The 124817-nt window shown below is 43.4% G+C and overlaps 5 protein-coding genes and 1 long non-coding RNA gene across 15 annotated transcripts; 3 read left to right on the forward strand and 3 right to left on the reverse strand.

Moving 5' to 3' along the window:
• The first annotated feature begins 1007 nt into the window (after positions 1-1007).
• On the forward strand, positions 1008-18454 carry NUDT13 (nudix hydrolase 13). Of its 2 annotated transcripts, none has more exons than XM_014578009.2 (9): positions 1008-1148; positions 3682-3789; positions 6746-6885; positions 8209-8316; positions 8755-8861; positions 10573-10698; positions 10965-11076; positions 13182-13345; positions 14408-18454. In XM_014578009.2, the coding sequence occupies exons 2-9, from the start codon at positions 3713-3715 to the stop codon at positions 14600-14602; spliced, it is 1029 nt and encodes a 342-aa protein (XP_014433495.1). In that variant the 5' UTR covers positions 1008-1148; positions 3682-3712; the 3' UTR covers positions 14603-18454. The 2 variants fall into 2 exon arrangements, with proteins under 2 accessions (XP_014433495.1, XP_014433496.1); XM_014578010.2 differs by having other exon boundaries at positions 1009-1148; positions 13191-13345.
• A 194-nt stretch (positions 18455-18648) lies between these two features.
• Positions 18649-42297, reverse strand: ECD (ecdysoneless cell cycle regulator). 2 transcript variants are annotated; one of them, XM_075935016.1, is made up of 14 exons: positions 42071-42297; positions 38565-38786; positions 37989-38106; positions 36308-36395; positions 33874-34052; positions 33196-33388; positions 32414-32542; positions 27455-27580; positions 24213-24298; positions 24013-24119; positions 23420-23603; positions 20789-20856; positions 20485-20696; positions 18649-19575 (listed from the first exon to the last, which is right to left on the reverse strand). In XM_075935016.1, exons 2-14 carry the CDS (start codon positions 38767-38769, stop codon positions 19333-19335), a joined length of 1938 nt encoding a protein of 645 aa, XP_075791131.1. In that variant the 5' UTR covers positions 38770-38786; positions 42071-42297; the 3' UTR covers positions 18649-19332. The 2 variants fall into 2 exon arrangements, with proteins under 2 accessions (XP_075791131.1, XP_075791130.1); XM_075935015.1 differs by having other exon boundaries at positions 18651-19575; positions 20485-20702.
• Positions 42298-42306: 9 nt separating this feature from the next.
• On the forward strand, positions 42307-71555 carry FAM149B1 (family with sequence similarity 149 member B1). Of its 8 annotated transcripts, none has more exons than XM_075935017.1 (14): positions 42307-42464; positions 45055-45159; positions 46738-46870; positions 47978-48120; positions 49183-49299; positions 51061-51231; positions 53117-53304; positions 56214-56344; positions 57536-57648; positions 61940-62164; positions 65926-66052; positions 67218-67359; positions 68068-68145; positions 70149-71555. In XM_075935017.1, exons 1-14 carry the CDS (start codon positions 42415-42417, stop codon positions 70223-70225), a joined length of 1800 nt encoding a protein of 599 aa, XP_075791132.1. In that variant the 5' UTR covers positions 42307-42414; the 3' UTR covers positions 70226-71555. The 8 variants fall into 8 exon arrangements, 6 of the variants coding, with proteins under 6 accessions (XP_075791132.1, XP_075791133.1, XP_075791134.1 ...); XM_075935018.1 differs by having other exon boundaries at positions 70152-71555; XM_075935019.1 differs by having other exon boundaries at positions 67218-67343; positions 68064-68145.
• A 1687-nt stretch (positions 71556-73242) lies between these two features.
• DNAJC9 (DnaJ heat shock protein family (Hsp40) member C9) lies at positions 73243-84857 on the reverse strand. The gene is made up of 5 exons (XM_025189143.2): positions 84431-84857; positions 84008-84148; positions 81217-81471; positions 79732-79818; positions 73243-73908 (listed from the first exon to the last, which is right to left on the reverse strand). The coding sequence occupies exons 1-5, from the start codon at positions 84608-84610 to the stop codon at positions 73789-73791; spliced, it is 783 nt and encodes a 260-aa protein (XP_025044928.2). The 5' UTR covers positions 84611-84857; the 3' UTR covers positions 73243-73788.
• A 62-nt stretch (positions 84858-84919) lies between these two features.
• Positions 84920-110520, forward strand: LOC112547282 (uncharacterized). The gene is made up of 3 exons (XR_003091020.2): positions 84920-85054; positions 92934-93070; positions 110387-110520. It is a non-coding gene; the product is annotated as an uncharacterized LOC112547282 (long non-coding RNA).
• TFAM (transcription factor A, mitochondrial) lies at positions 104394-118524 on the reverse strand. The gene is made up of 7 exons (XM_075935023.1): positions 118055-118524; positions 117453-117586; positions 114634-114704; positions 111209-111358; positions 109057-109152; positions 107829-107885; positions 104394-105309 (listed from the first exon to the last, which is right to left on the reverse strand). Exons 1-7 carry the CDS (start codon positions 118249-118251, stop codon positions 105046-105048), a joined length of 969 nt encoding a protein of 322 aa, XP_075791138.1. The 5' UTR covers positions 118252-118524; the 3' UTR covers positions 104394-105045.
• Positions 118525-124817: the final 6293 nt, after the last annotated feature.

Here is a 124817-nt window from a genome sequence, read left to right on the forward strand (position 1 = left end):
AAATAGTTATGAACACTCTTCCTTCGTCTTTCTTACTCCTCGTAAAATGAGGGTTACAGAAGTTGGAGTAAGAAGTCCTCTAGCTCAACATAATTTTAAAATTAAGACTGGTAGCGTACATGTGCTCTTTGTTATATTGGAATAATGTCAATTGTTTTGAAATAATGCTGCTATGTAGACATAACCTTAGAGTGCATTTCCTAGACCTGAGGTGGAGCTCTGCGGAAGCTTGAAAGCTTGTCTTTCTCACCAACAGAAGAGAAATAAAAGACATTACCATACTCACCTTGTCTCCCTAGTATCCAGAGACCAACACGATTATAACAACACTGTAAATATTGATATTTGCACATTTGTCTTTATTAAGGGCACAGTGAGAATTCAGATCCTCTTTAAGATAGTTCTGTCACATTTCAGACAAAAAGAAAAAGAAAATTTGCAAACAATAGTATTGGGTCCTATTACAATGGGTCAAAATACAGCACTAGCATTGCTGTTACAATTTTATTTGGGGGGGAATATAGTGAATTGGCTCTCTGATTTAATTAAATGTTAGTATAAAATCAAGAATTCACCACAAAAGAGTAATACTAATACGAGTTAAGAAAAATATGAGCAAATGTACACACAGTCCCCGGGTTACGCACAAGATAGGGACTGTAGGTTTGTTCTTAAGTTGAATTTGTATGTAAGTCGGAACTGGTACATATTGTTGGGGAAACTCTAGCCAAACATTTCTCCAGAGCTCAGTTTTATTCTCCCACACCTCACTTCCCTCAGTCCTTTATTCTCAAGCTGAGGTGTCTGCTGAGAAAAGCCGCTCCACGTCTCCCTAGTCTGCTGGGGGGAAGCAGCTAGTGCAGGGTTGCCTCACCCCGTTTGTAAGTAAGGATCCGATGTAAGTCAGATCCATTTAACCGGGGGACTGCCTGTATAGTGAACTGTCAGAGACATCACAGTGAGAGATTTCTGAAGCAGTCTTTGTGGAACTACAGTTCCCAGAATTCCTTGTGGGAAAAGGGATTCTGAAAGATGTAGTGCAATTTAATACACAAACTGCATTTCCTTTAACATCCTCTGGGTCAGCCTGTGGCTTTTACAAAGCACTTCCTGCTGTCAGAGGTAACATTCTTTCTGCACTGACTACAGTAAGTACCAGTAATACGGGCACTTTCTTTGATTAACACCACCTAGGGACACAAAACAGCCAGGATTGACAAGGGTGGCAGATCTGAATGTGTATGAGCCCTCAGAGCTTTTCAGTTCCTGAATTCAGTATTGCCAAATACTAACCATGCTTCTTGTGGCTCCAAGGAATTAAGGAGTAAACTCTTGTCATCTCCCGGTTTTGGATTTTATTATTATAAGAACAAGTTATTGCCCTCTGCAGTCAGATTCTGAGCTCACTCCCTGCTGCCCATTCTAGGGTAAACTCCTATGCTGATCTGGATTTAAATTTTATGCTGTGTTTAAGATTTTCACAGACTAGACTAGCAAAATAAACCAGTTCACAGAATCTTGCAAATAACCATGTATAGCGTTCACAGTGCTTCCAATGTAAATTTGTTAAAATTAGGAGAGTTATTTCCCCACAGAGCTTCCAAATTAAATTTGTTAAAATTAGGAGAGTTATTTTCCATGAAAATTTTGTTTAGTACTTAACAGTTATTGTATAAGGGCTGGAAGGAAGGGGATGGCCTTAATTCAACCTTGCTGTAACTCCACTGAAGTCAATGAAAATTATTCCAGGAATGAAAATTGCCTGGTACAGTACTTGGATGAGCATATAGCTAATGATGCAATCAGGAGCAGGTAGTGCTTTTCCATACATCCAAAAAATGAAAGGGAATAAAAAACAGAAATGTTTGCTGGCTGCCAGGACATATGATATTTCACGTGTAGAAATTGTGAGTGTTTGCACCAAATTTCCCACTGCCAATCAGTAGTTTTTGTATTTTATATATATGCACATGTTGTCCCAAATCTCAGATTACTATCAGTTCATCCAGTGTTACACCAGAAAAAATGAATCCCAATTAATCTGTGAATAGTAGGGATAGAGAAAAAAAGATTAAAGATTGATTCTTGCTAAAGCCACTTAATTTTTAACCTGACATCTCAAATCTCTTTCACCTCTGATCGAGACAATTACACTCTTTCAATGTTTTTATGTTATAATCATGTAGGGTATGTCTACACTACCCTCCTAGTTTGAACTAGGAGGGTAATGTAGGCATACCGCACTTGCAAATGAAGCCCGGGATTTGAATTTCCCGGGCTTCATTTGCATAAGGGGGGAGCCGCCATTTTTAAAACCCCGCTGGTTCGAACCCCGTGCAGCGCGGCTACACGGGGCTCGAACTAGGTAGTTCGGACTAGGCTTCCTATTCCGAACTACCGGTACACCTCGTTCCACATTCCACGAGGTGTACCGGTAGTTCGGAATAGGAAGCCTAGTCCGAACTACCTAGTTCGAGCCCCGTGTAGCCATGCTGCACGGGGTTCGAACCAGCGGGGTTTTAAAAATGGCGGCTCCCCGCTTATGCAAATGAAGCCCGGGAAATTCAAATCCCGGGCTTCATTTGCAAGTGCGGTATGCCTACATTACCCCGCTAGTTCGAACTAGCGGGGTAGTGTAGACATACCCGTACAGTTTTGCAATATTTTTATAAGTTCCCATTTCTGTAGATAAGGTGTTAGGAACAGAGTACTCTCCATAATGGCTAAGGTAAAATTACATGGAGTATTCACAGGTTCTTCTTTTTCACTGATTAAGTTTCTCCATCTGTAAAATGAGGCTGGGGTACTGGGATAGTTTTTTACAGAGAGGGTGCTCAGAGCCATTAAAGCAAGCTATATTCCCCTTATACAATGGAAATCACTTCAAGTCATGGTGTACCCAAGTATTCCTACTTCCAAAATCTATGAATGGGGGGAGATCTAAGTATTATATAAGAGCCAAATATTAGTACTTAATTAAGAATCTGTTAATCAGTTCTTCAGAAAAGATACTATTGATAATGTCACCTTCTGGGTAGTTGTCTTCCTGACATTTTGTAGTTGAGGGCATCGTGGGTTCTGTAATTGCCTTAACTAAAAGTGTAGCAAGTTCCTTTGGTGCAAAAACATCAACGACCTAGAGAGACTAATGCAACTGCAACTGCTGTCTTTCATTTAACTTGTAAAGTTCTTTTCTGCATGTGATATTTTGTCTTTAATTCTTTATTGTCATTATTGCATTCCCAATAGATTTGCTAGTTGCTGCATTAGAATGTTCATTTTGAGGAGCTACCATAGCTTCCTTTAGAAAACAGAAAACATAATAATTGACTTTATAATCCTTAATCACAGACACACATACATATTAGGACAGCACCATTTAATCTTTGTTTACAGCAGTTTCTGCAAGACCTTCTTGACAGTCAAAAACTGGATGGAAGGAAGGAAGGAAGAAAGAAAGAAATTGAGTTATCTTGGAATGGTCTTTTAGGATAATGAGGTTCCTGGGAAGTATATGAAGCTCAAAATCAAACTGAACAATATTCTAGCAAATGTGGTCTCAACATCCTATGGAATGGGTAGAAGAGAGAGATATTTCTTTTTACATTGGGATGTTGTCCCTTTCTAAACAGAGCCCATTTGTAGAGTTTACATGTCATACTGTGCTTTTGTTTTGGTCAGAGGCAGCTTCTCTCAGGTTCTGGTGATAGCTATGATTTATCCAGGTGTATACAGAAGAACTCCCTCTCTGTGGTTCAGGTTACACTCTACCTATGTTAGAAAAATGCGGTAAGTTCTTATCTCTGTTACAGAGTGGGAAGAACAGAGCTTGGTGCTCATGTATGTTCCATATGTGTCCTTGCTAAAATTCTGTATCTGGAGCTAATCCTATAGCCCACTGATAGACAATATAGCTCACTGCACAGCCCTGTTTACACAACAGGTATCAAAAGGTCTAAGTCCCTTCCAGTAGTGCTGAAAACTGCTGAAGTCAGATAAACTGAAGTTAATACCTATTGTAGATAAACATGCTGTGAGGTTTCTTAAATATTCCTAAAATGAAGTGCTGAACTTGATCAATAGTGCCTATATCAGCTCCACAGCGTTTTGAGTACCACTTGAGAGAAGCCATTTGTTACCCATTATCAACTACAATTCATTTCCCTAGTGTATTCAAAGTCTAGCATAGAATGATTTTTTCCAAGATTGGAGCTTCATCTTTACCCCCCAAATGAGCAGGGCAAGAAGAGAAATTCAAATAGCTCAGTGATCCACATTTTCCAAATTAGGGATGTTAACGGATAGTCCGCTAACCATTTAACCAATTAGCGATTGCTTATCAGTTAACAGTCCCAGTTAACTGCAACACTGCACCCGCATCCCTGCATGCTCTGCATTTAAAATTTGGACCAGCAGGCTGGCTCAGTCCCCCCTGCCAGTCTGAGTTTTAAATGAAGAACATGCAGCACTCCACGCTGCTGCTTCTGATACAAAGGCAGCAGTTTGTGGCGGCAGGTGGAAGCCAGTCCGTGTGGGGAGATGGTTGAAAAAATGGACCCGCCTGCTGTCTCATGCTGCTTCCTCTGTATCAGACGCAGCAGCATGGGGAGGCAGCAGCCCTTGTGCGCAGGGGGTCCAACCTCTCTGTGGACAGAGGCTGCTCCATGGGATACTAGAGTAGCCTCTGTCCGCAGGGAGCTCAGGATCCTCTGTGGACAGGGATTTCTACTGCACTGTGCTGCTGCCTCTCAATTAGAGGCAGCAACGCAGGGCAGCAGGCAGGAACCAGTCTGCACAGGAAGCTGATTTTTAATATAGAGGGAGTAACGGGAGGTGACAGGGGTCCCACCCCCAGGATGGGGAGCATTTTAGTAACCATGTAACTGCTAAAAATTATGGTGGCTCCATGATTACTAAAATAAAATATTTCTAACATCCCTAATCCAAATTAGGAGCTGTGTTGACTGACTTAAGAGTGTCCAGCCTCTAAGTCCAAACATCACTTAGACTACTAGATGGGGCTACTATAAGGTGGGTGCATAACCGGCTGGATAACTGTGCTCAGAGTAGTTTATTAATGGTTCACAATCATGCTGGAAGGATATAACAAGTGGGATTCCACAGGGATCTGTTTTGGGACCAGTTCTGTTCAATATCTTCATCAATGATTTAGATGATGGCATAGAGAGTCTGATTATTAAGTTTGCATATGATACTAAGCTGGGAGGTGTTACAAGTGCTTTAGAGGATAGGGTCAAAATTCAAAATTATTTGGACAAACTAAAGAAATGGTCTGAGGTAAACAGGATGAAGTTTAATAAGGACAAATGCAAAATACTCCACTTAGGAAGGAACAGTCAGTTTCACAGATGCAGAATGGGAAGTGATTGTCTAGGAAGGAGTACTGCTAAAAGGGATTTAGAGGTCATAGTGGACCACAAGTTAAAAATGAGTCAACAGTGTGACACTGTTGCAAAAAAAAGCAAACATGATTCCATGATGCATTAACAGAAATGTTGTGAGCAAGACATGAGAAGTCATTCTTCTACTCTTCTCTGTGCTAATGAGGCCTCAATTGGAGTATTGTGTCCAGTTCTGGGCACCACATTTCAAGAAATTGGAGAAGTTCCAGAGAAGAGCAACAAAAATGATTTAAGGTCTAGAAAACATGAGCTATGAGGGAAGACTGAAAGAACTGAGCTTGTTTGGTTGAGAAAAGAGAAGACTAAGAGGAACATGATAGCATTTTTTCAAGTATCTAAAAGGGTGTTTCAAGGAGGATGGAGATAAAATTGTTCTCCTTGGCCTCTGATGATAGGACAAGAAGCAATGGGCTTAAATTGCAGGAAGGGAGATTTAGTTTGGACATTAGGTAACATTTCCTAACTGTCTGGGTGGTTAAACACTGGAATAAAATTACCTACGGAGGTTGTATAATGTTCATCACTGGAGATATTTAAGAGCAGGTTGGATAGATATCTATCAGGGATGGTCTAGACCAGTGTCTCTTAAACTTTTTAAGACCAAGGAACACCAAACAATAATTTTTTTTATGAGGAACACCAGGGATTTTTTTTGTTGAGCAAAAAAAAAAAAAGTGTGGGGTGGGGAAGGTCGGGGGAAAGTTATTGAGAAAAAAACACGCCTGCCCCTTTAAGGGTGGCCATTTTGAACTCTGTTGTTCTCCGTGGCACACCTTTGAATGCCTCCTGATACACCGGTGTGCTGCGGAACACAGTTTAAGAAACACTGGTCTAGACAGTGCCTGGTCCTGCCATAAGGGCAGCTGATTGAACTCCATGACCTCTTGGGGTCCCTTCCAGCTGTTGGATTCTAGACCCTTCAAAAGTGGGGAAATACAATATTAGTGAGGAGTAGGATCCTCAAGGCTCCAAGAACCTTTGTAAGATAGTAAGCCATCTATTCTGCTTCTGCACATAAATGATTGTGTGTATAAAATAGAGGACATTATATCTGGGGGGTGGGTTATAGTGGCTTGAAATTAACTTCCAACATTCAAGCTTGCTTGTAAATTATTGGTGAGTACATGATTGCTCTGTCTTCACCTATATAATCACTACCCATTGCTAACTAGCACATTGTTCTGCAAAGCTTTGGAAATATCTGAAATAAGAAAGATAGTATACCATGAATTCTGTTCCATTCCCCTGTTCAAAATGAGTGTACCCTTCTGTGATCTAGGCTTAGTCTTGCAATGATCTTCCTGATTCTTTCCCAACTGCAGATACCTGTTTGATCTAAAAGAAGATGATGACATTTGTAGGCAAGCCCAGAACTCAGGAACATTCTACCTCTTTCATAATCTTTCTCCATTCCTGCAGAAAGTTGGGAGCAAGTATTTGGCCCCACAAATAAGTGCAGTAGGTAAGGTGATGGTCAACAGTACATATCTTCAAAGAGTAACCAGCCAAAATAATGATAAGTTTCTTCCATTAACCAGATTTTAGTTGATACCATGCTTGTTGTAAAGATTCCAGAGCTTTGTAACTTTATCTCACACTGATCATGATGAAGAATCAAGAAGTCTAATGAGCCAAGTGGAAGTGTGTTCTCCACTTTATGTTCAGGGTATTATTTATCAACATTAAATAATTATGTTTAGGATTACCATCTAAAGCCCTGGCACATGGACATAGACTAATTCTTTGTAAGCATGTATGATATCCATTTAATAATGTTAATCCATTTATTAATATTTATTTAGACACAATTCTTTAATCAGTTTTAAATAGGTGGGGCCATTTCCTTTGAAGTTAATGGTTTGTAAGAGATATAAAGTTGATCAGAAAATTGGGGGTATTTGATATAACCTGGGAGAGTTTCTTTGATGAACAGACACTCGATACATTCTGAACACAAGGGGCTGTGTCTAGACTGGCAAAACTGCTTTTGCGACAAAACTTGCCAGCTGTCTACACTGGCTGCTTGAATTTCCGCAAAAACACTGACGATCTCATGTAAGATTGTCAGTGCTTTTGCGGAAATACTATGCTGCTCCCGTTCAGGCAAAAGTCAGCAGAGACTTTGTAGACAGCAGAGATTTGTTTTCCGCAAAAAAACCCCGATCACAAAAATGGCGATCGGGGCTTTTTTGCGGAAAAGCGCGTCAAGATTGGCCAGGGACGCTTTTCCGCAAAACGTGCTTTTGCGGAAAAGCGTCCTGCCAATCTAGGACGCGCTTTTCCGAAAATGCTTTTAACAGAAAACTTTTCCGTTAAAAGCATTTCCGGAAAATCATGCCTGTGTAGACATAGCCAAGGGGAAAGGCACAGGGTAAGTCCTGCAGCATGAGACAATACGCTTTTCTTGCACTATTCTGTCATGGTCTGGATGCTGGTGGATAAACTGAAGTTTAGTTTCCATCTCATTCCTTTCATTCTAGAATCTCCATAAACCTATTTCCTCTCTTACCCACGTGTGAGCTTTGTCTTGAGGCTTTACCCTTGGATGGAAAGGTGGAATGGTTTATCACTCGCCCCTTTTCTTGGGATTGTTGTCAAAAGCATTACGAGTCAGCTATTTCAAGGTGTTTGCCCAGTCTCACAACTTTTCCACAAGCCATAGGAAATCCCTTCTGTGATGGGGTCTAGTTCCATTGACCTGGGCTGCAGGAGCCTTAAATATTAAGATACTGAGGTTTTTTGTGTAAGTTTATCACAGCTTTCTCCTCCCTTTTCCTCTGTTTAGAAATGAAAAGCACGCTGGGGAAGCTCAAACACAATGAACAGATGATAGAAAACTCAGTGCTGATCGGCTGTTCAGATGCATGCATGGCATACTTTGCCTTGGATCTAGGTTAGAGTTACGCCTCCATCTATGTCTCACCTATTGGCTGCTGTATTTATTTACTTGAATCTACAAGGAAGCCGTGCGCCATGATAGATATGGTGTTTAGGCAGCGCACCACCTTGGTGGGTAAGAAGTTGCCTCTGAAGGAAGTCCTCTCTCATCCTTGATGGGAAGTATTGAGACATCACTGGAGCCACTGTAGGGAATTCTTATATAATGGTATTACTTCTTTTTTGTTTTTAGTAAAGTTGGTATGTTTGTAGGTCACCGCTTTTGAGGACTGTATTTTTACTTATGTAATGTCATTTTCATACTAACATGACTCTGTCATGAACAGCTCTTTGGGAATGTTCAGAATTTGTATACGTTTAATAGGCACAAGGAAAGATGGGGGGGGGGGTGATAACTGAGATTTCTGATTCCCACAGATTTATTCAATTCCAGGATTCTTGGAGAAATCTGTCATTGAATCTGAACTGAAGGGGTCATTTACTGAGTTACGGAAGGCTCTCTTTCAACTAGATGGGAAAGACAGACCCTTGTTGTCCTCGGTACGACATATGATATTTCACGTATAGAAATTGTGATTGCTTGTACCAGATCTCTCACTTGCAATCATTGGGGCTTTTTATTTTATATATATTGAGGCAGTGCCTCAGGGTCTCACCAGTTTGTGGGACACTGTGCCAGGCACTATACAAACACTGAATGGCAGTCCCATCTGAAAACCAAGATGTTACAAGTGGGTGAAACAGAAGTGAGTGGCTGGGGAAAGAGGACAGCATAACAGTAATAATAAGCTTATTTAACATGAACTACCTCTCTGCCTGCTTTGTAAACGTAACCAACCAGTCTGTAGCAAGAGTCACAGTAATCACAATTTGCCACCTGCCTCACTACTATCAGAAGGCAGTTTTCTGTTTGCATCCCAGCAGAAAATAATGTTACAAAGGGATTTGAAGAGGATAAAGTAGTGTTCCCATAGTGCTATTCTCCTTTTAAAACTGCTTCTCCTTGAGCCATTATTCTGCAGATATCTTAATTTGGAAGCCCTGCCGAAAAGCATCTCTGCTAAAACCAGGACCATTAGCCCATAAATAGAAATAGCCTTTCTGAAAGCGTTGTGGTACATGTGCAGTACAGCAGGAAACAGATCTGGTCTAGGCATTACTTAGAAGCACAGTTCAGTTCTAGTTATTGTTCCTAGTCAGTCCCAATACCCGGAAACTTCTTTTTCTTCTCTCCTAGAGTATGTCTATACTGCAGAGTTTTTCCGGAAAAATGGCAGTTTTTCTGGAAAAACTCCACTTATGTCCACACTGCAATTGCATTCTTTCAACAGAAAGCCGAAAGAACGCAAGGTTTTTTCCAATAGCAGTAAACCTCTTTCTACGAGGAAGAAGCCTTTTTCCGAAAGGGCTCTTTCAGAAAAAGGTGTGTGTGGACGGGGTAGAGGGTTTTTTTCAAACAAAGAGGTCTCCAGGAAAAAGCACAGGTGCCCTGGTGGTCACTCGGTCCATAGTAATCACAACTTAAATGCAAGATAGCATCTAATAAATGTGGAATGTGGACACTATCTTTTGGAAAAGGAGATCACTTTTTCAATGCAGTTTTGCTGTGTGGATGCTCTCTTTCTGAAGAAGTTTTTCTGGAAGATCTCTTCTGGAAAAGCTTCTTCCGAAAGAAGCCTGCAATCTAGACATAGCCCTAGATGTACTGAAAGGGATTGTAATTTAGATTCAAAGGGTATGTCTAGGCAGCAGTGCTATCTCAGGATATGTCTGGTATCCCAAAATAGCATTTTCTGCGTCTTAGCAACAAGCCCGTTATTTTGAAATAAATTCAAAATAACGGACTGGCTATTCCGACGTCCTGGTTAACCTCGTCCCATGAAGATTAAGGGACTTGTTGGAATAGCTGTTTACGCAGCGCCAATTTGGAAACAGACTATTTCAAACTAAGCTATGCAATTTGTATAGCTCAAGTTGCATAGCTGATTTCGAGCTATGCGGTGCTGTATAGACGTACTGAAAATGAGGAGTTTGAAACATGATGTGGCTCCAGCCACTTTTCAGAGCAGCTCCGTAATTTCATGTGAACTTGCAGGTCTGCCTAACCTGATGAAGTGTGATTTGATCCACAAGGATCGTGCGTGATAAGAAGACCATGGCAAAGCAACACTCAGGCAGGATGGAATGACTGCACTGAATGAGCCCTACGTTCTGTTGTTAACCAATTGTGTTTATGTTTTGGTGTTTATAGGCTCAGGCCCTTCTTCGTTGGCATGACACCCATCAGTTCTGTAGCAAAACTGGGCAGCCTACCCAAAAGAATGTAGCAGGCAGCAAGCGTGTTTGCCGTACCAGTGGAATAATTTATTACCCACAGGTCAGAATCTGAATGGTGGGACAATTGACAAATGATCACAGTAGAGACTAGCCAAAACTGTTGGACTTAATAGGATTAAATTTGTGAAACTTAAGAGCAAGAGCTTTCCATTTCGTTTGTACTTTTTCTTTATTGTTTACCAATGTCCCCTGAAATCATCTAGAAAAAATATCAGCAGTAGTCCGTGTTCTTATGGTCCTCTTGTTTTCATGTAGCAATCCATTTGTCTGAATTCCTGTTGCTTTGCTATTTGGTATGCTGTCTAGATGTCCCCAGTGGTTATCACTTTGGTGTCTAATGGGAGCCAGTGCCTTCTTGCCCGGCAAGCGGCATTCCCAAAAGGGATGTACAGCGCTTTGGCAGGCTTCTGTGATGTGGGTAAGGAAGCTTCTGACCTAGTGTTTTGCACTTATACACATAACATTGTATTTGATAACAAGATTGTGTACTGCATGGTGGGAAACTTGAGTCGGGGAACTAGCCTAGGGATGTAAGACTTTAACTGGATAACCGATAAGCTGATGCTTACTGGTTTTTGTTATTGGTTAAAATCTACCCTGCAGGTGTGTGCTGGGATACTGCAGAGCCTGCAGCATGGGGCAGCTGGCTTCCTGGGAGCCACAGGGGTTCCCTAGGCCCACCCAGCCGTTAGGGATGTTAACTAACAGGTATTTGTGTAAATGTGTAACTGCTGGATTTTTTAGCCAGCTGCCCCCTTGGGCTGCTGCCTCTTTATCAGAGGCAGCAGGGGGGGATGCAGGTGGCTCTTAAAAGCCAGCTCCCCATGTGTAACAGCTCCTGCCTGCACCTCATGATGCTGCCTCTGTGGGAGGCAGCACCACAGCAGTAAGGGGGAGGCAGCTGGACAGGAACCAATATATGTGGGGAGCTAGCTTGAAAGCTGGCTTCTTGCATGTACAGTCTCCCACCTGCCCTCCAAGCTGCTACCTCTGATACAGAAGTGGCAATGTGGGGCAGGAGGCAGGCTGGAGCCAGTGCTCGGTGGGGAGCCAGCTTTCAAGCTGTCTCCCACAGAACTGCCTGCCTCCCCTTCCCACGCTGCTGACTCTGTGGGAGGCAGTGAGGGGGTGGGGAATGCACAGAGAGCTGCCCATGCGTGGGGCAGGCATGCATGGAGAGCTGGCTTAAAATCCAGCTCCCCATACATATAGGCTGCTACCTCTGATGCAGAAGCAGCAACACGGGGGAGGGGGAAGGTGGCTCCGTGGGAGCTGAGCTGGTACACACAGGGACCCAGCTTGAAAACTGGCTTCCCACATGTACTGGCTCCCACCTGCCTCCACTCAGCCCCCATGCTGCTGCCTGTTAGAGGCAGGTAACTCCACGGGAGCCGGTGCTCGGGGGGCAGCTAGCTTTTAAGCTGTCTCCCCCTGAGCACCAGCTCCTGCCTGCCCTCCTATGCTGCTGCCTCAGAAAATTGAGTTTTCCGGTATGAGTAATTGTTTGATAATATAGGTAAAATTTTTCAAAAATAATTTAGACAAATCTCATTGAAAGTCAATGGGACTTAAAAGTGGGGTGGGGGGAGGCAGCTCCACAAAGCGCCAACTTAAAAGCCGGCTCACCTCGGGCATCGGCTCCTGCATCCCCCCGCTTCTTTGCTGCTTCTGATACAGAAGCAGCAAGGCATGTGTGTAGTTGTTAGGATTAACTAGTAATCTCAGGCTCATCATTTGTGTAAACAACTACACACTAAAATCCCTACCAGCTGTATATCCCCAACTGGGTTAACTTTGTTAACCGCTAGCAGTTTTTAATGGTTACACAGTTAGTGTTTTAAAGACTTTTTTACATCCCTACCAGCCATAGACCAGCAGCTCCCCCATTCAGTGAAGCTTATGCCCAGAGCAGATGTTCTGGGAAAAGGGGTGGATGTTACCAGAACAGCCTTCCTCATTCAGCTCAAGTGTGAACGGTGTTTATCTGAAGAAGGAAAGAGCTCTAAAAGGGGTAAAGTCATGGGATTCAGCAGCAGGGCACTATTATTTTGCTAATATCCATGCATGAGACTTTTGAGTTAAACTCCAAGGGCTCTTCTTACGTCTTTTTCTGGACTGATGTATAGGGGGTGTGTTGAGGAACTTACAAGAAGTATAATGCTTTTAGTGAGAAAATGGCTTCAAAAATGAAAGGTCAGAGTAGCTTATTCTTTCTGTCTATAGTGCATATTAATGTGGCCCTCACCATCTAAGTACCTGAGTGTCTTTGGTATCTGGGAGAGACACTAAAAACAAATTTGAAGGGGACTAATGATAGTTGATGAATTTGGAATTGTGGCCTGATGCTGAAGTGCTGTCAAAATGGCTCATCTTACAGAGACTGATACTGATACTTGGAAAGTCAAACCTAAAATCCCCCCCACACCACCTATTTTTGTGTGACATAAAAGGATACTTATCTACTCTGGGAAAAACCTGCCAGCATTACCTTACCTGATGGGGTACTGCCCCAACTAATTTGAGTGTTTCCAGGTGAGACACTGGAGGAAACAGTCCGACGGGAGGTGGCTGAAGAGGTGGGACTGGAGGTGGAGTCCCTGTGGTATTCTGCTTCTCAGCACTGGCCCTTTCCCAACAGTTCCCTAATGATAGCTTGTCATGCCATCGTGCAACCACAACAGACAAAGGTGAGTAGTTCCCAAGATTGTATCACTCGTCGTGCTTGATGAAGTCTCCTTTCCCAGTCTTCATAATGGCTGCATTGTCAATTTCTTTTAAATGTAATTTTGATTGGGTTCTACTGAAGTGAGTGTGGGGTCCTTTTAAAAGATTGAAAAGAGCCTTTTTCTGTTTCAAAAGGATGGTGTATTTTGTGCCACATTGTGAATGAACCAATATCCAGATCCAAACATTGCCATACTTCAGGTCTGCCCTCTGTAGAACACGCCCAGCTTTGAATTGATGTCCTATTGCTAAAGGAACATGCATGATTCTGGTGTTTAGTTCCTTGTGCATCCACCTGCACTACTAATGCAAGCATGGTAATAAAATAGTGTGTACTGGTTAATTGCTACAGCAGATGAAATCAAATCCCACAAAACATTAGCAAGCAATAGATTTTACTCGTGGCGATTTTTTTAATTTATGGGAAATGAGCATTGTCAATGCATTGTCTCATAATAGATATTTAAAGTGAAAAGGCTGTCATTGTATTGGAGGCAATTAAAAAAAATTCCGAAAGCAAATTCCATTTAGTGCAAAGTATTGACTTTATGACTCCTGGGATGTGAAGTCTTACATTTATCCACTAACCTGGGATTGCACTCTGGTTTCCCTCACCCACCTGTCTCAAACCTGCTTCATGGTTGCATCGTTCAGTTTCCATTTTCATTGAGGTGGAGACTGCCAAACTGGGACCAGTTATGATAGGACCATCTGGTGCTAGCCACATACTAGTAGTTCATTTCACATAAGCCACTGAACAACCTCACTTGCCAGATAAAAACAAGCCCAGTCCAGTTTAATTCCTGGTAACGGATTTGCTTTAACTCGAACCTATTTCTCCCACATCACTTTTCAGTGTAGGCAAGGTGGGGAGAAATCTTTCACAGGTACTCACGGAATACACTGGAACCCAGAATTCATAGCCTGTGTTAACAGAAAGTACTGTAGCTATAAGAATTACGAAGTCCTAGATAGCTGCTTTTAAAGCCATTTACAGTCCTTCTTATATTTTGGATCCTTTCCAGATCAGCATGAACAAACTGGAGTTGGAAGCAGCCAGATGGTTCAGCCTGGAGGAAATAGAGGAGGCACTCAAACGGGGGCCTAAACCTTTGAAACAAGAGAATCAGAGTGTTTCACTTTGTCTGCCACCTAAGTGGGCTATAGCCCATCAATTGATTCAGGAATGGGTTAAGCAGCAGGCTTCCAAGCCTGCTTAGGCACAGTCTATCAAACCTTTATTTTAGTGGGTAAAAACAAGTGAGGACATGTTCTGTCAGTGATGACCCAGCCAGAACAGGTAACAAACCATTTTATATTCAGGTAGGCGTAGGGGCACGGACGTCTACTTGGATAAGTGCCAGGAACTCATACACAAAGAGCCACCAGTTAAATACAATGCCACAAGTTCCAGTAAATCTAAAATACTAATCTTCAAAATTCTAGCCCGCCAGATGTGTCATCAAACCAGCTACAAGTCTCCACAATATATATAGCAGAATAGTCAAATCCTACAACATGTGTTTCATATATCCCTCTTGGGATAAAGGATTGCATTCATTTTGCCCCCTTAGACATATCTGAGATCGCACAATAGAGCCTCACTCTTTGTTAGTGGGCTAGTTGAGATTCCATTTAGTTTTGATCTTAGTGCTGCTTTTGGTTTTTATTTTTTGTTTACGAAGTCTGAGAATAATGGAAGTGCATATTTCATAAGTTAGCTCCTTCCATTGCTCCCCTGCCCCATCAAGTCTCTCACTATCCTCATCTTCATATAACCCCCCTCTCCTGATTTTCTATACATTCACACATGGTTGTGTTATAACAGTCTGACATCTGGCTTTAAAATATAACTTACTATATCGCTGCTGGTTTGTTCTTTCCCTGCATTTGTGGTGCCTGGATTTCCTCTTTCTGGCTTACACTCATCATCCTTTCTTTCCCATCTTGGAATAAAGGGGAATTAGGAATAAGATAGAGAATAGGTGCAGCTCAGTCTTGTCTTCTCATCCTGATTTTGTTGTTTTGTAGCCTGCCACTGCAACCTGTTTTTCCTACTGTACACACAATTCTAGTTCCATACATCAACTTCTCTATTCCTCGCCTCCCCCCCCATCTACTCACCCCACAGCTACCGATTGTGGAGAGGCAAACTGTGACTAGCTCAGGGCAGCACAAGGCAGTGGCAAGAAGAAACAGAGTGTCTCAGACAGATGACATGAAAAATTCTTGATTAAGTTAAGTCCATGTCACAACTCAAAAGAAAAACATGGTTTGGTGTGCCAAAAATGTGGAAATATTTCACAACTTCTGCAGCCTTTGGGGATTTATTTTTAATGGACAAAACAGGGTGTGTACCTCTTCAGTATCTTTCTCTAAGTGTTATATAAACATACATGGTAAATATGTTTGTCACTGAGCCACATAATGGTCTAAAAGAGACATATGATTATGTTGGGAGTATGCTGATGCAAGGTTTCTTCAGTACTGAGCATTCCTCTGTGTTGTTCTCAAATTAAGTTTTTACAATTAATACTTCCAAATGAGTTTTAATTAGAAGAGCATAAACATACAAAAGTCCATTTTTCAATGCCATTAAAGAATGTTTACATTTACACAAATGGCATGGTAAGGTTTAGCTTCCCATCACTTTAAACTTTGCTGCCTCTGAGCCTTTTCAACTTGCCGTCAAAAACTTTATTTAATGGAACTTAATTTCAGTATTAGGGGACTACCAAACACAGGAATCTGAAGTCATCATTGCTTCTTCCACCCTACTGCCAAACATGAGGGGAGAAGCTGTGATACTCCCCCATCTCCACAGTGGCTGATGCTGAAGTTGCCCTGTTCCCCCTAGAGTTCAGGATGCTCCTCATTGGCCAGCTGGCTTTTCAGCTCTAGTTCTATTAGAGCAAGCCTCACACTCAGAAATCTTGGACTTCTTCAGCCACATCTTTGTCTCTCTGAACAGACGTGACTGCCTGTGTATTTTTGCTCTGCCAGTCCACAAGCAAGAAAAAATTTTTTTTTCAAGAAGGGAGTCTTTGGCATGCCCCACTCCAGGAACAGAGGATTCACACTTGCTTTAAAAGTACTGATGATGCAATGTGACTTCGGCAAAACCTGCATATACAGACAAGTTGACAAAGCCCTAAAGAAGAGGGGCTCATTTTCCCTTCTAGTGAGTTAGGAAACTAAATTACTACTTAATGGCTGAATCACTTCATCATCATCCAAGATTGCACATCTTAATAGGAATTAGAATATTGTAGGCTGTCTATGATTCTACTAGAGCACATGTTTCATCAAGAGAAGTGAAGACACATTGTTTACCTTCCTTCCTGAAATAGCAAGCTGGCATCTAATTCATCCATTCATGCTAGATCTGTCCCCAGACTTCAGGCTACAAATAGGGAAGTTAAATTTTCAGAAGTTCCACATAAATATTTCTGCAACAAAAGCAGATATTCAGCTGAACCAGAGAGTTTTATCACATCCAAAATACAGCTCTATTAAAACAAATGTAGGTTTTGTTGGAAACTTCAAAGCAAGTTATAGAAACACTGATCCACTACCACTTAGTTACCATACTGAGGGTACGCCTAGACTGCAGCAGTATTTCAGGATACTGGAAGTATCCTGAAATAGCAACGCTGTGTCTTTAAACACTCCCGCTATTTCCCAAAATAGTGAGCGGGCTATTCTGGTCTTCCTGTAACCCTCGTTCCTTGAGAGTCAAGGGATTTGTTGGAATAGTGCCTTACTTTGAAATTTGGCACTGTCTACATAGCACCAAATTTCAAAATAAGCTCATTCGACCTAGAATCGGAATAAGCTACACAATTTGCAAAGCGCAAATTGCATAGTTTATTCTCACAAAAAGGTGCTGTCTAGACACACCCTGAGATTATCAAACATATTTAAAATCCTATTATAATTAAAGAAAAAATGTTTTAGTATGCTATTCTAAACATCAAAAAGGGTTGCAATGTTGTTCTAGCATTTTTCTTATATACTGAATTCTAATGTAGGTAATTGGACAACAATCTGAAATAAGAATTGATAACTGGATAGAATAAATAAAATTCTTAATGACAGAGATTTAACCAAGTCAGATTTGATCAAATTGAAATCAGCAGTAGGAGAACCTAGAAGGAACTGCAGCAGTTTTACTTTGAATTTTACACTGATACTTAATAATTTAGCATATTTTCACCTTGTGTAGAGATAGTCAAGTTCTGGCAATAACCAGTATCTCAGAGATGTATAAAACATTACAGATTTGGGCAAGCTATTAGTTTTGTCTATGGGGAAACAAAGATGCAGGTGAAGGAATCTCAGCAAGGTTGTGGTAGAGCCTCAGCCAGTGTCTTAACTGGAAATATGACAATTTAAACCATATAAAGATTTCCCTTCCTAACTTTCAACTCACTAGGTCTGGGAACTGGACAGTGTTGCCTCTCTTCTAATAGGTCTAATAAGCCTCCTATTAATGGTGACTGGAATACTGGTGTGACAGTCAGCAGCAGTAAAAGAAACAAGTTGCTAAACTCTTCTTCTTTAGCATCAAGAAAATGGCAGAATTTTTATTAAAAAAATTTATCTATTTACAATTCCTAGCAACCAACATTTAAAAGTCTGCACATGAAATATTTAAGAACTTAGAATATCACTTCTGCTTTCACGTGCCTGTTAGGATCGTTATTCAAGCTTCTGCTTTGTGAGTTTGACTTTACTAATCTCCAAAGCAAAATAAGGAACTCTTCCTACACTAATTAATAGTTAGGGAAGCTACACAGAAGTCTGAATCTTAATCTTGGCAAGTACATGAAGAAGGAACCTTTTATACATTTATTTCAAATATAACTAGATGAATAAAATATATGAAAACTGTCTAACTTAAATGGTTTGCGACCTAATTGATTTAATGGTAAACTTTTCAATACTGTATAGAAATAAAATGTTAAATGTCTTCCAATTAAAAACTTCTATTAAAGCAAGACTGACTTGTTTAGATTGGGACTACATACAGATACTGTTGACACAATCATTCTTTAGCCACTTGAGATAGTAGGTAGTTCAAACAAGGAAAAAAATGTCAAGGTGGTCATGAACTCTCTTTCAAATACAAAGGTATTGAGAAATTATATTTATCCTGAGGAATTCCACTACTGCTCTGAGAAAAAAATAAGTGCAACTGCAAAGAAAAAAAGTTACAGCAACCAAGTTGTACTTTTGAATGTCTTTATTTATAAATAAATTAAAAATTGCTTACAGAAAAATAGTCCAATTCTCAGACTGGTAAATCTACAATTCTCTATTTGAAAAAATGCATGCAATTTTCACTACTCATCAGAACTCCTTACACTGAAACATTTTACTTTAGAAACTGTGGGTGCTTGTTGGGCAGATGGATGTTTGTGGCTATCAAAAGAAAAAAAAGCAAGAGGGTACTATTGCTTGTATGTGATATCTATTATAACCTTCTGGACACAGCAGAATTTCAAGAGGATCTACATCTCGTTCACATTTTAAGCATTAAAATCAACACTTATTAATGGATACAAGAGCTGAAAAAATTGTGAATGGCAAAGAAAAAGGAAGCAAGACCTGGACTCATTCACGAGTGACAGTATCACGTAATATGCAGTTTACATGGATACGGAATTCTTATAATAAACGTAGATTTTCATTCAAATCTGAACAATCTTCACAATTTTTCTAAAATACACTAGCACAAAAGAAAATTGTGCTTTATGCCCAAGGCAACTTTTGGCATTCAACAGATCAGATAAATGTTATCAGATAATTATTTTGCACATACTTCTAAAGCTATGCAAAATGTATCAAAGTGTTTAGTATTGAAACCATTCATAGTGGTGTGGCAGACACTATTACTCTGTAAGGTGGGAGTGGAAGTACCAACTGTCCCCTAAACCAGGGTAACAGATTAATCTACTGCTCTGCTGTTAAAGCAACTATGGTCTGTATTTTCAGGTAAATGCACTCCCATACTCTGCAGTATGTTAGAGGCAGGTCCTGCAAGTCCAGCTTGAGCACTATAGGATTCTAGCAGGTTAGTCACTAGGTTCAGCTCTATATCCACAGGTGTCAAATCAGCATCTCCTGCTTTAGAATCATCTTCTAAGGTATAGTCAGCATCTTGAGACAGAGGTTCTTTAGCAGAGCTAACCTGTAGCACAGAATAAAATAAAGACATATTTATTACATATATGTTCTTTATGGCACTCACTGATAACACATGGTGAAAGGCAACCATAGCAGAAGCAGCTCCTAAAACAGCAGGGATGGCACAGATTGATCCATGAAACTACAAAAGCAATTTCCCCTGCCTTTGATATTTGCATTTACACATCTAAAGCTATGAATGGGACACATTCAGCCTGACTCAATTAGCATCATTAACACTGGCCCCTACAATTGACAGGTAACTGCTTTTGCTCTGGAGTCTATAATTTCCACGCCAACTCATCTGATGAAGTGGGTTTTACCCATGAAGGCTCATGATATAATATGTGTTAGTCTCTAAGGTGCCACAGGACTGCTCTTCATAATCAAGGCAGATTAAAGTAAAACAGACAAATAAGTAAATAAGTAAATAAATAAATAAAAACACACCACCAAAAATGAGTTAAGCAGATAGCTTAAACGCCAAGATAAAGTAGTCCAATACGTCCCATCCAATTCTGGATGATAGTTCATGAACCAAACAATCACACTACCAGAATTGTCACACAGAAGAAGTCCCAAAAGGAGGATATTGAGAATTACTGGCCCTGCCTGGGTTTCACTTGAGTCATATAGGACTTCAACAGCTGCAAGAGATCATGAGGCAGCTGCCTGTAGTACTAGCAAAATAGAAACAAAACCAGAATTTGAAGCTATTGTGGAAGCCAAAAGTTTAGCATTTTTATTTATGGAATCACTCTGATGGTATACTACAGCACATGAGATCTCTCTTTGGAAAGACAACACACTCAGAGAACAGGAATATTAGTCACCTCTGCTTAGATTATTCTTCTACTCCCTATCTCCTCTTTCATGAAAGGAGGTAAGTTACAAAACTCCAACACATACATACCTCTTTCCTTTTGGTGACGAAGCTTTTACCAACATTTGTATGTGTCAGTTCGCAGTCCATCTCATCCATGTATGACCTGAGACTTCCCACCATTTGGTTTGGCAATGCCTCTTCCTCTTGGCCATGGGCTTCAGAATCCAAGTCTTCATCACTGTCCAAGAACTCAAACTGCTCCTCCTCATCCAAGTCATCTGAGTCCAGCTCTTCTGAGTCTGCCCCTACAAACAATTCAAGTCAATGCAATGTACTGGGATGTCAAGGAAACAGACTAAGAAATAAAAAAAACAAACAAACTAGATCTCACCTAAAATTCTGTCTAAAGCGTGTGTAAAAGAGTCAACATCAAAGGTGACACAGGTCTCAGCAGGTGACCTGAAATTTAAGAAGAATTACTCCATAAATACATTTTTGCTTGTACATCGGGAGTGGTATCCTTAGGGAATAATGTTTGGCATCAACCACGGCAGAATTAAGAGTGAAAAGTTTGGGGTTGTAGCCTGATGATCTAGTGGCAGTACAATACCCTGCCATGCTCAAGGGCTTAGCAGGTGCTGAGAGTGACGTGGAAAATGATGCACATGGGAAGCCTATTTGGAGTGGCGAGGATAGTCAGAGTCTCACATTACTCCCTGCTGTCTGAACTGGGTGCCCATCAACACACAAAAGACTGATCAGGATTATTTTGGGGAGAAGGGGAGATGTGCGCTACATTATGCAGAGCCTTCAAGAGACTGTTGGAAAATGGAAGACTTGCCTAGAGAAAACACGCATGGGTACATTGTTTGAGAGAGAATCCAAAAAACTAATCAGCTTTTCTGCATGTCTCAAACATCTAAATATATGTTCAAAATCAAGTTCTTAAAGTTTAAAGTAGGTAAAATTAAAGGGGAATTGGAACTGAGAAGGCTCTACGTTTAATATATGTATTAAGTTTCTTGTCTCAATATGAATTTTTAAATAGGTACGTTAACATCTCAGAGGGATAGCCATGTTAGTCTGTGACTCTAAAAACCAAGATGTCCCATGGCATCTTAGAGACTAACAAATTTATTAGGCCATGAGTTTTTGTGGGTAAAAGCCACCTCATCAGACGAGTTGGAATGGAAATTCATCTGATGAAGTGGGTTTTACCCACAAAAGCTCATGACCTAACAAATTTGTTGGTCTCTGAGATGCCACAGGACGGTTCATTGTTTTTACATTAGCAGTCCACTCCAAATAGTCAACTCCCAAATTCTTAAAAATGAGGGCTATTTTCAATGCCTTAAAAATAAGAGCCTAAGCAATGCGGGTTTGGGGGAGTGACCCTTTTGGGAGATGGTGGCAGAGAAGAGCAGGCCTCTTGGTTGCTGTAACACCTGCCACCACAGTAACTGCAGAGTGCCTGACTTTTGCTGCCACCCCACGCAAGGCCACTTATGTAATACCACAGGCTATCCTGGGCTCAACAGACTAATATTAATATGAGGGACAGTCCTGTCCATAGGATGGTTGGGGTAGATGCAGTGGGGCACCTTAAAGCACAGGGCCTGGGGAGGCTGCCCCGAACCTTCCTATGGGCAGGACAGCTCGGTCTGGTGCTCACTACATAGACAAAATTATAAGGACTGCTGAAACAGAACCAGTGTGTGCCTTAAGTAAGAAAGAGGTGGCTGTTTATGTAGAACATCTTCCACAGTGTAACAAGAAATTTAGCAGCTGTGTAACTGTCAAATAAGCGAGTGAGAAAATACTGAAACACCTACAGTGAGGATATTTTTCAGTCTTAGGCTGCGTTTTGTAACATGCATCAGTTCTTTATTTTTTGCTAAATATAGGAAAGTAGGTGTTACACGCTGATACCATATCACTGTTCTGCAATGCTTACTTGGAATGTTTGCCATTATGAATTCTAAGATATTATGCTAATGCACTGTCTTCATCTTAAGCGGTCTGGCGCCAAAAGCATGTCTAGAGGGGTGCACGGCTTAGGACAACCCCACACTCTGCCCAGACCCCATCCTGTCTCTTCCTGCATCTGCTCTACCCCCTCCAATCTCCACTGCACCCCTTCCCTGAGAGATGCAACCCAGGAACTTACTGTGGGGCCCAGCAGAAACAGGGGTCAGGCTTCACCACACTCACTGTGGCAGTGGAAGCACGACTATCTCCTAACTGGGTCGCTCCACTTCACCATGGCTGCAGGAAGTGGAGTGCCCTGGCCTGCTCCCACAAGTGATGTGGGTTCAGGGAAGCAACTCTGCTGAGAGATGGTGGCAGAGCAGAGCAGGCTGCCTGGCCACTGCCACTCCTGCTATCACGATGAGTGTGGGGTACCTGACCTTTGCTGCCACTCTACACCAGGCCTCAGATCGTCCTGGGCCCCACTGACTAATGTCAATATGGGGAACCATCCTGTCCATAGGACAGTTGGGATAGATTCAGCGGGACATCTCAAAATGCAGGACCTGGGAGCCTGCCCCCAAACCACCCTAAGAATGGTACAGCTCTGTCTGGTGCTCCCTGCATAGACAAAATTGTAACTTATGGCTACGTGCAGATTTAGAGACATTTTTAGTAATCCTCTGATGTCAGAAAAGTTCACAATATACAGTAGTACAACCGTCCTCAGAAGTATACAATCCAAACAGCCCCAGTGTTCTTGGGCATGAGAAACCTAAACTAAGAGCAATAGATTCAAATATAAAACTCAAGTGAGAGTTTTGGAAAATAAGACAAAGCTGTCAGCTATTTTTACTGGTGTCAGCTCAACATGTTATAAAAGTGTATATATACTAAGAATGTCACTCTGTTTCAGGATTCTAGTGACGTTAACCAATCACTCAAGTTTAGCTATACTACTTGAAAAGCAGACTTCTTACCAGAATTACTAAAAGGGTTGCAATATAAAAGAGCAATGCACCACAGACACTATATCAGATATTTAAATAAATACCATGGAGTTTCTGCTCCTTCATGTGTTGAGACTTTGGATATAAAAGCCTTCATGCTTTCAGTGACTGCTGCCAAGTCATACTTCTGATCTTCCTCATTTGAGGGAGGAATGGATACATTCCTACCTGATGCCTCATTCAGGATCTGATCCAGAACATCTGGAGAGATGTCCAACCAGCTGTCATCTGAAAGAACATAAAGGGAACATGTGTGTCAACCTACAAGACCAAATTTTGAATACTGCCACTTTATAATGGATATATGAATCAGCAAGATCAATGTTAAAACAACATGTACTAATTGTAAATAATGAGTACTTTATATGGAAATACTGAAATGTGTGATGATGAGAAAAGCTATAAAGAGATTGGTGGAGGAGGTCTCTTCAGAAATGCTTCAGACACTATTTTATTACACTGGGCCAACAGCCCAGGTCTAATTTCGTGGCTTACACAAAAAAGAACTTGTAGAGAGCTCTTTATGAGCACCACCACAAAAGTTGGGACAGTCTCCACACAGAGGCTGAAACTGAATATACATGGAGATTGATATAACAAGATGTTCCCAATTTCCCCCGACATCACTTTCACTCACCGTCTTCTGGAGGAAGACTAGCAGCTTCTTTTTCAAGTTCATCCAAATTAAAGGACAATGTCTGTAGCAAGGTCAAGATTTCTTCACCTGGACTCACAGCAACAGAACTAAAAGAAAAAAAATCCCCCTCATCTGTAAAATCCCATGAAATCTAATTTAACATACAGACATTAACAATATCAGTTTACAGTAACTCTTACCTTTCAGGTTTGATAACAGACTGCTGGAAATAATTCTCTGCCATATGCAGCTGTTCCAGGTACTTAGCAGATCCTTCCAGTTCTCCCTATTGAAAACAGGTCACCAACACTAATGTATCAAATTCTCCCTCAACTTCATTTTCATAGCAGTATCCAGAACTACCATCGCTAGCAGTGAAATGGGGATGACTATTAGAAAGCAGTTTTCTTGGTTAATTTGGTTTGCACACACTGGCTCTTTAGGAACAAATCCAACTAACTACAGCCTGCACTAACAAGGAGCAATTAAGCAATGACAGTAACAACCAGTGCTTTCTTTGTGATGGTACCATCACCTTTTTTTGGGAGCACTCGCCGTTTTCCCTTGGCAAAGCCCCAGCCGGCCCTGGGAACACTTGCGCCGCGCCAGACAGAAGACATGTAGCAGTTAAAGGGGTCATGAACGCATTTCAGCTCTGACCTCCCAGGTGGTTACTCCCCCTTTGCTTTTTTTTTGCTTGACAAATTTTCCCCAGCATTTTATTTGGAGGAGGGAGGAGGAGGGGGAGGGAGGAACCAACAAATTTTTTGAAACCTTAGTACCGGCACTTTTTCCCCTTTTTTAAAAAACAAAAAAAGCACTGGTAACGATTGTTTTTAGTGTTATTGCAGCAGTGCTGGTCCTAGAATACAACAGAGACAAGGCAGGTAAGGTAATTCTATTATTGGACCTACTTCTATTAGGGTGTGTCTACACAGCACCCTGAACTCGAAATAAGACACACAATTATGTATCTTATTTCAACTGAATTTCGAAATAGCTTATTTTGAAATTTGACATGTCTACATAGTGCCAATTTTGAAAGAACACACTATTTCGAGCCATCCCTTCCTTAGCCCTCACGCAACAAGGCTCACCAGAATGGCATAATAGAGCACCCGTTATTTCAAAAAATATTTTGAAATAAAAGGTGGCTTGTGTACCCCAAAATAGCAGTGCAGTGTAGATGTACCCTTGGTGAAAGAGACAAGCTTTTGAGATTACACAGATATTACCTCATGCACCTAGTCTCTCTACTAAGAATTACTTTCCCCACCTAGCCATAACGTAGAGGGTAGAAAATAGGCATATGATTTGCTAACACAATAGGTCATTAATTAAAAAGAAAACATGCCAAAAAAGCGTTATGCAACAATATAGTTAATTTTATACACAAAGAAACTAGGAAATGCAAAGTTATGGCTCCCACAGCAACAATCACACTGAATATATTAATATATTAGCAGATATACTCGGCTTTGCTTGGGTCCTCAAATATTTTTTGGGGGGTGGGGTGAGATGCAGGAGTCGCAGAGTGTTATGGATGGTGCTAAAATCTGGGCAGGGGACTGGGGAATGTAGGAGGGTCTCAGAATAGGGGGCTGGTGTTTTGGAGGGCTGGAGTGAGGATTTGGGGTGAGTATGGGCTCAGAGCAGGGGACTGGTGGGCGTGGGGAGGCTCAGAACAAGGGATTGCAGCAGTGAGGGTTTGGGGGGTGAGAAGGGGCTCACAGCAGGGGGTTGAGAGGTGTGGGAGGAATCGGGTGGGCGTGCAGGAGTCAGGGCAGGGGATGAGGGCACAAGACTCAGGGCACAGGAGGTTTACCAGAGCAGCGCCACCTTCACCTCCATGGGCAGCCCTGGTAAACCTCCCTTCCTCCTCCCCTTACTCCTGAACCTCCCATCCCCTGCCCTGACTCCTGCTCCCTGGGGGGGGGGGCAGCAGACTACCCACCCCAGCGCTGGGGCCAAGGGAGAGGGGGGGTTTGGCATGAAGTTATGTGCCAGGAGGGACCACTTACCCAGACTGGTGACCTGCAACATGCACAGACCTGGCCACAGTTGGCAACTCTCTTAGTGGTGCAGCTACCCCCTGTGGTCACTGTGGAGCATAACTATCCCTCCTATCAGACCCCTCCCTTTTTGTGTTAAGGAACATTCCATTATCCTGGCACAACCAAACCTTTACCTTGCTTTAAGTTATGCTAAGAGGAAGCTGCATACCCATGTGGCTGTCCTAGCTCTTATTATTTAGGAGTTCTTAAACTAAACAGACTCACAGACAGACAGACACAGATACATATTTCTAATATAGAGTGACAACACAAAAAGGCAGAATTACAGCTGCTGTGAGAACTACACATTTTCTGATTTTTGCACATTTACATTCATAAGAGTGGTGTTGCATTTCATAATTTTTTGCAAATATACTGAAAAGATTAGAGTTGTCAACATAAAGTATAAGCCAAGAAATTAAGAGACTTTGGGGTTTTAAAATTATCAGCTGCATGAGAGCAGACGGATCAATGTGCAATGTTAAATTCCAAATACGGAATTTAAGCATATAGATTGAAACTCTCTTAACCGGGATTCTCTGGTTTGGCAACATCCATGGTCCGACACAGATGTTGCAGGACAGAGATTCCTCGTGGAGGACGAATGGCAAAGATCCCTGTGGGGCGGGTAGGGCAGTGGGCTGTCTGCAGTGAGCTAACAGCAGGGTCACCCAGCACATGGCAGCAGGGCTGCCCAGTGGGGTTGGGAGACCCAGTGCATTGCTACCTGGCTGGACTGGGAGCTGCGGTAGCTTGGCGGGGTGGGGAACTGCAGCATGGTCCTGGAACCTCAGTGTGGCGGCATGCAGCTGCCCACCAGGTCCCGGAGTGACGGCAGTGATGGCTACTTAGTGGGCCCAGCAGGAGGTGGAGAACCAGCAGAAGGTCATCAGCTGCACCGGGGGGGCCGGTGGCAGAAGTCCAAAAATAACCTCCCCTGGTCTGGCAAAATCCCTCATCCAGGACCAGTCAAGGACATCCAACTTGTATATGATTTGTGAAAGAAAATCATTACAAAACTATATTCTCAACACAATTTTATATTACTGTTTTCAATATATGCAAAAAAAGCACTTGCATGAAGCAGCACATGTCATTTTAACTTCTTTCCTTCCTTTCTCAATTGTATCCTCTCATTTATGGTAGGTAGGAGCTCATTCCCAAATCCTACAACGTCTTTTCATTTGAAAAAAATTATTCTAAACTTTAGTGGAGGTGGGGAAAGAAAAGAAAATGTACTGTATACAAAGGTAAATTAGCTTATCTTTCATGATGAAAGGAATTATGTCCCTCAATCAGTGCCTAAAATCTGCTATTAACCCTGACACATTTGAAAGATCATTTTGTTTTTCCCGAGTTACACAAAGAAAGACAGAAACAGTTCCTACCTTAAAATAATTATTTTTCTTCAGGTTGTTGAGGAAATCAGCCCAAAATGGGTTGTTTAACACTTTCCCCTTAGAATCAGGAGAAATTGTATTGCACTTGGAGCATAATATTTCAAAGCCATGAGCCTGTATGAGAGATACAGGAAACACAAGTTCTTAAATATGACACATTTGTTGAAGTTTGCTTTAAATGACTGCACAAAGAACTCAAAAGTAGTAAGCTCCTCACTCTGCCAGGAGAGAAATTATTTTGCCTGCTCCCTCAGACATGGCAGTTTGGGAGTATTGAAGAGGCAAAGTTCTCAACTTCCAGCAAGAGGCTGATCCCATGACTAGGGATCCTAAAAATCCATTTTGCTGCTGCAAAGAAAAAAAAGTGGATTTTTTTAAAGAGAACCTTTAGTTTTTTATGTTTGGGGGGGGGAGGAGGAGGGAAATATACACAATGGATCCCCAATTATCCAGCCAAACTGGATAATCAAAAATTCAGGTAATCAGGAGAATGAATATGGCTTTGGCTGTCAGCATAAATATTATATACTTATCAATAAAACATGTTCAGTTGATATCTATATCATGGTAAGGGAAACTAAAGTTCAGCATTTCAACTGAATAGCAGAAAAAGATGGATCTTAGGGGAGGTTTATTAATCAGAAAATATTGAGGGTTTTATCCTGGATAAGTATGATCCCTGCTCACAATAGCAGCAATCCTAACAACTAAGAGAGGTGGACAGGCGCCAAGAGGAGGCCCATCTATTTCTCCTGGGTTGCAATAACAAAGGTTTTATTTCCAATTTTCTAGAATAAAGTTTAGTTTTACCAAGAAAGACAGCATGGAAGAAAGAATATCTGGATCCTTATGGTACAACTTGGAGTGAAAGAAATGCACTAGTAATTAGTTATGGGTTCCTATTTTTTTAGGACAGACAAGATTTTTGCTTTAATGACTTGAGAGAAGCATGGCTGGGAATTAGATTGAGGTGGAGTGAGGAAGAGAGTAATGTTTGAGAAAAAGGGAACGTACTGGGGAAAGGAAAGTACCTGTGCTCAATCAGTAAAAAAAAAACAACCCTCTTCAGCTGATACATACAGATGATGGTCTAGCGAGGAGGGCTTTGGCTTCCTTGACCATGGTATGCAGTTCCAAGGAAGACTGCTAAGAAAGAATGGGTTTCGCCTTTTGAGGAAGGGGAAGAGTGTGTTTGGACACAAACTGGCCAACCTACTGAGGAGGGATTTAAACGAGGTTCAACAGGGGCAGGTGACCAAAGATAAGTGAAAAACATGGAGACCTGGGAAATGAATAAAAAATGGGAAGGAGCATGGGCTATAATAGCAGAGAAAAAGGAGGGAGAAGGCAGAACTGGAGGGGAAGAGGGGGGCAAAATCAAATCAGTATCTCAGATGCCTATGTACAAATGCAAAAAGTATGGGGAATAAGCAGGAAGAATTTGAAGTGCTAATAAACACACGCAACTATGACATAGTTGGCATCACAAATCTGGTAGGATAATACACACAACTGGAGTATTGGTATAGAACGGTACAGCTTGGTCAGGAAGTATAGGCAGGGGAAAAAATGGACAAGGTGCGGCTTTGTATATTAAAAATGTATACACTTGGACTGAGATAGACATAGGAGACAGACTTGTTGAGAATCTCTGGTTAAAAAGAGGTAAAAAGTTGATGTCATGCTAGGGGTCTACTACAGAGCACCTACCGAGGCGGAAGAAGTGGAGGCTTTTTTTCAACAACTAACAAAATCAACCAAAGCGCAGGATTTGGTGGTGATGGAGGATTTCAACTATCTAGATATATGTTGGGAAACTAACACAGCAAGGGACAGATTATCCAATAAGTTCTTGGACTGAAATGGGGAGGGGAGGGCACTGTTCTTGATTTGATTTTAACAAATAGGGACGAATTGGTTGAAAAATTGAAAGTGGAAGGCAGCTCGGGTCAAATTGATCATGAAATCATAGAGTTCATGATTCTAAGGAATGGTAGAAGGGAGAACAACAAAAATAGAACTGCAAAATAGAGACAATAGATTTCAGGAAGGCAGATTTAGTAAGCAGAGGATATGTCTACACAGCAACATTATTTTGGAACATATGACAGACACAGACTTTGTTATTTCAGAACACTGCTATAAGCAATTATTTTGATATAATATCAAACTGGAGGACTTCTTACTCTGACTCCCGTAACCCTCATTTTATGAGTAAGAGAAGTCCGAGAAAGAGCACTCAAACTTCCTACTGTGTAGACAGTGCCAAAAGCTGAAATAAGCTATTTCGATTTCAGCTAAGCCTCTGACGTAGCTCAAGTTGCATATCTTATTTCAGCTTTAGCCCTGCTGTGTATACATACTCTCAGAGACTTAATAGGTAAGAGCCCATGGGAAGCAAGACTAAGAGGAAAAACAACTGAAGAGAGAGTTAGCAGTTTTTTAAAGGGACATTATTAAGGGCCCAAAAACAAACTATTCCACTGTGTAGGAAAAATAGAAAGTATGGAAGGAGACCCACCTTGGATCAACCAGGAGATTTTACATAATCTAAAAATCAAAACAGAGTCTTATAAAAAGTAAAAACTAGGTCACATTACTAAGGATGAATATAAGCAAAAAACACAGGTATGCAGAGGCAAGATTAGAAGGAAAAAAGCATAAAACAAGCTCAATCGAGCTAGAGCCATAAAGGGTAACAGGACAGTGTTCTACAAATATATTAGAAGCAAGAGGAAGCCCAAGTACAGGGCAGGCCTACTGCTCAGTGAAGATGGAGAAACAATAACAGGAAACTTGGAAATGGCAGAGGTGCTAAATGGCTTCTTTGTTTTGGTTTTCACTAAGGCGTTTGATGGGGACGGGATGCCTAACATAGTGAATGCTAGTGGAAATGGGGTAGGTTTAGAAGTGAAAATAAAAAAAGAGAACAAGTTACAAGTTACTTAGAGAAGTAATCTGCCTCCAAATCATTGGAGTCTGATGAAATGCATTCTAGAATACTCAAGGTATCTGAGCCTTTAGCTATCATCTTTGAAAAATTATGGAAGTCAGGAGAGATTCCAGAAGACTGGAAAAGGGCAAATCTAGTGCCCATCTATAAAAAGGGACATAAGAACAACCCACGAAACTACAGATCAGACAGCTTAACTTCTGCACCAGAGAAGATAATGAGTGGAGCAAATAATTACAGAATTCATCTGCAAAAATCTGGAAGATAAGGTGATAGGTAACAGCCAGCATGGATTTGTAAAGAACAAATCATGTAAAACCAATCTGATAGCTATCCTTGATAGGATATGAAGCCTTGTGGATAAGGGAGAAGCAGTGGACATGGTATACTTAGACGTTAGTAAGGTATTTGACATGATCTCGCATGACCTACTCATCAATAAACGAGGGAAATACAGCCTACATGGGGCTACTATAAGGTGGGTGCATAACAGGCTGGAAAATAACTACTCTCTGAGAATGGTTAACGGTTCGCAATCATGCTGGAAGGGCATGACAAATGAGACTCTGCAGGGGTCTGTTTTGGGAATGGGTCTGTTCAATATCTTTATCAACGATTTAGATGATGGCATAGAGAATATTATTAAGTTTGCAGATGATACCTGGTTGGGAGGGGTCACAAGTGCTTTGGAGGAGAGGGCTATAATTCAAAATGATCTAGACAAACTAGAAAAATGATCTGAGGATAAAGCGTAACAAGGACGAATGCAAAGTACTCCACTTACGAAGGAACAATCAGTTTCACAGATACAGAATGGGAAGTGATTGTCTAGGAAGGAGTACTGTAGAAAGAGATATAGAGATCATAGCAGACCACAAGTTAAACATGAGTCAACAATGTGACATTGTTGCAAAAAATGCAAAATGCCCAGAACCCACATCCTCACCCCTTCATACACACACCCCAGCCAGACACCCTGCACCCGGCCACTCCTGCTCCCTGGCAAAACACCCTAGCCAGACAGCTTACTCCTAGCCCCCTGGCCAGACAGCCCACTCCTGCCCCCTCCTCTCAGCCTGCTCCTGCACCTTATTTCCCACCCAGACCCCCTCCTATTCCCACCTCCTGCACTCCCATCCCTATACACTTCATTGGCAGCCCTGTCCCAGACACTTAACCCCTCATTTTTGGCTCCACCCCAGAGCCTAGAGAGGGTCCACAAAGTCCACTAACCCTGGAAGGTTCCATAAATTTTGCCATAAAGACAATGTTGAAACCTTGTGTGTTGGACATAATATTTTACTCAATTTAAAACTGAAGCCTGGACAACAAGTCCCCAATTAGGGCCCAGACTTCATAACACTCCTGTACTCTCACACACACCATTATACACCTGAGTCCCCTGCCCTGAGGCCCACGTACACCCCAACCCAGCCTTCTGCACCTCCAAATCCCCAGGCGCTGCCATAAGATTGACAGAAGACAGCTTGAATGTGTGCATGAAGCTGGATTTGACCAGTTATGATGTAAACTTCAAAGAAATGTGCAAAAAGATGCAGCAGAAGTCCCATTAAATAAAGTTTGTGAGTACAATGTTTCATTTATGTTACTATTAATCAATATTACTGATAATTGACATAATAAGTTATATATTTTCAGTCACGCAAATGGGCATTCTTATATAGCTCTTTGTTGATCACTTGTTCTGAATTTTGATGTAGTTTGGCTCTTTGGTTTGAAAATGTTGCCGACCCCTGATCTAGACTGTGTTTGGTCCGAGCAGGAGACTGGATTTGATGACCTCTTGAAGTCTCTTCCAGTTCTAGTGTTCTATGATCCTTTTGGGGGGTATAAACTGCTGTTTGGCTCCAACTTCTATATGTTAGCAAGCGAGGGATAAACAAAAAGGGACTCCTAATATTCACACACCCTCCAACTATGAATTAGAGGGGAAAAGAAACACAAAATGTAGGAGACATGTAAAAAGACATTACCAGTTTCATGCCTAGCTCATGTGCTTTGTATTGATGGTGTACAGGGGAAGGCAATGTATATCCACTGTGTCGGTCTGGAACAAACTTCTGCTGCATTAATTGTGCGTATAAACATTTAGTGAATGTGACCTGTGGACATCAAAATTAAAAGAAATAAAACCTGTTGTAGCATGATTTTCTAGAACATTTTAAAAAAACCATTTTTGTTTGAATTTTATTTTATACCTATGGTCATTGAAAGTAACACAATGTTATTTCAGATTGTGACATTAAAAAAATGGGGGTGGGGATTACCAATTTCAATATCATCATTCTGGGTGCTGGGTAACTTCAGTGAGGTCTTACTGACAAATAAAATTAGCAGGTGGCTGCTAAGAGGCCTCACTTTGTTGGGGAAGGAAGGTGGTGGGAGCAATGGAAGGAAGAAAAAAGTATCAGAATACTATCCTCCTTGTAAAATAATGTTTGAAAAAGTAGTTTCCTCTACTTATTGGGGGCAGAAAGAGAAAAAGTATCTAGGGAATTTAGATTGATTGTAATTTTAGGGTTGCACTGGGGAAGGGTGGCACAAAACTAATAGTTTATAATCTAGTTCCCCTTCCTGTTGGATTAGATAGTGGTAAGACCCAACATTCCTGAAGCAAATAAATTCAGAACTGCCCTCAAGAAAAATGAATTAGCAAACATGCTGTTTTAAAATTGAAAGTCATACATTTCCTAACATGACTATGGAACAAATCCATTAATCAAGCAGTCAGTAGAGTGGCAATAATATCACTTACTGCAGTCATTACACGGGTGTCAGGCAAGAAAGTTTTGAAAGGGCGACATGCTTTTAAGTCAATGGGATCTCGCAGATAAAAGGCCTGGACGGCTGCAGCTATTAGTGCAGGGCGATGCTTCAACACTATCACAATGCCTGCTGGAAGGTAACAGTGAGCCTGGTGAAGGGAGGCCTGGATCTTCTCAGGATACCTGTGATATGCAGTAATACAAAAACAAAAAACAAACAAAAAAGAAAAACAACCCTGTTGAAAACATGAGCAGGGCCATCCCTGAAGGCAGGGTGATTGTCTGTAAGGACATACTACTTCTGTGTCTTAGTTAAGAGTCCAGGAAGCGATCCAGACACATACTTTTGTAGAAAGGCTCTAACTTCTATTAGCCTTCCCTGAAGTAATGAAATAAGAAATAATAATGTTCTTTTGCAAAAGCTTGGAATTTAGCCCTGAACTACTGATCCGTCATTGGTGAGATCAGAATATAGTGTACAGACTAGCATTATTAGGGTTCCCACCATAAGAATGGTGCAGAAATTAGCAGAGTCGTCTGAATAATACTAACCAATTTATAGTTAACAGGAAAATGGATAAGATAATTAGATAACAGGAAAGTTCCTAGACAGTTCAGTATCAGAATATCCTGATAAAGAATATCAGGAAAAAAAATAATCCACATACCCACTGATGCGTTTATATACTGCTGTTCTGATAGATTTTGTGGCCAAGTAATCCTCTGGGTATGCAGACAATAGCATTAGGGACTGCAGGATTGTTGGATTCTTGGCAGGTAGCCAAGGCTCTTCTCCAGGAGTATTTGATGGTGAGATGATGCACAATTCTCCTTGGTGGAAAAACACCTGTTAAAATATAAACACGTTTAGTAGGCAAAATTTTGAGAGTGCCCCATACAAGTCTTCAATAAACCAAGTGTAGATCAACTACTTCATAAGTATCAGAATTCATAAACTTTCCTACAGCAGTTTTCTAGAGAACACTATTCAAATAAATTGAATGTTAGAAGATGTACTTCTCAGAAATGCACTGGATTGACCTTTTAAGAAATGCAGCCCAGCCGACTGTTGACCATTTTCATTACAGAGGTGCCAGTACACTCCGTTCTTTCCAGGTAAGCTCTGACTGGAGGTGCCGGTACTGCGTACCAAGCAGTACAATCACAAAAAATGCACTGGGGATGTGAAGGTGTAACTGTGTACACAGTTAACCAATGAGCCTGGGCTCATCAGTTAATGTGCGAGGGTACATGCAGCTCCGCCCCCCACCGCTCGTGCCTCTGATGGGCAGGTGGGAACCCGGGTGCACAGGGACTGGTGGAAGCAAGTACACATGGGGTTCCTTGCACACACCGACTCCTGCCTGCTTCCCATGTATAATCCTGTAACTGCTGACATTTTCAGAGATTACATGATTACATAACTAAATGCATTTTAACATCCCTAGTAAGGTAGTTATTTAAAAACAAAACAAAACAAACAAACATTAATTATGGTCCAAGATCAAGCAACTGATCACCAGACTCTGGTTCAGTCTAGAGATGCCTTTACAAACAATGTAGCAATCATAGTGTGGACGCAGGATGTGTGTGCAGCCATCTTAGTGTGTGCAGGGATTTGTGTGCAGCCATCTTAGGATGTTAGCAAGAGACAGGCTAACCCTCAGGCCTACATGTGAGAGCGAGAATTGTAAGAGACGCAGTCTTCGCTTCGCTTTAAAAGAGAAGAATGGAATGCTGACTCCAGCAGGAACTTTGAGATAAGGTAGCATCTGAAGGGAATTGTGTGGGCAGGAAGGTAACTATTAGTCATTGACGTATGTAACGGGAGAGTATATATACACTTGTCTTTTACTGCTTGTACTTTGAAGATCTGTCTAAGGAAGGCGGACAACCCATCCGTCCGGCCGCAGTCTTCCCTTGAAATTGCTCGAAATACAGGCAGTCCCCGGGTTACGTACAAGATAGGGACTGTAGGTTTGTTCTTAAGTTGAATCTGTATGCAAGTCGGAACTGGCGTCCAGATTCAGCCGCTGCAGAAACTGACCGCCAGTTCTGACTTACATACAGATTCAACTTAAGAACCCCAAGCGTCCCCAAGTCAGCTGCTGCTGAAACTGATCAGCGCTGATTCCAGGAAGCCTGGGGCAGAGCAACTCTGCCTCGGGCTTCCTGTAGTCAGCGCTGGTCAGTTTCAGCAGCGGCTGACTTGGGGACGCCTGGGGCAGAGCAGCTGGAGTGCTGCTGGGTTGCTCCAGTAGTGCCCAGAGCGGCGCTGCAGGACCAACCGGCAGCGCCCCAGCTGCTCTGCCCCAGGGTCCGGCAACAAAAGCCTGGTCTGCTGGGGGGGGGGGGGGGGGCACACTAGCTGCGCCCCTCCAGCAGACCAGGGACACGGGGAGCAAAGCCGCAGTGGCAGCGGGGTGCCGCGCCTCTGAGGCTTTGCTCTGGCAAAGCCTCAGAGGCGCGGGACTGCGCCGCGGCTGGGGCTTCGCTCCCAGTGCCCCTGGTCTGCTGGAGACCGTCTCCAGCAGACCGGGACACCGGGAGCGAAGCCGCAGCAGCGGCGGGTTCCCGCGCTTCTGAGGCTTTGCCAGAGCAAAGCCTCAGAAGCGCGGGAACCCGCCACTGCTGCGGCTTCACTCCGGTGCCCCTGGTCTGCTGGGGACGGTCTGCTCTGGCAAAGCCTCAGAAGCGCGGGAACCTGCCGCTGCTGCAGCTTCGCTCACGGTGCCCCTGGTCTGCTGGAGACTGTCTCCAGCAGACCAGGGGCACCGGGAGCAGCTTTTCTCGCCCCGGAGATCGAGGTGGCAGATCGCTGCCTGTGAGCTCCAGGGCGAGAAAGCCCCGTTCGTAAGTGCGGATCCGACATAAGTCGGATCCGCGTAAGTCGGGGACTGCCTGTATACTGCCTCTGACTTGCTGCTTACCAAATGCAGAGTGAGGACTTGTTTTCTTCCACAATAGATTAGGTCTGAGAAAGAGCTCAACTAATTTCATTTGTAGCTTAAGCTGGAATAAGTCTGCAAGTGTAAAAGTCTACTGCACTAAACTCAAAACATCACTGAGTCATCTGTCTGCTTGCCTGACAATTTTACTTACCCGATTGGCACTGTTTTCAGGTTTTAACCACTTCGGGAGGAAGTCAGCTGCTTCTATCAGCAGGAATTCACCATCATTGTCATGAACCCTAACCAAACAGAAATCAATGCCATATTAAACATGGCCCTGTATAGCATAAGGATAAATAATTTTAACTCAGGTATTGCTTGGAAAGGGGGCTTCTTCTCTTAAAAAAAATCATTTGTTACAGATTTTTTCCCCTTTTAATCCTCTAACACAAAAGACAGAAAAATACTATGACAAGGTTAAAGGTTTCCCTTTTATTTAGTAGTAACCTTTAATAGGGCTTCCAGGATTTATTTCCCCTTTTTTCTACATGGAAGTCACCTAATGTTTCTTCCACTAATCTAAGAGGTCTGCTGACTTTGTAGTCACATCTATATTATGAACATGAACAGAAGTTATGTCTTTGAGCCATATATTGGAAAAAGATTAGAAATATGCTATATGCTCAAGTAGTTTCTCCAGAAACACAATTAAGAAGTGATTTCAGAGAGGTAGCCATGTTAGTCTGTTTAAGCAAAAACAGCAAGGAGTCGGGTGGCACTTTAAAGACTAACAAATTTATAAGACTGGGAGAATATTATTGCTCTGAGAGGCAGCAGTGTGGTGGGGGCAAGGGAGGCTGCTACAAAGCAGCCTCTGCCTGCACCAGGCCCAAGCTCGTTGTGGACAGAAGCTGCTTCACATCTCCCGTCCATGGAAAGTACCAGTGAGGAGCTGGGCCCCCGCCCCCCTGCATGGACAGGAGCTGCTCTGGCAGCAGTCCCTTTCTGTGGTAAGTCCCAGCTCCCCGCTGGGGCCCCCGCCGACAGTGGCTGCTGAACCCGGCATGAGCTGGAGCTAAGCAAGCCCGGCTTAGTCCCAGCTTGTGCCAGATACAGGACGTACCTCCGCTGTGGCTCTGCAGTTTAAATACAGTAGGAGCCGGGCTGCCTGCCTGCCCAGCTAATACTACATCTAAACTGCAGAGCTGCGGAGCAGGGAGGCTCCTGGAGGTTTCCTCCCTTACTGACTAATTGTATAGTTGATAGAAATTAGATTTACTCGCTTCCTAACATCCCTATGTCTGATGCAAACACTGTGGCTAAGTCTACATTAAAAACCTATATTGGTCTAACATACTCATTCAGGGGAGTAAAAAAATCCACAACCAAGTGTCATAGTTAAATCATCCTAACTCCCTCCCATGTAGACAGTGCTATGTCAAGGAAAGAGTTGCTCCCATTGATATACCCATTACTGATTAGAGATGTAAAAACCAATTTAAAATGTTAACCTGTTAAACTATATGTTTAACATGCCTGCTGCATCACACCATAGGCGGGGGAGCACTCTAGCTGGGACGGGCACCAGTTGAACAATTACCCCAGTAAGCATGCCAACAGGAAAAGCTATCCCATCAGCATGGGAGAATCTTCACTTAGGCACTGCAGCTGGGCATCATTCACTGAAATAATCATTAAGATTCCAGTTAACCCTTTCAGGCTGTTAAATAATTTTTTCTTCTGTGTCTTTTGTTTTTCTCATCTTGACAACAGAAGTGTGTTTTTGAAAAAGCAATCTAATATTATCCTGGTGAGATTTGGAGTACAGCAATAGCTGTCAATGAAGGATTTTAATTTCATTTCACAAAAGGTCTAAAACATAGCAGAGGTACCTTGCTGCTAATTCTGGAAACTTCTTTGTGATCTGTTGTATGAGGTACACAATAAACCATTCATCTTCAATATTATCCCCAAATTTTGTCACACCACCAATATGTGCAGGGATATCTCCTGGGAAGAAGAGGGAATTAAAAAATATACAAGACAGAAGTTAATCAGTATTCTCTCTCTTAATGGTCTGTAAAACACAGCCAATCTATTCACCATGTAATCTAACCTGGGGTGGAGAGAAATAGGATAGAACATGACTCAGCAGTTGAAATACTGAATGTTTTGTGCCAGCAGTTCTGTTAACAGCAATATCAAACAGAAAGAAAACAGGATAAACAGTAGGCAATCTTAGCGAGAATCACAGAGAAAGATTGGCAACAGTTCACTTGAGGAAAGGGGTTAAATCAACAATACTATAAACAATGACATTTGCAGAGAATTGATAACTCTTTCAGTTTCTCCTTCTCTGAGACCCATTGGTCTGTAATACCATCATCTTATTTTATTTTCTTAGTAGTAGCTAGTCACTAAGCAGGTGAAAAATCCAATTCTGTAGGAAATTAAAGCAGTTGTTTTACCTTTAGTAGGTTTGTATTTAAGATTAAAAGGTTGATTTTGCCAGATATACGAAACTAATATAGCTGCAAACTGGACCAGTATCTTCTCAATGTACTGCTGAAGAAGTTCTCTGTATTGGTCTGGGTCACATGGTTCACAAGGCATCAGAAAAAGCTGGTACTGCACTGCATCTTCTACAGTCACCAGTCTCAGCTCCCCTTCCATTCTGAATATCAAGTATCCTTGAAAAAAACAAAACAGGTTCAATAATTCAGCAACAGTAAATATTGAGTAACTTATCCTCCAAAATGACATATTCAGTCATGTTATCAATTAAAAACTTTAGAACAGCCATAATGAGTAGGGATGTGTCACTGATTAACTGATAAGCAAAAGCTTATAGGTTAATGCTATAGACTACACACATTTCCTTTCCCCCTCTGTCTGCCAGTCAATTATATAGCAGGCTGGCCAGCATCCTGACTCAGTCCTGGCTTCTGACAGGTCTGGGACCTACCCCTGCTGCGGCTCTGCACTTAGAAGTGCATTAGGAGCCTGGCTCAGACCTGGCTCTCACTGGGTCCAGGACCTACCTCCTTTTCAGCTCTGCATTTCAAGTGTATTAAGAGCTGGGTGGGCAGGAAGCCCAGCTCAGTTCTGCTTGTGCCAGGTCTGGGAGTACAGACCTGCCCAGACAGAGGCAGGAGTGCAGGGTGGCTGCAGACCCTTTCTCAGAAGCAGCAACAGAGTGAAAGGAAGCCAGTCTGCAAGGGGAGCTGGTTTTTAAATTGACTCCCCTCATGGACCAGCTCCCATCTGGAACCCAGCGCTGCTGCCTCTGATACAGTGGCTGCTGGCCCTGCCCCCAGGGACTAGAAAATAGTCGACTAATCAACAAAATTTTATGAGGTTTCTCAACTATTCAATTAATTGGTATTTAACATCCTTAATACTGAGTCAGACCAAAGGTCCATTTAGTCCAATATCCTGTCCTCTGTAGTGGCTATTGCCAAATGCCCTAGAGCAGTGGTTCCCAACCTTTTCAGCATCACTCCCCCTATTTTATTTTTAAGAAACCCTCACTCACACACCCAGCAGCAAAACTTGAGGAAAATAAATAAATAAATAAATAAATAAATAAATGAACTGACATGGGCCAGTTTGGGAACCCATGCCCTAGAGGGAATGAACACGGAATCATCAAATGATCCATCACCGTTGCCCATTCCCAGCTTCTGACAAAAACAGTCTAAAGCAGTGGTCTCCAACCTTTTTTACACCCAAGATCACTTTTTATATGACAGAACATGCCAAGATCTACCGCCACGCCCATTCTTTGAAGCCCCGCCCTCTCTATTCTCCTCCTCTCCATCACTTGCTATCCCCAACCCTTATACTGCTGCTTTTTTTCCCCTCAATTCTTACGTAGGAAGAGGTTTTTCCAACATTTGGCCTGTCTAGACTGGACCAAATGTCAGAAAAAACCATTCTTTTGGAAGCCCCCTTATTCCTCATGGAAGGAGGAATATGGGGTGACTGAAAAAGCATGTTTGCTCTTCCACTAAAAAAAAGCAGAACAAATGCATCCCTGGATGCAAAAGAGTTTTTCTGGGACATCTCTGGAATCCTGAAAAACTACTGCAGTCTAGCCATACCCTCGGTGGATTGAGACAGGATGTGTAGGCTCTGGGGTGGGAATGAGGGATTTGGGTGGGAAGGGGTGAGAGGTGCAAACTCTGGGAGGAAATCTGGATACAGGAGGAGGTGGATAAAGGGACGCTGGCCCGGGGAGGGGGCTCCAGGCCAGGCAGTTTTGGGGTCGGATGGAGGGTTGGGGTACTAAGCAAGTCACAAGCTTGTGAATGTGAGGGTTCAGGAATTTGGGTTGAGTTCTGTGAGGGGCTCAGGGCAAAGGGTTCCAGTGTATGTCAGGCTCAGATCTAGGGTATGAGGGAAGGGGGAATGCAGGAGCGTTATGATGCTGTGGCCAGATGGGGGCTTGGCCCCAATTGAGGGTTTGCTGACGAGGCTTCATTTAAAAAAAAAATACTATGTAAAATACAAAAAGTTTTTGCATTGTCTTTATTTATGAGAAGGGCAGGGAACCTGTTTTGAATCAGGGGTCACTGACCCACAGAAAAGTCAGTTGGGGCCACACAAGTGAAATGCAAAAAAACCCCTCCTCCAAACCCCCCCCCCCCGGCCCAAGCCTCACTAATGAGGCCCCAACTGTGCTGGTGGGAGCAGGGAACATGGTACTGAGGAAGGGTGCTAGTGGGTGCTGGGGCAAGGTACAGGGTGCCAGTGGGGACAGGGTTCTGCAGCTGGGGGGAGGGAACAGGGTGCCAGGAGGTCAGGAGACAGGTTTCTGCAGTAGGGGACAGGGTGCCAGTGGGGACAGGGATCTGCAGCAGGGGACAGGGTGCCAGTGGGAGCAGGGGAAAGGGAACACGGTGGGGACAGGGTGCCAGTGGGGGAAGAGAGTCCCCTGCACCTGCCTTCTCCCAGGCTTCCCCTTCCCCCTCCAGAGGAGGGAAGCCCTGTCACACGTCTCCTTCAAGCCTAACTCCCCCCCCCCCCGCGGAGCAGGGAAGCCAGCGCATGTGCCTCCTCAGGGCCAACCCCTCCTCCTGCGGAGCAAGGAAGCCCCACTGCACACTCCGCCAGGGCTGGCATGAGCCTCCCGTGGAGCAGGGAAGCCCCCATCATGCGCCCCCTCCGGGCCTGGCTCCCCCATCCCATAGAAAAGAGAAGTCCCAGCACACGCCTCTAGAGACTCACCCGGCAAGTTCCCAGCATGCCACAGACTTGGGGCAAGGAAGCAGCCAGCGCCTTTCCGGAACCTCCGGAAGTGACACGCAGCAGCAGGACTTCCGTCCACCCTGCGGGAAGCTGCCACTACCTCCACTGTCACTCGAGGTAGGTAGTGGGGCTTCTTGGGGGTGGAGAGAAATGCGGGGCCCGGAACGCCTCGCGCTCGACCAATCGATCATGATCGACTGGTTGGTGACCACGGGTCTAAAGGCACCATTCCCACCCATCCAGACTAACAGCCACTGTTGGACCTATCCTCCATGAATTCATCTAGGTTTTTTTTAATCCCCATTAAAGTCCTGGTTTTCACAACCTCCTCTGGCAAGGAGTCCCACAGGTCAATTGTGTGTTGGTGAAGAAAAACTTCCTCAACATGCCTCAAAGACCCACTCACAACTGACAAGAAAACGTTTTATTTACATGACGGAACAGGAGCAAACCTGTTCTAGCGTAGGCAGCAGCCTCGTAAGTTATCCCCACAGCCGTATAAACAAGAGAGCGTAGACCAATTTCAGGCCATCAGAGCCGCGGTAACGGGTGCGACTCGCACCCCTCAGGGCCACCCCGCAGAGACACGGGCCTGTCGCCCATCTCCACCCCCACGCTGCCATCACAGCGGCACACGGGAGGGGGCGACGCGTGCCGGACACGACGGACAGTTTGTGCCGGGGGGAGCGGGGCCCGCTGCCCCCCCAGAGCGCAGGGCTAATACCTCGCGGCCTTTTCTCCGCAAACTGCTCGGCCGCTTCGACACCTCCGCGGCCACCGCGCCCGGCCCGGGGAGCAGAGCGCCTAGCGGGGCCCCCACGCGCGCGCCAGAGCGGGCGGCCTAGGCCACGGCGCGCGCCACACGAGGCCGCAGACCGAGGGGAGGCCGGTCGCGCGGGGCTCTAATCCCGTCCCGCCGCCGTCTCCGATCACACCTCGTCATCCGCCCGCGCGCGCACCCGCCCGTCCACAACAGCCCCACTTCCGCTCGGGGGCGGGGCGTCGCCATGGCGGCCGGAGGCAGAGCCCAGCGCCCTCGGGAGCCGCGCTGAGGGATGAGGTTGGAGGATGATCTCGCGATACACGCGGAAACCGGTGGCCCCCGATGCTCTGGAGATGTGAGTGACACCCCCCCCCCCGTGGGGGAGTCCGGTGGTTAGGGCCGGTCCGCGCACCGGAGAGTTGGCGGTAACCGGCCAACGGCCGAGCCCTGACTGCAGCATCCCCCCAACGTGAGAGCTGCCGCGGTGCAGGGCCTGAGCTCGCCCCAGCCTGTCAGCAGAAACCCCACCCCCTAGAGCTGCCTCACGCAGCCTCACTAGCACATCTCAGCACGCAGGACCCTGACAGTGACTCGCCCCCCCCCCCCCCCGCGCAGGCTCTGAGCTCCCCCGTGGGACCCAGTGCACGCCTCACAGCACGCAAGCTCTACCCCCTTAGGGCATGAGACCCCCCCCCCCCCAGTCTAACAGCCGCACACCTCGCCTGGCCCATGTCCTCCACCTAAAACAGCACCTCTCCCGCCCCCGGGATTAGCCCTTTCATCCCTCCCCCAGCCTCGCTGCAGCTCCCCTTTACATACAGAGCCTGAGTATCCCCTCAACCCTTCATAATCTGAGTTTGGGTTTTCAGTAAAACATCCAATACCGTGAGAAATGTGATTAAGTTGATAGAGGTGGCTACACTGTGTTTTACGAGCTGTTCTGAGTATACAGGCAGTCCCCGGGTTACATACAAGATAGGGACTGTAGGTTTTTTCTTAAGTTGAATTTGTATGTAAGTCGGAGCTGGTACATATTGTACCCCAGGTGTCCCTGATTCAGCCGCTGCTCAGCTGCTGACTACAGGAAGCCCGAGGCAGAGCTGCTTTGCCCCGGGCTTCCTGGAATCAGCCACTGATCAGTTTCAGCAGCAGCTGACTTGGGGACACCTGGGGTAGAGCAGCTGGGGTGCTGCCAGGTTGGTCCCCGCCGCACTGAGGTGCGGCGCAGCAGGGACCAACCCGGCAGCGCCCCAGCTGCTCTGTCCCAGGTGTCCAGATTCAGCCACTGTTGAAACTGACAAGCAGCGGCTGAATCGGACACGCCTGGGTCAGAGCAGCTGGGTTGGTCTGGTAGTGCCGATCCTTGGTGCGGCGGCACCAACTCGGCAGCACCCCAGCTGCTCTGTCCCAGGCGTCCAGATTCAGCCGCTGTTGAAACTGACAAGCAGCGGCTGAATCGGACATGCCTGGGGCAGAGCAGCTGGAGTGCTGCTGGGTTGGTCTGGTAGCGCCGACCCTTGGTGCGGCGGGACCAACCTGGCAGCACCTCAGCTGCTCTTGGGGACGCCTGGGGCTGAGCAGCTGGGGTGCTGCTGGGTTGGTCCCGCAGCACCGCTCCTCGGCGCTACTGGATCAACCCAGGAGCACCCCAGCTGCTCTGCCCCAGGCATCCCCAAGACAGCCGCTGCTGAAACTGACCAGCGGCTGACTACAGGAAGCCCGAGGCAGAGCTGCTCTGCCCTTGGCTTCCTGGAATCAGCCGCTGCTCAGTTTCAACAGCGGCTGAATCTGGACGCCTGGGACAGAGCAGCTGGGGCGCTGCCGGGTAGGTCCCCGCAGCGCCGCACCTCGGTGCTGCGGGGACCAACCCAGCAGCACCCCAGCTGCTCTACCCCAGGTGTCCCCAAGTCAGCCGCTGCTGAAACTGATCAGTGGCTGATTCCAGGAAGCCCGGGGCAGAGCAGCTCTGCCTCGGGTTTTCTGTAGTCAGCCGCTGGTCAGTTTCAGCAGCAGCTGTCTTAGGGACGCCTGGGGCAGAGCAGCTGGGGAGCTGCTGGGTTAGTCCAGTAGCGCCACACCTCGGCGCTGTGGGACCAACCCGGGAGCTCCCCAGCTGCTCTACCCCAGGCGTCGGCGAGAAAAGCCTGGTCTGCTGGGGGGGGCGCTAGCTCCGCATCTCCCTGGTCTGCTGGGGGGAAGCGCCGCCGGAGGCGGCAACAGTGGGGGAGGCACCCTGCACTAGCTGCGCCCCCCCTGTTTGTAACTAGGGGTCCGACTTAAGTCGGATTGACGTAACCCGGGGACTGCCTGTAGCTAGGAAATCTACAACATAACTCAGGACTACATTTGTCCTTGAGATTGTGTTGAGACTCCATCTTAATCCAAGTTCCTTTGAGATATAGAAAGTGATAGCCAAAATAAAGTGTGATGTGATCTGCCTGATGCGTGGTTTTTTTAAATGTTTGTTAAAATCTAAATCATACAGTGGAAGGAGTAGTAGTGGCTAAAGTATCCAAACAAAATAAATACCATTGTTATAAATAAAATACTGTTTATGATCAGTCTTGTCGTATTACATATATTCATATTATTCTGAAAGGATTAATTGATCAAATATGATGAAAGATGTATACTTTAAACTAAGGGAGGCACTGGCTCCTAAACTAAAGCCTTTTGTCTCAGGATTCATTCTGGAGTTAATTTTTATGTTTAAATTCTAAGGCTTTGATGACAATAGCGCTTTGTAATGGAGTACTGGTAGATATTTAATGTAGTGGCACTTATCTTCTAATGATATAAAGCCGGATCAGTTGTGCATTTTACTATTTCCTTGAAAATCAGTAAAAACATCTGATGCCGAGGAACTCTGCAGAAGTTTTGAGTTGTAGGGTTTATTCGCAGAACTAATGTCAAATTGAGCTCATTTATTTTATTTTTTCTTTTAGCCACAGACTTACAAAAAATGCTTTAGATCATCATCCCCTGCCTGAACCACTAGACGACATTTACCCAGCTACCTCGGCCATTGAAAGCTATGAAGAATTCTTGAGGTATATAGAGTAGTAAAACGTTTTTTCAGGAGACCACAGAGAAACAGACAACTTTTGTGCTCTGTCTGCATTATCAGGAAGCTTCTGGGGATAGCCAAGTTAGTCTGTATAGGATAAACTTAAAAAACAACAAATGGTCTGGTAGCACTTTATAGACTGACAAAACATGTAGATGGTATCATGAGCTTTCGTGGGCACAGCCCACTTCTTCTGTGCCCACGAAAGCTCATGATACCATCTACATGTTTTGTCAGTCTGTAAAGTGCTACCAGACCATTTGTTGTTTTTTAAGCTTATGAATTATCAGGATTAGAGATGTTAATATGTACATGGTTAACTGTTAAGCCTGGGCTCATTGATTAACCCGCACGGTTCCATGCAACCTCCCCTACTGCTGCCTCAGTATCAGAGGGGGTGGGAGGAGAAGAGAGCTGATGTGCATGGAGAGCCAGCTCATGCGGAGCCACCTCCCCTACTCTGTTGCCTCCCACATAGGCAGCAGCTGGAGGGAGGGGCAGGAGGGAGCTGGCTTAAAAGCTGGATCCATGCAAGCATCAGCTCCTGCAAAGCCACCTTTCCCCCTATGCTGCTGCTTCTGATGCAGCAGCATGGGGGGAGGATACAGGTGGGAGCAGGTGCTCTGGGAAAGCTGGCTTAAAAGCTGGCTTTCAACAGAGCTACCTGACCCTCCGCAAACTGATATTACGTCTGTATCAGAGGCAACAGCGTGAGGTTAAGGGGGACAGCTGAGAGCCGGATTCGAAGACAGCTCCCTGCAAGCACCAGCTCCTGCCTGTCCCCCTGTATTTAAAAAAGTAACTGTTGAAAATTACAGCTGTTAACATTTACAAAAATAAACAGTTGTTAACATCCCTAATCAAGATATCACAGCAGTACAGTCTATAAAATTGGGTGATAAACATGTTGATTCACAGTAACATGAATCCACAGTATAACTGCACTACTAATACTTGATTCCCAAAGATAATAGTAGCTGGACCTCAGAGGTCTGCACTTTCACATGTTGTCAATGTAATTAATGGGACACCACATGGGGAAAAAAGGTCTTCAATACAGAATGGCTTCCTGGATTGAGGTTATAATGAGAACGGAGACAAGTGAATCCCAGCACTGTCCCCTTCCTAGCAACTTGACCCCTTACTAGGACATTGACTCTATGGTTTGCTGGTTGCCCTCCCTTTATTTTAGCAAGACAATCATATATTTTTTCAAGCCCAATGATACATTCATGTGACCACACGCAGTGTTCGGGAGTAATTTTCAGAATAGTTAAATCCTTTTGATTTATCACAGCCTGTGAATGTCGTGGGTCATCTCATTTTTATGCTAGAAGCAGGAGAGGGGGAGTGAAATTTTCTGAGGTGTGGAGAAGATGAACTGCTAATTCTCTATGTAGTTAAAGACAGAAGGTAATGAAATAACTCTGGGAAAATGAACACGTGAAGAACCTAATCCTGCAGCCCTCTTCTGGAATCTAAATGCCTTTCATTCACATATTTGTAAACGTATCATGAGAATTTTTTCTCTCCCTGCTTCCCCCCGCATCCGGCATTTTAGAGAATCTGAAATTTTGAAGGACTCAGATTACCCAGATATTACTCCAACTGATAATGGAAGCTCGTGGTCTGCCAGTCAGAGTTACACAGGCACCTCCACTGAAGACAGCTCAGTCTTCTCTTGGGGCTATGATGTGAGTAGAACACGGTCCTCTAGCATAAAATTATCAAAGACAATGGAAAGTTGTGCCGACACATTTAAAGTAGCACTTTGAATATATTTCTTTGCAAAATCCAGGTTAAGATTAATGCTGTAAATAATACAATGGTATTTGTTATGAGAAAAAAATGAGGTTCTTTCTCTCATCATCCCCCGCCCTCTTTTCTTTATTATCTAATCAGGACATCTACTGCTAATACCTAAATATAGCATAGTCTGCATTCTCATCTAAAATTTTCGGAGCAGAGGTGATTTGGTGAATAAAGGTTATGTACACAGCATGTATGCTATAACTGCTGATCCTCACACATCAGTACATAGTTTTCATACGGTTGGATTTATCAAATTGTATTTTGTAAAACATCTGTACTCCTCAAAGCATATTAAAGTATGCTTTAATTTTTTTCCCTTTAAAAATTTATTCTTTCGTATTCCCACATAAATTTGGATTAACAGATGTTATTGCTGTCTCCAGTGTGGAGACAAAAATGGTTAAATTTTAAATGATTTGAAAAACATCTTCAGTTATTTACTGGTTGCATCAGAGGATTTGGCACCTGTTAACTCTTGATTACTATTCAGTGTCATAAATTTATGGCAATAAATGGCACATTTGGTACCATTTAGCATTGTTTTTATATTCTCTGCCACCTTGTAGTATTATTAATTATTTTCCATTTCACTGAAATGTGGATGGGTGTTATTTTCTCTTGTTTCTAGATAGCTTACCTGAATTGGCATGATTCAGCTGATGTAATTTTCTTTATTAATTATTATTATTATTAATGATTAAAAGCAAATATTCCAACAACTTCTTGTATCTTTTCTGTTTAACCATCAAATAGAGAAAGAGCTGATTAAAATTTTGTGCTGACATGGGATCAATCCATGTTCTAGTGAAAAGACGACTTAAGGTTAACATGCCTCTATGAGATTGGTCTTTATTGTTTAAATCAATCCTGCTGAAGTTTAAATAATCTAAACTGAAAAAAGCATTAGTTTTCTAAAAAAAATTCTTACCCCAAATCCTCCCCTTCAAGGTTTTTTTTTTTTTTTTTTTTTTGATAATTTTCCTTCTTAGGAATTTGATAAAGCTGCCACACGACAAGTTCAGCAGATGTTCAGACACATTGATGAGCTTTTATATGAACAGAAAGAAAGTGTGCATGTTGAGGGTCTACAAGAAGAGTGTCAACAATGGACATCTTGCTTTCCTCATCTCAGGTATTTTATTGATCAAATAATGATAGTAATGTCATAGAACTATTAAAAATTATTAGTGGTGAAAGTGATTGTGTTTTTAAACACTGTTAGAATTGAACTGTGTGTGATTATACAATATGTGCAAATAAAATTCTGTCTCTGCTCCCACCCTTCTCCCCACCATTGCAAGGCTCATATTTAGGTGCTTAGAAGACTCTTGATATTTTCCATTGCATTGGGCCCTAAAATAGCAAATATTTTCTTAGAAAAAGTTGCAAGGTATTTTTTCTTAGATGTGATGGATGTTTGTTTTTTGAAACACTTAAATCCAAAAATCCATCTCCTCTCCATAAATGAATAGATTGCCAGTTGTGGTGATGTTTGGAGACTTAAACCTTATTCTTACATTTAACAGATTTGCCAGTGCTTTAGAGCATTAATGTTAGGAGAAGAGAAAGCAAAAGAATTCTCTTATCATACATGCATGATACCATGCAATATGTGTAGAGAAAATACCTCAAACTACATTAAAATATAATCTGCAAAACAGGAAATTTCTTATTTGACAAGTATATTTTCAAAGCTGTGTGTGTGAGATACATGCAACCTGGCTATTTCTATTAGGGATGTAAAGGACTAGTCAACTATATAATAAGCAAATGCTTATCGGATAGTCAACAGGATAGTCGTCTAGTCGCTATTAGGCATGTGAATTGTTAACCAGTTAACTAGTGGGTGCACCAGCATCCAAAGCAGCCTCAATACAAGGTGGGCCTGGGTACCCTCCCCTCCTCCACAGGCAGAGGCTGCTCTGGCTGGGATGGAGCAGCCCCTGCCTGTGGTGTGGGGGCTGCTCCAGCTCAGTGTCAGACAGGAAAGGGGCACTCTCCCCCTCCCCCCGCTTCTTTCCCTTTAATCAGTTAACTGGTTAAACAGTTAAATAGGATTTTATATCTCTAATTCTATGGTGTTCATATGGCTTCCTAGTACACTTATCTTTGTTTATTTTATTTTATAATAAATCATCCATTTCACGTATCACATTTTCTGATTTTTTTTAAAATTTTCTTTTTGATGTTATAGGATTCTAGGAAAGCAGGTAATAATTCCCACAGATGAAGGTTTTGGGTGGTATTCAAGTTCACCTAGCAGCTTAGGTTCATTGGATGTCAGCCCAGTCCAAGAAAAAGATTCTAGTGAGTAAGTATCAGTAGAGTTCCAGATTGTATCAATGTATGAGGGTGATTTCTGCTCAAGGATTGCAACAATCAATTTCTTTTCTTAATGTATGAGTTGCATAGGAAGTCAAGCTTCAGCATATTCTTGTTTGGTAGGTTTTTGGACAAAGCATGGAATAGTAGCCAAAAGAAATGTGTTAATAGATTCAGAATAGTTAGATCTTCCAGATGAGTGTGTTGCTGAGATGCAATAAAATTCAAATTGACCTAATAAATTGATAACTTTTTGAGAATTTGTATATACAGGTAGTCCCCGAGTTACGCGGATCCGACTTATGTCGGATCAGCAGTTACGAACGGGGATTTTCTCGCCCTGGAGGACTCGAGCGGCGGGACGCCTGGTCCCGCCACCCGCCTCCTCCGGGGCGAGAAAAGCTGCTCCCCGTCTCCCTGGTCTGCTGCGGGAGCCAGCAGACCAGGGAGATGGGGAGCAAAGCGGCGCAGGACCCGGGGCCGGACCCGCGGCAGCTTCCAGATCAGCTGGAAGCGCCGCGGGTCGGGCCGGGTCCTGCATGGCTTTGCTCAGCGTCTCCCTGGTCTGCAGACCAGAGAGATGCTGAGCAAAGTGGCGCAGGACCCGGGGCCGGACCTGCGGCCGCTTCCAAATCAGCTGGAAGCGCCGTGGGTCCAGCCCGGGTCCTGCGGCGCTTTGCTCAGCGTCTCCCTGGTCTGCAGACCAGGGAGACACTGAGCAAAGCCGCGCAGGACCCGGCCCGGCCCGACCCGCGGCGCTTCCAGCTGATCTGGAAGCGGCCGCGGGTCCGGCCCGGGTCCTCCGCCGCTTTGCTCCGCGTCTCCCTGGTCTGCTGGGGGGGGGACGCAGCTAGTGCCCCCCCCCCAGCAGACCAGGGAGATGTGGAGCAAAGCCCGGGACCTGTGGTAGAGCAGGTGGGGCGCTGCCGGTTGGTCCTGCAACACCGCTCCTTGGCGCTACTGGACCAACCCGGCAGCACCCCAGCTGCTCTGCCCCAGGAGTCCTGATTCAGCCGCTGCTGATCAGTTTCAGCAGTGGCTGAATCAGGACACCTGGGGCAGAGCAGCTGGGGTGCTGCTGGGTTGGTCCAGTAGCGAAAAGGAGCGGCCGCGCTACTGGACCAACCCAGCAGCACCCGAGCTGCTCTACCCCAGGCGTCCCCAAGTTAGCCGCTGCTGAAACTGACCAGCGGCTGACTACAGGAAGCCCGAGGCAGAGTTGCTCTGCCTCAGGCTTCCTGGAATCAGCTGCTGATCAGTTTCAGCAGCAGCTGACTTGGGGACGCCTGGGGTTCTTAAGTTGAATCTGTATGTAAGTCAGAACTGGTGTCCAGATTCAGCGGCTGAATCTGGATGCCAGTTCCGACTTACATACAGATTCAACTTAAGAACAAACCTACAGTCCCTATCTTGTACGTAACCCGGGGACTGCCTGTATAGAAGTTGTTAATTAATGTTTGTACATAAGGAAATAAAGCATATTTTTCTTTAAAATTGTTTTATTTATTTATTTTCTGAGACTGTAATCTCTTGTATAAGTGTTTAAAATATTAAAGCATTAATATTCTGTATGCAGGCCTACTGTCCTTTCCAATACCTAATCCATTAATGTACCTATCTTATGGCCTTCCAACAAAACCACCTTATATCTCCCAATCGAGCATACAGGAAAAGCTAAATTCTGTTTTTATAAATAAAATAACAAAATTCTTTTGTTTTTTGCTTTCTGAAAAATATTTTGTTTGTTAAGGTTTAGTATTTTGGGCAAGAGGATTCCTCTGTGTGTTACTCCCATTCATAAAGATGTTGACTTTTCAAAACCTCTTGCTATTTGTTCTGTGGAGAGTGAAGAAGGTGAAGATGGAGTAATTGTCTCTGAAGGAATAATGGAGGAATATTTAGCATTTGACTGCAAAGATGTGTAGGTATTGAAATATCAAAATATAATGATACATTTAGTATTGGTGGCCTGGAATTTCTGTTGCTAAATAATAACAACATATAGTACATTTTTTCTTGGCATTGGGATGGCAGTTAATATGAAAAAAACATTACTTTTTCTGAATCTTCTCTTATGCCATCCAACTAGAGACATTTAAAATGTTTAAGGCTGTAAGGGAGGTTGTAAGTCCGTGTAGGTCTAGTCACCTCCTTGAATTAGTAATTCTGCTGAGCTGTATGCCTCCCTTAAAAGTATTTGTCGTAATTCCTTTTTATAACTATTCACACTAGTTGTTTCTGTTTCTGGCCTGGGTGGTTCTAACTTAATAGCCAAGGGTCTGTTATGTGATTGTGAATGTTAAATGTTTCTGCATTTGTGTCCAAATTGTAGTGTTTATGTAGTATTAGACCTTTCCATCTTTTTAAGAGCAATTTAAGTTGTTCTGGATTCACAATGAAAAAAAAAATTAACATTTGTTTCCATCAAAAGAAGGAAATTAGGAGTATGAGTTGGAAGCACCCCTTATTTTGTGCTTCTTACTTAATTTTGTTTCTATTAGGCAAGAAATCTGTATGACGTGTTGGTTTGTCAGTTGGTGACAAATTAACTAGTTTGAAAAAACAAAATCACTTATGTATACTGATCATGAGTTTCTGATTAGTGTATGACAGGGGTTTAAAAACTTTATTATTTGGAACGTAAAGTCTGCTGCATATGCCTATCTGAGGTAGGCAGAATCACTATGTGGGGTGATGGCCCATGCACTTCCTTCTCCCACATTTTTGTCTTCCATTTAGCAACAACTTCTAGAGGTTTTCAAACTATGGGGTGTGCTTCGTGAGGGGAAGGGGTACAGAGGAACATTCTGGGGTTTAAGCATTGTTTTAGCGAGCCCTGTGCTGCAGGACTTGGGGAAAGAACACCACCTCCACTCCTTGATTCTCCTAATCCTGCGTGGGCTGAAGGGAGCAACCAAAAATAGTAACTCAAAGGGGGCCCTCTCTGAGCATTTCTCTGTGTCCCCCTAAAGGAGGTGCGCTCCACCTTTTGAAAACACCTTTACAAATGAAATGCGTTGTCTGCCATTAGATTATTTTCTTCCGTACCCATAGGGATATGGGCATAGCTATTCCAGTTTGAAAACCTTTATGTTTTCTGATCAGGCCAGTAAGAGAGGAGTATTGCAGTGAACAAACAAACAGCAGAGAATTGTGTAAGGGTGTGGAGCTTTTTATGTTAAATATTAAATAGATTACATCAATGCTGTAAGAAAAAAGATACTGGAATTTTATATATTCTGTGTTCGTATGTGAAATCTTTTGGCTGCTCCATCATGTTGAAAGCAGCAGACATCTATACCTGTCTTATGGAGGAGCCTGAAACTGGGGTCTCTTGCCAAAAAAACTTTATTTTTGTAATTCTTTGAAAGTAAGTTGGATCTATATTCTAAGAATTGGGAGGCTATTACAAACAGGAAATTATACTAAATCACTGCAGTTAGTTGCTTTCTCTCCAAAATTAGGGATTTTGTAGTGATGTGCATTGCAAGACTGTTGCCTAGTTGGCAGATGAATAAAAATAAGTGTCACACTGGAAGCCAAAGAATTCAAGTTGTAAATATTAATATAATCTGTGAGAAATATGCCATGTCTTTTTAAGTCAGTTCTTATAATCATGCAGCCAGCTGTCCTGACCTTTCTATTTTAACTTAAAAGATAATAGGACCAAAGTTTAATTTTATCAGAGGTGGACATGTGTAACAGACATATAGTGGGTGACTTAAATACATTAAATTATTACAACAAAAATGCAAAGGATAGAGAGCAGTTAAGTCAAGGTATAAATCTTTTCACTTTCTTTACAGTGATGAAGAGTTGCATGAAAGAAAAATGGGACTCTCCTCTGACAGACAGAAATTAGGTTTCCCTCCTATTTCTCCATACTACTGCATGAAGGATGCTGTGTTCACATGTGTGTTTGATGACGTGTGGAATGAAGTCCTAGGCTATATGGAGGAGTTAATCTGCCGGCACTGGGAAGGATCAGTCTCTGGTAAGGGTCAGTGTTGAAATAAAATTTGAAATGGATGTAATTTTCTGATGCTTTTTGGAACGCTTGAAATTAGTAAGTCTTAGCCTTGTATTATATACGGAAACAGCCAGGAGTCTGGTGGCACCTTAAAGACTAATAAATTTATTAGAGCATAAGCATTCATGAATCACAGCTCATTTCATCAGATGCATGAAGTGAAAGAAGGCAGGGATACATATATACATACAGGCTGCGTCTAGACTGGCAAGTTTGAAAAACTTTACAGCTGTCTACACTGGCCGCTTGAATTTCTGCAAGAACACTGACGATCTCATGTAAGATTGTCAGTGTTCTTGCGGAAATGCTATGCTGCTCCCATTCGGGCAAAAGCCCTCTTGTGCAAATGCTTTTGCGCAAGAGGGCCAGTGTAGACAACGCGGTATTGTTTTGAGGAAAAAAGCCCCGATCGCGAAAATGGCGGTCGGGGCTTTCTTGCGCAAAACCGCATCTAAATTGACACGGACACTTTTCTGCAAAAAGTGCTTTTGCGGAAAAGCGTCCGTGCCAATCTAGACTCTCTTTTCCGCAAATGCTTTTAACAGAAAACTTTTCCGTTAAAAGCATTTGTGGTAAATCATGCCAGTCTAGACGTAGCCACAGAGATTGGAGTGTTACAACAGGGTTAGTGAGGCTAATTCAATCAGGATGGACGTAGCCCACTTCCAACTATGATAAGAAGGTGAGAATACCTAGCGGGGAAAATTACTTATTGTAATAAGAGAGCTATTCTGATGGTGTTAGCATTTGCACATTGCAATCTGTTTTTGAAGTTTTTTTGGTCAAGAATGGTACTTTTAAGTCTAACTATGTGTCCAGGGAGGTTAAAGTACTCTCCTCCTGCTTTTTGTATGTTACCATTCTTGTTGTTTTATTTGCGTCCATTTATATTTTTGCACAGAGACAATCTGCTCTGTCCAGTATACATGGCATCGGGGCATTGCTGATATAAGGTGGAATATATATCACATTAATAGATATGCAGGTGAACAAGTCTTTGATGGAATAACTGATGTGGTTAGGTCCTATGATGGTGTCACTAGGGTAGATATGTGGACAGAATTTGCATTTAGGTTTGTTGCAGAGATTAGTTCCTGAGTGAGCGTTCTATTGTGGGGTATTTAGGTGGTGGTATTTGTTTCAGGTTGAGAGGCTGCCTGTAAGCAAACAATGACTTGCCTCCCAAGGTTCATGAGAGTGAGTGGTTGTCATCTATGTAGATCCTTGATGATGCATTGGTGAGTTTTTAGCTGTGGATTGTAGGTAATAGCCAGTGGCGTTTTATGACTTATTTTGTTGGATCTATCCTGTAATAGGTGATTTCTGGGTATCTGCCTGGCTCTGTCAATCTATTTGTTCATTTCTCCAGGTGGGTATTGTAGTTTTGAGAATGCTTGATAGAGATCCTGTAGGTGTTTGTCTCTGTCTAAGGGATTGGAGCAATACAGTTGTACCTTAAAGCTTGGCTGCAGACAGTGAACCTTGTGATGAGTTCTGAATGAAAGCTGACCGTGTGTAGGTAAGTATAGCAGTCTATAGGTTTCTGATAGATGGTGTTTATGTGACCATCATTTATTTACACTGTAGTGCTCAGGAAGTGGATCTCTTGTCCAGGCTGAGATTGATGGTGGGGTGGAAATTGTTGAAAATCTAGTGGAATTCAAGAGCCTCCTTCCCATGGGTCCAGATGATGATGTCATCAATATAGTGCAAATAGAGGAGGGGCACTTGGGGAAGAGAACTGAGGAGAAGCATTGCTCAAAGATAACCATAAAATATTGGCATACTGTGGGGCTATGTGGTTCTTCTGGAGATAATATTTGTATATTAAATCATACTTTAAAGCAAGGCTATTCAGCACATGGCCCACAGCTCGTTTGTTTGCGGCCCATGGATGGGAGCCAAAACAAAAAAGTACTCAATATAATGGTTTTCTGTTGATATGCATTTTAGTAGTTAAATTCCTGGACTGTCATTGATCATTAGTATCAGCAGAACTGACTTAAATGGGGCCTGCGTGTTGTGTAATCTTGCCTTAATCTTTGTATTCATTCCTGTGAGTGTGAAAGAAGCTATTTGCATATATATGCAACCACACTTAAGTTGCAGCCCTTGGCATGTGCTGTGAGTATCATTGTCGCCCCCAGGGCTTCCAAAGTTGAGTAGCTCTGCTTTAAAGAGAGATGGTCAGTACCTTTTATTACTTAGTTATCATTTTTTTGCCTTCCATAATTTCCAATATTGTTTTAAAATCCTATAAATAACACTTGTCTCTCTGTTCTATTTGGGAAACACTGCTTATCTTTGTCTTTCCACTACCCAAACATAACCACTTCACTATTATCTTTGATAATCACACAGGTTTGAGAAGATGGTATATGGCACACTTATTTCATCTTTTGACTAGCTACTGTCCTGCATTATCAGAGCAGAGTTATTGCTGTAGTGTATTGGTAGTGTTTTGTTTTTAAAAAAGCAGTAAATGGAGTAAATTGAAAAATAAAAATGTGTTTTACACTGTTCCTTGCCAAATTATATTTTCAAGGGATGTTGAAATTTCTTTAAACAACTCATAACCTGTCTGCCTGTGTGAAAAATCATGGGATCTATACATGCAGAATAGGATTTTTTTTTACCACAGTGTAGAAGAGAAATAAAAGACATATTTTCTTTGCAATCTTTTAAAGACAACAGCATCTTGATTTTTCTACTTGTTATGTTCATGTCTCATAAGTATTAAACAGAGTTCAACACCTGGGTGAAATCTGTCAAATAAGAACTTAAAATCTTTGGATTCAAAGTATTGCCCATAAAAGTGTCACTGTTGGTAGCCCATGGTGATGTGGTTTCCCAACTCTTCTTGTTTTGCATAGATGATGAGAAAAATGTAACTGTAGAAACAATGAGAATGGATCCTCGAAGTCCTTTTCTGCAATCTGAACCTCTACCATTGGTATTGCCTCGAGTGCCACAAACTAAAATGCCCTCCATCACCTCAAATTTGGTAAGCTGTACTGACCATTTGATTAAGGTTGTGTTGGAGTGACACTGCTTGATCAGAGAGGCTAATTTTTCTAGAGGGAGATTTGTGCTTCAATCTCTTCTTAAAATTAGAAGCATGACGACTAGCTGCTCTTTCTAAAACTTTCTGTTATGCCTCTCAGTCACAATTATTTTTATCCTGTTTTGCTGTTTTAAATTTTGTTGTTTTGTAGCCTCATTTATAATGGACCAAGGTACGGTGAGTTTTGGATGATATGGTGAGACACTTTTCATTGCTTGAGTTAAACTGCGAGGTTTTGATGAGTGTGCACAAGAAATGTTCTAGTCACTGTCAGGTCAGGCATTTGCAAGGTCATTAGACACTAGAGATTAGAGTCTAATCTCTGTGAAGTGGTAAGTGATCTACATTTAAAACATGTTGGGTTTTTTTAAAGAAAAAATTTAGATACTGATTCTGTCCCTCCATGTTCTACTTTAGGATTAAGCATCCCTAAAGTGACAAGCACCAAAAATGATATCTATATTCAGTCAGTTTTTAACTCAATCCTTTCCTTTTTTATTTCTTCCCACTTTTTTCCTGTATAATCCTCTACCTCATGTTTACCTTATTGTATGTGTAGTGTCCACAACCCAGATGTGTCCGCAAAACCAAAAAGAGGAGAAAATCACCTCAAGTATGTATGCTGGAGAGATTAAAGCACTATTGTTCTTACTATTGGTGTCATTATAGTGGGTTGAATGTGCCATTTTTCCAGATCAGTCTGAGTTACAGGAGAGGATTTTCCAATTTTGTTCTTGACACAAAAGGAATGCCCAGACACATTATACAGTGAGATTATAAAAATTCTCCTACAGAAGTTACGTATATCCATTTATGCACCATATCACAAGATTTTTTCCTGCAAATGAAAGCCTCAGTTGTGAAGCTTTATGTACAATATGTAATATGGTAGCAAATATTTTAAAATAAAAATATAAACTAAGTGCCATCATTTGCAAGACCAAGTGTCAACTGTTGTTTATAGGATACTCGACTAAGGTATAAGAATGATGTATATGAATATATTCTCCTTTGGTTGGAAACATTGGAAAACAATAGAAGCTCAATGATTATTTGGTAAGAGCAAGAACATGGGTGAATGTATGTATCATCTTCATGTCAAAAGTCAATCTGTTTTTTTCTGATTTGCAGATAAATGTCTGTCAAGGATCAAATGGTGGCCCTCCACGAAATCTGAATGGTTTGATGCTGATACATGGAATCCACTTACAGCAAAGGAATCTGCCTCTAATAGACAAAATATTGTAAGGGTAGTAGCTTTTTGTCTTCATGTTATTATAGTAAAGTCGAGCTTTCTATTGCTAGGAAAAAATAATGTACAGTAAACTTCTGATAATCTGGCACCTTTAGGACCCGGGGGGTGCCGAATTATCAGATATGCCGGACTATCGGAAGGGGGGGCTCCATGGCGCTACTGGACCTACCGGCAGCACCCCAACTGCTCTGTCCCAGGTGTCCCCAAGTCAGCCGCTGCTGATACTGATCAGTGGCTGACTCCAGGAAGCCCGAGGCAGAGCTGCTCTTCCCAGGGCTTCCTGGAGTCAGCCCCTGATCAGTTTCAACAGCAGCTGAATCAGGATGCCTGGGACAGAGCAGCTGGGGCGCTGCCGGGTTGGTCCGGCAGCGCTACGGGGACCAACCCGGCAGCACCCCATCTGCTCTGCCCCAGGTGTACCCAAGTAAACTGCTGCTGAAACTGATCAGGGGCTGATTCCAGGAAGCCGGGGCAGAGCAGCTCTGCCTCGGGCTTCCTGGAGTCAGCCACTGATCAGTATCAGCAGCGGCTGAATCGGGGACAGCTGGGGTGCTGCCCTGAGGGGCAGCGCTACGGGACCTATCCGGCGGCACTCCAGCTGCTCTGCGCCCGGCTTCCCCGATTCAGCCGCTGGTCAGTTTTAGCAGTGGCTGAATCAGGGAAGCTGGGGGCAGAGCAGCTGCAATGGTCCGGCTGCCCGGAGCACTTCCGGGTTCCTGATGGTGCCGGACCATCAGGAGTGCCGGACCAGCAGATGCCTGACCATCAGAGTTTTACTGTATATGGCTTTAAACCCAGTGTCATGGAATTTATCTCCCATAAGTGTAAGCAGCGCTTCTTGATTATTTTCTCAACTATTTATCTATTGTCAGTGATGCAGTATATTTACTACACTTGCACATGAGTAACTTTAAGCTCCTATTTGTCATTTGAAGAAGTGGGTTGTGCCCACAAAAGCTCATGGTACTATTTCAATAAAACCTGCACTATCTGGAACTTAAGCATCTGGAAAACTGTAGAAACCAGCAAATTTTTGATGCTGAAAAGCAAAAAAAAAAAAAAAAAAAAAAAAGAAAGAAAACTGTCCCTTTAAGTGCTCCTCAGATGAGCATGCAGCACGTACCTGGGGAAGGGGTGAATGGCAGCCAGAAGCAAGCATCCTACTTTCTCCCCTCCCCCCCGCGGTTCCTGGCACCCCCGCCGGCAGGCCAGGTCCTACCCCCATCCCCGCGGCTCCGACGCCACCCCTCTCCCCCTGTCAGGCCACCCCACCATCTCCGCCTCCCGTTTCCTGGCTTCCACCCTGCCCCCCAGCAGGCCGCATCCTGCTCCCCCTAACATCCCGGCCCCTGCATGGCTCCCATGCCCCCCATAGGCCCCGCATGGCTCCTGTCCCTCCCCCCCCAGAAAAATCAGAATTTTTAGGTTACTGGCACACCTTAATCTCCAGGCGTGGCAGATAACACAGGTTTTACTGTATATATTTTTGTTAGTCTCTAAAGTGAGACATGTGCATAAATATCTTGCTGAATCAGGATATAAAAGTGTTAAAGATGCTGTGATTTCAAAAGGGTAGCTAAAAGGATAGTACCTTAAAGACTTGCAAAACATGTAGATGGTATCATGAGCTTTCATGGGTACAACCCACTTCTTCAGGTGAATGGAGTACTAACAGTCCAGTTCCAAAATAAAGTCCAGTTCCAAAATAAATAGGGGATGAGAGAAGGATGGGAAGGAAGGGAAAAAATAGTGAATTAGAGTGTTCACGTTATATGAAGCTGATAGAGAAGGTGCAAATTGTTCTTAATACCCATTGTTTGGTTGGTTAAGTCATTAGGATGTGAAAGGTAGTGTGCTAGCCAGATAATATCTTTATTCATACCTTTGTGATGGGTCCCAAACTTGAATGAAGTACTTGAAAAATGGCCAAACTGGACAGTCTCTATGGGAAAGAATTAATGAACACAAATCAGATATCCGAAAAGGCAACACACAGAAACCTGTTGGAGAGCATGTTAACCTGCCTGGGCACTCATTAATGGCTCTCAAAGTCACCGTGTTCTTTCAGGCCAATTCCACAAGCCAAATACACAGGTAGTGGACCCTCTGCTCCCTGTCTCCTACCCCTCCTTTTTTTTCTCTTCCCCCCACCCCCTCCTATTTATTTTGGGTCTGCACATCCTAAACTCAAAACTCTGGTCATCTGAAGAAGTGGGCTGTGCCCATGAAAGCTCATGATACCATCTACATTTTTTGTAAGTCTATGAAGTGCTACCAGATCATTTGTTGTTTTTTTCTGTACAGACTAACTCGGCTACTCCCTGAAGCTTCATTTACAAGTTTGGGACCCATCACAATGTTATGAATAAAGACATTTCCTGGCTAGCACACTACTGTCCACATCCTAATGACTTAAAAACAACAATGGGTACTTAAGAACAATTTACATCTCCTCTGTCAGCTTCATGTAACACAAACACTCTAATTCACTATTTTTTCCCTTCCTTCATTCCCCTCCTCTCCCCATCCCCTATTTATTTTGGAACTGGACTGTTAAAACTCCATTCATCTGGAGAAGTGGGTTGTACCCATGAAAGCTCATAATACCATATACATGTTTTGTTAGTTTTTAAGGTCCTGTTACACTATTCATTGTTTTTTAAAGTTTTTCCAGTTACAGACTAACTTGCCTACCCCTCTGAAGCTTTTAAAAGGATAGTGTTAAAGTTTGGGGACTTTTTTAAGTATAGTGGTTGGATGCTCATTTAAGAGACAGATACCATTTGGCTTGCATGAGTCATGCCGCGAGCGAGTGCTATAGCAGTTTCCTCTTACCACTCTAGCAACATAACACATGGTAATATAACACAGTCTGGATTTATAACAAGCCTGCTGTTTCATTTATTAAGTTTATCTTTAAGAAAGGGCCCTCTTTCCAAATGGTAAATTATGTGGTAGTTTTGTAACATGCAACTAATAGAATAAATAAACTCAGCAACTTTTTGTTACTGATCTAAATATGCATTTCAATTTGGTCTACAGAGATGAAAGAGTAATGCACTGATCCATTAAGCTATCTAATTCTAAACTTTTAACATTTCTTTTTTTAAATATGGCTGGTTTTATCACTTAGGGCAGGGGTGTCCAAACTTTTTTCAAAGAGGGCCAGATTTGAAGAAGTGAACATGCGTGAGGGCCGTCCCCACACTCTCAGCCCCAAGGCGGAGGGCCCGCGGGGTCGGAGGCAGGCGGAGAGCGCACGGCACACCGGCCTCACGGCGGCCCGGGGGCAGGGCGAACCCGCAGCCGAGCGGGGGAGCGGGGCTGTGGACGTGCCCTACAGGGCAGGCTCTAGGACCGCAGAGGCCATGGGCGGCAGCGGCGCGGCCGGAAGCGGCGTGCTAGGCGCGCCAGTTCAAAAGAGCGCCAGGGAGCCAGGAGAGGGGGAGGAAGCGGGGGCCGTATTAAACCGGAACACGGGCCGCAATTGGCCCGCGGGCCGGACTTTGGACATGCCTGACTTAGGGTATGTCTCCACTGCACGGCTATTTTGCAAATAGCTACCCCATGTCTACACAAGCCACCCATTCTTTTGAAATATTTTTTGAAATAACAGGCACGCTATTTTGCCATCCCAGTAAACTTCGTTGCATGAGGGATAAGGGATGGCTCAAAATAGCATGTTATTTCGAAATTTGGTGCTGTATAGACAAGCCAGATTTCAAAATAAGCTATTTCAAAATAGATTCAAGATAAAATATGCAATTTGTATAGCGCAAATTGCATATCTTGTTTTGAGTTTAGGGTGCCGTGTAGACGCACCCTTAGTGAGCTGATGTCTGCATCACGTCCAGCACTAGCCGGTATAACTTTTGTTACCTTGAAGAGGGCGATCTCAGGTTGAGGGCAATGGAAACTACTGTGCCCTCTCATACTTAGAGTTAAACCTATTTGATATGGGCTGACAAACAAAGCCAAGGATGTAATTTGCATTTTCACTCTGTGTTGTTGTGCATTTGTTCTGTAAATAATAGTAATTCTTCAATTTCCAGTCTCTTCAATCTGGAACATTTTAATAATAATTAAAAATAAAGCCTAATTACTTTTTTTCTGTTCTTTGCTCTATTTCTGGGTAGCATAACCCTCAAAAATGTACCAGCTTTATTAGTATATAATGTTGCAATTGTGGTTTTTACACAAGGACTGTGCCAATAGTATGAAACCTGTTACAATGATCATGTTTATGTATATTTTGTTTGGTTCCTTGATTCTGTTGTTAGAGATTTGGATGACAAGCCTCTTCTGAGGCCAGGCTCCAGTTCTATCCTCTCAACAAGAACTCGACCAAATCGGGCTCTGGAGCTCAGTACATCTTCTCTGTCATACTCTGCTCATTCTGCTAGAAGACGCAACCCACCACCACGTACCCTGCATCCTATCAACCCTAACCACTCTCGCTCTGGGACGCCAAGAACCATAGATGAAGTCATCAGAGGAACACGACTGTATGTTTAAAAACAGTTTTTCACTTTACAAATTATAGAACCAAGTCCATATAAAGCAAAAAAGCTGTCAAATGGAGAAAATGTCTGTGTTTGTTTAAAAAATATATAATTGCAAATTAAATCATGCCTACCAAGAAAGCTGAAACTGCTAAATTTGCTAAAATAGACCCTAACATTTTAGCTGCAACTGATGTTTCTGAAAATTGCCTAAGCTTATGATGCTGTGCATTGCTGTATAAGGGAGGCGATAGCCTTATAAGTTTTTGAGCAACTACAGTGTTATTAATAGCAACCTTAGAGAGAGGAGAAGAGTTGCATGTAAATATGTATAATATAATAGCTACAGAGAATGCTAATATTAGTGAGCCTGTTTCCAAGCCTACTGAAGTCAATGGAAAGACTCCCATTGACCTAGATGGGCTTTGGATCAAATCTAGATGCAATTTTCATTTTCCTTTAGTCTTTTGCCTGCATCCAAAACAAACTTTTACATTTTGAAAGCAACTGTGTCACATCCTTTGCCGAAGTGTTAGAGCTGGCTCTTCTGGATTTAGAAGTGACATGCCAAAATGCATCATTCTAGGAAGCCACCAGAACCAAAAGTCTTTAAGGCCTGGTCTACACTAGGGGATAAGTTCAAATTAAGATACACAACTTTAGCCATGTTAATTGCATAGCTTAAGTCCAAGTATCTTAACTTGAATTTTACTACTGTCCACACTGCGGGAAGTCAAAGGGTGCACGCTGTCCCTTCAGCTTCCCTTACTCCTTGTAGAAGCAGGACTACCGGCATTGACAGGAGCGCCCTCTCAGTTCAAATTAGCATGTCTTCACTAGACCTGCTAATTTGAACCCTGGAAGATAGACTGCGGCTGCTTCAGTCTTATCTGGAGTGTAGACATGGCCTAACTGACCTCTGATGCTTCTTTTACTTGTGACAAACTAAAATATTATATTATGCAGCATTGCTAGTAAACCCAGAAGAGTCATTGGATTGAGACCTGAAAGATGTTTTGTTTAGAAAGCAGAGTTAAATCTTTTTTTCTCTTGTGTTTCATTGGCAGGCAGGCTAGTGACAGAATTCTGTATATGTTTCTGGAACTGACTTGGCTTTTCCTTTTGCAGTCTATCGGGAGATTCACATTCTTTTAAACTCATCTAATCTATCCTGTCTTCTATATATTTTTTCCAGATGTTGTCATTATGGCCAGTTCAGCTGTAAATTACTTAATAGATGATCCTTCTTTTTTTTCCTTCCAAAATCTTATAATGTCTGTCTTTGCTATTCTCAGACCCATAGATTAATTTCACAATTCTTGAAGTACCCCTTTTATTCTTAGCATAGGTACTAAATTCATATAGTGGGTTACAGGGAGAGTTTTAAAAAATTGGTTATGCTTTTAAGATCTTGTAAGACATAGTTCCAGAATGTCCTGCCAATCTAGCACTCTTAGAATATGCATATAATACCCAGTGCCTCTTGAATATCTCCAACATTTATAAGTGGACCCTATTCATCTATAAGATGCCTATATATTGCAGTATTTTCAAAGCAGCAAAGCAATTTTTACATCTTTCCACTTTTGTTACCATATTTGTAGTTATTCCATAAGATCTCAGATTATTAATACCAATAGTATGTAGCTTTAAACATTACAGTTAAATAAAATTTAAAGCAGAATTGTTAAAAATCATTTCCCTTTTTGCTTGTCAAAATTTGAGTTTTGTGTCTTCTGTGCAGTAGTTGTAAATTGATCATCATTCAGAAACAGAGAAGCCAAGAAGTGTTACTCTCTTCTTGTTTTAGATGTCATTGATTCCATCAATTTTGTAAAATAAATACGGAACTTGCCTTTTGGTGGGTAGAACATGTCTGAGTTTACCTTCTTAAAAAAGGGATTTGCCCTTAACAAGCCTTCTACATCTTTCTTTTTGTTATTGTAATGAAATTATAAAGTTGAATTTGTTACAAGCAGGATAAGAAGTAGAGCTGTTTGGCAGACTCTCTTGCTAAAACACTCATTTCAGCAATATCTGTCTGTATTTGTATGTTTTGCCACACATATAGTACTATCTAGGCACTACAGACAGGCACATAACATTTCAACAGGGTCCTGTTAGGACACATTTCTCTATTCTAGGGTATCATCGGTCTGGTGTTGATTTCTTACCTCACCTTTTTGGGCATTCTGGGGAAAGTGACAGTGTCTTTATTAAGCAAAAAGCAGCATAAACATATGTGTCTTAAATTGAGCAGTAAAAGAGGCAAAACATGACAATTCTGAAGTATTATAGTAGAGTTCCATAGCAGTGTTCCCTTTCCCAAATTGCCAAGACTCCAGTACTAATGAGCTTCCTTTTGCATGCTGACAGCTGAGTACATGTTGATCACATTATTTCAAGGGTGATGTGGAGGAAAAGACAGTCCTTTTTAGGCTCAGAAGATAAAGATCCAGACTTCTAATTGGACTCAACAGACTACTGAGGAACTAATACAGTGATTCTCATTTACAATATGTTCTTGTCTGTCTATTCTGCTTAGGAAATGGGGTTCCACATTCCAGACCAGCTGCAGCTTCTGTATATCTTTCTTTCTCAGCCACACATTCAGAGCACTACAGTAGTCCTTTCTTGAGGCTACAAAGACATAGATCCAGAAGGTGTTTCTGGCCACTGCCACAGATTGGATATCTAGATACAGTGCAGAGCCAACATGGCATACCTCCTAAACAATGGACAGAAGCCTTCAACAGAAGAAATTGATACAGATTATACAAAATCTGCCAAGAGTTTCTTATTGCCCACAAATATTTGTCTTACTAGAGTCTGAGTCAAGAGTTTACTGACTCTATCCATCCAGGTGCTTATTTCTTCTATACAATGAGGTAGCTAGAAGATGGTATCTGCTTCAGGTACAAATGATACACATAGCTATGCCTCATGAACACATTGCCGACATTGGAACCCATACCATCACAACCATCTCATGGTTTCTCACATAGATGAAGTGCGGAAGGGAAGGTATGGAGGCCCATGGGATTCCACAGATAGGGGCTTTTGATAAGAACAGTTGCCCATCACAGCCCTCAGATGTGGTCAAGAGGAATAAGTCGAACCCTGTGAGAGCAGCGCCATCAACTTCTGCTGTATTCTATAGATGGGATGTCTTGTGGTCAGCCATATTGAGGGCATTAGATAAATACAGTAAAACTAGCATAGCTGTCTTGCCATTGTTTATGGCACAAAATCATCTGAAAGAATAACAGTGTTGTCGCAGTGTCATAGCTAGGTCTAAAACCTATCTGGAAGGGATATAGTGATAAGTAGTTACACGTTGCTAAAACTGGGCTGTTATCATCTTTCCCATTACCTTGCTTAGGGTGGTGAAGATCTGATATCTAGTGAAACAGCTGTGGCCACTGATTAGTATTTTGACCATTGACTGGACTATAACATATCTCAGGGTCTCTGGAAGGTTTGCCTTGACAGCATGCATGAAGAACAGTCCCAAAGCTGCTATCAAGGGAATACAGGAAATAACTGGCTAAGACAATTCTGTAAAAACAAAAAAAAATAAGTTTATACTTGTGCATCATTCTCCCTTGAAGCCCAGTTCTCCTATACTATCCATGCAATTCAGCATCTTAAATTACAGTTCTGCATGTATTGTCTGGAGTTTTATTGTTCCATTTACTTTAGCTCACATGGGTCTCCATCTCTGGCATTAATGTATATTTTTGGTTGTTGTTGTTGGATTCCAGCCCTACTGCACATGACCAGTTGTTGTCATCCTCCTTAATGCCCCTGAGCCGAAATAATCTTCTGCCACCTATTAGTACTGCTGATGTGGTGGAACACTTGAACACCGTGGGATCCCAAAGGCAAATGGTAAACTTCTAATTTGGTATATCATATGAAAATACATTTAAATTATATTGTTTGGAAATGAGAGACATGCTAAAAAAGTTGTTTTTCTCACTACAGATTGCATTGGCAAGTCCAAAAATTCTTTATCATATTTTTATTTTGGTTTATATTTTGTTGTTATTCACATTATCCCAATGTTCTTTGAAGTTCTTCATCAATCATATTAATAAAATGCTGTTCAGGGTGAACCTCTGTAAACTGGGATTTTTTTGGTCTGGCAACATCCATGGACCACGGATATTCCAGCACTAGAGAGTCCCAGTGAGGATTGGCATCTGGGCTCCCTGCATCTGAGCTGCCAGGTGCAACCCATCTTGGCTGCCTGGTGGGGCCAGGAGCCCAGCATGCAGCAGTGGGGCTATGCGTTGGGGTCTGGGCTGCCCAGCTTAGCAGAGAAGGGGGGGAACCAGCAGGGCTGGCAGTAGGCGAGTGGGGAGCTGGCATGGATGCCGGTGGCCATCCAGGGCTGGGGCAGGGACTGTATGAGGGGAGGCCAGAAATGACCTCCCTGGTCCAGCAAAATCTGTCATCCGGGACCAGTCAGGTGCCGGACCAGCGAGGTCCAACATGTAATACAAAAATAAGCTGATGTATTTTAACTAGCTATGGGTACGTCTAGACTACAGGCTTTTATCGACAGAAATTTTGTCGACAGATACTGTCGACAAAGCTTCTGTTGACAAAAAGCGTCTAGACTACATTCAGTTCTGTTGACAAAGCAAGCTGCTTTGTCGACAAAACCCTGTAGTCTAGACACAACCCTAGATGCAATAACACCTTCTGTCGACAGAACTCTGTCGACAGAAGGCGTTATGCCTCGTAAAATGAGGTTTGCCAGCGTCGACAAAACTGCTGAGTTCTGTCGTCATTATGTCGACAGAACTCAGCGGTAGTGTAGACGCAGGTATAGTTTTGTCGACAAAAGTCCACTTTTGTCGACAAAACTCTGTAGTCTAGACACACCCTATCTGGAACAAGGTTGAGTGTTTTTTAGACCCAATGGAAGTAGAAACCATTTTCTATGAAGATGCTCATAATTGATTAGGCACTGATTACAATATTTTATCTTTAATGCATGGTCACAATAAAAAAGTCTGATTGTTAATTTTTCTGTACTTTGAGGTAGAAATCCCGAGGGAATTCAAGTCGAGCTCAGAGTGCAATGGCGGATGAAATTAACCATCAGCAGCCACAGGAGAGGCTTTTCTTACCTGATCATTTCTCCAGGCCTAATACAACTCATGCATTTTGGGTAAAGAGTGGCAAATGTATCCAAACGGTATAGAGAGTGAGTCTTTGGTAGACTTTTTGCTTTAGCAGTTAGCATTTGTAAATATTTGATGGAGAACTGGATGGCTCAAGAGATTGGTGACAGCATACAGAACCTTTCACCACTAGATCCCCAGTTCAGATCTATCCAGGTTGGTAGATATAAAGTTTGGAACCTGTGAAATGACAATGTGGACTCAGTCAAGTTCCTAGAGGTTAAGTGTCCGTGTCTGTAAATTCCCCACAGCTGGCTCTTATTCTCAGTATTTTAAGATGTTGGAACTACACTTTTCTCCTTTAGAGATGATTTCTTCTCATGCCAGGTTTAACTAGACTTTAAGCTTCATAACTATTGAATCCTGCAGCACAGCTCATGGTTCCCATTTATGGTTCTAGCATTGCTGAATTGTTAATCAGGAACATTTGGGGATCCTAAAGCCTCTATTGAGTATGTTCAGAAATTGAAATGATAATGAATGACTAGAAATATATTGTAGATTTTTTTGAGGTGTGGTGCCCTCTATCCAATTTAAGGAGGGAAAACAACCTGATGAGATTACTCTTTCATACATTATGCTAATCAGATTTGGGTTTATGAGGCAGTATAAAAGTGTTGTAATAAAATGTTTAGTATTGGCACTTTGCCATTTTAAAAAAGTCCTGATACTGCAAGTATGCACAACTAGTTCACCTTATCTTTCAGCCAGATCCACAGTATCACCGTTCTTGCACAGTTATTGATTATGCTAATCAACCTGGGACCAGTAGAGGATCAGCAGGCACAGGTACATGCAGTAAATTGACTGAAATAATAATAATGGGTGTGATGTGGGGTATTTGCTGCTTTCAAATCACAAGGCTCAAGTAATATCAGCAATAAGAACAGAAAACCTATCAGTGCGTTTTTTACCTCAGATTTATACTTCTGATTTATTTTTGTATACAAATTTGCACAGATATGGGGCTTGTGTGGTTTTTCTCCTGCCATTATGTAAAGTTTAACTAATTCAAAGGACTTCTGCAGTGTAGACCATGATCCTTCTTTCATTAAAATATATAGAAATTGACTGTATCAGAGGCAACAGTGTAGCGTGGCAGGCAGCCAGTTCATGAGAGGAGCTGTTTTTGAAACTGACTTCCCTTGCAGACTAACTCCGTCTGCCACCCTGTATTGCTGCCTCTGATTGAGTGTCAGGGTGCTCCATGGGAGCGCACTGGCTGCCTGCCCCATACTCAGGGACTATGCAATGGTCATATAACCGCTAATAATTCATGTAGTTACATGACTATTCAGTTATAAGCTAGCTAACATCCCTACCTTGAATATCTATACATGTGTTATGAGCATCCACTCATCCAGCTAGTGAGCACAGCAGAAACCAGCCCAAGAAGGAATAACATTGGAAATAGTCTTGCATGTAAGTTCTCCAAGTACAAAATGCACATGGGCTTGACTCTAGCAACAGCAGCTCCCCATTCTCTTCCCTACTTGGTGGAGGGAGGGTATTAAAATCCTTATTGTTTAGACTGTAAGTTATTGTGCAGCAAGCAATGTTGTAAACCTATAGTACAACAGCTTGCCATGCAGTTACAACCTGTGAGGACACAGATACAGTACACTTCCAAAGATACCATCTACATTTTGTTAGTCTATAAAGTGTTACCAGACCATTTGTTGTTTTTTTTCTGTAACAGACTAACTGTTACCCCTGAAGCTTCAAAAGAGTAGTATGCCAAGCCAGCATCCGGACTTTATTCTCTTTTGCAGTGTCCACACAGGACATTACTCTGTGATTTAAAAAACTGCTGTAAAGTCTTACTGTGGCTTGCTGCACAGTAACTTGCATTATCAATAAGACCATAGAGCAAAAGGTGCATGTGCTTGTCCCTCTTCATCATGATTCCAGGGAATTAGCTCCTTTTTAACGCAAGCTTCCCTCACCTCCTCCAGCCTGACTTTGCTCTATACTGAGACCATGCCCCTAAGTACTTAACCTGACCTCCACCAGAGTATCTGAATTGGGCCAAGACTGGAGAGTGCTTATGGGCACATCTGAGTGGGAGATACAAGAAGAAATTGGGATGCATGCTTCAACATCAGAAAAGAAATAGGGGAGATAAGGTGTCAGAATTGTGTGTGTTGTATGTACACTTTGTACTGATTTTTCAAGCAGAAACATTCATATCCAAAAAGCCACTTTGCCTACTATGTTTAGAAGTTAGACCAAAAGAAGAATGTGTCTTAGGTTTTTTTTTTTATTAAAGTCAGTTTTGTAGTAAGTATTACACTATCCCAGCCTCATGCTGCACCTCTGGCAAGCACTGAAATTTACCAAATATTCTTGGTACAAAGCTTCTTTAATGGATCACATCACAGATCAATCCACAATAATACAGCAGCCACCTTAACACTTTTTTTTCCCTTTTCTAGAAAATAATTTTTCTGAACATCACAAACCTAAAATGTATTACTGTGTATTACCTGTGTTGAGTGTATATAGCATTATGTTAATATGATCAAGCTAGGGGGAAAAAGTGGTGGTGGTAACATAAAAAGTTTCAGATAAGGATTGTAATACCATTCTCGCCTCCAGAAAGTTTCACATAGAGGTATATTAAAAATTATTGTACATAATCAGTCTTGGTTTTTAGATGCAACTAATGCAGTTACTTATAAATTAAAGCATATTTTAACATTGAAAAAATGGATGTATATGGTATTGCTGCTTAAGACTTCTAATAGGTACTAAAATGGCTATTTTAAAAATGTTACCTAATCTTTTTATAGTAGGTCTTCAACTACATGGTTCTGTGAGAGCTCACACCCGAGGTGGATCAGTTACAAGAAGCAGACAAGGACTGTAATAGGTAATAAGGATCTGTCCTTCACCAAGATGCAATGATCACATCTGGAACCTCCTGAATCAGTGTTGAATCTCAGCAATATCAAACTTGTTTACAGAAGAACTGAAGATCCTTCATAAAGATCTTATTTTTGTATTTTTTTTTAAAGCAGCTGCCAAAGACTGTAGGGTACTTAGCACATTTCAGTTTTCTTCCTGTACACCAAGCTTAGCTATTCTGGTGAACACTAAAGCTTGTATCCTAAAAGTCTACTAAACTTTCTGCTAAGCCATTGCTAATATTTTCATATTAAAAAGGACCGTTAGCTCAGCACTCTCTGGTTCCTGTTATTGCAGCAGTGGCTGCAATATTTAGTGAAAGACTATTGCACTTTTCACAGCAATTTACTTACTATACATTAAAAGATTTTTTTAAAAAACCTTAATTACTATTGTTAGGTCTGGTCGAATATTGCTGTCAAAATAAGTAACTTATTAATTGCATATAATACAATTATGCAACTATGATCAGGTAATTTGACAATCTGTGGATCCTGTGGTGAGAACACAAGCCATAGTTACGTAAAATAAGATAGCAAATAAAGATGAAACGTTGTGCTTCCATGTTTGCTAATTTTAACTTACAATCATAACCTGTACTATCCCTTCCTGTTTTATAGACAAATACCTCTAATAGTGAGTCAGGCAAGTGTCCTCAAGGGTCAAAAACAGTCTTTTTATTGAACATTTATTTCCATTCACTACAGAAAGTAAGATTCCTTTATTCTTGATCAAATATTTTAAATTTTAGCAGATCAGGCTCTCCACTTTGAAACAAATTAGACTTAACGACCATTAGCTTCAGATCTTACTAAACACAGTAAGAGCCAGACCTGTAAATATGTCTAGTCATAAATTGAGGGGAATATCATTTTGGAAGAAATGTTAATTCTTCTATGGTGTGAAGACAGTAACTGAGTCTTTAGTAAACTGAGTCACTTTTATATGCAATTAAAAAGAACCTTTTCTGAACTTCATCTGTGCTTTTGTAATTTGAAAACATGGAGGAACAATTTGGAGATGTATTTGTTAAACGGCTTTTCTGTTTCTCATTGTGAGTCATGAAGCCTGTATCTTGTATGTAAAGGAGATTGAATGACTAGCCCAGGGCAAGTTTGCTCTTTAATGGCCACAAGTCACCTTACTACTAGAAGTCTGTGAGGTCAGAGGAAAAAAAAAATCCTTTACAATTAGTCTGTTAGATGCAGCTGCTTATCTTCCCCCTTTGTAACAGAAATAGGTTACAAATTCTATTAGCCACTGCTTGTCTTTTAGTAAAGTTTTTACTCAGATTATTCTCCCTCCCGCTCTTGATGTAAAGACCTCACCTCAAAAATTCCTGTTTATGAAAAAGCAGTTCCTTCCCAGTCCAGCCCTCTCAGGTATTCTTAGCTCAACCATCCTCAGTTCAGAAAAAAAAGAAAATAGTGGTGGCAAAAGATTGGTTTGTATTCCTGTGTTCCATAGGAATCAATCAGACCGCAACCCCATTGTGCTAGGAGCTGTACAACACAATCTGTAAGAAAAATGTGGTTCTCTTCCCTAAGACCACTAAATCTTCTCAGAAGATCAGACAAATAGAATGAAACAACATATAGCTAATGAAGTCTCAGAAGGGTAGCTGTATTAGTCTGTAACTTTAAAAACAAGCAGTCCTGTAGCATCTTAGGGATTAACAAATACATTATATCATGAGCTTTTGTGGGTAAAACCCATTTCATCAGATGAGTAAATGAAGTGGGTTTAACCAATGGAAGCTCATGATATATTTGTTAGTTTCTAAGGTGCCACAGAACTGCTCATTTATATTGAGAGTTAAAGGTAATCACTGTCTTTTCTGGGGCACCAAGTGGGCTGCACCAGTTGATTAACCAATTATAATCTCTTTATAACTGAATCCATAGTCTACTCATTTTGGTCACTACAAAAGTTCTTTGCTTTAAGGAAATGAAGATTCACTATCAAAGAAGTTCAAAAAAAGCCAACACCAGTTCTGTGTTAGGAACCAAAATAGGTTTCCTCGCCACTCCTTTTTGCGATAACTTATAGCTAACACAAACAGACAAACACAGCATTGACAGTATTATGGCCTATAACCTAGGCTACAAACTACATGAACTCTCACACCAGCAGCTAATTAGAAATTGTCCAGAAACTAGTTCTGGAGACACTTTTTTTAAACAAATATTCAGTCTCATTACAGATATGATTCCTGTGTGCAGTAGGGACTAAGCACGGACTAAAGTTTGTACTAGTGAATGCTTGTGTTTGCCAAGATTTGTTTTTCATCAGAGCATAGAAACTTTGATTTAATATAAACCCAGCTTTAGCTTCAGGTTAGTTACTATTAAAAGCAAGAAGGTAATACTTAACATGAAATGCTAGTCTCTCCCTTGACAAGATTGGTTGGGTTTGTAATATAGTTCTAGTCAAACACTTTCAGAGGATGATCTTACAAACTGAGTACTTGCAACTTCCATTAGCTTCAAGTTGCAAATTCTCAATACCTGGCTACTAAAGAGGCCTACAAAATAAAATAAGATTTGTCTTAATTTAAAAATTACTTGAGATGAAAAACTGTTAACTGCCCCTCCATTTATATCAAGGCATATTAGGTGAATTTCTGTTGCCTTTAAGTTATTCTTACTAAACTTAGTACAGGGCTACTCTGGTTAGATTTTTTTCTGAAGTAATTTATGTATTTATATACTTCTGAGAACTTTTATAGAACTTTAGAAATAGGACTCTATTTTAAAAAAACTCTTGCAGGACAAGTGTTAAATAATAGCATGCCACCTTGGTAATATATATCCATCATTTTGTTTCAATGGTTGTTTTTTGTGTTAAATGCTGTAATATTATGCAGTATTACTTCGTTAGGCAATCCAACATCAGCTGTGAACAGACAATAGTAATAATGAAGCATTTTAGATATCTATAAACATTTGTGCAAATATGGAGATGAAGAAACAAGAGTACTACAATTCTGCAAAAACTTTTATTAAAGCTAGTTTTCAAAAATCTTTAATAAACCCACTAATACTTGAAAAACTCTTGCCCTGTTCAACAGAAGTGCAAAGACCATAAGAGCAACAGAGTAGTACCGGGAAAACTAGTAAGCATTTTCTGGTTCTGTTCATGAGATACTCAGATAAGAAGCCCCACGCACCCAACATTAAGACACTCAACCCCGTTAAATTACATTGGTTTGCCACCAGCAGTAGTCTCAGGTAGGTTTTGCTGTTTACACAATTCAATTTTTTGATAGATATAAATCCAAAATAGTAAGTTTACAACCCTTATCTGTGGCACAGTGGTAATTCAATAATCTATGTAACCATAATTAAAAATTGGGAGAACATTTTGGTGACACTATTTTAGATGTTCATTTTCATTGTACTTGCTATCATCTTCTCAGCCACAATGCATTGATGCACATGTCTTCTGAACTGGAAGGCTGCAGAGATTTACTAGAACTGGCATTCATTTATGGATTGACAAAGTCTAGAAAAAGTCAATAGGTAATTATTTCTTTGCCTTCTTGGGTGCTGTTTTCCTTCCTCCTTTCTTGGAATTGTTTCCATACTTTGCTTCCATTTGAGCCAGAAAGTCATCCATTTCTTTCTTTCTATCTTTATTTCTGCTCTATAAAATGAATGAGAAATCTGTTTATCAAAAAGTAATTGAGAGATCCAACTTCATTAGACTACTAAAAGATGTTGGGATGTACTAAAGAGAGAATATGGAAGATGTAATGTCATTATGTAAAAATCTATGGTCCACCTTAATCCACATCACCTCGTATCTAAAATAAGTAAGTAGAAAAGGCCAACACAAATATTAAGTAACTGAGAATGGGACCGTGGGTTCCTGACAGGAGGTAATGGAGATCAGAACTAGGTTCTAGAAAATAGATAATCTAGATATCTAATTTGTTTATACGGATACAGCATAAGAGGCTATCATAGGAGGCTCCCTCATCATTAACTAAATAGATACAATTAAAAAATAACCTGAACAGCAGCACATTTTTCCTCTACCCTCACAAACATGCCAGCAAGCGAAATTCAAATCAACATCCTCACATCCCTTCCAAAACGAACCATCCCTCCTGTAGCCACTTCAGTGTTCCCTAAACGCCTATTCAGACAGGCTTTGCTGCTGCATATGGACGAGATCAACACAGTCAAAGTAGATTCAGATCACCAGATTCAGATCAAAGCACAGAGAACAGATTAAGTGAATTCCAAGATCAAGAGTTCTTCATGCAGCACCCTTTGTAAGAAGCTTCCATCTACAAGTAAATTAAGCTGCCTCCAGTCTCAACAGTGACAGTATGGCAGAGGGAGCATTGCAATTCCTCAAACAAAGATCTCAGGTCATTTTATATCTTGCTTTTCAAAGGGCATCTATGCAAGCAGTTCTATTGACTGCACTGGACTAGTGGGTGCTTTAAACTCCACCTGGAAAACGTTAAGAAACCATTCAAGCTCTTGGAATATTGATGTCATGTGTTCACAGCAAGACTCTCCACTTAATCAAGATAATAATACATTCTTCAGAGCTTCAGATTTTAAATAAGTTTAAGGTGTAACCTCATGTAGAATACACTAAAGTTGTCCTACCTACAGAAGGCAGCAAAATAGATATCAGCATGGTCCACCTCAGAAAGAAGAGAGTGTAGCCCCATGCCAGATATTAAAAAGCCAACTTGGATGCAAATGCTCTTTTGTCCTTTAAAAACAGCTGAAAATCTAACTCACTCTTTTCATGTGTGAGCTGTGAGAATGTCCGACCTTCATTTATAATCACAGGAAGTTATAAAATATCTGCTAATTTCAAGCTGTTTCTTCCAAACTTCAGCTCTTTTCCCCTTATCCATGGCCTACTTGACAGCATGCTGTGGGATGGACAGGCTAGTATATAAAGCTTGATGTGATCAGTAGGAGAACACTTTAACATCTCCCTAGCAAGTGGCCATACCTACCCATTGAATAAAGAGTGACAGATTAGATTCTTGAGGTCTCTGTCCTGTTACCTGTTATCTTAGATGCCTATATACAAATGCGAGAAGTATGGGTAATAAGCAGGAAGAACTGAAAGTGCTAAAAAGTATGTACATTTATGACATTGTTGGCATCACAAAAACTTGGTGGGATAATACACAATTGGAATGTTTGTATGGAAGGGTACAGCTTGCTCAGGAAGGATAGACAGAGAAAAAAAGAGAGATGTTGCCTTATATATTAAAAATGAACATGCTTGGAGTGAGGTAGAGATGGACATAGGAGATGGAAGTGTTGAGAGTCTCTGGGTTAGGCTAAAAGGGGTTAAAAACAAGGGTGATGTCATGCTAAGAGTCTACTACAGGCCATCTACTCAGGGAGAAGAAGTGGATGAGGCTTTTTTTAAACAACACACAAAATCATCTGAAGTGCAGGATTTGGTGGTGATGAGGGACTTCAACTATCCAGACATACGTTGGGAAACTAACACAGCGGGGCACAGACTATCCAATAAGTTCTTGGACTGCATTGGAAACAACTTTTTATTTCAGAAGGTTGAAAAAGCTACCAGGGGAGAAGCTGTTCTAGATTTGATCCTAACAAATAGGGAAGAACTGGTTGAGAATTTGAAAGTGGAAGGCAGCTTGGGTGAAAGTGATCATGAAATCATAAAGTTCACAATTCTAAGGAAGGATAGAAGGGAGAACAGCAAAATAGAGACAATGGATTTTAGGAAGGTGGATTCTGGTAAGCTCAGAAAGTGGATAGGTAAGGTCCTATGGGAATCAAGACTGAGGGGAAAAACAACTGAGGACAGTTGGCAGTTTTTCAAAGGGACATTATTAAGGGCCCAAAAGCAAGCTATTCCGTTGCATTGGAAAGATAGAAAATATGGCAAAAGACTGCCTTGGCTTAGCCACGAGATCTTGCATGATCTGAAAATAAAAAAGGAGTCATATAAAAAATGGAAAGTAGGGCAAATTACAAAGGATTAATATAGACAAAACACAGGAATGCAAGGGCAAGATTAGAAAGGCAAAGGCACAAAATGAGCTCAAACTAGCTACGGGAATAAAGGGAAACGAAGACTTTTTATAAATACATTAGAAGGAAGAGGAAGACCAAGGACAGGGTAGGCCCACTGGTCAGTGAGGAGGGAGAAACAGTAACAGGAAACTTGGAAATGGCAGAGATGCTTAATGACTTCTTTGTTTCGGTTTTCACTGAGAAGTCTGAAGGAATGCCTAACAGTGAATGCTAGTGGGAAAGGGGTAGGTTTAAAAGATAAAATAAAAAAAGAACAAGTTAAAAATCGCCTAGAAAAGTTAGATGCCTGCAAGTCACCAGGGCCTGATGAAATGCATCCTAGAATACTCAAGGAGCTAATAGAGGAGGTATCTGAGCCTCTAGCTATCATCTTTGAAAAATCATGGGAAACAGGAGATCTTCCAGGAGACTGGAAAAGAGCAAATATAGCACCCATCCATAAAAAGGGAAAGAAGAACAACCCAGGAAACTACAGACCAGTTAGTTTAACTTCTGTGCCAGGGAAGATAATGGAGCAAGTATTTAAGGAAATCATCTGTAAACACTTGGAAGGTGGCAAGGTGATAGGGAACAGCCAGCATGGATTTGTAAAGAACAAATCAGGTCAAACCAATCTGATAGCTTTCTTTGAGAGGATAACGAGTCTTGTGGATAAGGGAGAAGCAGTGGATGTGGTATACCTAGACTTTAGTAAGGCATTTGATATGGTCTTGCATGATATTCTTATCAATAAACTAGGCAAATTCAATTTAGATGGGGCTACTAAAGGTGGGTGCATAACTGGCTAGATAACCGTACTCAGAGAGTAGTTATTAATGGTTCACAATCCTGCTGGAAAGGTATAGCAAGTGGGGTTCCGCAGGGGTCTGTTTTGGGACTGGCTCTCTTCATCAACGATTTATATATTGGCATAGAAAGTACGCTTATTAAGTTTGTAGATGATACCAAACTGGGAGGGGTTGCGACTGCTCTGGAGGTTAGGGTCATAATTCAAAATGATCTGGACAAATTGGACAAATGGTCTGAGGTAAATAGGATGAGGTTTAATAAAGACAAATGCAAAGTGTTCCACTTAGGAAGGAACAATCAGTTTCACACATACAGAATGGGAAGCGACTGTCTAGGAAGAAGTACGGCAGAAAGGTTTCTAGGGGTTATAGTGGACCACAAGCTGAATAGGAGTCAGCAGCGGGATGCTATTGCAAAAAAAGCAAACATGATTCTGGGATGCATTAACAGGTGTGTTGTGAGCAAGACACGAGAAGTCATTCTTCCGCTCTACTCTGCGCTGGGTAGGCCTCAGTTGGAGTATTGTGTACAGTTCTGGGCACCACATCTCAAGAAAGATGTAGAGAAATTGAAGAGGGTCCAGAGAAGAGCTACGAGAATGATTAAAGGTCTAGAGAACATGACCTATGAAGGAAGACTGAAAGAACTGGGTTTGTTTAGTTTAGAAGAGAGAAGATTGAGAGGGGACAGGATAGCAGTTTTCAGGTATCTAAAAGGGTGTCATAAGGAGGAGGCAGAAAACTAATTAATCTTGGCCTCTGAGGATAGAACAAGAAGCAATGGGTTTAAACTGCAGCAAGGGAGGTTTAGGTTGGACATTAGGAGAAAGTTCCTGTCAGGGTAGTCAAACACTGGAATAAACTGCCCAGGGAGGTTGTAGAATCTCCATCTCTGGAGATATTGAAGGGTAGGTTAGATAAATATCTATCAGGGATTGTCTAGACAGGATTTGGTCCTGTCATGAGGGCAGGGGACTGGATTCGATGACCACTTGAGGTCCCTTCCAGTCCTAGTATTCTATGATTCTACCATAAGGCAGACCATGCCACGTCTGGAATAATTCAAGAACAAAGCCAATGAAGAATATTCCTGTCTACTCCCAACAGAGCCTACTAACACATCAATGATTCCTTTATTGTGGTATGGTATGTATTTAGCGCAGCAATCCTAGGTTCCTAATACAGGCAGTCCCCGGGTTCCGTACAAGATAGGGACTGTAGGTTTGTTCTTAAGTTGAATCTGTATGTAAGTCGGAACTGGCATCCAGATTCAGCCGCTGCTGAAACTGACCAGCGGCTGACTACAGGAAGCCCAAGGCAGAGTTGCTCTGCCCTGGGCTTCCTGGAATCAGCCGCTGATCAATTTCAACAGGCTGAATCTGGATGCCAGTTCTTACATACAGATTCAACTTAAGAACCCCAGGCGTCCCCAAGTCAGCTGCTGCTGAAACTGATCAGCGGCTGATTCCAGGAAGCCCGGGGCAGAGCAACTCTGCCTTGGGCTTCCTGTAGTCAGCGCTGGTCAGTTTCAGCAGCGGCTGACTTGGGGACGCCTGGGGCAGAGCAGCTTGGGTGCTACTGGACCAACCCAGCAGCACCCAAGCTGCTCTGCCCCAGACGTCCTGATTCAGCCGCTGCTGAAACTGACCAGCAGTGGCTGAATCAGGACGCCTGGGGCAGAGCAGCTGGGGTGCTGCTGGGTTGGTCCAGTAGCGCCCAGAGCAGCGCTACGGGACCAACCGGCAGCGCCCCAGCTGCTGTACCACAGGCGTCCGGAGCAAAGCCGCGGAGCACGGGGGCAGCGGGACAGCCCAGACACGCCGTGGCTGTCCTGCTGCCCGCGTGCTGCACAGCTTTGCTCCCCGTCTCCCTGGTCTGCTGATCTTCAGCAGACCAGGGAGACGAGGAGCAAAGCGGAGCAAAGCCGCGGAGCACGCCGGCAGTGGGACAGCCGCGGCGTGTCTGGGCTGCCCGCTGCGCGCGTGCTCCGCGGCTTTGCTCCGCTTTGCTTCCCGTCTCCCTGCTCTGTTGGTCTCCAGCAGACCAGGGAGACGGGGAGCCAAGCCACGGAACACGCTGGCAGCGGGACAGCCACGGTGCGTCTGGGCTGTCCGCTGCCCGCGTGCTCCCCGTCTCCCTGGTCTGGGGAGACGTGGAGCAAAGCCGCGGAGCACGCGGGCAGCGGACAGCCCAGGTGCGCTGCGGCTGTCCCGCTGCCGGCGTCCTCAGAGGCTTTGCTTCCCGTCTCCCTGGTCTGCTGGTCTCCAGCAGAGACGGGCAGCAAACCCCGTTCATTACTGCGGGACTGCCTGTATAAGCTTTCATGGTTTATTTGGGACCAGAATAAACGTAACTACAGTGAACCAGTTTATTTTAGTGTAAGAGAATTTATTATATAAAATACTGCATCATACTCAGTGTTAATCAGCCTTCTAAAGGCTAAATGAAAAGCATGAAATTCAGCAGTAGGGCTTATTATAATCACCAGTAAATATTTTTCCAATAGGTAATGCAGTTCTGAGGACATCTGCAAGCATATTAGCCTACTGACTTTTGGGCACAAAAAGGTAACTCTCTAAAGTCAAAGATATAAAAATAATTTATCTACAGAGATTCTCAAATCTTACTTCAATTAGTGCTTTCAAGTCATCTTCCCCTTCACCAAGGCCAAGTTCCTCCCTGGTCTTTTCTGCCTCTTTAGCTTCTTCTTGAGCCTGAAATAGTAACTAGCTACTTAGATGAAAACAAACAGCACATTATTTGATCTAAGTTTTATTACAACAGTCACTGAATACTACCTTTTGTGTTTAAATACACTTGACCCTTTAATTCAACAACTCTAGGAAAAAGGGCATGTTAGGTTAAAGATTTTGCTGGACCAGAGAAGAAGTAAGGGGAAGGATATAGGACACTTCACCTGGCATTCTGTCCCCCTCACCGCTCCCAGGCTCTTCCCCTTGCTGCTATGCAAGTAGTAGAGAAAAGCCTCTGCCAGAGCACGTAACTGCACTTTTGCTCCCTCTGTCCCCCCAAGCTGGGGGAATGGGAGCAGCAATGCACAAAGCCACTTCCGTCTCCACCTACCAGCATCCATACCACAGGTGTTCCTGAATTAGGGACACCCAGAGTATGGAGATTATAGTGTAAAGCTATAGGAGCAAAACAGAAAGAAAAAAAAGGTAGAAACTTGGAAAAAGTTATTTGTTCAAGGTTGTTTGGCCTTAAAGTTTTATCTGCATTAAACAAATGTCCAATTCTGGCTGTGCTATTAGGAAATTCTACCATGTTTTTGCTTCCTCTTAACTGAATTTTAACAATATTTACTATTCTTCTATTAATATAATTGCTGCATGCACCATCTGGTGTAAAGAATAAATATATGGTATGATTTCAGAAGGAAGTTTTTTGGCCTAAGATAGTCCCTTTAGATTTGAGTCAAGCGACACCGATCTGCTCCAATATTTTGAATATTAATAAGCTGTTAGCAAAGTGTGTATGGTATTCAAACAGATGACATGCAAGTAGAAAAAATATGTACATGCCTATTATTGCACTGAAGCCAAGAAGTAAACTGACTGCCATTAAGGATATGGCATTTGAAAAACTAAAGCTATGTATACACTTCAGGCCTTACAGCAGCACAGCTGTACTGTTGCAGGTGTGCTGCTATATGATCTCCTGTGTAGCCACACTGTGTTGGTGGGAGAGAGCTCTCTCATTGTCTTAATTAAACTACCCCAACAAGCGGCAATAACTACTGGCAGAAGAGCATCTCCTGCCAACAGTGCTGTCTACACCAGTGCTTTTGTTGATGAAATTTATGTCAGTCAGGATTTTTTCTTCCAACAAAAATTCTGCCAACAAAAATGCTAGTGTAGACAAAGCCTTTGTTATTGCTGAAGAGACAAAAACACGAAGTGTGTAGACTCAGATTCAAACTTCAAGTCCATTAACTCATTAATGGTGTGTCAGTCCTGTTTTTATAAATCACACCCCGAGAATTTGTAAGTTAAATGATTCACAGTTTAAATGGATTTGAAAAGAACACTTCCTGACAAGTGTAAACATTCAACAGCTTTCCCCTTTGAGCCTTTGCAGGTGCAGTAACATACCCTCCTTTTTCTTGCATTCATTTTTTGCTTAGACTCTTTTACAAAGACTTTGTAAGATGGAACTTCTCCAGATTCAATGGCTTGTTGTATGATCTTCCTTATTCTTGGTTCATCTGCATAATCAACACACAGTACAGATTCCATAATTTTGTCCATGTCTCCCTTGAAATCTTTATATGCTGCTTTAACATCAGCTAGCTCTTCTTCTGAACCTTTATACTTCTTTTCAAAGTCTTGAATATCTTTTATGGTGATCTGAAATTTCAAAACATGAATTATAATTTACCAGTGAAGACAAATTCTCAAAGTCAGATTAGAAAAAAACCCTGACACATTCATGTTTTCCAGTCCAAAATTTGATGTTAAAATTATTCTAAAAAGGTTTAGTCATCTATGGCTGAAGTTCTTCAGGAAGGACTCTATTTCAACTCATGGGACAATTTGAAAAGCAGTACTGTCATCTGAGAAAAGTTGGACACTGAGTCCCAATTAAACAATGTCTGAAATACTGCTCTAAGAAATCGAGTATCCTACTAACTAATGCATAATGTTTTGTAAACGTACAAATAAGGTCCCAAGTAACAGCTCTGCAAATTTCTACAATGGGAATATGCTGAAGGCAAGCCAAGGAGGCCCTCACTGCTCTTGTGAAATGTGATTTAATCCTTACAAGGACTGGTACTAAGACTAATTTGTAGCTCTCTTCAATACATAACCTAACCTATTCACACAATATTTGAGAAGTGCTTGCCTGCTCTTTATTATTTTGTGCATAAGAAATAAGACTTAGTGCCTTTCTAAATCTCTTGGGTTTATTTGGGTAAAAAGAAAAAAACCTTTTAACATCTAGCTTGTGAAGTTCTGCTCTGTCTGAATGAGCATGAGAAACTGCTCAGGCTAAAAAGGTAGAGTGAGGATAGCGAACCATTCTGGTCTTGTGGAAAAACTGAAGGGCTGACCAGCCAATAGGACTTGAAGATCACTGGAAGGGGAATATGGCTATAATGAATCCTGTTTTGGTTGACAAGGTGAAACAGTGAATAATCAATAAAAGGCTCAAAAGGAGCCTAAAAAAAGTGTAAGAACTGTTAAGGCCCCACAATGGAGTTGCATCTCTGGAATAAGACCTTACATAAGTCTCTTTACTGTGTCCGAGTTAGCGATACAAGTGTGTACCCATTTAAACAGTTAACCAATAAGCTTCAGTTTATCCATTTCTGTTACGGTTACACACCAGCTCCTGGGGAGCTAGCTTCTGCCCCAGGCTGCAGGCTCCTTATCAAAACCTGCAGCACGGGGCAGCAACCAGCTCTCTGTGAGCAGGGCCAGCAGCTGGTGCACTTAAGCTGATTCCCACCAACTCTGGCTCCCAGCCCTGTTCTCGGGGAGCCAGCTGTCACCCTGTGCTGTAGACTCTGCAGTATAAAGCTTATCCTGCAGAGCCCACAGTGTGTAACCACTAAGATTTTTAATCGTTATATTAACAGCTGTTTTTTGCCATCCCTAGTCTCAGTAAACACAGTCTTACCCCCTTCCTGCCTCTGTTACAGAGGCAGCAAGGGGAAGGAGAAGCAAGTAATGATTCGACTAGTTGCTTACATACAGTAAAACTCCGATGGTCCGGCATCCCTGATGGTCCGGCACCATCAGGAACCCGGAAGTGCTCCGAGCAGCCGGACCATTGGAGCTGCTCTGCCCCCAGCTTCCCCAATTCAGCCACTGCTAAAACTGACCAGCGGCTGACTCCAGGAAGCCCGAGGTAGAGCAGCTCTGCTCTGGCTTCCTGGAATCAGCCGCTGATCAGTTTCAGCAGTGGCTGACTTGGGTACACCTGGGGCAGAGCAGCTGGGGTGCTGCCAGGTTGGTCCCCACAGCACCGAGATGTGGCGCTGCGGGGACCACCCCCGCAGCACCCCAGCTGCTCTGTCCCAGGCATGCCGATTCAGCTGCTGTTGAAACTGACCAGCGGCTGACTTGGGGGACACCTGGGGCGGAGCAACTGGGGTGCTGCCGGGTTGGTTCAGTAGCGCCGAGGGGCGGTGCTGCGGGACCAACCCGGCAGCACCCCAGCTGCTCTGCCCCAGGCATCCCCAAGAGCAGCTGGGGTGCTGCCGGGTTGGTCTCGCCGCGCCAAGGGTCGGCGCTACCAGACGAACCCGGCAGCACTCCAGCTGCTCTGCTGCAGGCGTCCCGGATTCAGCCGCTGCTGAAACTGACCAGCAGCAGCTGAATCAGGGACACCTGGGGCAGAGCCAGACTATCGGAAGGGGGGGCTATGAGGAGTCTGGGACCAGACCCCTCATAGCCACCCCTTCCGATAGTCTGGCATATCTGATAATCTGGCACCCCCTGGGTCCTAAAGGTGCCGGATTATCGGAAATATACTATACTACTCTGAGTTACAACAGAATTCTTTCCCAGGTGTCTGCCTGGTAAGTCTTGCCCACATGCTCTGGGGCAGTGAGGGGCTAGGGTTGCCAACTCTCCTGGACTAGATGGGCTGAATGTCATTGCCACAAATGGTGTGCAGTTGGTCTGGGCTAGAAGAGTTGGAAAACAACAGAATTAGCAACTGCCTAGGACAGTACAACACAGATACAATAGATAGCTGGAAAGAAGAAGTTCTCTTACTAACCAAGGCAGCAGCATTTTAGAGCAAGCATCCATCATTATCTATCAATTATCGACACATCCACACTCCTAGGAGAACTAGATATGGGACCCCCTCCCCAAAAGTAGCAATACTAAGACCCCCCCTAGGTCACTAGCCCTTGGCTCTGGGAGCACCTACCTTCTTGAAGAGCAATCTCCAGTATTCCTCCCAGTTGCGGTCCAGGCTCAGCGCATCTGACTCCTCATCTACCACCCCCTGCTCGTCATACAGCGCCCGCTGCGCCTGGTCACTCAGCACCGCGTAGGCCTTGCCTAGGAGCTGAGCAAACAACTGTCACTCTCCGCGGCGCCTGCTCCCGAGCAGCGGCCCGGCCCCACGTCTTGTGCTCAGTCTCCCTGCCCCACGGAAGCAGCCCAGGCAGCGCGGGATGCAGGCTCGCTAGCAGCCGTGGCCCGCGGGCCAGGACAATGGCCCAAAGCCGCTACCTCACGGCACGGGGCAGCCAATAGAGTCTCCCCACAGAGCCCTCCCCCGGGGGGCGGCAGCCAGGGGTGCCGGTCTGGGGGCGCGTCTTTGCCCCCTTCACCCCCACGGGCTCACCTGGAAGTGCCGCGTCGCCTCCTCCTTGCGGCCCGGGGCCGCGCGGTCGGGATGGACCCGCAGCGAGACCCGGTGGTAGCCGCGGCGGATCTCGTCCCCCGAGGCCTCCCGCCTGACGCCCAGCACTTGGTAGAGGTCGGCGGCGCCGAACGCCGCCTCGCACTGCTCCAGCAGCCCCATCCCTTCGCGCGTCGCGGGCCCGGTTTGGCGCGCGCGCGTTACGTTGGGGACGCGCGCTGATTTACGGCTGGGGCTAGAACCGCCGCAAAGACGCGCAGCTGAGGCGGGGAGAGCAACTGAATTCCGCAGCCCTTAACCGGCGCCGCTACGGCCCAGTCCCCACGGGGTCTCCGGCTGGCCGCCGGCAGAGGCTGCTCGCCCCTGGGACTTCCCGTCCCGCGCGAGACGCCCGCCCAGACCACTGTGAGCTCGCATTGGGGCCGCTGCCTGACGCGCGCTGCTCCGAGGCTGGTACTGCGCATGCTCGGTACACGCTGCCGAGCCAGGGTGCAGTTCTCACTCGGTCCCTAGCTAGGACTAGTGCTAGAGATGGAGCCGTGTGAGTCTGGTCGAGCTGAAACAAATGCTAATGGAAACCTCGCCATGAATGACATTTACACCCAGGTCAGGTGCGAGTGCTGCAATCAGGGAGAATTTGTTACTTCAGATTATGAAACGGGTGAAACATTAACTTTCCCATGTTTATTTAAAATGAGGGTTGATAAATTAAGTACAATTTAATTCTCCCTATTGGTCAGCAAGTAGCTCCTGGGCTCCTCACTCCCATGACTGTCCAGTTCATTTATCTTGCCAGAGATGTTGGCTCCTGTGACAGACCCCCACATCTGGGTACCGGAGAGGGCGTCTGCTCAGGGCGAATTGCTCAAAACCAGGGCTCCTTACAGCCCCCGACTGGCAACCTTTCCTAAATAGGCCACAAACCAGACACACGAGAATTTCAGCTGCCAATCCTGCCAGCCAGAAGAATCATGAGCAAAACCCCTTAGACACTCCAGTTCTCTGTACAACAGGCAGAACAGAGCCCATTGCTCTGAGAGAACATTCACAGTATAAGCACAGTCCATATTCATAACTCCACATAAAGATATCACAAGTACATGAATAGCATACATAGAATCAGTAGAACACATGCTTTCATTTGACACCTCACATGGCCCCCTTTGTAATAGACTTTGGGGAAAACACCTTCCCCCCCCACCCTAACCCCCGTGGGCACAGCAGTGATCTGCTACCCTTAAAATCCAATGTGACAGCTCCCAACATCTGTGCCACAGCAGAACTCTAACTTCACAGGCTACAAGATAGCCAGGGACTGTTAGAATTGACACTACGACTGACTATATAGGAATCTCTCACCTGGTGCAGAGAAGCAGCTGGCCTTTTGGTGGGTTAGGCAAGTTGTTGAAGCAGAGATCCTAAACAGGCAGGGATACTCACTGCTGACATGCAGCCACCTATCTGGTGGAGCTGTGTAATAGCAGCACTTCACCATTGTTCAGTGGGTTTCAGGAAGAACTGTTGGTGGATGCTGACCTCAGTTCCCTGATGTGATGCTAAAGGGGTTGATATTCTATCCTTAGATTCATAGAATCATAGGACTGGAAGGGACCTCGAGAGGTCATCAAGTCCAGCCCCCCACCCTCAAGGCAGGACCAAGCTCCGTCTACACCATCCCTGACAGATGTCTGTCTAACCTGTTCTTAAATATCTCCAGAGAGGGAGATTCCACCACCTCCCTTGGCAATTTATTCCAATATTTGACCACCCTGAATTTTTTCCTAATGTCCAATCTAAACCTCCCCTGCTGCACTTTAAGCCAATTACTCCTTGTCCTGTCCTCAGTAACCAAGAGGAACAAATTTTCTCCTTCCTCCTTGACACCCTTTTAGATATTTGAAAACCGCTATCATGTCCCCCCTTAATCTTCTTTTTTCCAAACTAAACAAGCCCAGTTCATGAAGCCTGGCTTCATAGGTCATGTTCTCTAAACCTTTAATCATTCTTGTCGCTCTTCTCTGTACCCTTTCCAATTTCTTCACATCTTTCTTGAAATGTGGCGCCCAGAACTGGACACAGTACTCCAGCTGAGGTCTAACTAGTGCAGAGTAGAGCGGCAGAATGACTTCACGAGTTTTGCTTACAACACACCTGTTGATACAACCTAGAATCATATTTGCTTTTTTTGCAACAGCATCACACTGTTGACTCATATTCAACTTGTGGTCCACTATGACCCCTAGATCCCTTTCCGCCATGCTCCTTCCTAGACAGTCGCTTCCCATCTTGTATGTATGGAACTGATTGTTCCTTCCTAAGTGGAGCACTTTGCATTTCTCTTATTAAACCTCATCCTGTTTATCTCTGACCATTTCTCTAACTTGCTAAGGTCATATTGAATTATGTCCCTATCCTCCAAAGAAGTTGCAACCCCACCCAGTTTGGTATCATCTGCAAACTTAATAAGCGTACTCTCTATCCCAATATCTACATAATTGATGAAGATATTGAACAGTACAGGTCCCAAAACAGACCCTCGCGGAACTCCACTTGTTATCCCTTTCCAGCAGGATTTAGCACCGTTAACAACAACTCTCTGACTACGGTTATCCAGCCAATTATGCACCCACCTTATCGTGGCCCTATCTAAGTTATATTTGCCTAGTTTATCAATAAGAATATCATGCGAGACCGTATCAAATGCCTTACTAAAGTCTAGGTATATGACATCCACCGCTTCTCCCTTATCCACAAGGCTCGTTATCCTATCAAAGAAAGCTATCAGATTAGTTTGGCATGACTTGTTCTTCACAAACCCATGCTGGCTATTCCCTATCACTTTATTACCTTCCAAGTGTTTGCATATGATTTCCTTAATTACCTGCTCCATTATCTTCCCTGGGACAGACGTTAAACTGACCGGTCTGTAGTTTCCTGGGTTGTTCTTATTCCCCTTTTTATAGATGGGCACAATATTTGCCCTTTTCCAGTCTTCTGGAATCTCCCCTGTCTGCCATGATTTTTCAAAGATCATAGCTAAAGGCTCAGATACCTCCTCTATCAGCTCCTTGAGTATCCTGGGATGCATTTCATCAGGACCTGGTGACTTGCTGACATCTAACTTTCCTAAGTGATTTTTAACTTGGGGTGTGTCTAGACTACATGCCTCCTTCGACGGAGGCATGTAGATTAGCCAGATCGGAAGAGGGAAATGAAGCCGCGATTAAAATAATCGCGGCTTCATTTAAATTTAAATGGCTGCCCCGATCTGCCGATCAGCTGTTTGTCGGCAGATCGGGGGAGTCTGGACGCGATGCCCCGACAAAGAAGCCTTTCTTCATCGACACAGGTAAGCCTCGTGAAACCAGGCTTACCTGTGTCGATGAAGAAAGGCTTCTTTGTCGGGGCATCGCGTCCAGACTCCCCCGATCTGCCGACAAACAGCTGATCGGCAGATCGGGGCAGCCATTTAAATTTAAATGAAGCCGCGATTATTTTAATCGCGGCTTCATTTCCCTCTTCCGATCTGGCTAATCTACATGCCTCCGTCGAAGGAGGCATGTAGTCTAGACACACCCTTGTTCTTTGTGTATCCTATCTTCTAAACTTACCCTCTCTCTCTGCTTGTATTCACTACTTTAGGCACACCTCCAGACTTCTCGGTGAAGACCGAAACAAAGAAGTCATTGAGCATCTCTGCCATTTCCAAGTTTCCTGTTACTGCTTCTCCCTCCTCACTAAGCAGTGGGCCTACGCTGTCCTTGGTCTTCCTCTTGCTTTTAATGTATTTATAAAAGGTCTTCTTGTTTCCCTTTATGCCTGTAGCTAGTTTGATCTCATTTTGTGCCTTTGCCTTTCTAATCTCGCCCCTGCATTCCCGTGTTGCTTGCCTATATTCATCCTTTGTTATTTGTCCTAGTTTCCATTTTTTATATGACTCCTTTTTTATTTTGAGATCATGCAAGATCTCCTTGTTAAGCCAAGCTGGTCTTTTGCCATATTTTCTATCTTTCCTACACAGCGGAATTGTTTGCTTTTGGGCCCTTAACAACGTCCCTTTGAAATACTTCCAACTCTCCTCAGTTGTTTTCCCCTTCAGTCTTGCTTCCCATGGGACCTTACCTACAAGTTCTCTGAGCTTCTCAAAATCTTAGTTGGGGAGGTGTTTAGTTAGAGCAGGCAGTGACTTCAGATCAACTGACTGACCTGGGCCTCCTTGTCCTCCCTGAAAGCTGGCCAAGCCTGCTCTATCCCTGCATCAGTCCAGGGCTTGTGCTTTGTCCCTCTGTCTATGCCTTGCTCCCAGGCATGGATCAAACTATGGGTAGACCCTTGGGTCTGCTCCTTGCACATCCTTGCCTGTGTGGAGGGATCACACTTTACTATGTACTTTAGGGGGCACCCGGGGCGGATGCAAGTGGGGAGTCAGGCCCAGTTACAGCTTTCTTAACTTCCCTTACTTCGATGGGCCTGGAAGCCAGAGCAGGTGCTCCAAGCCTCACAGCTGCATGGGCTCCCCACTGCATGATGGAGGAGGGAGGGGCTGCATTTGAGCTGTGGACCAACTGGGAGGTTGCTGTGGACCACTAGTGGTCTGCGGACTGCACTTTGAGAACCACTGTCCAAGAAAAAAAAATGTTCAAATTAGAGTCCAAAAACCAGTGAATGCAGAAAAGGCAATTTACATAAACATAATGTGTATATTCAAGGTAGCTAAGGAAGCTATTTGAGACTTATTCTTAAATGTGCAAGTATGTTAAAGAATTATGAGCTATATATAAGCACAAATCTTTTGAATTCCAATTCCTACAATGATGAAGGGCCAGATTTGATTATGAATTTTTGTAAATCTCTTGATTTTATAGATGTACTTTGTTAATATTTTGGGCATTTAAAGAAACATTGCAGCAAAAACATTATATATGTATGTATGTTTAGAAACAAAACAGAATTTAACAAAATCAAACGTGTAAAACTTGGGCTATTCAGAAAAAAAAAAATCACACTTTCCCTATGAATGAAATAAGTCTATACAGAACATTGCCAGACCCAATCATGAAAATAAATCCATAGGTAAGGCCAAAAGGAATCATTGTGATAATTTAGCCTGACCTCCTACACAACACAGGCCATAGGATATCCCTTTTTGAAATGCAGCATATCCAGTGATGGAAAATCCACCACAATCCTTGGTAAATTATTCCAATGGTTAATTGTCCCATTTAAAAAGTTAACCCCCTACTTCTATTCTGAATGGCTGTGTCTAGACTGCACCCCTTTTGTGGAAAAGGGATGCAGATTAGACACAGCGCAATTGCAAATGAAGCGGGGATTTAAATCTTCCCCACTTCATTTGCATGAACATGGCTGCCGCTTTTTTCCGGCTCGGGGCTTTGCCGGCAAAAAGCGCCAGTCTAGATGGGGATCTTTCGGAAAATAAAGCCTTTTCCGAAAGATCCCTTATTCCTGATTTTAAGCTATGTTTATTCAAATGAAGCGGGGAAGATTTAAATCCCTGCTTCATTTGCAATTGTGCTGTGTCTAATCTGCATCCCTTTTATGGAAAAGGGGTGCAATCTAGACACAGCCAATTTGTATAGATTTCCCTTAATTAAACTTTTGTCTACTTGATTGAAGAACCCTATCAAATTTCTGTTCCCCACATTGATACTTACAGAATGATGAAGTCACCTCTCTGTTCTTTGTGATAAGCTAAACTGACTTAACATGAATTTGTTATAAGGCATTCTTATATAAGGAAGTTACTCACCCTGTGCAGTAACAACTGTTCTTCGAGGTGTGTCCCCCCCATGGGTGCTCCACTGTTGGTGATGGGTGATCCCCGGAGCTGCAGTTTGGAGCTTTTTCCTAGTAGTTGACAGTTGGGTGCACACATGCAGGAGGTGCCTTGTGCCATTGATGGTTTGGCACCTCTCATGACAGCCTCCCCTCCAGTTCTTCGTCTACGCCTTATTTACCATGACTCCAAGTACAGGGGAGGAAGGGAGGGTCGTGGAGCACCTATGGGGAGGACACATCTTAAAGAACAGTCATTACTGTGCAGGATGAATAACTTCCTTTTCTTCTTTGGGTGATGTCCCCGTGGGTGTGCCATTGTTGGTGACTACAGAGCAGTATTCCGTGAGGATGGTGTAACTCAAGAGTTACTGCTTAGCAGTGGAAAATAGCGCTGCTATAGCCACTGCTGTATCAGTTGTTAGTTGAGGCATAATAGCGTAATGTCTAGCAAAGGAATGGTCGGATGACCATGTGGCCGCCTGGTATATGTCTTTGAAAGGCACACTATTCAGGAAGGCGCTGGATGTTGCAGTGGCATGAGTGTAATGTGCTCTAGGTTGAGCTGGTAACTGTTTATTCCAAAGAGAGGAGCAATGTAGTATTCAGGCTACTATCAACTTGGAAATAAGCTGCGTTGAAATTGGAATGCCCTTGAAGTGGTTCACAAGGGACAAGAAGAGACATGGAGATTCACGGAACTGTTGTGTTCTGTCAATGTAAAAAGCTAGAGCCCGTCGAAGTTGTGAAGCGTTGCGTCTCTGTGGGATGCATGAGGCTTCAGGTAGAACACAGGCAGGACTATGGACTCATTAATATAGAAGGAGATGCTGACTTTGGGCACAAATGATGGGTGTAGTCTTAAAGTAACTTTGTCCTTAGGGAATATAGTGTATGGTGGACTTGCCATGAGGGCCCCTCTATCTCACTAACCCTCCTACCAGAGGTAATGGCCACTAAGAACAGCACCTTCATAGTCAGGAGTGGGAGTGGACAGGTGGCCATAGGTTCGAAGGGAGACCTCACGAGGCAGTCCAGGACTAGATTTAGACAAGAAGGTGCTAGGGTCTTGTGAGGGGGATAGAAGTTGTAGAGGCCTTTGAGGAATCTCTTTGTGATTGGGTGGACAAACACGGATGATCCATCAATGGCTCATGGAATGCCGTGATCGCTGCTAAATACACTTTGACAGACAAGATAGTTCTTCAGCCAGTATAGGTAGTCTAGAGGAACCACATGAGGATCGACCTGTGTCTGTTGGCACCAGGATGTGAACCATTTCCATTTGTGCAGATAAGTATTTCTAGAGGATGGCCTCCTGCTATGAAGGAGGGTGGTTCTCACTTGTTCTGAACAGTGGGATTCAGCACCTTTGAACCATAGAGAAGGCAGACACGAAGGTGGAGGGTGTGGGGTTGAGGGTGAAGTAGTTTGCGCCGATTTTGAGAAAGACGGTCGTGTCAATATTGTAGTGGGAGAGGTGAAGAGATCTATTACTGGGTAGCCCCACCTGCAGAAGATAGATTCCGTAACCACTGGAGGCAGCTCCTACTTGCGGTCTGTGGAAAAATTGCAACTCAAAGTATCCCCCATGACGTTATCGCCAGGTAGGTGTGAAAACCATTTCATATTTAGCTAGAAGCCATTCTGTATAATAAAAGCTTCACTTTCTTGCTCTTGCACATACGCCAGTGAGTGAACTGACCTTCACCACTGTAAAAAAGCCAGTGAGATGGGCTGTTGAATGTGTTAATGAACTATTTTGAGCTGAAGCTCAAACTCCCTGTTTCTTTCTGTGCTGATGATAATTTCTTTTTGTTTTGATGGAATGCCCTGGCATCAGACTTGTTTGGTTAAGGGATTGATTGTGTTGAGCAGCCTTACTGGGCCCGGCTCTGCTGGGGTCACGTTTGGCTCACTCTGCCTTATTGATCAATAAAGCTGTTTATTAGCCACCAAACCAGAGAGAAGTTTTTGCTTCAACATAGGTATGATGCTTTGAGGATAACCCCATGCTGGATGTACCAATTCCAGAGTGCATAGACTCTGCTCAAAAGGATCGAGAATGAGTGCTGCTCTGCCTACGTAGACATGGTCATTGTATTGTCCATTAGGACACGAACAGTGCAGTTGGTAATGGAGGGAGCAAAGTGTCTACATTCATTCCTGACCGCTCTGAGCTTGAGAAGGTTGATGTGCAATTGAGCCACGTGCAGTAACCATCTTCCCTGCATAGTGTGGTGGTGCATGTATGTGCCCCATCCTATTAATGAGGCATCCATGGTGATCGGTACCGATGGCTCAGGTTGAAGGAAGGGAACCCCTGCAAGGACGTTGTGATGGGAGGTCCACCATTTGAGAGAGTCTAGTATGTGTGCTGGGACAATGATTCACTTCCCGAGAGAGTTTGTAGACTGAAGTTAGCCAATGCTACATAGCATGGAAATGGAGTTGTGCATACTGGACGACATATGTAGTAGCTGCCATATGGCTCAACAAGTGGAGGCAGGTATGGATGGTAGATGACAAGTTCATAGACAGGGTAGACACTAAGTCCCGAAGGGCATTGAATCATTGGTATGATAGGTAGGCCCGGGCTAATATACAATCAAGGTGAACCCCAATGAATTTGATGTCTTGAACTGGATTGGGAATTGACTTCTGTTTGTTTATGATGAATCTGAGGCAGTCATTGAGATGGGAAGATGATGACCCCTTGTTGCCGAAGATAGGCTGCCACTACTTCGAGAAGACATGCGGTGCTGAAGGAAATCCGAAAGGGAGAACTATGCACTGAAAATGATTATCCCCCACCGTGAAACGGAGGTAACGTTTGTGGAAAGGATGTATTGTGACATGAAAGTATGCATCTTGTAGGTAGAGGGCTGCAAAACAGTTCTTGTCCAATACTGGAATTATGGAAGCCAGTGTGACCATTTTGACTACGTTGTTTGCGTAGGAATTTGTTTAGCTTGTAAAGATCCAAAAATTGGCCTCCCACAGCCCCCCCCCCCCATATGCTTTTGGGTGAGAAAGTAGGTTGAATAGAACCCTCTTCCCTTGTAGAGGTTGGTTTGCCTTCTCCAAATAGGGGCAATGGAGAGGGTATCGATCTCTTGCCTGAGAAGGGTCTCGTGAGAGAGGTCCCTGAAGAGGGATGGGGAAGGAGTGGGAAGTAGGGGGAAGCAACGTGAAGGGTATAGAGTATCCTATGTGGACAATCTCTAGCACCCACCAGTCTGATGTTATGGAGTCCCAATGCTGGAAAAAGGGACGCAATCTGTGGGCAAACAGGTGTTTCTGGCTTATTGTCACTGGATGGTTGGGAAGGTCGGGCAGACCCTTGACCAAGTTTTCAAATTTGCTGTTTAGCCATCTGGGAGCTGGAGGAGCATGCTTGAAGTGGACACTTCCTCTGAGGTCTCTGCCTGGATCGATTATACTCATATGGTCTTTGCTGGGACGGTTGTAATAATTGTCCTTATTCCTGTTATAAGGAGTGTCTCACTTTCTCCGGTATGGTGCCGTGTACATGCCAAGGATGCAGAGTATAGCACGAGAGTCCTTACTATTATGCAGGATCTTAGAATCATAGAATAATAGGACTGGAAGGGACCTCGAGAGGTCATCGAGTCCAGCCCCCCGCCCTCAAGGCAGGATCAAGCTCCGTCTACACCATCCCTGACAGATGTCTATCTAACCTGTTCTTAAATATCTCCAGAGAGGGAGATTCCACCACCTCCCTTGGCAATTTATTCCAATATTTGACCACCCTGACAGTTAGGAATTTTTTCCTAATGTCCAATCTAAACCTCCCCTGCTGCACTTTAAGCCCATTACTCCTTGTCCTGTCCTCAGAAACCAAGAGGAACAAATTTTCTCCTTCCTCCTTGACACCCTTTTAGATATTTGAAAACCGCTATCATGTCCCCCCTTAATCTTCTTTTTTCCAAACTAAACAAGCCCAGTTCATGAAGCCTGGCTTCATAGGTCATGTTCTCTAGACCTTTAATCATTCTTGTCGCTCTTCTCTGTACCCTTTCCAATTTCTCCACATCTTTCTTGAAATGTGGCGCCCAGAACTGGACACAGTACTCCAGCTGAGGCCTAACTAGTGCAGAATAGAGCGGCAGAATGACTTCACGAGTTTTGCTTACAACACACCTGTTGATACAACCTAGAATCATATTTGCTTTTTTTGCAACAGCATCACACTGTTGACTCATATTCAACTTGTGGTCCACTATGACCCCTAGATCCCTTTCCGCCATGCTCCTTCCTAGACAGTCGCTTCCCATCTTGTATGTATGGAACTGATTGTTCCTTCCTAAGTGGAGCACTTTGCATTTCTCTTTATTAAACCTCATCCTGTTTACCTCTGACCATTTCTCTAACTTGCTAAGGTCATTTTGAATTATGTCCCTATCCTCCAAAGAAGTCGCAACCCCACCCAGTTTGGTATCATCTGCAAACTTAATAAGAGTACTCTCTATCCCAATATCTACATCATTGATGAAGATATTGAACAGTACGGGTCCCAAAACAGACCCTTGAGGAACTCCACTTGTTATCCCTTTCCAGCAGGATTTAGAACCGTTAACAACAACTCTCTGACTACGGTTATCCAGCCAATTATGCACCCACCTTATCGTGGCCCTATCTAAGTTATATTTGCCTAGTTTATCTTATCTGTGTTAGCCACTAATACCTTTTGTTTGTCAAAAGGGAGATCCTCCACTTCCGTCTGTAGATCCCTGGGCACCTCTGCAACATGTAACCAGGAGGCTCTTCTCATCACCACAGCTGTGGCAGTCGCTCTAGCCACTGTGTCAGCAACATCTATAGCTGCTAGTAGAGCAGTACAGGCAATAGAGTACTGCTAGAGTCCGTTGTGAATGACTGCCTTGAGAATGGGCCTCCTGGAGTCAGGTAGATGTTCCATGAGTTCAGCCAACATGCAATAATTATCGAAATCATGATTAGCGGAGTGGTTTGCTATTTTAAGCTGCAAAGAGGCTGATGAATAGGTCTTCCTACCAAAGATGTCTACTTTCTTGTATTCCTTCTCAGTGTTTGCAGATTTTAGCTGGGGAGCTTTGGAGTGTTGATTCACTGCATCCACCAATGAGTTTGGCTGGGGGTAGGGACAGAAAGTTCAGGTCCTTGGGAGGGACAAAGCACTTCCTGTCTATTTTTTGCAGGTTGGTTGGATGGAGGCAGGTGTCTGCCAAATGTCATCAGATACTTTGATTATTGCCTCTTCCTTGAGAGGACAGATGAATATTCTTTAAGAGACGATGTTGTTTCTCTTTTATCTCCTGGAGCTGAACTTCTTGATTGGTGGCTACTCTTATAAAAAGCTTTTGGAACTGTTTCAAGTCGTCTGTAGAATTTGAGACTTCGGGTACTACAGCCTCATTGAGAGATGGGGACAGATTATCCTCAAAGGTCTGCTGGGCTTGTGCAACACTGTCCTCATCAGGAATTTGACCCTCTTCCAATTCTTCTGAAGCCGGAAGGGTGTGGATGGAGAGGTTGGTGGAAGCCTCGTTGGTGATGCAGATGTGCTTCTGGAGTGGTGTCTGCGGAGCCCCCGCTAGTCCCATAGTGCCCACCGAGGTCAGTAATATGGAGGGGGATATTGCCAGTCCAGGTACCAATGCAAATAGTGAAGTCTTTCATGGTAGTGTTGAAATTGACAAGATGTGCCTGGAGATGAATGCTGTGAGAAGAAAACACTCCTCTGATCATATTCAGTAACTCAGCGCTTTCATGTGTCAACAGAAGTGTAGTGCAACATGGAAATGGTCATGGAGAACAAGCTGATGGAGGGGGACCCTCCAGTGGAGGGGAAGAATTCGGCTGAGTGCTATAGGCTTCAGCTGTTAATGGGCAATTGTCTTCTGTTTACACTGAGTAGTTAGTGTTGCACCTGTGGTGCAGCCTCTTGTTGCAGGTGGGGGGGGGGGGGGAAGAGCTCCTTCTAGGTGATGGCTCAGCAGCAAGCAGTGTCAAGTACTTGAGGTGTTGGTTGGTAGGCAGTTCCCAACACCAAGGCTGTATCTAAACTACAGGGAAGATTTGAGAGAGGATATGCAAATTCTGCAGGAATTTGCATATCTTCTTCCAATCTCACTTTCGAAAGCAGAGCTTTCAAAACTGAAAGTAGTTTAGATGCGGCTTTTTTGGCAGACCCTCTGTGACGGCGCGTCAGGGGTCCCCCTGATCATGCAGCCCCGTAGCAGCAAGAACAGACTCTACCAGTCAGTAGAATAGAGAGGGTTTATTGCTTTTCCAGGATACAGCACAGCCTAGACATGACGTGGCTACGGGAGTCTGGACCAGGATGCCTCAGACCCCTTGAGATGGGGTGCCTTGGCCCTTAGACTTCCAGCCCCCCTCCTTAGTCCATCTCCTTCATGATTCCAGCCAGAAAGTTCCCCTTCCCCCGAAACCTGGTGTTCATCTGTGCCTCCCTCCTATTGTCTCCCTCCCTGTCCTCAACCGGTCGGACAGGTTGGGGTCTTTGCCTACATGACTTAGGCAGCTGTCCTGTTGGGCAGTGCTACAGATACTGGCTAGTAAGGGTCACCCCCAGCCCAAACATAGCCACCAGTGGATGACCCTAGTGTATGGCTTGCGCACTACATCACACCCCGCTTTGTTGAAAAGCCACATAAACCTCATTTTTTGAGGAAAAGCAGCTTTTTGACACATAGGGGTTCGCCGAAAAATCAGCATCTAAACTACTTTCACTTTCAAATGCTCCGCTTTCAAAAGTGAGATCGGAAGAAGATATGCAAATTCCTGCAGAATTTGCATATCTTCCTTCGAATGTTCCTCGTAGTCTAGACGGGCCCTAGTGCTGTGGTGCTGGTTGCAGCAGTGCCATGGTCTGTCAGCACAGTCCCTCCAGTGCCGATGATGAATGCACCTTTCTTGCACTATTTGATCTGAGGAAGTGGGTCTGGCCCACCAAAGCTCATCACCTAATAAACCATCCTGTTAGTCTTTAAAGTGCTACATAGTCCTGTTTTTTGTTTCAGCTGACCCTGAGACAGTGTGGGGTGCAGCTTAGCCTTGCCTGATAAAGATGTCGCCACTAGCTTTGCCGATGCGCTTGACGTGTCCCCAGCAGCTAGTCTGGGGGATGGCTTCACCAGTAATGATCTCACTGGAGAGACCTTTTGCCCTGCAGTGTTTGTGGGGCAAGGGAGACATAGATCTATCTTTCAGGCCTCTCTGAGTCAAAGAGGGTTGGGGCTCTCCGGAAGGCTGCAGTGCCCGTTCAAATAGTATCATACGAAGCTGCACTTCTCGCTTCTTCCTAGCCCTGGCTATGAGGCTCCTGCAGTGGTCACATTTTTGGGGGGCATGTGCCTCCCCCAAGCATCTTATACAAGAATTGTGCCCATCCAAAGCCGGCATGGGTTCATTGCATTGGAAACACTTCTTAAAGCCCTGAGAGCTGGGAATGGTGGAGTATTGCTGAAGCTCAGGCTATGTTCTTTCTTTTCTTTTAAAATGGGGAAGCAAAGGGGTAGAATGAATGAAGTGGGGCATGAGGGAAATCAAAGCTGCTGCCACTGAAGTGGTCTGCTAGGACCAGGACTAGGAAAAAAAACTTTTTTTTAAAGAAATGAAGTTGTAACAAGGAATCAATTAACACTGAAACGGTAACAAAAAACAAACTTAGTAACAAGTACTGTGTGAAGGCAGCTCTGCTCCAATTCAGCCACTTAGGGGGGAGGGGGGGAGAGAACCAAAACAGAAGACAAAGGAAAAGATTACTGCCCTGAGGGGGTAAATGCTACAGAAGCACTTATCTGGAGCCCACATGCATTCTAAGCAAGACCTTCCCTCCCAGCCTAATCAGATGTTAATGGCTTGTCATGCCAGGCTTGCAGAGCTTCAAGAAACGTCTATCCTATGTTGACCCAATGCCTGCTCCTGATGGGCATTCGTTGTTTCGGGGAGACACATCCCCCAGAAATGTGACAACTGTTGTAGCATGACAGCAAGAATCAGGAAAGACCGGAACCTTAGGCTCCGTATGCTGCTCTTAGAAAAGACTTTACAATTAGGGGTGGGCAATCATTTTTTACCAGGGGTACTTCAGAAATTTTCTAAGTGGCCCCAGGCCACACTAGAAGGGGCAGGGCCATGATTTTTCCTTGCTTCCACACCCACAGACCATGTTAGTTCTGGGAGTGGGGGAGCACTTGAAGTCTTTGCCTTCTCCCCCCCCCCCCCCCCCACCCTGAGGTTCCCCCTAGGTGCCCATGGCCCTGGCAGTGAGAGGAAACTTTATGCGCTCTCCCTTCTGCCCCCAGGTCAATCAAGGCTGGGGGCAAAGGAGCATGCAAAGTCTCCTCCTGCTCTGCTAAGAGCACGTGGCGCTTAGAAGTACCATGCACTCCTTGCAGGGTGGAGGAAGCTTTGTGCCCTTCCCCCCACTCCCAGGCGCTAACTGGCCTGGGTGCGGGGAAGCAGCAGGGCCTCCATGGGCTGGATCAACCTGCTTGGCGGGCCGCATCCAGCCCTTTTGCCCACCCCTGCTTTACAGATTAATGCAGATCCCAACAGCAAAGGGGTAGATCCCCCCCCATTCAGAGATCGGTTTCCCCAACCCCTAAGAGGCAAAGGGTTCGTGGGCTGTTGCTGATGAGGTCACTGCCACTTCATCCATACCCCGAACACAGTAGGCAGAGGAACACTCCTGGCACCACAAGTGTTTTGGTGCAGAGAGCCTCTCCAGGCACTGCTGCTGTGATACCGAGGCAGCACTTCGAGCCCATGCGCACCTCCTCCACTTCACAGAAGCTGCGCCAGCAAACCCTGGTGCTGATTCACATTTCCCGCCACATGGCACTGAACCAGGATGCAGAGCTGCCTGCCAAGTTGCTCTGCGAAATCAGTGCACCTCCACAGGCTGCACTGTCCGCCCAAGTGCCTCCCCCTGAGGAGGCTGCTCCATGTGTTCAGTGGATGCATCATGCTGACACAGGAACTAGTCAAAAGCAAGACTCAGACTTCTGAGGAGGTGGTACATATTTGCTCCCCTCCCCCTGCACCTGGACAGCGGTCACTATCCTCTCATCGCCTTGTTCTCCAGCCCGCAGGACATCTCCACGGGCATATGACCGTGCTACACTTCACTAAGACCAAAGGAGTACATTTTCTTCACAACATTCGTCCCTCACAATGTCCCAAAGCTACCACCATTAGTCCACCCACAATGATACCCTGACTGTCATTATCCACCGCCACATGACCTGCCACAGTGGGCACCCTGGGACTACTGAAGACCATACAGGCATCGTTTGAATGGTCTCTCCCCTTCACCTAGAAGACTTCTGCCAGCCTCTTTACTCCAGACTATCCTGACCATGCCAGATTCCAAAGAGGAGGAGGATCAGCTATCCGATGATCATGAAGGTTCACGCTCCTTGCGAGATGATCCTTCCCCCTCTCTAGATGAGGCTATGGTCCTGGATGATATGCACGGCACTGACAATTTGAAACCATTTCAGGACCTCTTCAAAAGAGTGGCCACCACATAAGAATTCAAGCTTCAGGAAGTAAAGGAGAAACAGCATCGCCTCCTTAAAAACATTCATCCATTCACAAGGGGCAGAATAGCATTGCCCATTGGTGAGGCCATTATGGAGGTCTTGGATAATATCTGGAAAGCATCTTCTTCAGCTCCACCAACTGGCAAAGGGTGGACAAAAACTATTTTGTTCTCCCGAAAGAGCTAGATTTTCTTTTCTCCCATCCCCAGCCCAATTTGTGGGCAGTGGATACTGCAAATCAAAGATACAAGACTCCCCAGTTTAGATTCAATACAAGGGACTAAAATCACAAGAAACTTGACCACGTCAGGGAAAAAATGTACTTCTCAGCTACTCTGAAGCTTAGGATAGCAAGTTACACCGTATTATTAGCAAGCCATGATTTTAATAACTACTCTAAATTAGCAGAACTCATGGAGCATTTACCAGAGTCCAAAAGATTATCCTTCGAGTGAACCTTCAGGAAGGCCATATTATTGCCCACATTGCTCTACTAGCAGCAATTGATTTGGCTGATGCAGCTGCAAGGGCATCGGCCACAGTGACAGTCACGAAAAGGGTGTCATGGTTACAGGCTGCAGGGGTCCCCCAAAAATCTTCAGAATAAAGTAGAGGATCTACCTTTTGACAAGCTAAAACTTTTTGCAGCCAGCACCGACAAGATCCTGCATGGTAGTAACTCCCACACTACCCTATGCACCCTACAAAAGAAGGCGCTACACCCTGTACAACAGGACCAGGAAGTTTTTCTACAACCAGCCACAACACAAGCCCAATGATTATACCAGGAACAGACACCATATCCAGAGGAAGCGCCCTCAGCAATCACGCTTCTCAGGCTCCTAAGCTACCAAACAGCAAATTTGAAACATTGGTCGAGGGTCTGCACAAACTCCCAGATCTTCCAGTGAAATGACAGGAACAAGGCTGCCTATTCCACCACATGATTTACCCCTATATCCATCAGTGGGGCACTATAACATCAGACAGCTGGGTTTTGGAAATCATACACACGAGTTACACCATCCCATTTACGTCCATCCCACCTACCCAATCCCCCCTCCCCATCCCTCTTCAGGGACTACTCTCAAGTTACCTCTCAAGCAAGAGATGGAGCAGCTTCTTCAACTAGGAGCCATAGAAAGGGTTCCCACTCCATACTGGGGAAAGGGACTTTTATTCAATGTATTTCCTCACCCAGAAGTGCACAGGAGGCTGGAAGCCAATCCTGGATCTCTGGAAGCTGAACAAATTCCTGCAGAAACAGCACTTCAAAATGGTCACACTAGCCTCAATAATTCCAGCACTGATTCGCAGCCCTTGACCTACAAGACACGTATTTCCACATAACCATGCATCCATTTCCTTCGCTTTACGGCGGGAGGGGACCATTTTCAATACAAGATCCTTCCCTTTGGCTGGTCATCTGCCCTGCAGGTCTTCTCCAAAGTTCTTGCAGCCATGGCGGGATATCTCTGACAACAGGGGGTGACAATTTTTCCTTATCTCAATGAATTCTTACTGAAAGGTTGTTCACAAGGGGAGGCGATTGACATAACAAGAACCAAGCAACTGTTCAACTTGCTCAGACTTGTAATCAACGAACCAAAGTCAATGCTCAATCCAGTTCAGGACTTAGAATTCATAGGAGCAAGACTCGATGCCACATCAGCCAGGGCATACCTTCCACAACATAGATTCCATACCCTTCGAGATTTGGTTCTCACCCTCATCGCAAATTCATCCATCACAGTCTGTACCGGCCTTTAACAGATGGGGTACATGGCAGCCACCACATATGTGGTGTGATATGCACACCTCCATTTCCATGCCTTACAGCATTGGCTAGCATCGGTCTACATGTCCTTAAGTCATCCTTTACACAAACTGGTGCTTGTATCCGAGCAAGTGCTGCAGTCGCTCAGATGGTGGACATGTCCACACAACCACTTAACTGGGATCCCGTTTTTACAGGAGGAGCCTGCCGTACAAATTACCATGGACACGTCTTTGCTGGGTTGGGGTGTGCACTTCCAATGCAAAACTGTACACGGCCAATGGCTGCCACACGAGACTCTTACACATCAACATTCTACAACTCAGGGCCATCAAAAAATGCCTGCAGGCACTTTGCCTCGTCCATAACCAACTGCTCAGTTTATGTTGTCACAGACAACACAACCACGATGTACTACATAAACAGGCGGGGGGGAGCACATTCTAGATCTGTGTGCAGAGGCAGTCCACCTGTGGAACTGGTATATTAGGCATGGGATCACCCTAAAAGCCACGTACTTACTGGAGGTCGACATCACCATGGCAGATGTCCTAAGTTGCAACTTTACAATTCACCACAAGTGGGAATGCCACTCAGCAGTTAGATATCTTCTGCAAATGGAGCTCTCTCACCACTGATCTCTTCATAACACCAAACAGTGCCAAATGTTCCAAAATTTGTTCTCAAGCTGGAGCGGACAGGCAATCCAGGGGTGATGTGTTCCTCCTCACATGGGATGAGCCACTGTGTTACGCCTTTCCTCCGATTTCATTGATTTCCAGTTGCCACACTGACACAAGCTCCTATTCCAGACAAGCTGTGTCACCCGAACCTGCAGTTGCTACACCTCTGTGCACAGCTCCTTGATGCTTCCATGACGAGGTCCAGTGTGAGAGCATGTGAGAGGTCCTAGTGCACAGCAAGGAACAGTTCACCAGGGTGACTTATCTGCTGAAATGGAAGCGTTTTGCCTCCTGAAGTCAGCGGATACAAATCAACCCCAGTGAAGCTCCAATACCAACCATTCTGGACTACTTATGCACCCTGAAGACTGATGGGTTATCTGTCTTTGATCAAGGTCCACCTGGCCACCATCTTGGCATTCCACAATTTGAGGGGGTTTCAGTATTTGCACACACACTATCAGGGAGGTACCTCAAAGGTCTTCATAATCTCTATCTACCTCGTAGAGTGCCAACCCCTGCATGGGACCTTAATCCGGTATTGGCTGCTCATGAAGCCCCCTTTCATGCCAATGGCTACGGGTTCTCAATCGCTACTCACCATGAAAGTTCTATTTCTGGTAGCCTCAGTGAAATAAGTGAGCTAATGGAGAACCTACCCTACACAATGTTGGGTAAGGATAAAGTGACTTTGAGGCCACATCTGACATTCTTCCTGAAGGTCGGCACAAGCTTCCATATCAATGAGCCCATTGTCCTGCCCGTGTTCTTCCCAAAACCTAATGCTTCTTCCATAAAGGCAATGCTGCATTTGCTGGATGTACGAAGAGCTTTGGCCTTTTACATTGACAGAACTTGGAGTTTTCACAACACTGTTGCTATGGCTGGCCTTTCAAAGGGCAACCCCATCTCAATTCAGCAAACTTCAAAATGGATAGTGACTTGCATTCTCCAATGCCATTCACTCTCTAGTAAACCTCTGCTAGCCTTACCAAGAGCCCATTCTACTCCAGCTATGGCAGCATCAATGGCATTCTTCAAAAATATGCAGCTACGAAACATTTACCAGGTAGCCACGTGATCCTCTGATCACACATTCTCTAAACATTATGCAATCATGCCCCAATTGACAAATGATGCAGTGGTAGCTACCGTGGTGCTATCCGCTGCTATTAAGCAGTAACTCTGAGTCCCATCAACTGCATGGAACACTGCTTGGTAGTCACCATACATGGAGCACCCATAGGGACGTCATCTGAAGAAGAAAAGGGAGTTACTCACTCTGTGCAGTAACGATTGTTCTTTGAGGTGTGTCTCCCTCATGGGTGCTCTACCACCCTCCCTTTCTCCCCGCTACTTGGAGTAAGTCTGCTCTGCCGTAGACGAGGAACTGAGGGGAAGGGGTCTCAACTGTCAAACTGACAGCAGCATGAGACGCCTGCTGAGTATGTGCAGCCCAACTAGCAACTGCTTAGAAAAAAGTCCGATTTGTGGCTCTAGGGAGGTCTGTCACCATACATGAATCATCCACAGGCGCATACACCTCAAAGAACAGTCGTTGCTGCACAGGGTGAGTAACTCCCTTTTCCACGATGGTTATGGGATTTGTTGGAATAGCACTTTATTTTTGAAATAAGCTATTTTGAGGTAAGGGTGCTCTGTACACATACCCTCACAGTACTTCCTGTCTGTGGTACCAGAGGCTCATGGAACCTGAACATAAGTTAACTCAAAAAGGAACGGAGAAATATCTGTCAATTTATTACAGGCTTTTGAACTTCCTGTGATTGCTTGCTTTTTCCTCATTCAAGGAGAAATTTCCACAAAGTTATCTAGGATTTCTTTGAATTAGGTGTAGTTAAGTTACTTAACATACAAGCTTGGAATAACCTCTCTAGAAGCCTGAAGTTTTGTCACTGACCTCAGCAAAGGGAGAAGGCTCCAAGAAACACCAATCAGATCTTGACAAAGCCCAGTTTTATTCCTAAATCAGAAGCCATGGTTTTGAAATTATAAACTTTAAAAAGTGTATATTGCTTCCTCTGGAAACAACCCCAAAACTGACAATAAAATGTTTGCAGTTTTTTGAAGTAATGGCAGAAAACAAGAGAAAATATTTTGTACAAGACTCTTTTATTCTATGCAGCTTATACACATACATAGATGTGGTGGGATACGTTCAGACTAGTATACGGATGAATCTGGATGCAAATTAAATATGTACATAATTCAGAAGTTTACATTTGTTTTGGCTAGAACTGAAATTAGTAAAAATACAAACACAGACATTTATTTCTTGCTAATGCACGCATTGTTAACACTAGGGGAGGGAACAGAACACATACTCTGCTGTCAATTCAAATTTCACCTCCCAATTAGTTACATAATTTAGAAGATAATAAGTGTAGATTATGGTTACACTTTAATAAAAATACCTTATAAATTACAGAAACACTTGTTTGCATCATTGTGGGCTCAAAAATGTTCTTCTCATCACAATCAGTATCAAAAGTGTTCACAGCTTGATTAATGTTTATACAGACTATGTTACACTTACAGAGATAATTTCTGTAGTTCTGAGCGACTTTCATTCAAATAGTTCTAAGAGACTTTCATTCAAATCTCTTACCCAATTTTTTTCTCATCTTATATAAACCATCTATTTTTTCCCCAAAAAAATTCAGTGCTAGTGCTAAGTGCATTAACACTTACAAACAGAATGAAGTCCTGGCAATTAAGTAATTAAATATAAAACATTTACCAGCTTTATTCTTCAGAACTGTGTGTCTTTAATTTTGCCATAACTTCTGGTGATGAAGCTTCAGTTCTTTGAACCTTCTTTATAGTTTTAACCATCTTTTTTGAAACAACCTTTTTTACAGGTTTGTTCTCTGCTGCAACTCTTGACTTTTTTAATCTGTTTTTGTAACGTATCAGATCTTCACGTCCAACATCAACCATTTGCTCCTCCCATGACTTCATTTCATTTTCATACCGAATCTTGTCATCTTCAGCAAGCTGTAGATATGTCTGAGAAATAATTTAAAATGTGTTAATATGTACTTAGATAAAATTATGGCTATTTCTGGAAATGGAAATTCAGCCAAATATTAAGATATTTTCCCCTTCCCAATAGTATCTGTTTCTCTGAAGTAAATTTACTCACAATGAAAACACTCATAGGTTGCTATTTATCTCAGTTAAAGACACAAGTCTATTTTTAATTCCTCAAAAGCTTTTTCCGTAAGAGCCATTATTTCTTCGGCTTCTTGAGACCTTCAGGGCCTCTACAATTTCAAATTTTCCTCCATCCTAGAGTCTTACAGAGGTAGAATTTTCAGGCAATGGCATATTTAAAATTTGCATCTTTCCAAAGGAGTAATGTTTTATTAAGCAGCTTCCACTAAACCAAATAAAGCATTAGCTGTATGCTCTATTAAGCTCATGGAGTAGTGAAACAATATTGAGATTTCAGACTTAATATTTCCATGAGGAAACTGCCTTTTTAATTTTAATTAGAAAAGCTATTATGTGTAGCATGGTGCTTTAGACAGAAAAGTTTCCCTCTTGAGCATTTAATGTAGTACAGGCAGTCCCCGAGTTACGCGGATCTAACTTATGTTGGATCCGCAGTTACGAACGGGGCTTTTCTCACCCCGGAAGACAGGAGCGGCGGGACGCCCAGATGCGCCACGGTCCCGCCGCCCGCGTCCTCCGGGGCGAGAAAAGCTGCTCCACGTCTCCCTGGTCTGCTGGGGGGGGGCTCCCCCCCCCCCAGCAGACCAGGGAGACAGGGAGCAAAGCCTCGGAGCACGCCGGCAGCGGGACAGCCGCGGCGCGTCTAGGCTGTCCCGCTGCCCACGTGCTCCGCAGCTTTGCTTCGTTTCTCCCTGGTCTGCTGGGGGGAAGCCCCACCCAGCAGACCAGGAAGACGGGGAGCAAAGCCACGGAGCACGCCGGCAGCAGGACAGCCGTGGCGCGTCTGGGCTGTCCCGCTGCCCGCGTGCTCCGCGGCTTTGCTCCGCGTCTTCCTGGTCTGCTGGGGGGAGCTCCCCCCCTAACAGACCACAGAGACGCAGAGCAAAGCCGCGGAGGATGCGGGCGGGACCACGGCGCGTCTCGGCGGTCCCGCCACCCGTGTCTTCCTGTAGTCAGCCGCTGGTCAGTTTCAGCGGCAGCTGAATCTGGACGCCAGTTCCGACTTTACATACAAATTCAACTTAAGAACAAACCTACAGTCCCTATCTTGTACGTAACCTGGGGACTGCCTGTATGCTCTATTTGCATAATATCTTCTTGCTAGCACACTAGAAGTATGTTACTATTTGCACAGACATTTGATTCCAAATAAAAATCTTTAAATCTCCTCTTTCCCTGTTGCTAAGTAAATATTAGCGAAGAAATGCCACGTTTAGGAGCAATTAAGGTTACAACAGTACAAATTCGATCCATCCGAAACTTAATGGAAAGAAAAGATTTGTGCATTTCTCTTCCATTTGACTACTGATACAATAACATACTCCAATATTCCATAAAGCTTTTATTTTCAACAAATATCACAAAGCAATACATAACCTCAACTTCAAAACTTGCACTTTAATACAAAATCTTAACAGTAAGGTCCGTCTTTTATATCAATTATCCCACCACATTTGATTGTCACATTCCATGCATTTGGGAAATGATTCTGCCTTACCATTTCTGAGGTCACTAAGATTTTGCATTGGAGTGCAAGTTTGATGAAGCTGGAGTACATAAGGATTAAAGCTGGAAAGAAAAAAAACAAACATTTCTGCACAATTTCAAATTTGATTCTCTCTGTAGAGAGAATGTGAAATGTAAAATAGCTGTGTGCTCTAAATACACATTCAAACAAACATCATTTGGACAGAGAAAGTTTAAGAGAAGGAAAGCCAGGTTTAAAAAAGGCAAGATTAAGAAAGGCAAATTGAGTTTTTATACTATTTTATGTGGAATGTGCCAAATATTCTTATATACAGAACTTGAACATTATACCTCAGTGCACTGGTAAAGACAGCAAAAAAGCCACAAATAGTAAGATTTTTCCCATGCATATAAGAGTGTTATTTTAAAAATGTCTATCAAATGGACTCATTCCCCAAGAAAACTAAATCAATTAGTAGTTTGACGTTTTTAAAAAGATCTAATTTCATTTATGAAAGCAAGATGATAATTTGGAAAAAATTTAACTGATAATTTTTGTTCCCTTTGATACTCAGGAATTAATATTCATCCCCAATGACAATCACCCATTCCACCACTTACTAAAATTGTATCAGTATTTTAAAAAAGTGGTCACTATTGCATTAATAATCAATATGAGATGTTTTAGCTTGACGTGTAATTGGTTTTAAGAATTTGTAAAATAAATTAATATAAAATCCTTTTGTTGAAGTGCCTTCTTCACTATAATACTGGGCTGGTGTAACTAGAATTTACAAAAGAGTCCTGGAGTCAGAATGACTAAACTGTCATTCTGTAGTTGGATAACAGCTGGACTGGAGTCTGACCAAAAGCTAGACACAAACCTGCTTTTGAGAACTGGATAGATTTTGCCATTCTTCAAATAAACTCTTCATTTTTGCCTACAAAAGAATTGAACATATGTAAATTTTTGAAGAAGTCACTGGATAAAAATTTTACAAACTTTCTTAAACTCATGTAAAAAAATCTGGATCATAAGATTCTCAAGGATATACAGGGCAACCCTGCTACAAGTCACCCACCCGGTATACATCTAAAATGGTTAACACTTGTAAGAACATGCATTTTAAGTCCTTACATTCCTCACTCTAAGTCGCACAAAAAAAATGTGTGCAAATGGAAGTCAGCTGGGGGGGGGGGGGGGGGCATCCCACACTTTAAGTTGTTTCATTATATCTTGGACTTATAGCGAGGATGGCCTATAAAAGCTAAAAGATCCCCTAAAGCAAAATTAGTTAACAGCCAATCCGAAACAAGCCACAGGTAAACCAGTCACCATGTCCACACAACGGTTTTTAATAGTGTAATCCAGTTTAAATTCACACCAGGGCTACGGCTACACTGTAGCTTTCTTCCGGAAAAGCTTATGCAGATGAGGCGTGGAATATCGCCACGCTTCATTTGCATAATTAACTCCTTTTATGCAAGAGGCTTTTCTGCAACAGCCATTCTTCCTGAAAAATTTAGGAAGAATGGCTCTTGCGCAAGAGGGGGTTTTTGTGTAAAAAGGAGCAGTCTACACAGCTCCTTTTTGCACAAAAGCCTCTTGCCCAAAAGCTGCTGTGAATTTATTATGCAAATTAAGCATGGCAACATTTCACGCCATGCTTCATTTGCATAAGCTTTTCTGAAAGAAGGCTACAGTGTAGCCATAGTCCAGAAGTTCAATTGGTACAAACTTCTTGTGCAGACAAGGTCTTCATTAAAGCAATGCAACCGTGTATTTAGGCCTAAGGAAAAAAACAGGGAAAGATAGAATTCTCCAGTTACTATGTAAGCCTTCAGAGCATGTACAATACTGCAAGACTTCCTAATTATTAAGTCCACATATCCACTGAGTGGCTTGGTTTGGATAGGGAGCAATTAGCAGCAAGCGTTCAACCATGCCATTCAACTTCCCAGTTCTGGCCAGCAGAGGAAGATCCAAAAACATTGAACCGTTTGAACAGTTACCTATAAGAGAAGCTAAAACAAGTTTTCTAAACGCAATACATTTTGGAAGATAGTTGTTTTAAACAATGAAAAAATCTAAACCAATTTTGTCTAGTTTACCTGAACTGAAATTCCCTTAGCTTCTTGGAAGTGTTCAGACATAAAAATGTTAAAGCTAGTACGAGGTCTTTTAGGCTTTCCAAGCACTGTTAATTCCTAAAAAATAAGGCAGCAAAAGTTATTTTTCTCTCAGTGAATAAGTCAATCCACTGAATATTTATATAATTTGTTTTAATTCATTTTAGCAAATCCGATTCTATCATTAGCATTTTATTGTTACTAAAACAAACATTTTACAAAAAGATAAATTTCATACTGCAAAATTGCATTACACTGTAGAGAAGAAACCATTACTGTGGTTTTTGTTTTTGTTTTTTTAAACATTAATTCCAAACTGAATTGTTCACAAGTGAAGACTATACTTTAACCCAGATTAAAAGAATAGGCTAGATTTGAGCCCCTTAGAGGAAGTGATCATAATTAGCTACATGAAAGGACTGCATTAAACATTTCAGATTCTTCTAAGGATCATTATTTGGCTATCAGTAGACTCCTTAAATGAAAATTAGGATGGCTATTGCCACCTTTATCATAGGCAGGTTAACAGTTGTCCTTTGATACTAAACACAACATAAAGTTTCTGGCCTTGCCTGGGAGCCTCCATTTATTGAATTGCTCCAACTGTGATTTATGATATTTTCAAGCATTGATTAAAGGAAGACAGACTGCTCCTTCTTTAGGACAAAGGAGAAACTGTTTTACAGTTTCACTTGACTCCACATCAGGAATTTCTTGTTCTCACTGGACAGGTTATATAGTGATAGAGATGTAGCCGTGTTAGTCTGGGGTAGCTGAAGCAAAATGCAGGACAATGTAGCACTTTAAAGACTAACAAGATGGTTTATTAGATGATGAGCTTTCATGGGCCAGACCCACTTCCTCAGATCAAATAGTGGAAGAAAGTAGTCACAACCATATATACCAAAGGATACAATTAAAAAAATGAACAAATATGAAAAGGACAAATCACATTGCAGAACAGGAGGGGGATGCGGGGGGGGGGGGGAAGGAAGGTAAGTGTCTGTGAATTGATGATATTAGAGGTAGGGAGAGTGGGATGTTTGTGAATTAATGGTATTAGAGGTGATAATTGGGGAAACTATCTTGGTAATGGGTGAGATAGTTCAAATGTTTGTTGAGTCCTTTTTGGACAGGTTATGGACTCATACTGTGAGGTAACATCATGGCAAAGTACTAGATAAGTGGTTGCCAGCCTTTTTGAGCATATGGACCCCTTTTCAATCTATAACATTTCACAGACCCCACTCCGAGTGAAAAAAAAAAGAAAAAGAAAAAAAAGAACCAACCCTTATTTTTCAACTTTCCACAGATCCCCCATAGTACCGTCACAGACCACGAGGGGTCCGCGGACCACAGGTTGGGAACCACAGCATTAGATCAAAACAGTCTGCTTCAAGGAGCTTTTCCTGAGTTGTTTCTTCCATTACTTGTGGCTTTAAGTCCAAAAATTCCCCTTCTTCAGGGAAAGATGAAATAGTGGAAGGAGAATATTTCTTAATTTTGGAGTTCTTACTCTGATACTAAGTGCCAAGCTTACTAAATCTGTCTAGTATGTGTGTTGGTGACTAAAATGATCAACTGGATGACATCCTGGAACTGCCAAAATGGGGGACGAGTAGACTGGATCCTCATGGAAAGCTATTCCCAGGATGCCTCTTCCAATTATAGATCTGTATTGCTGCTTCCATCTGACAGGCCTCCTCCAAAACACCATTCATATGGGAAATAAACTGTAGTGAAGCACTTGTGATCTAGTCTCTGTTATTTGCAGATAATTCCATCAAAAAGAACCAATCTTGACCCTTGGCTGAGGGGACTGTTTCAGGCTGCAGCTCATCAGGTTAAATAATTGGCTTGCAGCAAATGCCACCTAATATTGCAGGACTGTGCTCAGTCCCATGCATCAGAAAGTGAAACTGGGCTGGTCTATTTTCCATGGTCTCAGTTAAGTATGGAAAAAAGTTAACAATAGTGAGAAACAAATTAAATAATAAATGTAAGTATGATTTTAACCTAACAGCATTGCTATCTTTGCATTCATGCTTCATGTTTAAAAACAATCAGAAATAACCAGATTAATACATTTAAGTAATCTTAAAAGGGAAAATGAAATAACATTTTAAATACTTACCCTCTTTTTCCTCATTGCTTTTTTTTTTGCCAGTTTTCGTCTCCTTTCTTCTTTCAAAGCTACTACCTGAGTTGGGCTTAACTGTGCTTTGTATAAGGCCAGCTCTTCTTTGTATGCTTGTCTCTCTACCTTAGCAGCTCCTTCATATGTCTATAAAACACAAATACCATAAAAGCAATTCTAGTAAGCAAACATAACTAATTTTCAACTAAAGATTCTAACCTTAAAATAGTAGATCTCAACCTTTTCAGACAACTGTATCTCTTTCAGGAGTCTGATTTGTTTTGTGTACCTGCAAATTTCACTTCATTTACAAAAATTACTTGCTTACAAAATCAGACAAAAATACAAGTGTCACAGCATACTATTGAGAAAACAAGTAATTTTCCAATATTTTTACCATATAATTATAAAATAAATTAACCGGAACATAAATATTGTACTTAAACTTCAGGGTACAGAACAGTAAAAACAAGTTGCTATGAAATTTTAGTTTGTACAGACTTTGTTATTGCTTTTTATGTACTCTATTGTACAAGTAGGCGAAGATCTAGGTGACAGGATGTACCCTCCTGGAAGACCTTTGCATACCTTTAAGAGTACCAGTACCTCTGGTTGAAAACCAGTTTTAAAAACACTTAAAAGATCAAAGAGCCTTCCAAAAACATGCAGACTATAGCAGGATATAAATGTTGGCCTGCCATGCAGTCAACAGAATAATCATGCTTCACAAAGTCCCTAGAAATAATCTATGCATTCTTTCTAAGAAGAGTCCTTGTAACATGAGGCCTCCAACTCCCATGTGTAATAGCCCCATATCTTAGTCCTTCCTCTCCTTTCCCAGGGGGCCACAATCTAAGGGTGTTAAAATGCGGTTAATTGAGGAATGTGGAAGTGCCTGACTACAAATCCTTTGAAATGTACAAGAGCTCCCCTGTTGAGGTTCTTATACATTTCAAAGGAGGAATGCGGAACGCTGCATACAGCCCAGGGCCCGCGGTGTGTCCCGCTTACTCCTGGCTGCACATGGTGTGCAGCGGGGACTCTTGTGCATTTCAAAGCCATGGAGTGCAGGATCCATGCTACACAGCATGCTACTAGGAGCCGGGGGTAAGCTGGGGACTCCCCAGCTGATTCCAGGTTGTGGGGAAATGCTTCTGGGAGCCTGGGGTCAGCTGACCCAGCTGACTCCGGGCTCCATAGCAGCTGGCCCTTTGAAATTCATGAAGGCAGCATTTTAAAGGGGCAGTTGAGCCCGGGGTCAGCTTAGGTCTCCCAGTATTGAAGACGGGCCTCCATATGCGTCCAGCGATGGCAGGGAAGCCACTTCTCCACGCACTGCCAAGCTCCGTGGAGTGGGGAGAGGAGTTGGTTTCTCATCTCTTCCCTCCCACAGTACCTTAAAACCTTCTCCTGGAGGAAAGGTTATCCCATGGAAAGTTTGGTTGCGGTAGGTCTTCTAGTGTACTAGTTATTAGAGCACAAACATACAAACGTTCTCCTTTATATATTAGATTTAATTCTTTGAGTAGAGTTCTAAAATGCCTAACCTATCGTGATTGGAGTAATTATCCCTATGGTAATTGCTGCTCCTGGAAGTGGCTGACATGTCCCTGAAGCCCTTGAGAGAGGCAGAGCAGGGGGTCTCCACTTGCTGTCCTTACCTGCAGATACCACTCCTGCAGCTCCCACTGATCCATAATGGGGAACCGTGGCCAGTAGAAACTGTGGTCTCAGTGATTGTAGATGAGGGGCAGCACAAGGCACCATAGAGCCACTGCTGTAGATGCCAGCTGCTTTCAGGAGTGGTACAGGGCCATGGCAGGAGTAAGCCTGCCTTAACTCCACTGCTCAACCACCTGGAAGCAGTCTCAGTTAAATGGTGCCTAGCCAGAACCTGCATCCTGAACCTCTTCCTACACCCAACCTCCTGTCCCATACGTGAGTCCCCCTGCACCAAAACTGCTTCTTAGAGCTTGCACCATGAACCCCTTCCTGGACCTAAATCCCCCATCCTGGCTAAGCCCAAAGCCTCTCCCACACTCCAAACCCCATGGCCCAAGGCTAGAGACTGCACCCCAACTTCCTACCCCAGCCTGGTTAAAGTGAGTGAGGATGGGAGAGGAAGGGAGATGGAGTGAGCAGGGTGAGGCCTTGAAGAAGGGGTGGAGAAGGGGAAGGACTTCAAAGAATGGGCAGGAAGGAAGGGGGGGGAGGGTATTTGGATTCGAGGGAGATCTTACATTACACTTAAATTGAAAAAGTGATCTTGCGGTTAAAAGGGTTGGAGACCACTGGTTTAAGGCATCAGCTCTAAAAGAAGCAGCACATATTTCATCCTTGTCCATTTTTAGAAGTAGGGATGTTAGCTATCTGTTAACTGAATAGTTGACTAACCATATGAATTTTTAGCAGTTAGTTGACTGATAGCCCCAGGGGCGGAGCTGGCAGCCAATGTGCTCCAGCACCACTCCCGAAGAGGCCTCTGCCACCCTGCACTGCTGACTCTTTATCATAGGCAGCAGCACGGGGTGCCAGTTGGGAACCAGTTCATGAGGGGAGCCAGTTTAGAAGCCAGCTCCCCCTCACAAACTGGTTGCCTGTTGCCCCTCACTGCTGCCCCTGTATCAGACGCAGCAGTGCAGGGCAGCAGCAGCCTCCGTCTGTGGAGGGCTAGGAGCCCACAAGGACAGGGGGTACTTCTAGGGACCAGCCTCTGTCCACAGCAGACCCAGACTTACCAAGGACAGAACTGCTCCAGTGGCAGCAACCCCTGTCTGGGAGGGGCTGCAACCACAATGCAGCCTCTGTCCATGGTGGTGCCCGTGCTGGCTGTTGACAGAGGTTGCTCCAGCAGCAGCCCCTGTCCGTGGGGGACTGGGATTCCTTGCAGTCAGGGGCTGCTGCTGGGGCCCAGGCTCACCCATACCCCCCCCCCCCCCCCCCCGTGCTGCTGTCTCTATGGGGAGCAGGTCGCACAGCAGAGCCGGTGCTGGGGGAAGAGAGGAAACCAGCTTTTAAGCTGGCTCCCTCTGCAGCACTAGCTCCTGCTTCCCCTGCCCTTGATGCCTCTGATACAAAAGCATTGGGGAAGGGGGGGAAAATGCAAGTAATCAACTAGATTAACCAATAAACCTAGGCTTATTGGTTAATCAACTAGTCAATTACTCTTCTAACTAGGGATGTAAACATCAATATCAGCAATACCATTTGTCCCATACCCAGGTCTAAAACCTGAGTTATAGGGGGCAGGGGGGAGGAAATCATGAAAAATCAGAACTGCAGGTACTACCAGTTTCTGTTTTACAACCTTTCCAACATATTTTCCTTCCATTAGCCACACCAAACCTAGTCAACATAAAGCTGAAACTCAATATGCAACATAGAGCATAAAACAAAAAAAACCCAAAAGCAATTAAGCTTACTTGCTTTTCTGACACTGGCAGCTCTTTCCAAGCATGTGCAATTTTTTTTGCTATCTCCACAACACTTACATCTGTAAAACAAAACAAAATTTTAACTTAGTAGTTTATTAGGAAGATAGTAATTAAAACAGGTTCAATTTCCTGATTTAAATGTTTTTCCAGTTTTCTTCAGGCATTTGCTACTGATATTTTTCTGCCACACATACTTTTTCTATAAAATTTGTCCTAGTGTACCACTGAGAGAAACCAAACAAAAGTCATTTTATTCACCTGATCGTTCATTCCTAACAGCTTACATGTCACTATAGAATGTTTTAGAGACATAAGCCTAATTTCTTTTTCTTTCTTTACTCTGTACAGGCAGTCCCCGGGTTACGTACAAGATAGGGACTGTAGGTTTGTTCTTAAGTTGAATTTGTATGCAAGTCGGAACTGGTACATATTGTAGGGGAAACTCTAGCCAAACATTTCTCCAGAGCTCAGTTTTATTCTCCCACACCTCACTTCCCTCAGTCCTTTATTCTCAAGCTGAGGAGTCTTCTGAGAAAAGCCGCTCCACGTCTCCCTGGTCTGCTGGGGGGAAGCAGCTAGTGCGGGGTTGCCTCACCCCGTTTGTAAGTAGGGATCCGATGTAAGTCGGATCCATGTAACCCGGGGACTGTCTGTATAAAAAAACTTGAAAAAAATCTGCTTGCTTTTTGTTTTGGTTTTTTACTTAGAAATACAAGGAAAGTGAAGTCTCAACTTCCCTCATTTTGCCAGAGGATCTGCTGGAATAAAACAGGTATACATTCAGCTTTATACCTTAACTGAAAAAGAAACAGTGCTGAATCATCAAATGGCAAGTACTGAGCCTAAAATGCCAATTATTGAAGTTCAACTTATTTAACAATTAACCCCCAATTTTTCCCTCAACTGATTTAAACAGTCTTCCTAAAATGTCCTTCCTTTCTTAATTAGCCTTCGCACCTTACTTCTGGTAATACTGTTTCACAAATTCTTCCATAAGCAAGTTTTTCAGGTCAAACAAGACTTGAATTTGTAAGATAGAATCAGGTTTTCAAGGGTTTCTTCACAGATCCTAACCTACGTCCAACACTGGGAAGGTTTGGCGACAAAAGTGCTGTTGACATGCAAAAGTCGTCAAAAGTAAAAAATGGTCAACATTTTTTTTGCTTCCCGTTGTTGACAATATGGGGCCACATTGCTAGCTTCCCTGTCAACAGATAGAGCAAAGCAATGTGAGTAAGTATCCCACAGTGCAGTGTTGTGGGAAAGTAGAGCTGATGCCTGTGCTTCTTGGGATTCCCTCATAGCTCTGAGCTGAGGAATGTCAAAGCAGAACAGCAGTCTCTCCAGCCCTCCTACAGCAACAGAAGAGAAGCATTCCAATGATTTGTTTTTTGTTTATTCCCCAATGGAGCAGCTCACTGAGCTGTCAGATACTTCCCAGAGTTTAGAAAGGGGAGGGATGCATGCCTGCAGGACAGCAGAGATCGCAAAACACTGAACACAGCCATCAGGGCAGGCATTGTGGGAAGCCAGTTCTCTAAACAGCAGAGTCCAAATTGTCTCTTTCAACAATAAAGGGAGGGGAAAAGAAACGTCTCTCACAGGATGGAAGTTTTTTTGTTGCCAAAAACTGGGTATTTTTCCCCAACAAAAGTCCCCTGGTAATGTAAATATTTTCACTGTTTTGTCACCAAAAGGCAGGTTTTGGCGACAAACCATGCTAATGTAGACAAGAAGTAGTGAGGAAAAGGGCATAGGCTCAATTTCCTTCGCCCCCCTTTCCCCCAACCACTCTTTGCAGGTCACCTTTCCAAAAATGATAGTTCCACTTGTCTGCTACTGACATTACTGAACCTAAGCATTTAGTAAGTAATCCAGGTTCAGAAGTAAAGGAAAACAAGTCAGACCTAGCATACATTGGTCAACCTCTCCTTTCACACTCCACTCAACAATTCCAGACTTTGCCATGGGCTATTAGCTTTTAGGAAAAAAGAAGAGTAGCTTTATCAAGATGACGAAGAATACTACTTTTTCAGATCTACAAAAAACTGTGTGCTCATGGGATGTAATATACTAATTTGTAGTCTAGTCACAGGAAGACATCATGTGCTTTAATTGGACAAAAGTCTCAGAAAGGTATCCATGTTAGTATGTAATTGTAAAAACAAGTATCTTAAAGACTAGGACCAGGTCTATATTAGACCCAGAAGATTGGCTTAAGGTACACAACTCCAGCTATGTAAATAATGTAGCTGCAGTCAACATACCCCCGTAGCAGCCAGAACAGACTACACCAGCCAGTAGAATAGAGAGAGTTTGTTGCTTCTCCAGGATACAGCACAGCCGTGATGTGGTTACAGGAGTCAGGGCCAGAGTACCTCAGACCCCTTGGGTTAGGGGATCCATCGCCCCCTCAACCCTCAGCTTAGTCTGTTCCCTTCATGTTTCCCAGCCAGAAACTGCCTCCCTCCCAGACTCTGCCCCCCAGCCAGGTGGCCATCTCCGCCTCTCTTCTCTGTCTCTCCCTCTGGGAAGAGACTTGTTATCTGCCCAAGCTGGGACTAGGTGTCTGAGCCAATACAAATGTAGGTGAGGTCAGTGGGAATCACACATCACAGCACAGGGGACCCCAGGTTACTGAGCAGACAGCACTCCCACTATCTCACATCTGTAAACAGAACTGCCAACATATCTTAACTAATTAATATGACAATGATTTCATAAACAGTGATTTTATGTACATTTCTAATTAGTCTGTGAAACAAAAACATTTATTCTAATGCCAAGTTCTTTAGAAAGTTCCTTACCTGGATTTTGTTTTCTAAAAATGGGTTGCTGATCTTTTACAAAACGAAAATAGGCTGTTAAGGGTCGCTTTGGAGCATTATCTGAACTGATGTGCTTTGAAAACCACTTCTCCACTGAGTATGTAGTACTGCATCTTTAACACAGGCAAAGTCATATGGTATTAAAACTACATCAGTATGGAAACTCAGCTGTAAATTAAACTTCACACTAACTAACGGGACTGTTAGTTTAAAGCCCAATGGAAAGCAGTTATTTCAGATACTCGTTACCAGACTCAACCCATTAGAAACATTCACAGCCCACCATATTCCCAGCCAAAATGCCCAGGAGCGCGCCTCCGGAGACAGCCCCGCACTTGTAACCAGGCTTGGATCAGTGGAAGGCTGAAGGCTTCTCTCAGCCCCCTCCAGGCCACGCTGCCCCCTACGAGCACAGAGGGCTTCAGGGAGGGATGGGCGGAGGGTGCTGCGCCCGGGGAGGGCCCGCGGCGCTGCCGACAGGGGAAGAGGCGGCGAGGCGGGCGGAGACGCTGGGAAGCGCAGGGCCGCAGCAGGCGGGCTCACTCCGAAGTTCCGCCGCTAGCCCCGGACGGCGCCTTCACCTGAGAATCTGCCGGGCGCCGGGAAGAGCAGCCAAGGCCCGGCCCAGGAGCGCGGCCGCCATGACAATAGCCAAACAACAAGACGCGGGACAGGGCAGAACCGCGCGCGCTGCTGGCGCGGTGCAGGGTGGGAAACAGCGGGGGCCGCCTCTCTGACAGAACACAAGGTGCGAGGCAACGTAGTCCTCAAAGCGCATGCTCCGAACCGGCGAGGCCGGCGCGTGCAAAGGGAGGGGCTGAACCCGGAAGGTGGCGCGCGAGCTGCTCCTGTAGCGTTTTCCGACGGGAAGGGAAGGTGCGTGCGGCGGGAACGGAGCTGTCGCTAGTGGGCCCCTCCCCCTCTACGTGCGGTCGCGTGAGGGATCTCAAGGCGGAGCCGATACTGTGCGCGCCACAAGCGAGCGAGACGGACAAGTGAGCTGCGTGTTCTGTGGTGGGGGCAGCCCGCCCTCCAGCCACGCAGCGCGACCTTTCTTTGACTCGCTTCGCTCGGATTGTCGTTGCGCAGAAATAGCTCCCGCAGCAGCTGCTAAGCAGCAACTCTCGCGTGGAGCGTATGAAGAAAGTCTGCCTGGTAATCCTGGCAGTCCCTCGCTTGCAGCCCTTGGCGTGTTGAGAAGCAGGTATTAAAATGAAGAGTGTTCTCCAGGGCTACGTCTACACTGGCCCCTTTTCCGGAAGGGGCATGTTAATTTCAGCGATCGCAATAGGGAAATCCAAGGGGGATTTAAATATCCCCCGCGGCATTTAAATAAAAATGTCTGCCGCTTTTTTCCGGCTTTTAGAAAAGCCGGAAAAGAGCGTCTACACTGGCCCCGATCCTCCGGAAAAAGCGCCCTTTTCCGGAGGATCGGGGCCAGTGTAGACGCTCTTTTCCGGCTTTTCTAAAAGCCGGAAAAAGGCGGACATTTTTATTTAAATGCCGCGGGGGATGTTTAAATCCCCCGCGGATTTCCCTATTGCGATCGCTGAAATTAACATGCCCCTTCCGGAAAAGGGGCCAGTGTAGACGTAGCCCAGATGTTCTGTGCAGAAGTCTCACGAGTCACTATTGAGCCTCAGCCCCTTCGCGTGAGACTGGGAGATTCCATAGCTTTACTCAGATACAAGGTGGGTTATTTGATTGGACCAGCCTCCGTGGATCAACAAAGCTCTATCCTCGGTAGTGGTTGGAAAGTGTGTAGCGCTCTCAAATAAGTTGGTCCATTCAAACATATTACCTCACAGCATGTCCCTTTACTAGCCTGGATTTTCACACAGCTACTACGACTCTGTGTATAGTTCTTGTTAGAGAAAAGAAACTGTCCCCCCCCCCCCAGTAAAAAAAAGTTTGGCCAGGCCGCTCTTGCTATAGTGGGCTGCAGTACTCCTTGAGAGAAACCGGCCGCACCCTTCCTGCATACCATTGCCTTTAGAAAAAGGAAAGGTGTGAAAAGGGAAAAATAGCCTCAGACTCTCCCACCCATCACCTTGGCGTGAGAACTGTGGGGCTTACCTGGTCGCATGAAACCTGCACAGTTTTGGCCCAACCCCTGGGACACAGACCCCTCACTTGGTGACCATTGGGCCATATATGGTAATATACAAGCACGGGAAAGCGATGTGCAGATTTGGGGATAAATACCCATCGCACAGTTCCCTCGAGGAGGTCTTCGCAACACACGTACTACCATGCGTGTGCCTTCTCGTATACTTCAAAGTGCTGCCGGCCTGATCAACCGACCAGCCACCTCCCCCGACTCTCGGGCATAACCAAGGTCTCCGCAACCAAACCGATATCTGTGAAATGTTCCATGTGCTGTGTAAGTTGGTATGTATGATCTGATTTTTTTCTTGTTGTATAAACTTAGTGTAGTTGTTTTGGGTAGTACATAGAGTTTGTAGTTATCACTGTTATTTAATTAGGTTAGCTGGATATTTTAAGATTAGAGATTATTCCCCTTGCCGTTCCCATCCTTATATCTTTGACACATTTAATTAGAAATCATAGAATAAAAAATACTGTAAATTCCTTATTAATACGGTCTATTAAAAATCTTAGAATAAATACTATAAATTCATCACTGTCATAAATATTTTTTATTCGATAAAACTGTCCGCCTGGTTCTGTCCTTTCCCCCTTGGGTATGCATCATCGGACCTGTGATTCTCGGGACAGTTCTCTCTATTCAGTGAGAGCTGGGAAGAGTGCAAGTCAGGCAGGCCTATTGACTGACATGTGCCAGCTGGCAGAGCCTGTGTGTTGTCCTTGACCTTTCTATTTTTTCTTTGCCATAATGAAACAGCTCTCAGCACAAGCCTGTGCATCAAGAACCAGTATTTCACTTCTTCACCAGATCCACAGTTAGCTGGATATTCTCTTCTTACTAATAGCCTTGTCTTCTAGTCAGTTCCAGTGCAGTTTTATAGATTTTTACACCATTGTGTTACTACAGTGTCTGCTATAAGTGGAAGATAGTATGAATCTGGTTCTAAACACTGCTTTTGCCCCACCTCCTCCCAACTACCTGTTCTTTCTTTTGACACAGTAATATTTGTTTTTTCTTCATTTTGGTGCATTTGGTTAATGCTAGTGTCATCAGGGGTTTTTCTGCTTGTTTGCAGTTTTTGTGTGACAGCATTATCTTTGGGGCTCTGACATAAAAGTTGTTAGGCAGTTACCCAATAAATCTAGTTCTATTCAGTACTTGTATCACAGCCAAGGAGGTTTGTTTTGTGTATCGGCCCAGAAATGCCAGTACCGGCGTTCCCTACTCTGATGTCCAAAAAGTGAAGGAGACAACTGGTATCTTAAAACACTTTTAATATTAAAACCAGTGTTGCAAACTATATGGTCCTGATTAGGGATGTGAAGGACTAGTTGACTCTGATAGGCAAATGCTTATCAAATAGTCAACTAGTTGCTTCTCCTGCTTGCCGCCTCTATCAGAAAGAGGCAGCAAGGGTGGAGGAGGAGGTGGTATTTGAAGCCTGGTCTCCACGTGGCGCTGCCGCTTTGAAATGCCATATGCAGTCCAGGGCCAGCTGGGTATCCCCAGGATGCACACAGCCTTTCAAAGCAGCAGCGCCCTGTTAATCCCAGGATCATTGGGGACTCCCTCACTGTCCGCAGGTTTAGTGCAGCGCTGCTGCTTTGAAACACCATGGGGAGCCTGGTGATAGGCGCCTCACAGCATTTCAAAGCAGCAGCACTGCACGAAGCCTGGGGTCACAGGGGAGTCCCCAGGTGATCCTGGGCTCCACATGGCCCTTTCACCTTTGAAGTTTAGCTACACTTGAAAGGCGGAGGTGCCCTATCAACTAATCAAATAGTCGATGCAGAATGTATCGACTATTTGATCAGTCAATATTTAACATCCTTAGTCCTGATAATGCTGATAAAAATCAAATTGCAATCATTTCAGTTGTGATTTTTTTTAAATGTGGAAAAATCATATTTCTGGGGCAGTTACTTTTGCTTACAGAGCTGACTGATCCACCTTACACCAGATTTTACAAGGTTCTATGAAGATTCCTCTCCAATATCTGTTGGAATTCAACCTTAGGATATAGTCCTATTAACATTACCCTTATCTACAGAGAAACCTGTATACTATGAATGTAAAAAAAAGATAATTGGCATTATATTTGGAGACTACTAAAGCTCTCAGAAGGCCTATCCACTTTTTTCTTTTTTTTTTTTTGACAAATTCATCAGGCAATATTTTTACTGGGATGATAACTGACTTCATGCCTGCAGTCTGCAACTAGAAGGCTATGTCAAAACATAACTTTGAGACATAATAGTCCCTCAGCTGTTTCTCTCAAAAATCATCTACCAACTGGTCTTCAAAAGAGTGTTTTCAAAATGTCCTTCTGAGTATTTGGCACTTCACACATAGTGTGTTCTTCCTCACAACACAGATGGGAGGGGAGATAGGAAAGGAATATTATTCACCTTCAAGAGTGGGCAATTGAGGCTAGACCTTGGTCCTCACCGATACACGTTTCACATCCAATGATTTCCATGATATTTAGGTGCCTAAATATTGAGGATCTGGTCCCAGATCTCTCCGTGCTTCAGTTCTCCATTTGCAAAGTGGGCCTAAATGAAGTCTGGGCCCAAGCAAGTTTTTAACTTGGGATTCCTGAGTTTCAATGCTGTGCACTTCTCATTGGCACTCTTTGCTTAGATTTTACCCTCAGAGGTGGGGCTTTCAAACACTGTTTTAGCGGTATGGGTGCCAGGTGTCCGGTTTTCACCCAGACAGTCTTATTTCTGGCCAGTCCAGTAAAAAAAAAAAACCTAGAAAATACCAGACATGTAAAATGTCCAGTATTTTCAGTTTTTCTTGGACAGAAGGCCAGCAGACATTATTCCCCTGCTGCATCTGGTGTGGGGAAGTAAGGAGCATGGGGGAGTCTTAAAGATACTGCAGCCTTTTTTTTTTTTAACTCAACTTTTATCTCCTGGGTTTGTTTGTTTTTTGCTCAACCAAGTTTTTTTTCCTTGCCATGTTCAGGATTTTGGGTGAAAGCATCTGGCAAGCCTATTTAGAGCTCTATTCAAAAGTGAAGTAAGTCAAACTCATCTATCGCTTGTTTTCTTTCAGCATGTTTCTTATTAACCAATTGTTTGCTTTTTATTAAAAAAATATTTCATTGTGTTCGATAGTGCATTTGTGTTCTTATTCCGCTTAATATTGTTACTACAAATATAGAACAAACTCCCCTTTTCCACTAGCAAGTCACTCCCTCCCTATACTTCCCTGTAGCTTTACTCTTTTGGAACATCCTTTCTACTTATTTTAGAGACTCTTGCTGTGGTGTTTTTAGAGAAAAATATTTCACCTACAATAATTCTTCTGATTATGCAATTTTGCACCTTCTCTCTTTCTTATAGCAGCCCCATGCACTCTGTTCTTTATTTTTCTCACTGGGGAATTACAGTTTCCTACTGAAATGGTGCAGTTATCAGAACAGTGTCTTTACTATTATTTCTAGCTGCTTTTTACCCTTATTGCAGTTCCTGCAACACTATTCCCCCATATGCAAGGCCTTTTTAATAACCCCAATTAATTGCTTAGCAATTGAATACCATATTAAAAACAGAGGATTAAACAAATACTTAAAGTTATTCTTTAAACAAACTTTTTAATCTTTATTGTCATTTAGGCCTTATTTTCTGGTTAAAGATGCCAACTATCACAATCTCAATTTTTTTAAACAAGTTATTAAAAAGCAAGCTGTCTGTAATATTAAAAGTAAGCATAAATAAAAATAAAACAATTACATTTTCCAAGGATTTCCAGATACAACTAGAGGATCGTGGTGTAACAAGGTCAATTGTGAGGGGACAATCTGATGTAGCATTTTTGCAATGACCAGTAGAACAAAATTGAAGAGAGGAGGAAAGTAAAGATTTATACTTTTTTTTAATTCCATCATAATGAAAGCAGCAGGACTGAGCAATCTTTTGAAGAAAGAAATGAAAAAGTCCTCATAATGCATTATCTAATAAGTGATTAAAACATTTACCAGGAAATTCTTAAATTTTTTCTTTATTCAACAATGGTTTAAGTGTATGAAATTTGGAATTACCTAAAATGCCTATCAAAGGAATCACTATCAGACTTCTAGATTAGTAGGTATGATAGTGAATGGACAAAGTCTAGATTACTTAAGGCAAGATGACAGCTAAATCAGGGACTGAATTACAACTAATACCACTGAGAAAACCTCTATAAAGAATGTCTTCATGACACATTCACGGTTAAGAATAAAATCTAATGCTGCAGTCAGTTCATCCTTGACTGTTAATTTGGTTTCTATGCTCATCCTGGAAATCTTGCATTATGGTGGAAAGTTATTCCTTTTTGTATGGTGTATATTCAAATATTGCCAATTTTAAGTACAGTATATACAGTTTCCAACTACCCTTGATATTTTAGTAAAGTAGAAGACAAAGAATAGTTCTCTAACATGCAAGTCAAGCTTCCAAATTTCACATCTAAGCACAAGACATTAAGAACTATTTAAACCATTTGTTCTGGTACTAACAAAAATACAAGAGAAACAAATAATTTTGGGAAAGAATGTTACTAAGAAGCCTTTGCCACCTCTATTGATACTATATAAAACAAATGAATGGTGAATACTGTAGCTTCCCTAACAGTAATATCCCATTTCAAGTACAGTGGAATTGCTATTTTTCTCACTATTAAAGACTTATATTGAATATTTTAAAGATGGTATATTCTACAGTGTACAGCCTCAGTGCTTCTCCTCTCAAAAGGAAATTGTCTTTTTTTCTCTAATACATACATTTCACAAGTCACCATTTTGTGCTGCTGTTCCTTATTCTGGGCAATGGTGAATCCGGAGAGTTTTAAACAAGTATGAACGAATAAAAAAATCCAGTGGTAGAAGAGAGCATGCATGTGTTCTAAACATTCCAGTTAGATGTTTACTACAGTAAATGGCATTTTTCCTTGGCTAAGAGAAAGCATTGGAGTTTAACTTGCATTCAAAGGTTTTGTTTTCTGTGGTGGCAAATTTCCCAGTCAATCCAGTTTTGCTTAATGCAGAAAGGTCAAAGCAATAGGGTAACCAAGCATTTTTGACAGTGATTTAGTATCCTAAGAAAAAGTGATCTGTGATTTGAAATTTAAATGTTATTTTTCATTTAAAAACAAAATCTGCTTTCCAAAAATTATGGATTTTCTACATGCATTGTGAAGTAGACGGAAAGGACACAGTTAATTAAAAAGTTAGCATCACGTGA

Source organism: Pelodiscus sinensis, chromosome 8 (genome assembly GCF_049634645.1).
Source record: "Pelodiscus sinensis isolate JC-2024 chromosome 8, ASM4963464v1, whole genome shotgun sequence".
NCBI classification, from domain to species: domain Eukaryota; kingdom Metazoa; phylum Chordata; order Testudines; family Trionychidae; genus Pelodiscus; species Pelodiscus sinensis.

Excerpts from the sequence above, each read along its gene's own strand:
- NUDT13 (XM_014578009.2), top strand. The coding sequence starts at position 3,713 with ATGATTTATCCAGGTGTATACAGAAGAACTCCCTCTCTGTGGTTCAGG. Across the intron at positions 11,077-13,181 it reads GGCAGGCTTCTGTGATGTGG|TGTTTCCAGGTGAGACACTG; the intron begins GTAAGGAAGCTT and ends AACTAATTTGAG. Across the intron at positions 13,346-14,407 it reads TGCAACCACAACAGACAAAG|ATCAGCATGAACAAACTGGA; the intron begins GTGAGTAGTTCC and ends GATCCTTTCCAG.
- ECD (XM_075935015.1), bottom strand. The coding sequence starts at position 38,769 with ATGGAAGGGGAGCTGAGACTGGTGACTGTAGAAGATGCAGTGCAGTAC. Across the intron at positions 32,543-33,195 it reads ACACCCGTGTAATGACTGCA|GTCACATTCACTAAATGTTT; the intron begins GTAAGTGATATT and ends TGATGTCCACAG. Across the intron at positions 19,576-20,484 it reads TCGTCACCAAAAGGAAAGAG|GTTAGCTCTGCTAAAGAACC; the intron begins GTATGTATGTGT and ends TCTGTGCTACAG.
- FAM149B1 (XM_075935017.1), top strand. The coding sequence starts at position 42,415 with ATGATCTCGCGATACACGCGGAAACCGGTGGCCCCCGATGCTCTGGAG. Across the intron at positions 57,649-61,939 it reads CCTCTAATAGACAAAATATT|AGATTTGGATGACAAGCCTC; the intron begins GTAAGGGTAGTA and ends TTCTGTTGTTAG. Across the intron at positions 66,053-67,217 it reads TGGGATCCCAAAGGCAAATG|AAATCCCGAGGGAATTCAAG; the intron begins GTAAACTTCTAA and ends ACTTTGAGGTAG.
- DNAJC9 (XM_025189143.2), bottom strand. The coding sequence starts at position 84,610 with ATGGGGCTGCTGGAGCAGTGCGAGGCGGCGTTCGGCGCCGCCGACCTC. Across the intron at positions 81,472-84,007 it reads GGAGATTGCTCTTCAAGAAG|ATCACCATAAAAGATATTCA; the intron begins GTAGGTGCTCCC and ends TTGAAATTTCAG. Across the intron at positions 73,909-79,731 it reads ACTTGAAAGCACTAATTGAA|AGCAGAAATAAAGATAGAAA; the intron begins GTAAGATTTGAG and ends TTCATTTTATAG.
- TFAM (XM_075935023.1), bottom strand. The coding sequence starts at position 118,251 with ATGCGCTTTGAGGACTACGTTGCCTCGCACCTTGTGTTCTGTCAGAGA. Across the intron at positions 117,587-118,054 it reads GGCGCCCGGCAGATTCTCAG|ATGCAGTACTACATACTCAG; the intron begins GTGAAGGCGCCG and ends CCTGTGTTAAAG. Across the intron at positions 114,705-117,452 it reads TTTTAGAAAACAAAATCCAG|ATGTAAGTGTTGTGGAGATA; the intron begins GTAAGGAACTTT and ends TTTGTTTTACAG.